The sequence below is a fragment of the Rhinoderma darwinii genome, chromosome 1, assembly GCF_050947455.1.
Source record: "Rhinoderma darwinii isolate aRhiDar2 chromosome 1, aRhiDar2.hap1, whole genome shotgun sequence".
Taxonomy (NCBI): domain Eukaryota; kingdom Metazoa; phylum Chordata; class Amphibia; order Anura; family Rhinodermatidae; genus Rhinoderma; species Rhinoderma darwinii.
The window spans coordinates 552,637,295-552,781,473 of NC_134687.1; the positions used below are offsets into that span (position 1 = coordinate 552,637,295).

Here is a 144,179-nt window from a genome sequence, read left to right on the forward strand (position 1 = left end):
CCTTGACCTTTATCAGGCACTGCAGTATCCTGAGTCCTTCGAAATGGCGCTTGGGGAATGATGGCTAACCGCTAATGGAGGCGCCTCCATTAGCGGTCAGCCACCATTCCCCAAGCGCCATTTCGTAGGACCCAGGATACTACAGTGCCTGATGAAGTTCAAGGATATGACCGAAACGTTGCACTGATACCGGCAAAAGTATTAAAATCAACCTTTGGATAACTACTACTGGTGCGCATAGTACCTTTTTTTTTTTCACACAGTCTGTGTAGGGACACAACCTATTGACCAGAGGAATAGTAACACCCAGTTGTAAACGTATTCATACATTTCTAGGAGAAATAACATAAGGATGAACGGCATAATGTGGAGATAAAAAATAAAGATGCCCCAGAATTGTTATTTTTTGGGAAATACAAGTATTTACTAAAACATACATGTCAGGAAAGCTGACCGTCCTCTTTAATGTGCCAGAGTATGGGAATTCTGAACAAAACCTTAAAAAAATGGTGTAGATTTATTAATTTACACCAGTTTTCTGTCTTTCTCTTGCAACTGTCTACTTAGAAAAGTGTTGGAGAAAAACGCCACGTCTACTGAATCTGGCTTATGCTGCACTAGGGGAAAGACTGGTGCATCGGTCAGATAGTACGACAGTATTAGTCAATCACCCCCATTGTCCATGATGAAGAAGACTTAGTACATAAGACCACTCGATCATGATGAAGTTCATAATACACCATAGCGTTAGTAAGGGGAACAGAGTGAATCACTAAGGTTTGTATACAGCATAATCAGTCACATAATATATCACTAAGTCACTTATAGCTTGTTGACTCAGTACTGGTATTAGGCATTTGGCTCGGTTTATGCCATGAACTTTGCTGCTAACATACCAAAAGAAAAACTTGCTTCTAAAATGCAGTTTATATGGATATATTGTAAGTCAATGTCTAACACGCTTAGAATTATGACTAAGGTATTATCTGATGACCGATCTCTTTTAGCATTTTGGATATTAGCACTGAACAGGGATGTTGTTAGGAGAGGTGCCATTGATTAAACCTCAATAGAATAATGATTCTCCATTGTGGGACCCTGCCGGAGAGTAGCTGGTACCCAATTCATGTTTTTTTTAAACATCTGGTGTGATATTAACTTCCAGGGTAGCCATGTAAATGTCACATTAGATCAGTGACCTCCAAGCTGTGGCTTTGCAGCTGTTGCACAAATCCAACTTCTAGCATACCCTTACAGCAGCAGGCTGGTGGGGCATGCTGGGAGTTGTAGTTTTGTAGCAGCTGGAGAGACACCGGTTGGACAACAATGCATTAAAGTCAGTTTTCTTCATCTGAAAGACAGCTTTTTTCTTACAAAATTTTCTAAATAAGAGTTACCTAGAAATATCCCCACTTTCCTGGCCATTCTTTCAATGGAGAGTTGGCATTTCAATATTTAAAGTATAAAATGAGAACAAAACACTCTAAGGGTTCGAGATAATCGGTTTTATTATTACTATTATGCACTCAATAGAGTACAAAACATTTCTTATAAATAATATAAAACTTCAGGCTGTTCATGCATAGCGACATATTTGACATACATTTCATCTAAAGAAGTGCAATAAGGTCATTGTAATAACACAAAGAAGATGGAATCATGACTACAACCTACTATAAAGCTGTGCTCAACAGGTTATAGAATAGTACACCATTTCTGGGACATGAGATGAGCCTCTATTTGCTGAGTTCAGATGCTTTGCAATAAATGTTATTTTATGTATTTAGGTGTGTTGTTAGTTCTCTAGTTCATTTTAGTCCACAAGCATCTCATCTGTGTTTCTGTTCTTCAAAAAGAAGGAATAAGGAACAGATAGTCCTAAACTTCCCTCTTTCTGGCACATCCATTGCTTCCTCTTTGCTCTGCTGACTTATTCTTTCTGCATTTCTTTCTTTGTGGCCAATCTCTTGATTGTCCTTATTTGATGTCTCCTTTAAGATATTTGGATGTTCATTAGAATGATGTGCCGCTGATTTTGGGTGTCTTTTTGATAAATCTCTCAACTGTTGTATCTGTCATCTTCCTCCTCCTGCAAAGAGGTGCTCTTTACACTTTCTCCATCTGAATGACAAGACGTTTCCTCATCTCTCGTTTTTCTGGATAAGTCATAGGGTTCTTTCTGCTCCATACCACGAAGGACAATTGAGTGAGAATTATCTGCTCTTAGACAGGCAAAACCTGGGGGGAAAAAAGGAAACTATTTATTTAATGTGGACTTTTCTTGTCAAGAATGTCATAATTGCTCATATACTTGGGACAAGGAAACAAATTCTACCAATATGCATTACATAGTAAAACACTGGGTAAAACTGCTACTGAAAAAGACTTGAGGGTATTGGTGGACAGTAAATTTAACTTAAGCAACCAGTACCAGGCAGCTGCTGCCAAGGCAAATAATATCATGGGATTAATCAAAAGAGGCAGAGTTGCACATGACAAGAACATAGTTTTTCCTCTATACAAATCACAAGTCAGACCACACATGGAATTTTGTGTACAATTTTGGGCACCTGTGTATAAGAAGGACATGGCTGAACTCGAAAGGGTGCAAAGGAGGGCGACCAAGGTAATTAAGGGAATGGGCGGACTGCAGTACCAAGAATGGTTATCAAACTTGGGACTATTCAGTTTTTAAAAAGTGCGCTTAAGTGCGATCTAATTACAATTACAAATACATAACTAGACAGTACAGAGATCTTTCTAATGATCTTTTTACACTTAAGCCTGTAACAAGGACAAGTGGGCATCCTCTAAGTTTACAGAAGAAAAGGTTTCACCACCGTCACAGATGGGGATTCTTTACTGTGAGAGCGGTGAGACTATGGAACTCTCTGCCACAGGATGTTGTGATGGTTGATTCTATGAACAAGTTCAAGAAGAGCCTTGATGCCTTTCTTGAAAAATATAATATTACAACTTATGAGTACTAGATTCTGGAGATGGGACGTTGATCGAGGGATTTATTATGATTGTCATATTTGGAGTCAGAAAGGAATTTTCCCCTAATCAGGAAATTGGCAACAACCTCATGAGGGTTTCTGCCTTCCTCTAGATCAACACAGTAGGATTAAAGGTTGGACTTGATGGACCTGTGTTTATATTCAACCCTATAACTATGTAACTTGTTCAGCTAAGGTATCAAAAAATAAATTTTTGGAGCAATGTCTCACAACTATGTACTCCCACAAACCCTTTTATTAATATTACCTAACAGTAATATGAGATAGCTCAAGGCCATGATATTGTCAATATTGTTGGTGTCTGTATCACTATGCCTGATGTATAAAAGAGAGTGCCATAGGGAAATCACGCAAGCAGTAAGTTCTGGTAGGTCAGGGGGAAGGCGACCTTAAGGGAACCTTGCATCTCAATACTGGAGATTTTCTGCACCTACTGAAATTTGGCACTTATCCTTTATGAAATAAAAGACAGTTTTACAGGTGATTTCTTACATTGTCATTGGTGATGTCTAGACTTTTTACCAGTTTCATGATTACCTGAATATACAAGGATAAGTCTAATAACACAAAGTGTTGTCTACTATTCACGCTGTTCTATGTCTCCACTATCATTACAGAGTCTGGTCCTACAAAGTATTCTCTGCACCTTGGTGTGCCAATCAGACCCAGAAGAAGTAAGTAAAAATGTGTTATAATAATATTTGTAAACCCTCTGCTCCCATCTGGAGAAGCGGACAAGACTTAAGTTGCACCTAGCACAACTTATTCATTAATATTTTCTGTACCTATCTACTTAGAAAAGTTTGACCTGGAGTTGATTTTATCTTACGCCCTGTTTATTAATCTGGCGCGTGTTCCATAAGAAATAAGTATAGGTACACTTTTTACACAATGTGCCAGTATTAACACCTTCCCACCCCATGATGCACTGTTATGTCATGAGAACTAAGTAGTTCCCGCTAATTGACGTAATAGTACATCATGGTGATTGTGTGAACAGAGAAGTTGTGCCCATGCCATCATTTGCTGGTGTTGGCTATATAATAGAGCTGACAACTCGCTCTAATGGCCAAAAATTTTAATTATCTCAGTTTACCCCCTTAAATGCCGCTGTCAATAGCGACCACAGTAAGTGGTTTCAGAAGGCGGAGGCTCCCTCTGTCAGCCCATCAACCGTGACGCAATCACGGGGTGCCAATGGGTTGCTATGGCAGATGGTTCCCTAACAATGATGGCCCCCAGTTCTGCCGTCTTGGGACGCCTATTACCAGGGACTAATAGGATGCCTGTCAGCACTATGCTGATAGGCATAATACACTGCAATACAGAAGTATTGCGTTGTATTGTATGAGCGATCAATCGATCCCATAGTCTAATCCTAGGTGGACTGAAATGTAAAAAAATTACATAATTAAATGTTTACAAATATTAGAAAAAGCAAAAATAAACTCCCCATCAAAATTGGTTAATTATAGAATAAAAAAATAAATAAGTACACATAATTGATATTGCTACGCCCATAAAGACCCGAAGTCTTACATTTTGATGTTATTTAACCTGCACTGTGAATGCCGTAAAAAAATATATAAAAACAAAGCCAGAATTGCAGTTTTTGTTCATCCCACCCACAAAAGTCGCGTGTACCCTAAAATGGTACCAATGAAAACATCATCTTGTCCCGCAAAAAAAAATCCCTCACACAGCTCCATCGATGGAAAAATAAAAAAGTTATGACTCTCAGAGTACTGTTTAGTGACACAATATATACATATTTTTTAAACGTGTTTTTGTTGTGCAAACGTAATAAAACACTAATAAAAAACTATTTCAACTTAGTATCACCATAATTGTGGTGACGTGCAAAATAGTTAACATGTCACTCATATGCAACCCAGCATCAGGACTTTCTATGCGCGGCGCCACGGGCCTGATGTAGATCCAGATGGGCCCCCTTTTTTATGCTCTCCCTCCTGCGAGGTGTCTGGCAGCCTGTGCATCCTGAATCCTCTTCCCCTGTCTCCCCCACTCTGGCACCTCGGAGTACCAGAGTGGAGAAGATGAGGGAGGAGGAATCAAGATGCACAGGTTGCCGCGCTCCATGCCATAGCCATAGCTACACCACTGTTATGGCTCTTTGACAAAAAGTGCAGCGTCCTGTAGGCCAAAAAACGGCGCATCCATAAGGGATTAATAAATCTCCATTATTTTTTATGTGGTGCTGTGATGACCAAATATAAATATGCATACATCTTCTATATATTTGTACTAATATATTCCGCATTTATACATGGACAAATATATGTACTGAGTGTGTTAAATTAGCAGCGTAGCTTTTGGTTACTTTTACCTCGAGAGTGGAAGCCTCGTTCAGTGATGCTATGTTTAACCTTCATATGTCTAGTCAGGTTCCCCTTTAGCGTGAATTTACTGGGGCAGTAGAGACATTTGAAGGGTTTGCTGTCTGAATGAAGGTGCATGTGGCCCATTAAATTGTGCATACGATTGAACTCCTTCCCACACAGCTGTTAAAAACAAAAGTAAGGAGAGGTTACAGAACAATCAGGACTCAAACATGCTGTATATAGTGTCTGTATATTGATTCGTTCAGAAAGTTATATACATCAAAACATGTGTAATGAAATCTAGTCCCCAAGGCAAGCTAATACAGCCTGCTCATTTGTGACTCTTATTTATTTGCTAATAAAAGATAACTTCACCTGAAATACATTATTCCATTGTCGTTTTACTCAGATTTTTTTTATTATGACCATATTTACGTGAGGTTCTGCTTGTTGTAGCTATTTTTTTTTTCTTTTAAAGAGGTTCTTTCCCCACATTATAAGTGGCCTATATTGTACATGATGTGATCGGCGCTGTAATGTAGATTACAGCAGTGTTTTTTTATTTAGAAAAACGATGATTTTTGACGGAGTTATGACCTATATTAGCTTTATGCTAATGAGTTTCTCAATGGACAACTGGGCGTGTTTTACTATATGGCCAAGTGGGCGTTGTGGAGAGAAGTGTGTGACGCTGACCAATCAGTGACCAATCAGCGTCATACACTTCTCTCCATTCATTTATACAGCACATAGCGATATAGCTATATCGCTATGTGCAGCCACATACACAAACACTAACGTTACTGCAGTGTCATGACAATGAATATACATTACCTCCAGCCAGGTCGTGATGTGTATTCAGACTCCTGTCACTTCTGTAGCGCCTGTGTGAGACTACAGCACAGCACAGCGAGATCTCGCTGTAAATGACAGTTTACAGCATAATCTTGTGAAACTACGCCTGCTATGCTGTAAACAGGGGCGTAGCTAAAGGCTCATGGGCCCAGGTGCAAGAATTCAGCTTGGGCCCCCCTACCCCTCCCCAACACCACCATCATCAGACCCTCCAGATGCCTTGCCCAACAGCCCCCATAGTATAATGCCCCCACACAGTATAAGGCTCCAATAGCTGACCCCACACAGTATAATGCCCCTTAACCTAAAATTCCCCCATAACAGCCCCATATCGTATAATGCTCCCCATATCAGCCCCCACAGTATAATGCCCCACATAGCTGCCCCCATACATTATAGTGCCCCCATATCAGCGCCCATACAGTATAATGCCCACCATATCAGCTTCTCATACAGTATAATGCCCCCATATCAGCTCCCCATACAGTAAAATGCCCCCATATCAGCTCCCCATACAGTACAATGCCCCCCATATGAGCTTACCATACAGTATAATGCCCCTCCATATCAGCTCCCCATTCAGGATAATGCCTCCCATATCAGCTCCCCATACCGTATAATGCCCCCCATACAGTATAATGCCCCTCCATATCAGCTCCCATACAGTATAATGCCCCCCATATGAGCTCCCCATACAGTGTAATGCCCCCATATCAGCTCCCCATACAGTAAAATGCCCTCCATATGAGCTCCCATTACAGTATAATGCCCCCATATGAGCTTCCCATACAGTATAATGCCCCCCATATGAGCTTCCCATACAGTATAATGCCCCCCATATGAACTACTCATACAGTATAATGCCCCCCATATGAGCTACCCCTACAGTATAATGCCCCCGCATATCAGCCCCCCATACAGTATAATTCCCCAATATCAGCCCCCATGCAGTATAATGCCCCCCATATCAGCCACCCTACAGTATAATTCCCCCATATCAGCCCCCATGCAGTATAATGCCCCCTCCCATCTTGTCTGCCCCATGCCATATCAGCCCCCCATGCAGTATAATGCCCCCCCCCCCGCAATATCAGCCCCCCATACAGTATAATGCCCCCATATGTGCAAAATAGAAAAATAGCATAATTACTTACCTATCCTCGTTCCCACGTAGGGTGGAGAATCCTTCGCCTCCTCCGGTGTGTGCTATGAGTGACTCGGTGCAGACAGGCACGATGATGTCGCTACATCCCGCCTGCCTGCGTCGAGCCGCTCAGGGCACAGTGAATGCTGGATCAAGGAGACATCAGTTCCTTGCTCCAGCATTGAATGGTACCGGGACCTCGGTGAGTGACTCGCGACCCCCCAGAAGTCTTCACACGAATCCCCAGGGGGACGCGACCCACAGTGTATAATGTATTGTGTTGTATTGTTCAGTTTGCGGTGGAGAGAGGAGGGGGGGCTGTAATTTAACGGACCCTCAGTCTCCACCGCAAACAGCACAATACAACACAATACATTACAAGCCAACACAATACATTACATTACATTACAAGACAACACAACACAATACATTACATTACAAGACAACACAACACAATACATTACAATACAGACTCTGCAGCTCACCTGGAGTCCTCCGCACCGGCTCTTCCACTGCACTGGCTGGAAGACGTGTCACGTGAAAACACGGTCACATGGTACACTAAGTGTACCATGTGACTGTAACCAGGAAGTGCCGGCTTCACGGCACAGAAAATTAAATTTTTATCAAGCATGATGTATGGCAACGGGGGCCCGTGGGCCCCCCAGGCTTAGGGGCTCGGTTGCAACTGCGACCGCTGCGACGACCTATAGCTACGCCACTGGCTGTAAATCACAGAGAAGTGCAGAGAAGTGGTCAGGATTCTGAATACAAATCACGTCCTGGCTGGAGGTAATGTATATTCATTGTCAGGACAATGCAGTAATGTTATAGTGTGTTTATGTGGCTGCACATAGCGATATAACTATATCGCTATGTGCTGTATAAATGAATGGAGAGAAGTGTATGACTCTGATTGGTCACTGATTGGTCAGTGTCATACATTTCTCTCCACTGCCCACTTGGCCATATAGTAAAACACGCCCAGTTGTCCATTGAGAAACTCATTATCATAAAGCTAATATAGGTCATAACTCCGTCAAAAATGATCGTTTTTCTAAATAAAAAACACTGCTGTAATCTACATTACAGCACCGATCACATTATGTACAATATAGGTCACTTATAATGTGGTGACAGAGCCTCTTTAAACTTCCGTGGGGACAGCTATATTGGAGACACACATTTCCTTCCCGTATTGTCTGTATTGACAGTTCAGCAGAAGGTGTGTACTTTATGGCAGCTGTAATCAATGGGTGTTAATTGACAGATTATATGTCACAGATTATTGTCACAGATTATTACAGTCTCCAGTAAGTATTGGAGTACAGCCCCCTCCCCGAGAGACCAGGGAGTGACAGGGGAGATGCATGCAGAGTCATATCTGTGTGTGTAGGCTAAAGGTCCTCTTACACGGTCCGTCCTGGGAGATGTGCTGCCGACAATCTATAATATTTAACTTTTTTAAAACGATACGATCAGCTGATGAACGAGCGTTTGCTTTACACAGGGCAATTATCGTCAACAAGCGTTCCATGAACGATCATTTGCCCGATAATTGGCCTGTGTAAAAGGGCATTTACTATCCCGCCTAATCTAGACCCCCAGAAGTACAATAGAGATGTCAATAAATCTTCCATACTCTAAGGGCAAAGCCCCACGTGGCGGAATTGCTCTGGAATTCCGCTGCGGACACTCCGCAGCGTTAATCCGCAGCGGACCCGTTTCTCCATTGCCTTCCACTTCTTTTTAGTAGGCTTAGTTTAGACGAGGCGGAAAATTCCGCTGCGGAGCATAGGCTGCGGAGCGGAATTTGGTGTCCGCAGCATACAATGGATGTTGCGGGCCTGTGGCGGACTGGTTGCGGACTCATTGCGGAAGTTCTCCATTGACTTCAATGGAGATTCTAAATTCCGCAATGAAGTCCGCATATGTCACGTACATGTTATGTGTGCTGCGGATGCGTATTGGTTTTTTAACATGACATTTCTTAATTCTGGCTGGACCTATGTATTTCTAGGTCTACAGCCAGACTGAGGAAGTCAATGTGGCTCCCGTAATTACGGGTGACTACGTGTGTGCACCCGTAATTATAGGAGCGTTGCTAGGCGACGTCAGTAAATAGTCACTGTCCAGGGTGCTGAAAGAGTTAAGCGATCGGCAGTAACTGTTTCTGCACCCTGGACAGTGACTACCGATCACAATATACATCAACCTGTAAAAAAATAGAAGTGCATACTTACCGAGAACTCCCTGCTTCTTTCTCCAGTCCGGCTTCCCAGGATGACGTGTCAGTCTAAGTGACGGCTGCAGCCAATCACAGGCTGCAGCGGTCACATGGACTGCCGCGTCATCCAGGGAGGTCTGGCTGGATGCCGAAAGAGGGACGCGTCACCAAGACAACGGCCGGTAAGTATGAAATTCTTTTACTTTCACTAGAGAAAGTGCTGTCCCTTCTCTCTATCCTGCACTGATAGAGAGAAGGGAAGTACTTTCACCTCAATACGCAACGGCCAATCCGCATCAATTTACTGCACATTTTGGGCAAATCCGCCACAGAATCTGCAACGCAGATTCTGTGCGGCATTGATGCGGACAGTTGCGGAAGAAAACCGCCACGTGGGGCCATGCCCTAAGGGCTAAGCCCCACGTGGCGGAATTGCTCTGGAATTCCACTGCGGACACTCCGCAGCGTTAATCCGCAGCGGACCAGTTTCTCCATTGCCTTCCACTTCTTTTTAGTAGGCTTCGTTTAGACGAGGCGGAAAATTCCGCTGCGGAGCATAGTCTGCGGTGCGGAATTTGGTGTCCGCAGCATACAATGGATGTTGCGGACCTGTGGAGGACTGGTTGCGGACTCATTGCGGAAGTTCTTCATTGACTTCAATGGAGATTCTAAATTCCGCAATGAAGTCCGCAGATGTCATGTACATGTTATGTGTGCTGCGGATGCGTATTGGTTTTTTAACATGACATTTCTTCATTCTGGCTGGACCTATGTATTTCTAGGTCTACAGCCAGACTGAGGAAGTCAATGGGGCTCCCGTAATTACGGGTGACTACGTGTGTGCACCCATAATTACGGGTGACTACGTGTGTGCACCCATAATTACGGGTGACTACGTGTGTGCACCCGTAATTATGGGAGCGTTGCTAGGCGACGTCAGTAAATAGTCACTGTCCAGGGTGCTGAAAGAGTTAAGCGATCGGCAGTAACTGTTTCTGCACCCTGGACAGTGACTACCGATCACAATATACATCAACCTGTAAAAAAAATAGAAGTGTGTTAGGTAAGACTAAACGTGGACACCACAACACTACTCAGTTCTTTTCAAATCAACCGTTTACTGAAAATCACAATTTCAAACAGGACAAATAACGACAATACAGCATTCAAATCAAGTCTCTCAGTAGCTGAGGCACTCGCCCTTGTGGGAGTCCCACCCGCTCTCGGGTGGCTGCGCCTGGCGCTCACTGACCCGGCCCGGCGGGTCTCAAGAAGGAAATGGGCCGTCTCCGCGGATCACTGTGGTGCTACCACTCACACTGCGGAATCCCCAAAGGTGGAAGCTATGCCCCTCGCCCTTTGGCTACGGCGTGAGTCCAGCGGATATATTACCGCGTGCGCCTCCGCGGGTCAGAGCGAGAGCTACTCACTACCACACGGCATACCACCCTTACCTCTGCTTTCTGCTCCTCTGTTGAAGAAGACGACATCTTTTCCCTTGTGTCTCCTGACACCGCTGAGCTGTAGTGAATGTCCAGCTAGTCCTCCTCCAGGAACGTTGAGCCAAGGATCCTTCTCCTACAAATGGCGGCAGCCTGGTCACTGTGCTCCCTCTCTGTCACACAAGTCCTCTCCCTTCCTTCCCCCCGAGTCACATCGCTATCCCTCACTTCCCCTTCCTGTCACCCAGCTCTGTCTTCTCAGTCACTCGTCCTGCAGTGACACCTTGTGGCTGCTAATAATATGACAGGCTTACACAGGGAAGACAGTTCACTTTAGAAGGGCCGTATCACCCCCTTACACTTCCCCCGGCTTTTTCGAGTGCAGTCCCTTGCACTCACAGAGGCTAGCCAGTCATTTCTGTAGCGGTTACAGTTCCCCATCCTTGTAGAGATGTGTTCACCTTTTTGTCGACCCCTTGGAATCCCACTGCATCCGGTTGTCTTACTGTCGACAGGTCCCGCTGATCTTTAGGCTGGTCAGTTGAACAGACGAAAGGCTGTTGAAACGGTGGTTCTTTAGTAATCAATCCTGGTCTTGACTTGTTGGCTGCTACCAACTTAGGACGTTGCAAGACTGCTGCTGTGAATTCCGCAGCTGCAGGGGAAAGGAGGGATGGCTGGTCACGAGACGTTTGACTTGACACTTGACCTATGGCCGGGTCTCTCGATTCTTCTAAACTCTCTGACCTGAGCTGGTGAAAGGGCCGATGGGGTCGCCGACGGTCAGGGGCAAATCTGCTTCCCATAACTGGAACACCACCGGGGCCTGTGACATTGGCAGCTTCAGTGCCCTTTCTTCCTCCCACTACATCAAATTCTACCATCTCTCCTTCTCCAACGCTGAGCAGAGACTTCCGGGGGTTGCTCCTCTTTATAGCAGACCAGTGGACAAACACATCACCTTTATGGTCACTTCGGCGAATAAAACCGTAGCCCTTTCGGACGTGAAACCACTTCACCGTCCCTTTTACTTGACTAGCAATAAACTTTCCTTCCACTTGGCTAAGATTCCACACCTTGTGCTGTACTGCAGCTATTCCTGTGCAGCACCCAATAGCTCTCTGTGTGGATGATAGAAGGCCTCTACAAGGAACTTCCGCCACCCGGCCCTCAGCAGCGGGTCCTTCTAGATTAAAGGTGGCCGTTCCATCCTAGGGGCCTGACAGTCTCTTGCCAGGTGTCCTGGTCGGCCACATTCCCAACACCGGCGAATTTCGGCCTTATCAAATCTTCTCTGCCGAGGACGGTCCTCCCGGGTAGAACTTGCCGCCTTCAGCTGGTTGATCTCTTCTCTCATCTCCCTCCTGGACTCCCTCACATCCCTGGCAAAGTCTCGGAGGAAAGCACACTCTGGTGTGGGGTCCATTTTCGGAGGCGGTCCCCTTTCGGTAGAGTTGTGTACACTAACGTGAGCACCATCCTCTCCCTCGCGCTGCCACTCTATGGCCTCTCGAACTAGGTCCACTAAGGCGGTATGCGGCTCCGTCCGTATATAGTCTCTGAGGCTCCTTCTTAGCGCTCTATTCTTCAACCCAGACATGTATTGGTCCTGCAGCACCCTGTCCGGGTCGGGGACAGCCGCGCACCCCTCTTGATCTTTCTTGCTAAGTCGGTTCCACAATCGTTGGAGTGCGACCGAGTACTGTTGGACGGATTCATCTTCCCGTTGACTACGGGTATAGAACTTTTTCCGTAAATCGGTAACTGAGGTAGTGTCTCCATATAGGGTTTCGAGCCTGGCGATGATGTCTTCCAGGGTCGCTCTATGACTGACTGGGAGGACTACTACTGCGGCACGAGCATCTCCTTCTAGCAGGCTCAACGCGAGATCCGCTTGGTGTGGGCTGGGGGGGGGGTACTTGGTAGAGTCAGGCCGCTGCTCGTAGCCTCTCGGCCCAATCCATCAGCGTCACACTCTTTCCGTCATATTTGGGAACATTTAACATGGCTGCCCCCATAGGGAACAGAATTGGGGGTGGGGCTGGGGCACTGATGACAGGCTCCGCTGAAGTTCCTGGTTGGCTCATCCTGTTCGTGACGCCACGTGTTAGTTACGGGTGACTACGTGTGTGCACCCGTAATTATGGGAGCGTTGCTAGGCGACGTCAGTAAATAGTCACTGTCCAGGGTGCTGAAAGAGTTAAGCGATCGGCAGTAACTGTTTCTGCACCCTGGACAGTGACTACCGATCACAATATACATCAACCTGTAAAAAAAATAGAAGTGTGTTAGGTAAGACTAAACGTGGACACCACAACACTACTCAGTTCTTTTCAAATCAACGGTTTACTGAAAATCACAATTTCAAACAGGCCAAATAACGACAATACAGCATTCAAATCAAGTCTCTCAGTAGCTGAGGCACTCGCCCTTGTGGGAGTCCCACCTGCCCTTGGGTGGCTGCGCCTGGCGCTCACTGACCCGGCCCGGCGGGTCTCAAGAAGGAAATGGGCCGTCTCCGCGGATCACTGTGGTGCTACCACTCACACTGCGGAATCCCCAAAGGTGGAAGCTATGCCCCTCGCCCTTTGGCTACGGCGTGAGTCCAGCGGATATATTACCGCGTGCGCCTCCGCGGGTCAGAGCGAGAGCTACTCACTACCACGCGGCATACCACCCTTACCTCTGCTTTCTGCTCCTCTGTTGAAGAAGACGACATCTTTTCCCTTGTGTCTCCTGACACCGCTGAGCTGTAGTGAATGTCCAGCTAGTCCTCCTCCAGGAACGTTGAGCCAAGGATCCTTCTCCTACAAATGGCGGCAGCCTGGTCACTGTGCTCCGTCTCTGTCACACAAGTCCTCTCCCTTCCTTCCCCCCGAGTCACATCGCTCTCCCTCACTTCCCCTTCCTGTCACCCAGCTCTGTCTTCTCAGTCACTCATCCTGCAGTGACACCTTGTGGCTGCTAATAATATGACAGGCATACACAGGGAAGACAGTTCACTTTAGAAGGGCCGTATCACCCCCTTACAAGTGCATACTTACCGAGAACTCCCTGCTTCTTTCTCCAGTCCGGCTTCCCAGGATGACGTGTCAGTCTAAGTGATGGCTGCAGCCAATCACAGGCTGCAGCGGTCACATGGACTGCCGCGTCATCCAGGGAGGTCGGGCTGGATGCCGAAAGAGGGACGCGTCACCAAGACAACGGCCGGTAAGTATGAAATTCTTTTACTTTTACTAGGGAAAGTGCTGTCCCTTCTCTCTACCTTTCACTGATAGAGAGAAGGGAAGTACTTTCACCTCAATACGCAACGGCCAGTCTGCATCAATTTACTGCACATTTTGGGCAGATCCGCCACAGAATCTGCAAAGCAGATTCTGTGCGGCATTGATGCGGACAGTTGCGGAAGAAATACGCCACGTGGGGCCATGCCCTAATCATAGTAGATGACTCTGCTTATGACGCCCCAGTTTACACAGCAAAGCTGACATGTGAGCTGCAGAAAACAAGAAGCATCAACCTATTGTAACTGCTCTAGTAGCCAGTGTAAAAACTGGAATATGTTTTTGGGATAGTCACATAAAAAAACAATAACAGAATTTAAAAAAAAATATGTTTATCATAAAAGTTTAATTTAAATAATATTTTATTTTTCTGATAATACATTTCCTTTTAAAGGTTTTTTTTTTTCCAAAACTTTTTTTAAATTCCAACTATAGTTTTCTAGCAATATATTGTGTTTATTTGGTAATTCACGTGTATTGTTCAATTGGTGGATCAATCTTGGTTAATTCTGAATGCACTGTAATTATATCCAATTCGTTACAGCGTACAATCAGCATGTGTCCTTACTGGCCGGCTAAAGTTTTGCAGAAATAGGAGATTCATGACCTTGAGACCTACTTATCAGAAGATAGTTAATGGTGCATTAAGATATAAGCTTTGTAGTAAAGGATGTGTCCTTATATGTCACAAATTATTTTCTGGTTAATAATTTGTTGGTCATATATGGCCATTGTTAGTGACAGATCATTTTTTTTTATTTTTTTTGCCAACTTATTTCCATTTCTCTAAGTACCTCATCCCCATCTACCAAGTCACTTGCACTCTTCACTCAGTCGATGGCCATAACTCTCATTCTCCCTTATTAAATTCTCTCACTCCCGTCTGCAGGACTTCTCCTGTGCTGCACCTATTCTTTAGAACTCACGGCCCCAGAATATTACACTTGCTGCTTACATTCAAGTTTGTCTTGAAAACTCATTTCTTTAAGAAGGCCTATGTCACGTAACAATAGGCCATGGAGCATACACCATCAATAGCCCATACACCACCTGTCCTTGTCACAGGTATCTCCACTCCATTTTACTATGTCATCAGCTAGCTATCCTTGTCGCATCACTCTGCACTTTATATCTGTTTTGGCTCAGATACATTGGCTAATGCAGCTTTCTTTATATTCTCCAAAACAAGGGTCCCTTAGACAAAATTAGCACTATGTATCCATCGTGTCATTTCTACCATTCCATTTAAATTGTAAGCTCTTATGGGCAGGGACCTCTTTCCTTTTGGCTGCTTTCATTAGTATTCCATCCGTATTTTTCTGTCCGCAATGCGGAGCTAATGTTAATCAATGAGGCTATTCACATTGACATATAAAATACGTGCATAATTTTAAAAAAAAGCAGCATGCACTACTTTCATCTGTTTTGCGAAATGGAAAAAAATCTGTTGAAGTCTATGGAGAGTGATTAAAATACGGATGCATCCCAATTTGGTTCGTATGTGCTTTGTATTGCATCTGTATGTCATCTGTATTGCATCCTTTTTTTTTTTAAGGGACTGTTTCATGTACTTTAGTTATCTCACTAGAATACAGCCTAGCAGTATTACAGATCTGTAACACTGATGAAAAACTGATGACTTAATGATGCAAAATCAACCATACTACATCTGTATTAGGCTCTGTGCACATCATGTTTATGACCTACATTTAACGTATAGGCCAGGAAAAGCTCCCAACATATACGTTAAACGTAGGCTATCACTGCTAACAGTAACATCAGTCACCATAATGTTTAATTGTATACGTTAAACGTATACATCGTGAACTCTCATGACCCTGTCCATGACATATACGTTACATGTATACCTGTAACATATGCCATACAGTGGCATATGTCTCCCATAGACCCATGTTTAAAAAAGTATACCTTGTGGTATATGTTTTTCTTTTTGCGGAATCCCTCGTGATGGAAAAGCATAGTCAACTATGCTATTCCATACTCAAAAAAAAAGTATACTGACACACACCAGCCCGACAGAGACCAAAAAGACACTTTTTGCCTTTGTCGGGCTAATGGAGCATTATGGACAGTGTAAGTCGGGAGCGTTCTGACGTACACGGTAAACAGGGCCAACACGTAGTATGCACAGAGCCTAATGGATCCATGTTACGGATGTTTGAAGATAGGCTCATGTGAAACAGGCCGTCCCCTCATTGTTTGTTCGTTTGTTTTGATTACTTATCATTTTATAAGTTTGTTATTTTGCACTATATATAAAGATTATTATTATATGGAAACTTAGAAGATTGACAACAGAAAAAGTCCACATGGCCCACGTAGTCTGTCCTTATATTATTTCCTTTTTATTTTTACCTTAGGATAGATACAGTATATTCTTATGCCAAGCATGTTTCAATTTACTTAGTATTGATTTTCTAACCATATGTGCTGGAAGTTTGTTCCAAGCAACAACTACTCTTTCAGCAAAATAATATCTTCTGACATTGCTTCTGATCTTCCCCCCCTAACTAATGTCAGATTGTGCCCCCTTGTTCTTAAGTTTAGTTTCTTATTATTAGATTGTTATTAGTACGCGCTCCAATTATTTAACCAATACTAGTACGTTAGTTAAAACTGTTATTTGTCACTAAAATTGCAGAAATATACAAGGCAACGAAATTCCAGATAAAACTTTTTTTATTTATTCATATTTCATTTATAAGACTGATCATCGTTTTGGCCACATACGGGACTTTCTGTTTTTGTCATTGCTTGAGAAAGGCCATATGTGGACGAAATGTCATCTGTCTTATGATGAAATATTAAGAAATAAACTCTAAGTTTTATTTGATTTATTTGGATTTCCGGGGCCTTATACATTTTTGCAATTCTGGAATATTAGTGCAAAAAAGGGAAAGGTTGCTCCAAGTGAGGCATGGAAGAATACAAGCGGTGCATGGGACTCGTATAAAACAACTGTTATTTGTCACTAGGGCTGGGCGATTTTGCCAAAAAATAAAATCTAGATTCTTTTCAACACTTTAGAGTAACGAGCGGGACAGCGCTCGAGCGCGATCCTGCTAGTTTAACTCGTTAAATGCCGCAGTCAATAGCGACCGCAGCATTTAAATCGTTAGAAAGAGGGGGGCGACCCCCTCTAACAGCTCATCGTGCCCCCCCCGCAATGCAATCGCGGGGTGGCGATTGTTACTATGGCTGCCTGGGGGCCTAATGAAGGCCCCCAGGTCCGCCATCTTTGTGCTCCTTCTAAGCCTGTCGGAGAGTCGATATATTGCAATACATTAGTATTGCCGTATATAGTGCAAGCGATCTAACGATTGCTGGTTGAAGTCCCCTGGGGGGACTAATAAAAAAAGTAAAAATTAGTAAAATAAAGTTTTTTTCATGTAAATAAAAAATGAAAAGTTAAAAAAAAAAACTTTTCCCATTTTCAACCCTAGAGCATAGTAAAAAATAAATAAATAAACATACTCGGTATCGCCGCATCCGTAAAAGTCTGAACTATTACAATATATAATTATTTAAACCGCACGGAGAACGCCGTAAAAAAAAAAAATTGTAAACGCCATAATTCTATTTTTTGGTCACCTCATCTCCCACAAAAAAAATGAAATAAAAAGTGATCAAAACATCACATGTACACGAAAATGGTATCATTAAAAACTACAGCTTATCCCGCAAAAAATAAGCCCTCATACCACTTAATCGACAGAAAAATACAAACGTTATGGCTCTCAGAATTTGGCGACACAAAATAAATTTTATTTTTTACACTTAGGTTTTTACTTGTAAAAGTAGTAAAATATAGAAAAATAACTATATATATTTGGTATCGCCGTAATCGTATTGACCCACAGAATAAAGTTAACATGTTGTTTTAATTGCATAGTGAATTCCGTAAAAACGAAGCGCAAAAAAACCTTTTCTACCCCACAAATATTTTTTTCCTGTTTCTTAGTACAGTATATGGCACAATAAATGGTGCTATGAAAAACTACAACTCGTCCCGCAAATATCAAGCCCTCATAGGACTATATAGACGGAAAAATAAAAAAGTTATAGCTTTTGGAAGGTAGGGAGGAAAAAACGAAAATGAAAATCTGAAAAAATGGCTGCGGCGGGAAGGGGTTAACAGAATCTATAATCAATGATGCACTCCGTGCACTAACATCCTTCTCTACCCGTCACCCCTTCAGCCGGTCTCCGACATTGCCGGATTCACACGACCGTGATTGGACCGTGAAAAATGGTCCGTGTGTCCGGCGGATCTTGCGGCCCGATCACGGTACATGTAAACGTGACTCCTTGCATCATAGTCATTTAGGCTACAATCACACGACAGTGACAGAAAAATGGCCATTAACAACTGATCAATGGTCAGTTTTTCATGACCATTTTGCATCAGTGTCTCCAAATTTTCATCCATTTCCAGTCCGTCTTTGTCCGTCTTTCATGGCCGTAAAAAAAACAAAAAAAAAAAGGATGGATTTCATTTGTCAGGGTAGATAGTGCCCCAGTGCCCACATATGTCAGTGCCCACATGTAGTGCCACAGTGCCCAGAATTCTGGCGAAACGCGCGTCGGGTGCTATATCCACTATTCATTGGTGCTTACAATTAATCAGAGCTGCTTCTGTTCAGCTCATAACAGACCACGCTATACAACACGGCTGACAGCTGACAACTGTCAGCTACTTCAGTGCGCTATATCAATTACAGCGTGTCTTGCTGCCTTACTCTGAAAAGCTGGGGCATATCTCTCCCACCTCCCGCTATCATATGGTCAGTCGACCAGTAACCCCTGTACGATCTTCCCGGTGTGAATCTTCACCCACGGGCTTAGACCTCAGGCGAGGTGTAGCGAGGCTGTGGGGTCTCGGCACCAGAGCTCCCATCATCCTACCCATTCACTCAGCCCTCATACTGAGTCAGTGGAGAGGACTTATTCAATAATCGCTCTGGCAACTGACACGATTTAGTGAGCGAATGTAGCTCACCGCTTCTGGGTTCTCCAGCGGAGGTGGCGCATATCACAATCGCTCTCTACATCGCTGCTCCCCAGGCAGACAGCGATGTGAAGGCGCACTCGATAATCAACTGCCTATAATAAACGTTGGAGTAACGTTAGATGTGCATGTGGTTCGATCACCACTGCTCATCTAGTTACTGCAGGGCTCACTCTGACTTCAATTAGCTGCTTGCTGGTCCAACAGCGCAGCAATAACAGTAAAAACTACGTTCCAGCACAGCCTATATTCTTAGCTGACATATTATTTGAACCGTTATTTGGACTTCACTTTATTCCATCTGGAGCCACAAAAACGGAAGGTTACAAACTCAATACATATAATAAAAATAACCATTAACGGTTCCTATTCATAGTTCAGCTAAGTGTGCACAACAATTAAACAATGGTGACAAACATTGTATCTAACACTAAGTGAAATCACTCAACCACTCAATCTTTGAGTGTTGATTGCTGTCTATCAATAACGCAGCAAAAACGCAGGGTGTGCATGTGGTTTACTTCATGCATACCCATTCAGTCAGTGTAGGGCTATTTTAGTCCACCTAGCTGCCTGTCAATACCACAGTGCAGCAATCATTATATGAGCCCACTTGTCCAGCACGGATCAGTTTAATCAGTTGACACTGTCAATTTGATTCCATTCGTTTATTTTGAATTCCAATTCCCATTGTAGTGCAGCGATTATTGCACTCTAATGGAACATTAGCGTTGGTGGAATCGCTTTAAAATAAATTAGTGATCCCACTCAATTTACACCATATTTCGGGTTAATGGTATGTGAGTTTGGGGGTCACTCACACATACCAGTTTGCACCAATGAACTTTTATACATTTTAATGTTAATCAATAAAGGTTATTTATTAATTTCACATTAGACCACATCTTTTCCCCTTTCCCATCCCTATTTCATTCTAGCTCCAACCGGTGGTGTACACCAATGTGGTCCCCTGACCCAATTTCCCAGTGAGACAGGTGATCTTCACCAGTTGCCACAGTGCCCACATGTAGTGACAGTGCCCACATATAGTGACAGTGCCACAGTGCACAAATAGTGCCACCCCACCAATACAGTGCCATAGTGCCCATGTAGACAGTGCCATACCCCCTTGCAAATAGCACCCCCACGTAGATCATACCCCACCTTGTAGATCGCAGCACCACTCCCTCCCTTGTCGAGCGCACCCCCACATGTAGATCTCACCCTCACATGTAGTTTGCAGCACTCCCCTCCCTTGTAGATCACACCCCCTTCCTTGTAGATCGCGCCGCTGTAGCTGCCACTAGGAGCTGAATACCCGGCCAGAGGTTGCCGACGCTTTAGCCGGGGATTCAGCTCCTAGTGGGAGCTACAGCGGCGCGATCTACAAGGAGAGGGTGTTGTGGTGCAATCTACAAGATACAAGGGGGGGCGGTGCAATCTGCAAGTGGGTGCTATCTACAGAGGGTCGTTATCTACTACAGGGTGGTGTGGCTATGTACTAGGAGTCCCTGCTTCCTCGCGGAACTGCTGTTCCATGCTGTATAATTTTGTTCACTACAGAACAGCAGTTCCGTGGGGAAGCAGAGACAGAACGGGGTGGGCCAGGCTTTGACGAGCCGGTTGGGCGGAGCCTCCTCCTGCAGCACGGCGCGACAGCGACACTAAATAATTGATTCTACGATTCTGTTAAAAAACTGAATCGTGAGAGTCCTTGAGGACGAATTAATCAAATTAATTTGATTAACCGCCCAGTCCTATTTGTCACTGAAAGCTATTATGTCAGACATCAAGAAATGGAAAAGTAAAAGATAACAAAACAAAAGCATTTACACTTAGGCTATGTTCACACTGAGTTTTTTGACGAGTTTTTTGATGCGGAGACCGCACCGCAAAACTCGTCAAAAACGGTCTGAAAATGCCTCCCATTGATTTCAATGGGAATCGGAGGCGTATTTTTCCCGCAAGCGGTAAAACCGTTTCACGGGAGAAAGAAGAGACATGCCCTATCTTTGTGCGTTTACGCCTCTGACCTACCGTTGACATCAATGGAAGGCAGAGAAAGCGTATTTCGCGGCGTTTTATGCACGCGGCGCTCAATGGCCGCGGGCGAAAAACGCCGCAAAAATCGGCGTGCAGGGAGAGGAAAATCTGCCTCAAACTTCCAAACGGAATTTTGAGGCAGAATTTCCGCCTGCAAAAAACTGCGTGTGAACATAGCCTTAGAAAAGTCCAAAACTTGTTTAGTAGTTTTATGAGCAGGATGTTCTCTGAGTGAATCAGAAGACCCTTAAAATCCACCATACATATAATGTAATCGCCTGAATTATCATATAACATGTCATCCAGGAATGGTAAAAGTGTAGGTCAGCTTTGGTCAAAAGCAAAACAATGTCGAATTTTGCAATGTCCTGTGTGGAATTTCATATGTAGCAATAAAACAAACAGAGACCTTTAAGGAATGTTATTAAGACCTTGTACACACCTAATAAGTACAGCAAACACTGTTTTTCACATTCAATTTGAGAACTAAGGAATGGAAACCTGCAGCCTGCAGAGAGCTACAAAGACTGCCACTGAGCTGTCTTCCTTTGTAAGAAGGGTGTTTCTTTCCTTAGAGAGGCAGAGAGAGAACCCCAGAATGAGAATGACTGTAAACTGTCCAAAAAGACCGTGAGAAAACAGGAAACCTCGAGAAGTACAAGAGAAAGCAAGATGAAATCTATTTACAAGCCAATCCCATGGGACATGTTAGCCATTGTTATGAAGGCAGTTCAGTCAGTTATATCCTTCCTTCTCCAGAGGAGGAGCTCTATGCCAGAATTCTGCTATCTGGTCATTGCCTTAATCCTGCTGAACATCAGCCAAAAGCAAAAATTGTGCTACCAAGATTCCTTTGAGCTCTTTGCCGTGTTGGCAGGGGGTATACAAAGGCCAAAACACGTTTCATTTGTTCTATCTCCTTTATTGAAGATGAAAGGAGCACATGCAGAGTCAGAAAATTCAAGTGTTAACATCTCACCAGACAAGTGCACCGCCATTGCTGGAGCCTGCTCATATCCCACTTCTGTTTCCGTGTAATCATTCATATTCACAAGGCACACTGGGGAACTTCAGTGGTAAAGACAAAGCTGTTCTTAATGTTTTAATGCCTTGTGCAGTACAGTCAGGTACATCTTTCAATTTGTAATATTACATAAATTATTTATTATGTATGTGACCTAAGGAACCTAGTACTTTATCCATTAATAACTTTGGCAACAGATAAGTATAAATTCTGCACAAGGAAAATTTTAAATGGATCCCATTAATTTTATGACAAAGTATCGATTTGTCAGCGTGAGGGCTCCTTTCACCTTCACTTCTGTGCAGGACTTCCATCAGAAGTACCTGGGACCCATACAGACAAATCATCCGGGCCCCATGGGCTTCTTTCTGAATCGTCCATACTTTGTCATGGACCCCATTGTGTGCTTTTGGTGGACATCTGGGGTAAGACTTGTATCCTGTGGGGCCCAAGCTACATATTTAGTGGATCAGTAGGGAAAGGGGGAACAAACATCTAATTGGGGTTTGTGCAGTGTAGGTTGCAAATAATAAATTGGTGCCTTTTTTTTGAACAATATTACGTATTAAATAGGGATTGTCTGTTTGATATAAGGAAAATTGGAAAATTGTTCAGATGCTATGGGATTACTACTGGACAGCAGGAGAGAGATGACAGGTGAGGGTGGGCCCCTTTGTTGTTTATGAGGGCGATACGACCTCCTAACTATATAATTTCTAGCGATGGTATCCAGTTCCCAGATGCAACTGCAACATGCACACAGTGATGTCACTGCACATAAATAATTCTTACGGTTAATTGACTTATTCTGAATGATGCACATAATAAACACTAAAATATTCCACCACAGGGATAATCAACACAGTTAATGTGAAATACAAACAGTGAGATCACAGTACGGGGATAATAAACAGTGATATCCCTCCACGGGCATAATAAAGATAGTGATGTCACAGCATAGCACAGAAGAAAGTAACAAAGAAAAATAATAGCACATGAATAATAATCACAGTGCAAAGGTGAGGCAGTGATGTCACAGTACAGTGATCATGGTCACAGTGTATCACTGTATGGGGGATCATGCACTTGTGATGTCACAAAACGATCAAAGTGATGTCACAGTATATAGACAATAAACACTGTGAAGTTATAAGAAAGGGTTATTGCACACAGTGATGTCAAAGAACAGGTATAATCAGTATAATCATGAATTAACATCGTAATGTCACGGCTAATAGCTAAGTATGACAGTGATGTCACATTGCGGGGATGATGAAAACTGATATTACGGTACAGTGATCATGGTCACAGTGTATGGCTATACAAAAATAACAGTGGATCCTAACGGACAGCATTATAAATCATAGCAACAGTTTTAAATGAATCTGTCATAGATGTTATGGCTGCAGAAAGGAAGGCATGACGCTAGTGTGAAAAGAGCCTAAGTTCTATAAAAGCAATAGAATCTGGCATAATTACTTTTTTCTATATAAAATATACTTTACAGTGTTATAGCATGGTGTAAAATATAACAAGTACAGATCTATTTGATCTATAACAAGCGTCAGCAACCTTCGGCACTCCAGCTGTTGTTAAACTACAATTCCCAGTATGCCCTGACAGCTTTTGGCTGAAATAATAAAGCCTTTGGCTGTCAGGGCATGCTGGGAGTTGTAGTTTCACAACAGCTGGAGTGCGGAAGGGTGCTGACCCCTGCTCTATAGCCATCCCAAAAGTATGGTATCCTAAAAGTGGAAAAATTCTGGCTACAGCTGCAAATAAATAATCAAATAAAGAGCACAAAAGGAGCTCAAATTTTATTGTCATTGGTTTCATAAAACCTATAGTATAACCTTCAGGTCTCACCTTGCACTTGAATGGCTTACTATCCGAGTGGACAATCATGTGTGCCTTGAGGGTCTGTTTCTGGACAAAGCTTTTAAAACAGAGATGACACTGATAGGCTCGAATGTTTGTGTGAATCAGGATGTGACGCTTCATATTTGCCAGAAGAGTAAATTCTCGACCACAAATCCCACACTTGTGCTCTTTCACACCCTAAAGACATGAAAAATAAAACTTATCATTGAGTTCTATATAGTTGTATAGTTCTAGGGATGATTGATGGGGGCACTCTCTCTAACACTATGGAGACGTAGCCATATCATATGAAAGCTAAGCTTAAAGGATTTTTTTTTTTCATTTTAGACATTAATGGCATATACACAGGATATTGCATAAATGTCTGATAGTTACAGGTGCCACCTCTAGGACATGCACCTATGTGGAGAACTGGGACCCCACCTATGTAGAGACCCTTGTCCTGCCCGGTGAGGCAGACTCCGGCCACCGCATCCAGGCAGTGGATGAGTGAAGATGTTGCCACGCATGAGCGCAGCTCTCTTCGTTCACCTTTATGGGAAATGTCTGAGATGGGAATACCCCTTTAAGAATTAAAAAGAATCAACCTGAAATTATTTTTTACCAGTAGGCAAGAACTCTTAACATTTAAATCCAGTCTTTGTTGGACAAGTATGATTTCCTGTAAAAAAAAACTTTTATATGGTAATGGTGATACTGTTTCATGCACTCTCTGTTTTCATTGTACACATCGGATATTGGAAAACTGTCGCCACCAAGCTACAGTAAGTTTTACTAATAAAAAGCCTCTTGACTATCTGGAAAAGTACAATATTCTTTATGTCACCCAGAACTAACATTTATAAAATGTTCTCTTCTGATCATAGAATAGTGAAAGTTGTAGGGTTCAAATTGTACAGTTGGAAGGTGCAAATTTAAGACATTTCAAAAACTGTAGTTCCCAAATCGATATATCATTATATTCAAGCACCCGATTTCTTAAACCCTTAATGACCAGCCTATTTTAAAACTGAAAGGGGCTACCGGAGGTAGCTGAGAGCAGGTAGTTTTTCCATCTCACGGCGGCGACAATTTATTCTGATGCAGCGCAGTGAAAAGGCGTATGCATCAGAATAAAGCCCGTTAGTGCCGTATTGGCGCAAAGGCGTGTTGGCGGTCACTAACAGGATAACAGCGTGTGCCTTATTTTGCATAAAATATTGATGTAAAATTTGCCAGCCAAGAGATGGCAAAAGGAATATAAAAGTGTCTAACATGTCTAGCAAGATGCGCCAAATTTCTGGTCTAGTTTTATCCTGTCTTAATTTAGGACAGAATTAACACATCTGCCCCATTGACATCAATATGCATTAATAACTAATTGACGTCAATGATGCAAAAAACAAAAAAGTTTAGATGTGATCGATAACAGGTAGATCCTGGGTGACCTCCTGACACTGTACCTGTCAGTGCCACTGACCTGACAGATTCAGGTCTTAGCGCACAGTACAGCTGCTCTGTATACACAATACAGAGCAGTTGTATCTCAAAAATTGAAAATAATTTTTAATAAAAAGTAATTAGAAAGTTGCACAAAACACACAGATGGCCTTTAATGCAGGAATGTTTTTCACTAACCTTATGTGTCAGAGAATGCTGCTTAAGATGATGCGGCTGTACAAATTCCATGCCACACTCGGAGCAGATATATGGCCGGATGTCCTTGTGTTTCATCATGTGATTCTGCAGTTGGCTTGGGTACTGGAATGTTTTATCACATTCACTGCAGTTGTACTGAACAGGGCCCCTGTGGGCTGTCAAGTGTCTTTTAAGCTGTGCCAGTGTTGGGAAATCAAGTCCACACTCCACACAGATATTTTCTCGCCCACTCTCATGCTTTGTCTCATGGACTTTTAGCTCACTTGGATAGGCAAACCCTCTGCCACATATCCTACAGTTGTATGGTTTCACATCACTGTGTTGCATCATGTGGCGCTTCAAATGACTAGTTTGAGTAAACGCTTTATTGCAAACTTGACACTTGTGGGGCCTAGTGCCCTGGTGAGTTAGCATATGTGTATGCAAATGACTGAGCTGTTTAAACAGCTTGCCACAACGTGAACAAGCATGTGGTTTGATGCCACTGTGCCCTAAAATATGTGTCACCAAATTATATTTCGATGTATATGACTTTTCACACATTGGACATTTCCAACGTTTCTGATCTCCCACCTCCACATAGAAACTGTCATCAATCTGAATATTGACATCAACCCTCTCCACATTCTGCTGGTTATCATCATGCTCCTGTATTTGGGATTTACCCAGAGTTTTATCTGCTGGATGGCCTGTAGCAAAGACTTGATGTACATGCATAGTTTGTGTGGGTACATGGAAGGGTAACATCATGCTGGGGTAATTTTTCTGAAATAATGGGTAAGATGGGTGTAGACAAAGCGATCTACCAGGCCATATTGAATTTGTTCTTATAGGTTCTTGTTTTAATGGACTAAGCCAAAAAGGGTCCATATTTCTGTAGTACTGAAGACCAATATTAGTAAAATCAACCATTTTAGTATTGTAGCTTGACAAAGATGGTAGATGATAAAACAAGGGGAGATGAGAAGGGAGAAAATGCTTTGTTTCTTCTGTCTGCATGTGGACTTTTTGGTCTTCAACATCATGGGGCATCTTAGCTGGCAAATTCTTTCCTCTGCGTGACCCACTTTCTAGTTCTTCATGCAAATGGTGCAAGTCATCTTCTGAATGGTCATACTGGAAGTGTCGAAAGTGTAGGGGATATCCCTCATGGAAGGGAGATAGTCTGCTACATTTCACAATGGATGGCATTGTTTGTCTGATGTGTGGAAAAGCTGGAGGTTTCTTAATGTCAGCATTAAGACAGGAAGTGTAATCTCTTTCTTTGTATGTGGCATTCTGCATAGTTCAACTGAGGGAAGAAGATAAATAATAATGATATAATAAATATTTGCAATTCAATTGGCAATTGTATAACTCATTTCAGTCCAAAAATGTCTTATTGGTAGTAAACCACCATTACTTCTGTGGACATTCAGCGCATAGAATCTCTTGAGAATATTTAAGTAAAAACAATGATGGAGATTTATCAAAAGTATTGCAAAGGAAAAGGAGTAGTTGCCCATAACAACCAATCAAATTTCAACTCTCATTTGCCTTGGATAATTAGAGATCAATTTTGATTGGTTGCTATGGGCAGCTACACCACTTTTCCTTTGCACTGCTCTTGATAAATCTCCCCAAATATATTTTAGAAACCAAAGTAAATATGTTGAACACCCCCCAAATGACTGTGCATTCAGGAGAAATTTATAAAAGTCCATTAAGTGTACATTAAAGATGTGAAAACCATTTATCCACACATTGATAGCTACACAAATCCACATATTTGCCAATATTTAAACCAAGTAGGATATAGATGCTGATGTATTTGGATTTGGATTCACACATCCTCTATGACAACACTGCACCTGACAGACATTAGCAGGGACATGTGATCGGAAACTCCCCCTTGCGACCCCTTCCCTTTTCAAATACACCGTTGCAAAATACTTATGTGTTTTCACATTTATAGTATACACTAAAGAGCTTTTATATGTATTTCTACCTGGTAGGCTTTAAAGGCTATGGAAATCTTTAAAGTAGATCTACCAAGACCCGCTCTAAGCTGAGAGTGGATCCTGCCTGTCTCTGACCAACAGGTTCCACATAATATCAATCATATCCAAGTTCATAATTTAGATGTGATCAATATTAGGTGGATGCTGTCTGTCAGAGACACACAGGACCGTCTCTCAGCTGAGCCGTCAGTTCAGCTAAACTGACGGAATCAGCTGAGAGATTGATACAGCTTCTATGTATACAGGATACATAGAGGCTGTATCGTAAAAAGTTAAAAAAATTAATAAAAGTAAATTCAAAAACTGCTTTAAATCACAAAAGAGATTGATTTAATATAAAAAAATTAAAAAAAGCATTCAAAGGTGTGCATAGCCTTTAAGGGCGCCCTCCTTCAATTCATGGTCCTAAGTAACTATTGTGTGGTCCTCATATAGAAATTCTAGAAGTTCACTTATGCGAAACAGATTTCATTGCTTTCAAAGGAAAAAATAGTGACGGACACCTTGGGGGAACCCAACGAACTCCATTATAAATCAATGCGGCCGTCAGCTTCCATTATAAACAAAAGCCACAACTCAAATGTGAATAGAGCCGAAGTCAATCACATTGGTGGTATTCTGTATTGGAGCAGATACAATCGTCTCCTTATGCTCTGCAGTGAAGTTAAATTTTATCAAGCGTAATAAATTTGATTTCAATGGATTGAAGTAAGTCGAAAACTGAGGCTAATATTGAGTGGAAGGCCGTTCTGATACACGTGATTTCTTGTCCTCATTGACAAATTTTCCATCCGAAAAGGACTTAATGTTACTTTAATGTCCGAATGTACAGCTCAGATTTCTTGCATTCTGAATCACTAATGCCAGCTCAGAGGAAATATAGTATTACACACTGTTCATCCCATTCAATGGTCAACCATTTAATACATGGATAGCCAGGTCCACCACAGCAGGAGCCACTCTTAATTCTCTTATGAGATCTATTTGCCTTATCAGACATCCCATTTATTGGAGAGTGACTGCTCATATAGCAGGTATGGTGGGGGCCCAGGAGACAAAGCCCGACCAATCAAACTTATATGACATATTTAATCAAAAGTGTTTGGCAGGGAAACCGGTTTACTTTCCTGGGCCCTCACACTATATTCTCTCCAATGTAATGTTATGCTCCCAAAATATTAACTTGTTAAAATGTGACTTTGCTTGTGGATTTAGGACATATATGGCTGTATACAGATCGGGCCCCATAGAAGGGGTTTGGAACCTCGAAGATTGTAATATAACGGGCGGTACACATTTAGTGCTTTGAATCATTACCCTTGCATGGCCCAATTTGTACTAGACTAGGATCAGACCAAGAACTTAAAAGGATTTTCCCATTATAGAAAGTGATTGCATTTTGCAACTGCCGGCACCCCCAATTCTTAACCCCTTCAGGACTGAGCCTGTTTTGGCCTTGTGGACGCAGCCAATTTTTTCAACTCTGACATGTGTCACTTTATGTGGTAATAACTTGGGAATGCTTTTTACCTATCCAAGCGATTCTGAGATTGTTTTCTCGTGACATATTGTACTTTTTGTTAGTGACAAAATTTGATCAATAAATTCAGTATTTGTTTGTGAAAAACAGCAAACTGTAGAGAAAATTGGCAAAAATTAGCATTTTTCTAAATTTAAATGTATCTGCTTGTAAAACATATAGCAATATGACACAAAATAGTTACTAATTAACATTTCCCCCATGTCTATTTTATTTTGGCATCGTTTTTTGAACATCTTATTTTTCTAGGACGTTACAAGGCTTAGAACTTTTGCAGCAATTTCTCACATTTTCAAGAAAATTTCCAAAACCTATTTTTATAGGTGCCAGTTCAGTTCTGAAGTGGCTTTGAGGGCCTTATATAACAGAAACCCCCATAAGTCACCCAAATTTAAAAATGAAACCCCTCAAAGTTTTCAAAACAGCATTTAGAAAGTTTCCTAACCCTTTAGGTGTTTCACAGGAATTAAAGCAGAGGTGAAATGTACAAATTTATTTTTTTTGTCAGAAAATCCATTTAATAAAATTTTTTCTGTAACACACAAGGTTTTACCCAAGAGATGCAACTCAATATCTATTGCCCAGATTCTGCAGTTTTTAGAAATATCCCACATGTGGCCCTAGTGTGCTAATGGCCTGAAACACAGGCCTCAGAAGCAAAGGAGCACCTTGTGGATTTTGTGGCCTCCTTTTTATTAGAATATATTATAGGCACCATGTCAGGTTTGAAGAGGTCTTGTGGGGCCAAAACAGTGGAAAGACCCCCAAAAAGACACCAGTTGGCAAACTACACCCTCAAGGAATTTATAGAGTGGTATAAGGAGCATTTTATTGCCAAATTTAGTGAAATTAGTCCATACAATTTAAAATCAGATTTTTTTCCAATAAAAAGTAGAAATTATCAATTTTTACAAGGCATAAAGAAGAAAAAGTGCCCCAAGATTTGTAAATCAATTTCTCCTGATTACGGCAATACCCCATATGTGATAATAAACGGCTCTTTGGATACACGGCGGGGCTCAGAAGGGAAGGAGCGCTATTTGGCTTTTGGAGCTCAAGTTTGCTGGATTGGTTTTCGGGTGTCATGTCACATTTGCAAAGCCCCTGAGGGACCAAAACAGTGGACCCCCAGAAGTGACCCGATTTGGAAAACTACAGCCCTAAAAAGAATTTATCTACGGGTATAGTGAGCATTTTGATCCCACAGGTTTTTTGCTGAATTTAGTGTAATTAGGCTGTGAAAACATCTACTTTTTTTTTTTTTCGGCGTTCACCATGCGCTATAAATGACATATTTAATTGATTCTGCGTTCAATACGATTATGTAGGGTTTTTATGTTTTACGGTGTTTGCACGATAAAATCACGGTTTTAAAAAAATTATTTCTTTTTTGTGTCGCCATATTCTAAGAGCCATAACTTTTTTATTTTTCCATCAAGACAGCTGAATGAGGGCTTGTTTTTTGCGGAACAAACTGTAGCTGTTATTTGTAAAATTTTGGGGTACATGCACTTTTTGATCCCTATTTATTCAATTTTTTGGGAGCTGAAGTGTCTAATAATAGCGATTCTGGTATCGTTTATTCATTAAAAAGTTTATGGCTCGTTACCTTACGGGATAAATTACATTATATTTTTATAGTTCAGGCCGTTATGGATGCGGCGATACCAATTATGCGTAGTTTATTTTTTTCTAATAATAGAGGACTTTATAAGGGAAAAAGGGTGATTTAAAATTTTATTACTTTTAACTTTTACTTTTCACGCCACGTGGTGCAGATGTCGTTATAACAACTTAAATATGTCAGTCGCTATTGACCACGGCATTTAAGGGGTTAATCGGCGGGGATCACCGAGGTGATCCCACCCGATCTTTTCCCCCAGTACCGGGAGATTCCCGGCTGTGGGGAGTGCCTTTGTTCTCTGTTAGGAGCACATGTAGATTAACAGGCTGCAGGCACAAGGACCAGCGCTGCAGCCTGTTAATCCTTGTTAAAACAAGGAGCCACAAATGCAGGTTTAGTCCTGCAGCCCCTTTAAGCTCTTTTTACATGGGCAAATTCTCGGGCAAACGAGCCTTCCCGATCATTGCCGTGTGTAAATAGGGCAACCATCAGCCGATGAATGTGTAAACGCTCGCTCATTGGCTGATTGTATCGTTATTGCTGCAAGAAATATTATCATTGTCTGCAGCACATCTCCCTGTGTAAATAGGGAGACGTGCTGCTGACATGATAGAAGTGTATAGATACGAGCGATCGTAAAAACGATCGCTCATCCCGAAACAGCTCCTTGTGAAAGGAGCAAACGAGCATCGATCAACAAGCCGTCTTGTTTACACAGTTTCACCTGCACATCGAGCTTCCTGGCCCCCGGCTGTGCAGAGAACTGCAGCACAGCTCCATTTACTTGAATAAATGCATCTATTACTACAACTAAAAAGCCTATACACAATCTATTGTTTATATATAACTGTCTTTAGGTGGTAGTTACACTGTTTGCCAACAGGGGTCTATGTTATTTTACTTTTGCTGATACCAATGACCATTGTAACTATGGACTATTCAAAATCAGTGGAATATTGTACAACCCAAATATATAATTGCACTTTTATCATGTTTTCTACAACTGGGATGTTATACGGCAAGATGAAAAGATTAAAGATCAAATTCACAAATGGACTGTGGAACCTAAATGTGTGTTCTTAAATTTCCAGGTTGTTTTGTAAGTCCTCTACATTTATACATCGTGAATTATTTAAAGGGGTTGCCCAGGCTTATATAATTTATATAAAGTTTGATCCTTGTGTTATGAAATCTTCTGCAACGTTGTAATATACTATATGTTTCAAATCCTCACTATTTTTAGGATCATTGCTTACTGTCAAGTGAATGGAAACATTCTTGTTTTATCCAGTCTAATGAGTCCTCGGTTAGCTAAACGCATCAGCAACACACTCAATTGTCGTGATCGTTTGTTATAATGCAAGAGTGTAAGGCCCCTTTTACATCACGTACGGGAGATGCGTTCTCCCATACATCTTTTTAAATCAAAAGGCAATGCTTTACTCAGGCTATGATTTCCTCTGCCTTAAGCCACTCTCTGATCCAACTTTGTAATTTTTTTTATTAAAAAAATGTTTACTTTTTGAGATACAGTTTCTATGTATCCTGGATAGAAGCTGTATCTCAAAAAGTACATTTTTTATTTAATAAAAAACAATTACAAAGTTACATTAAACAATATTATACATTGTTTTAGTAAATAAAATAAAAAAAGTATTTAAATGTTTTCATAACCTTTAAGCTCACACAAGGTTGACAAGATTGGATACAAATAAAAAATCCTCGACTGTGAGAAGTTCAGTAATAGGTCTGTGTGTTTTTTTAGATCCTGAATGGCTGTATTCATACTTGCCTTTTCTTCCAAAAGGCTTCTATTGCTTTTTGTTGATCAGCATGCTGCAGTATTCTAACCATGTAGGAATATACATTTCTCATAGACCAAAGTCAATGGTCGAAAAAAAAAAAAACTAAAAAAACACAATGTTTACTTGTAAGGTGGCACACTGTCCCTATGGCTCTGTAGCATGGAGGCGATGGCACTTTGTTTTGGTTTGTTTTAATTCGGATGGAGTATGCCCCAATGTTCTTTTCTGTCTGATTCTTTTGAAGTACGACAGAAAAATATTGATATGCTCCATCAGACATTGTATTACAGAGGTATCCTCCTCTACAGCAATAGGGACTTCATGGATGGAGTCTTAGAAAGAAAATGTGGAATCTCATGAAAGAGTGCATGAATGGATATCGAATCAATAAAGACCTTTATTTGTATTTGGCATCAACAGTCTAATATTATATCAGTTTATAGCAATGGGAGTTTTTTTTTGTTTTTTTTTGCCCTACAAAAACCTGTTTGAAGGGAACATGTCACAGCAAAAATGCAGTCCGAACTGCAGGCAGCTTGTTATAGAGAAGGAGGAGCTGAATAGATCAATGAATAGTTTTGTGGGAATTTGTCATTTACTCATTTAAAACCCTGGACATTCTGGGTTTAGGAGTCCAGAAGGCAGTCTCACTCAATCATTGACAGTTATCTCTATATACAAATATAGGAAGTAAATTCAATAGAGCCTTTCTCAAGCTAGTGAACACATACTCCAACAGCATATATATATATATATATATATATATATATATATATATATATATAGGGGAAATACAATTAGGTGGGAGGTGCTTGCATTAAATGGTAATTTACCATAAAAAACACAAATATAATAAATAACAAATAAGTAATCATATAAAGAAATTACAAAAGACACATGTAATATTATGACCTGCATATATGCAGGTTCCGATTCATAAGCAGCACAGTGATATTCAGTGAATCTTCGTGATTATACATAATTAGTTACAAACATCACCTGTGAAGACAGTACATGATGATACCGGCCATAATGTTTCAAATTCTGCCGCGCTAATCACGGCACCCCTCTTGCGCTACTGCGCATGTCCGGGAAGTAAAATATGTCACGAGTGTATCATCCTATTGCGCAACTCCGCGCGTTCGCACTGACTGTGTCAGAATCGCCATATTAGGTGTGGGAAACAGGAGATCGCCGTCCATATCAATAGATATCAGCCGGCAAAAGAGCCACAAAGATACAGCAGGCAAGAATGTGGCATAGAACATATTCATATAGTGTATACAACACTTTAAACGAAAGGTCCATTAATTAGACCAAGATAATAGTGCCACTACCCCCAATGTTTAACCCATATATATATATATATATATATATATATATATATATATATAGTTATATTATGTTGGAAGACAACCTATCCTCTTATTATGCATTCACGCAACCAAGGTTATACCTCTTGGGAAAAGAACATATAGGAGCACCCACAGGAGCGCACTCAAGGCTCAACCATCAATTAAGACGGAAAGATCAATAAGTGCACGGGTATGGAAAACGCACACTAACCGCATTTGTAGTGCGAATAGGTGCCTACAGACCTCCCCACTCAATCCTGTATAGGGTATCTCAAAAAAGACTAATTATTCAGTCCCACACTATAAATAGTGATTATTCTAGGAAATAATCAGTCACTCTACACTTAATATTGGACAGAAATAGGCACAAATTAATTACGGGTAAATAAGGGAAACTATATCCTCCTGCTGAAAATTGATGAGCTCCACCCACATAGTCCTGAGATAGACACAGTACTGATAATGCTTGGTACATACATGTGTATATATATATACTGACACATAGACAACAGTATGATACAATGAATAGTAATTTTTATTGTAAATACAAAAAAATAATTAGTAGCTAATTAATAGCCGGTTACACTGCTGGTGAGTTCTTCCATTTCACAAAAAAGCATGATCTGTGAATAGATTCACAGATCAGGCAGCACTCCAGAGATGTAGCAAAAATAGAAAAATGTGCTTTATTCCATCAGTCAAAACAGCAACGTTTCAGCTCTACCATAGAACCTTTCTCAAGCTAGTGAGCACGTTACAACAGTGCATATATAGGAAAGCCTCAATCAAGAGGGAAGGGTTTGCATCAGAAAATAATGAACAATACACAGTGAATATGGCATACAGTTAAAACATAGTGCTAACAAAGTGCTATAGAAAAAAACATGTCATGTCATAATGTATATATCTCCATAGATTACAATCCATAAAACATACTTACAGTCAGTGCATAACCATGATTATGCCCAATTAGCTATTGCTAGCACCTGTGAATACATTAAGAGAACAAATGGAGACACTCATCATGATGATATCGGCTGCTAAAGTTCAAAACAACCGCACTACTCATGGCGTCCCCTGTGCGCTATTGCGCAGGCCCAGGAGACCAAATATGTCAGAGGTGAATCGTTCAACTGCGCATGTCCGCGCATGCGTCAACGTAGATACTGTGCCGAGAATGCCATATTATATAAGGGCAAACTGAAACCGTCTGTCAGTATCGCTCCAAGGCGATTTCCACAAAAGTGTGCAAGAAAAACGCAGGGAAGATGCGGTGCAAACTGCAATCATGAGATGTACAGTACAGGGACCAGAATACAATCTGGAAAAGGCCAAAAAAAAAAGACCAGACTATGCACCTTTTAACCCATACTTTACCCCATATAAATGTAACCAGGGGCGGATTAAGGGTACCATGGGCCCCGGGCACTTTTTCAGGTCTAGGCACCCCCCGAACTCCAAAGACGCTGTACCATATATATTTGCAGATTTCTGTTTAGGCGGCCACAGATCTGGCACGGTTTTCATTTAGCTGTAAAAGCAGAATGAGCCATATAGAAGAAAGAAAACAGAATACTTTGAGACACTGAAGTGAAGCTTTATAACTTTTTTATTTTTACGTCAATGGAGTGGTGTGTGAAGGATTATATTTTTGCGGGAGGAGTTATAGTTTTTATTGGCACCATGTAAAGTACCTTATAATGGGTGAATTGGAAAAAACTAAGATTCCTCCATGGTTTAGTTTTTACTGTATATATTTACCTTCTCTTAAGGTAAAAGTAGATTTAACATATACTTTTACCTTAAGAGAAGGTAAATATATACAGACCCAGAACCAAGCTCAGCATATATATATACAGCCCCAGAACCAAGCTCAGTACATATATACAACACCAGAACCAAGCTCAGTACATATATACAGCACTAGAACCAAGCTCAGTACATAAATACAGCCCCAGAACCAAGCTCAGTACATAAATACAGCACCAGAACCAAGCTCAGTACATATATACAGCACTAGAACCAAGCTCAGTAAATATATATAACTCCAGAACCAAGCTCTGTATATATATACAGCACCAGAACCAAGCTCAGTACATATATACATCCCCAGAACCAAGCTCAGTACATATATATAACTCCAGAACCAAGCTCAGTATATATATATATATATATATATATATATATACAGCACCAGAACCAAGCTCAGTACATATATAGATCACCAGAATAAATACAGTTCAGTACAGATATCATTTGCAAATTCAGTTTAACCCCTGCTGTATAAATTTGTACAACATAAAACGACAACTCCCAGTATAGCCTGAACAATGGTTAGGAAATGCTGGGAGTTGCTGTTTAACAAAAAAGAATGCTACCATCCGTCATCTCGCTGCAGATCATACAGTGACTACAGTACTGATCAGTCACAGGGAGAATAAACATTTACATTGAGTGACTCACAGGTGATGTCTCAGATTCTTTTTCGTTCTTTTTCTCTTTTCTTTTCCATCCGGTCCAGACCTCTATGATGACTTCTCTCGGGCACGGCCCATTTATGCAGTTCACAGCTCAGATGTCTTCGATTCCTCACTTTTCCAACATTTCCGCACCTGTAAACGAAGATAAAATTCTCATGATGCCACACCTCTATGCTTCTAAATATAATAGTATAATACAATGAATATAATAGTACTATACACTGTACTCCTGAATATAATAGTATTATACACTGCGCCCCTGAATATAATAGTACTATACACTGTACCCCTGAATATAATAGTACTATACACTGTACTCCTGAATATAATAGTACTATACACTGTGCTCCTGAATATAATAGTACTATACACTGTGCCCCTGAATATAATAGTACTATACACTGTACCCCTGAATATAATGGTACTATACACTGTACTCCTGAATATAATAGTACTATACACTCTACTCCTGAATATAATATTACTATACACTGTGCCCTGAATATAATAGTATTATACACTGTGCCCCTGAATATAATAGTACTATACACTGTGCCCCTGAATATAATAGTACTATACACTGCGCTCCTGAATATAATAGTACTATACACTGTGCACCTGAATATAATAGTACTATACACTGTACTGCTGAATATAATAGTATTATACACTGCGCCCCTGAATATAATAGTACTATACACTGTACTCCTGAATATAATAGTACTATACACTGTACTGCTGAATATAATAGTATTATACACTGCGCCCCTGAATATAATAGTACTATACACTGTACTCCTGAATATAATATTACTATACACTGTGCTCCTGAATATAATAGTACTATACACTGTGCTGCTGAATTACATAGTACTATACACTGTGCTCCTGAATATAATAATACTATACACTGTACTCCTGAATATAATATTACTATACACTGTACCCCTGAATATAATAGTACTATACACTGTGCCCCTGAATATATATGTGTGTGTGTGTGTGTGTGTGTGTGTGTGTGTGTGTGTGTGTGTGTGTGTGTGTGTGCCTGTGTATATGTGTGTATAGGAGACAGCATATCTATAGCACTACGACCCTATAAACTATGGATAGGATTAGATACAGTGGCTCAGCACAGGATCATACATGATAGGATTAGATACAGTAGCTCAACAGACCGTATCACACATTATAGGATTAGATATAGTAGCTCAACAGACAGTATCACACATGATAGGATTAGATACAGTGGCTCAGCAGACAGTATCACACATGATAGGATTAGATATAGGGACCAGCTCGCTGACATTGCGGTTCCAGCGCTGGACCCAGAAAAGGTAAGTATAAGAATTGTTTTGCTTTTTTATGTGTTACTAGTTATTTTTGTGTGTTTGTGTTATTTTACAGGTTCGGTTGTTGAACTACGTCGGATTCGAGGACTACTTCAATGACAGCGTTTTTTTTATTCTCAATAAAATGGTTAATGAGGGTTGTGTTTGTTTTTTTTATTTCAATAAAATATTTTTTCTATGTCCTTGTATTTTTTTAAACTAGGGGTTATCCCAGTCGACTATTAGATCGGCATAAATCGAGAGTTGATTCAATACCCAGGACAGAATTGTTAAAAAATAGGAACCATAAACCCTATGAAAAACGTATACCCTTTATATCTACGTTTTCACAAATGAGTTGTCAGATTAATGACGTCGTTCGTAAACATTGGCCTATGTTAGGCAGGTGCCTCAACACCCTGTCCAGGTAATTTGAAACAGAGGACATCATAGAGCCTCCGCAAAGAATCATTGACCCATCCTGTATTATTTCTTCTAATACTCTGCAAGTTAGAGACATCCCTCCGGGTAGGACTTTTGTACGGTTGGCAGACAGGAGGAGAATCCTTTGCTGGGGGCACAGCTCCAAACTGGCTGGGCACGCAGGTGCTCGTAAGACCCGAGATCTGATTGCCCATCATTTCCGGTGGCCCATGCTGCCCAAAGATATTGTGGACTTTGTCTCGTCCTGCACTGTGTGCTTCCAACAAAGTTGCTCACTCCAAGCCTGCCTGTCGGCTCCCACCTTCGCCTTTGCCCAATGCTCCCTGGCAGCATACAGCAATGGACTTTGTCACTGACCTTCAGTCCTCTGCAGGATGCAATGCAGTCTGGATGATGGTGGACCGGTTCTCGAAGATGGCTCATTTTATCCCGCTGATCAGCCTACTGTCACGAGGCGGGGTGTGGACCCACTGGGCCATACCGTGTAGCGGGATGGTAGCTGGCCAAACAGGTATGGTACAGAGTCTATATTCCAGAAAAGGGTACCTGAGGCAATGTAGACAGTAGCAAGGCAGGCTCGGCTGGGACCAGGCAGCAGGTAGACGTCAGGTGTGGTGCAGTAGAACAGGCGTGGATATGCAGCAAAACACGACAACAGCTCAGCATGGCAGTAGACCAGGATGATACTGATAGCACGGGAATCAGGATACAGGTACGGGGAACACTGGGAAGCTGGAAGACACTTAGGAGACCATTTACAAGACAGACTAAGGGAAACAACAACAATGCTCAGGCGAGGATAAGAAGGGTGTGACCCTCTTATAGTCCAGGAATTCATGAGTTGATTATGATGATTTTCAGGTGCGCGCTGGCCCTTTAAGAGCGGGCATGAGCACCCTCCGGGAGACAGGCTCCTCACCCGGAAGTGAGTGTCGGCGCCTCACAGGAGGACGACGCAGCACAGCAGCAGGACATCCATGGCCGTGGTCGTCGAGGGGTAAGTTAGAACGACAGACCGTGGCCATAGACGTTACACCTGCCTTCTGCTCCTCGGCTGGCGAATGTTTTCATCCAGCACATCTTCCGTTTGCATGGTTTGGCTCTTCATATTGTGTCTGATTGGGGGGTTCAGTTCACCTCGAAATTCTGGAGAGCCCTCTGTATTCTCCTAGACGTGAAGTTGAACTTTTCTTCAGCCTATCATCCCCAGTCTAATGGCCAAGTCGAGAAGATTAACCAAATCATGGAGAATTATCTTCGCCACTTCCTCTCCATGCAGCATGATGATTGGGTACAGCTTCTTCCATTGGCCGAGTTCTCTTACAACAACCACACAAGTGAGTCCACCACCTCCACACCATTCTACATTGTCTACTGCCAACATCCACAAATTCCTGTTCCGGCCACATCCCTGGTACCCGCAGCTGACTATGCATTTGGAGATTTTCTACAGGTCTGGCAGCAAACTCTATTCTGCAGGTAATCGATCGCATGAAGCGAAAAGCAGATGTTAAGAGAAGAGAGACCTCTGTATCTTCGAGGTACCAAAGTCTGACTACCCTCAAGGAATATCCGGCTGAGGGTGACATCATACAAGTTTGCTCCCAGGTTCCTCGGACCCTTTGAGATCCTACATCAAATCAACCCTGTCTCTTACAAGCTTCGGCTGCCTCCTACCCTCAGGATCCCCAACTGCTTTCATGTGTCCCTCCTGAAACCTGTGGTCCTGAACCGCTACACAAAAACGCCTAGCCCTGCAGTGGCTCCCAGCGGTTGTTCCGATGTATTCGAGGTTAAGGAGATCCTGAACTTTAAAAAAGCAGGAGGAAGAACGTTTTATTTGGTGGATTGGAAGGGGTTTGGTCCAGAGGAGAGGTCCTGGGAGCCAGAAGAGAACCTCAATGCTCCTGTCCTCATTAAAAAGTTCCTCTCTTGCTCTGGTCCCAAGAAGAGGGGGCGTAAGAGGGGGGATACTGTAGCGTCCATGGCCGCGGACCGTCGGGATTACTCACCCCCAAACAGGGGCAGCCATGGATCTGTGAGCGCCGGCCCGCATCTCCTCCCCAGCAGTAGCCATCACTCACTTCCACTCCGTTCTACTGTGTCCCGTATGGTGCGCGCACACACTCGTGCCCAGCCTTAAAGGGCCAGCGCGTGCACATGAAAATAATCATCAATTAACCCATGATCACCCTGGACTATAAAAAGGTCTCTGCCCTTTCACTCATTGCCTGAGCGTTGTTGTGTTTACCCGTGTTCGACTTGGAAATGGTCCCTTAGTGTTATCCTTTTCCCAGTGTTCCCGTACCTGCTACATGTATCCTGTATCTCATGCTACCATTGTCCCTGTGCCTTAGAAAGTTGGAGTCGTGTTGTGTCATCGGTCACGCCTGCTGTGCTAGACCACGCATGGTGTCTGCTGCCAAGGTGCCATCTGAGTCTAGCCATTACTACTGTCTGAACTGCTACAGGTACCCTTGTGATTGGAGTATTTAGACAATAACTTGGCACACTGTTTGGCCAGCTGCTATCCCGCTACGGCAGTATGGCCCAATGGGTCCACATACCCACAGATCGTGACATATATATAGGTAAAAAAGGAGAAAAGTGTCAGCAAATGGGTGCAAATCCACGAGAATGTCAACTCCACATTTCCACAAAGTGTGTGGTATTGATAAAGCACCATTTCCTAGATATGGTGAAAAACCAGGTTACTTTATTAATCCAATTTGCAACCATTTCACCCCAGCATCCATTCAACAGGACCGAAACACGGCATATGGGTGAATATATATATACAACAGTATATACATATACATACAGTATAATAGATAGATAGATAGATAGATAGATAGATAGATAGATAGATAGATAGATAGATAGATAGATAGATAGATAGATAGATAGATAGATAGATAGATAGATCGATGATAGATAGATAGATAGATAGATAGATAGATAGATAGATAGATAGATAGATAGATAGATAGATAGATAGATGTCTGATCTTGCAGTCATACTTCCTTCCATTTGTCCTTTACTTCTGGCTAACCTATCGAATATATATTAGCAAAAAGTAAGGGAAAGATGGAAGAGAATTTAAGTATTTGTAACCATGGAGACACATAGTTCTGCATAGGATTTATAAACACAACATGGTAGGAGATTTTTAATCAAGACTATTTTCAAAGCTTTCTTATTTTCCCATCTTTTGAACCAACCTCTGAGGGTATGTGCACACACACTAATTACGTCCGTAATTGACGGACGTATTTCGGCCGCAAGTCCCGGACCGAACACACTGCAGGGAGCCGGGCTCCTAGCATCATACTTATGTACGATGCTAGGAGTCACTGCCTCGCTGCAGGACAACTGTCCCGTACTGAAAACATGATTACAGTACGGGATAGTTGTCCTGCAGCGAGGCAGGGACTCCTAGCGTCGTACATAAGTATGATGCTAGGAGCCCGGCTCCCTGCACTGTGTTCGGTCCGGGACTTGCGGCCGAAATACGTCCGTCAATTACGGACGTAATTAGTGTGTGTGCACATACCCTAATGATTATCTTAGAAAATGATAAACTAGCAACTACGCAAGATGATGTTAATTTTGGCATTGCTTCCTTTTTTAAGGAGAACTCCGAAATTCAATTTTCCTGTAGTTGCCCTGCAACAACTTTCTTCCACATGAGCAGACACGAACCATACAACTTTCTATATTTAGTAATTAGTATTTGACATTTATTTTGTCTGTTTATAATCTGATCTTTTAGCATTCATTCCTAATAATCAGCATGGTTTTGTATACTAGTCCTTCTCAATGAATTAGAATATCATGAAAAAGTTAATTTATTTCAGTAATTAAATTCAAAAAGGGACTCATATATTATATAGATTCATTACACACAGAGTGATCTATTTCCAGCATTTTTTTATTTTAATGTTGATGATTATGGCTAACCGTTAATGAAAACCCAAAATTTAGTGTCTCAGAAAATTAGAGTATATAAGCCCAATTTCAAAAATGATTTATAATACCGAAATGTTGGTCTACTGAAAAGTATGTACAGTATATGCCCTCAATACTTGGTCGGGACACCTTTTGCATGAATTACTACATCAATGCGACGTGGCATGGAGGCGATCAGCCTGTGGCACTGCTGAGGTGTTATGGAAGCCCAGGTTGCTTTGATAGCGGCCTTCAGCTCGTCTGCATTGTTGGGTCTGGTATCTCTCATCTTCCTCTTGACAAAACCCCATAGATTCTCTATGGGGTTTAGGTCAGGCGAGTTTGCTGGCCAATCAAGCACCGTGATACTGTGGTTATTACACCAGGTATTGGTACTTTTGGCAGTGTGGGCAGGTGCCAAGTCCTGCTGGAAAATGAAATTAGCATCTCCATAAAGCTTGTCAGCAGAGGGAAGCATGAAGTGCTCTAAAATCTCCTCGTAGACGGCTGTGTTGACTCTGGACTTGATATAACACAGTGGACCAACACCAGCAGATGACATGGCCCCCCCAACCATCACTGACTGTGGAAACTTCACACTGGACCACCAGCAACTTGGATTGATGCCTCCCCACTCTTCCTCCAGACTCAGGGACCTTGATTTCAAAATGAAATGCAAAATTTACTATCATCTGAAAACATCACTTTAGACCACTGAGCAGTGTTGGTCCACTGTGTTATATCAAGTCCAGAGTCAGCGCAGCCGTCTAGCAGAAAATTTTTGAGCACTTCATGCTTCCCTCTGCTGACAAGCTTTATGGAGATGATGATTTAAATTTCCAGCAGAACTTGGCACCTGCCCACACTGCCAAAAGTACCAATAACTGGTTTAACCACCAGCAAACTTGCCTGACCTGAACCCCATAGAGAATTTATAGGGTATTGTCAAGAGGAAGATGAGAGACACCAGACCCAACAATGCAGACGAGCTGAAGGCCGCTATCAAAGCAACCTGGGCTTCCATAACACCTCAGCAGTGCCACAGGCTGATCGCCTCCATGCCACGCCGCATTGATGCAGTAATTCATGCAAAAGGAGCCCAGACCAAGTATTGAGGGCATATACTGTACATACTTTCCAGTAGACCAATATTTCGGTAATAAAAATGATTTTTGAAATTGGGCTTATATAATATTCTAATTTTCTGAGACACAAAATGTTGGGTTTTCATTAACTGTTAGCCATAATCATCAACAATAAAAGAAAAAAAATGCTGGAAATAGATCACTCTGTGTGTAATGAATCTATAGAATATATGTGTTTCACTTTTTGATTTGAATTACTGAAATAAATTAACTTTTTGATGATATTCTTATTCATTGAGAAGGTCTAGTGTGTATACTGTATATAATTATTATATTTGTTTTCTATATCATCTGCAAGGAGTCATGGAGTTATGAATACACTGATCTGTTATGAATTTTTAATTCTTTAATTGTTTTTATTAATTTAATTTCTATTTAATGTAGTACATATCACAACATATATTGGGGATCATACAGTATATCAATGTTTAACAGCTCTTACAGATTCTATTGTGGAATGTGGCTTCACAATCACAATATTCCAACATATTTATTACCACATTATGCCAAATTAGTCCGTAATTATCTATATCCCGGGCTAGATTATAATATATTACTTGTTCCTGAATACATTATATGACACCAAGAGCCAGAATAGGTCATACTACCAGTAAAATAGTGTACTCTGTTTTACCAGAACTAAATCTTATTTGTTTACATAAGTTATGCCTCCTATCCAACAAAGACCCAATTAGGATTTATTCACAAGTAACAGTTTTTTTCTGGCCATTTTTTCTTGCTTGAGCCGGACACAACTGATGAAAAAGATTTACATTCTTATCACCTGTCCAGCGTTCATAACTGGACAGAGAAACTCTGCATGCAATAAGCCTCTGGGGAAAAAAGACTAGAGGGATGAACATACAGTATGTGAATAAAAACTTAGTTTTTAACTGTCTACAACAAACTGTTAAATAGATAAATATGAGAGAGATAGATATATAGATAGATTGATTTGAGATAGATAGATAGATAGATAGATAGATAGATAGATAGATAGATAGATAGATAGATAGATAGATAGATAGATAGATAGATAGATAGATAGATAGATAGATAGATAGATAGATAGATAGATGATAGATGTCTGATCTTGCAGTCATACTTCCTTCCATTTGTCCTTTACTTCTGGCTAACCTATTGAATATATATTAGCAAAAAGTAAGGGAAAGATGGAAGAGAATTTGAGTATTTGTAACCATGGAGACACATAGTTCTGCGTAGGATTTATAAACACAACATGGTAGGAGATTTTTAATCAAGACTATTTTCAAAGCTTTCTTATTTTCCCACCTTTTGAAACAACCTCTAATGATTATCTTAGAAAATTATAAACTAGCAACTACGCAAGATGATGTTAATTTTGGCATTGCTTCCTTTTTTAAGGAAAACTCCGAAATTCAATTTTCCTGTAGTTGTCCTGCAACAACTTTCTTCCACATGAGCAGACACAAATTAGAAAAGAAGTAGAAGTAGAAAAAGGAAGAGCAGCACAAAAAGTAAGCTTAGTTGTGTGTGCACAAGCCTTAGGACCTCAGACTCCAGTCCCACATATATATTTCCAAACGAATAGGCAGCACAACACAGGTTCCAATTCAGTGAAAAAAGGTTATTCACCCATACGTCAGTGCAATGTTTCAGCCCACATGGGCCTTTCTCAAGCATGCTTGAGAAAGGCCCATGTGGGCTAAAACGTTGCACTGACGTATTGTTGAATAAACCTTTTTCCACTGAATTGCAACCTGTGTTGTGCTGCCTATTTGTTTGGAAATAGATAGATAGATAGATAGATAGATAGATAGATAGATAGATAGATAGATAGATAGATAGATAGATAGATAGATAGATAGATAGATAGATAATGAGAAACAGATTGATAGAAAGAGAGATATAGATAGATACAGGACCGGCCTTATGGGTGTGCAACCTGTGCCATTACACAGGGTGCATCACTCAAGCATGTGGAAGGGGGCGCTGCGCTGGCTGCCTTCCCCTGCTTGTGATAGATAGATAGATAGATAGATAGATAGATAGATAGATAGATAGATAGATAGATAGATAGATAGATAGATAGATAGATAGATAGATAGATAGATAGATAGATAGATAGATAGATAGAGATAGGGAAACTGTACATAGATATATATTGAATCACTTTGTTGAAGAATAAAGGAATCCTACTCTGCTTGCATTATAGTGATAAAAAAAAAGCAGACAAATTCTAGATCAATAGATAAAAGAGACACATAGGTGGTCCTCGATATTCAGATCTATTTCCCGACTATGTAAAACTAATATGCCTACATCACCATCTCTGGCACTCCTTTTACTGGGTCTTGATGAGATACCGAGGGAGTTTAGGGTGCTGGTTGCTCATTTTTTATTAGCTACCAAATTAGCAATAACCAGATACTGGAAGAGTACAACCATTGCGTCCATTGATGAGATTCATACTATGCTGAATGTTACGTGTGCTTATGAAAAAATGATAGCATATAAAACTCACAGATTCACAAGATTTACAGAGGAATGGAGGGGATGGTTGCTCCTTCCTCAGAACTGTATACTTCCGTGATGCTTAGGGGTTGCCTGGGAAGCTATAGGCCCAAGAGTTAAATATGTATTTAATCTATCTTAAGCATACATTTTTGATGCAGTTGTTGTTTTGATAAATTTTATGTGATGATGAGTATGTTATTCTTGTCCTTGCAATGCATAATTTTTACTGAAAATTTTTCAATAAAAAACATTGTTGATTAAAAGAGACACATAGAACGAAAGATAGGTAATAGATAACATAATGTGTAAATAAATATATGTGCTTGAGATTTAGCAATGCTTACAATGAGGATATCCAGCACTCAACTAGCTGAAAAAACTACGATCCCTTACTGGTCCAGATAAAAATCCATAATGCAAATCGACATCTATAAACAGAGATAGCGGGGTTTACTGATGTATTATTGCATAGTCATAGCGAGCATGCTTGAGAGATACTTAAAGAGTAGATAGATAGATGGGTGGATGGATAGATAGACTGTAGATAGATAGCATTGTGTACAACACATGTCATCATATATCTGTAGGTTGCAAGCCACTTTCAAATACCACATGTGGTGTTGAGCCACACTGAATGTTAAAAAGGAAAAAGATTATTATTGATATGACCCAGTGCTTGCTCTTACTCTAGTGTTAACTGCCAGTGATATGGTACGGTCCCTAGTTCTAACTTCTTGCAATCCTATAACCTCCCTGGTGCCACTGGTACACTATTGTATTTGGATCTGCGAACAGATGGGCAAACAGAGGCAGGAGGACCAAGAAACATGTGTGGCTTCCGAGCCACTGGTTGAGGAATACTTGTATAGAGAAATGGAACCGCTTATTTTATAGTGTTTGAAAACGAATAAAGCAGACAACTGAAATGTTAGATAAATGGATAGATAGATGATAGATAATATAATATGTGTAGATAAATAGATATATAAGTACATGACTGGGACTTAAATACAGATTAGAGACATAGATATGATGTAGATAGCGATAGCAAAAGTCATTATGAAGGCAAAGATACATAACAGATTATGTGTAGATAAATATATAAAGTACATACTTGAAATTTAGATACTTAGAGATAGATAGACTTATGCATTTTGTACAAGAATAGAAGGGAAATATTTTATATAATACTAATATGTTATAATGACAGAAAAATATTAAAGCAGAAAAATAAATAATTTCTACGAACTTTAATAATTTGTAATCAGTCATTTTATTAAATAGATATTTACAAGCACAGACCATCGTATTCTTCTTGCAAATTAATGTTTACATACCAAGAAATAAATGATTTTTGTGATGTATGCATGCTTACTATCTAATTGTATTATATAATCTCTAGTTCTATATTGTCACTTATCATCTTCATGTCCTTAGTGTGCACGCCGGAAATCTACTTACTGATCCCTGAGGAGGGAGGGCTGTGCCTTCCCACTGATGTTCTTAGGGCCCTTTCCCCAATGTCTTGTCCTTTCGCGCTCCCTGTTAGTGAGATTTGGTTGAGAGTTTTTCGAGGACAGTGTATAAAAGTGACTTAAGAAAGAGAACAGGAACAATCATTTGCTTCTCCTTTTTTCAGATGAGTACTTTCGGAAAGTAGGAAGGAAGGGAGGAGAGAGGAAGTCAACAACCCTATGCTTTCCTGCAAAAAAATAAGGAAACAGCAGATAGACATCTATTTCTTCTATAAAAAAAATTGGCTGAAGAGAAGTAAGAAGGAATTCCAGTGACATTCCAGTCTTGCGCAGCTGACATGACAATTGTATTGTGGGAATTTTCTCATGGAATACCAAACTTATATATATTAGAACCTCACCACATAGGCACCACACCTGGAGGACCACAGATACATGCCCATACATATTGCCTATAATACAGAAATAAAGCACATATATTACATTGTATTATTGTAATGTCCATGGCCACGAACCGTCGGGATTACTCACCCCCCCCCCCGACAGCCGCAGCCATGGATCTGTGAGCACTGGGTCGCATCTCCTCCTCAGGAGACGTCAGCGCTCACTTCCACTTCGTTCTGCGGTGTCCCGTAGTGTGCACGCGCACGCTCGTGCCCGGTCTTAAGGGCCAGCCCGCGCACATGTAGTAAATCTGTAATTAGCCCATACTCTCCCTGGACTATAAGAACGGCCCTGCCCCTTCCTTCATTGCCTGGGCGTTGTTGTGTTTACCCATGTTAGTCTTTGCAAATGGTCCCTTAGTGTTTTCCAGTTCCCAGTGTTCCCGTACCTCCTACCTGTATCACGTGCTACCTTGTTCCTGTGCCTTAGAGAGTTGGAGTCGTATTGTGTCACCGATCATGTCTGCTGTATTTCACCACACCTGCTGTCTGCTGCCAAGGTCCCATCCGAGCCTAACCATCGCTAATATCTGAGCTACAACAGGTACCCTTACTCGAACTATAGACATTGACTTGGTACTCTGTTTGGCCAGCTGCTATCCCGCTACAGCGGTACGGCCCAGTCAGTCCACATACCAATGGAAAGTGACAGTACACTCAGGCCATGGACCCCGCTGGTCAACCCAAGACCATGAGGACATCACAAGCCATGCAAGCAGACCTGTGAGACCTTTGGTCACGACAGAACTAACTCCTCCTTGCAGTGAACTCCATTTCACAGCGGCTGGATGCGCAAGCTGCAGTTTCTACAGCTCCTGTTCCAGTTACCCCGGCTGTTCCTCCTGCTACACCTCCTGCCAGTACCAGTGCTGATCCCCAATTCTTGCTGCCACTATCACCTCGCTACAACGGAAACGCAATTACCTGCAGGGGATTTCTGAACCAGTGTCAGATCCACTTCACTCTACATGCCAGAGCGTTCCCTTCTGATGGCGCAAGGATCACTTTTATTATCTCGCTTCTTTCTGGCAAGGCCCTAGCATGATTTGGGAGTGTCAAGGACCAGAGACTCGTGACTTCCAGGGGTTCCTACGGACATTTCATACAGTATTTGAGGAGCCGGGACGGGTCTCGTCTGCTGCTGCCTCCCTGCTGTTAGGGAGACACTTCCGTGGGCGAGTACGCCATTCATTTCTGCACCCTGACGGGAGAGCTGTCCTGGATAAATGAGGCCATGGTTGCTACATTCTGGCTGAGACTGTCGTCCGAGATCAAGGACGAACTTGCCGCTCGTGATATGCCATCTACCCTGGATGACTTCATCTTGCTTGCCACCCGGGTTGTCATGCGGCTCCGGGAACGATCTCAAGAGGTTTGTCGGGAGAGAAGATTCCCTAGGCTAGCCCCCACTTTCCAGCAATCACTGTTGCCCTTGCCAGTTGGCCCACCTGAGGATCCTGTGCAGGTGGACTTGCTTAAGTTATCCGTCTAGGAAAAACAATGCAGACTTTGTCTGTATTACGGCCTCGGAGGCCATGTGGTGCATCTGTGTCCGCAAATGCCAAAAAACTCTGATGCCTAGGATTGGTTGGGGAGACAACCCTAGGCAATACAGCGCTGGATAAAAAACTCCTCAAAACTGTCCATCCCCATGACCATAGTGTCCGGTGGGAAGACCCACCAGGTCTTGGCCTATCTGGACTCTGGATCCGCAGCTAATTTTATCTAGAGAGACCTAGTGGATCGCCTCCAGTTGCCCACAGTTCCCCTGGCGACGTCTTTGGCGGTTGCCTCAGTGAACGGTCTGCCTCTGCTCGATCCAGTTGTATCTAAGACCAAACCGCTGAGGTTCCAAGTTGGAGCTCTCCACTCAGAGCTAATCTCTTTCCTCATCCTGCCCAGGGCCGTCAACGCTGTGCTGCTGGGTCTGCCTTGGCTTCGACTACATGCCCTAGTCCTGGACTGGAATTTCGGTGAGGTTCTCCAGTGGAGCCCCAAGTGTCTCAACCGCTGTCTGGGAAAGATCTATCCAGCCAAACCTCCTCTTCCTCGGTCGTTGTCAGGATTGCCCCCTCACTACTCTCAGTTTGCGGATGTCTTCAGCAAGAAGGAGGCTGAGACGCTGCCCCCACACTGGGTGTATGACTGTCCCATTGAACTGGTTCCTGATGCGTCCCCTCCTAGTGGACGGGAGTCACGAAGGGTCTGTGGACCCACTGAACCATACCGCCTTGACGGTAAGGCAGCTGGCCAACAGGGCGCAGGTGAAAGTCTATAGTTCGTATAGGTACCTGTGGCAGCTCAGACAGCAGCAGGGCAAGCTCGGCTAGGACTAGGCAGCAGGTAGACGTCAGGCAAGGTGAAGCAGGTCAGACGTGGAATACAGCATGACACGAATTTGGCACACACAGTGCTCGACTAGAATGGTATGGAATGCAAGGAACAGGAACTGGAACAGGTACAGGAACAGGAAACAGGAGCTGGAACAGGTAAAGGAACAGGAAACACACTAGGAGGCCATCACATAGACAAACTAGGAAACATCAACAACGCTCAGGCATAGAAGCAGGGGGCTGGACCCCTCTTATAATCCAGGGTGCTCACGGGTCAAAGTTCATCAAGAAGTCCGGTACGCATGCTGCCACTTTAAGAGCGGGCATGAGCGTGCGTGCGCACCCTGCGGGATCCGGCTGAGGTGAGTGGAAGCGAGCGCTGGCTTCTCCTGAGGAGGAGGCTGGGGCCAGCACTTGCCGACACGTGGCTGCGGCTGTCAGGCGGGGATTGGAGCTGACAGCCCGCAGCCACTATACCCTCTCTCCTTGCCAGAGACCCAGTCTATATCTGCGTATATCTAGGAGAATTTGGAGAGGGGTTTTATACAAAAGTTCTCCTCCCCGGCCGGGGACCGGGTTCTTCTTTGTCAAGAAGAAAAACTGATCTCTTTGACGTTGCATCGACTACCGGGTCTCAATCAGATCACGGTCAAGAACAGATATCCGTTGCCACTAATCTCTGAACTGTTTGACCGCATACGAGGAGCCAAGATTTTATCCAAGCTAGACCTACGGGGGGCTTACAACATAATCCGGATCCGCCCGGGTGACGAATGGAAGAAGGCATTCAACATTCGAGACGGGCACTATGAATACCTGGAAATGCCCTTTGGCCTGTGTAACGCTCCCGGGGTCTTCCAAGAGTTCATCAATGACATCTTTCGAGATCTTCTCTATGTCTGTGTCGTGACATCTTGATCTTTTCTCCAGACCTGAAGACTCATCAGAGACACGTCCGTCAAGTTCTGCTGCGATTAAGGGAGAATCGCTTATATGCCAAGCTGGAGAAGTGTGTGTTTGATAGAAATTCTCTACCCTTGCTGGGCTACATCATCTCGGATCAAGGCCTCAAGATGGATCCTGAGAAGGTAAAGTCCGTCCTAGAATGGCAACACCCTCAAGGCTTAAGGTCCATACAGCGCTTTCAGGGATTCGCCAACTTCTACCGGCAGTTCATCCCAAACTTCTCTTCACTGACAGCACCCATCTCTACAATCACCAAAAAGGGCATGAACGCCAAGGTGTGGACTCCAGAGGCAGAATCTGAATTTAATAGCCTGAGGAGTGCCTTCACGTCAGCCTCAACCCTCCATCATCCCCTTCATCATCCTCATGTGTTGCGACAGTTTTCGTTGGAGGTGGACGCCTCCTCGGTTGGTGCAGGCGCACTTCTGTTCCAGAGAGGTCCCAAAGGCAAGGCAGTGGTATGTGGCTATCATTCTAATTCTAATTCTGACGACAAGAATTTGAGGGCTGATGCTTTGTCCAGGTCGTTCGAGACTAAGGACACCATGGAGTCTCCGCAAAACATCATTGATCCGTCCTGCATTGTCTCTGTCAACCCCCTGCAAGTTAGAGACATTCCTCTGGGGAGGACTTTTGTATGCCTGGCTGACAGAAGAAGAATTCTTCACTGGGGACACAGCTCCAAACTGGCAGGTCACTCGGGTGCCCGTAAAACCCGAGACTTAATTGCCCGTCACTTTTGGTGGTCCACGCTGCCCAAAGACACCATGGACTTTGTGTCCTCCTGCACGGTGTGCGCAGCTAACAAGGTTGTTCACTCCAAGCCTGCAGGCCTGCTCCAGCCGATGCCAGTGCCCAATACTCCCTGGCAGCATATAGCAATGGACTTTGTCACGGATCTGCCTCCCCCTGCTGGATGCAGTACATCCCTGCTTCCTGAGTGGCCAACCTCTTCATCAAAAACATCTTCCGCCTGCATGGCTTACCTCTGCATATCATTTCTGATCGGGGGGTTGAGTTTACCTCAAAGTTCTGGAGAGCCCTCTGTAAACTCCATGATGTGAAGTTGGACTTTTTATCAGCCTACAATCCCCAGTCCAATGGTCAAGTCGAGAGGATCAATCAAATCATGGAGAACTATCTATGCCACTTCATCTCCAGGCAGCATGATGACTGGGTGCAGCTTCTTCCTTGGGCCGAGTTCTTCTATAACAACCACACAAGCGAGTTCACTGCTGCCACACCGTTCTTCATTGTTTATGGCCAACACCCACGAATTCCTCTCCCGGTGTCAGTTACGTCCCAGGTGCCCGCAGCTTCGGATGCCTCCCACCCTCAAGATACCCAACTCCTTTTATGTCTCCCTCCTAAAGCCCGTAATCTTTAACCGCTATACCAAGACTCCTAGTCCTGCAGTTGCCCCCAGCGGTTCATCAGATACATTCGAGGTTAAGAAGATCTTGGACACCAAAAAAGTATGAGGAAGAACTTTTTATTTGGTGGATTGGAGGGGGTTTGGTCCAGAAGAGCGGTCCTGGGAGCCAGAGGAGAACCTCAATGCTCTCGTGAAGAAGTTTCCCTACCGCTCTGGCAACCAAGAAAAGGGAGCGTAAGAGGGGGGATACTGTAACATCCATGGCCACGGACCATCGGGATTACTCACCCCCTGACGGCCCCATGGATCTGTGAGCGCTGGGTCGCATCTCCTCCTCAGGAGATGCCAGCACTCACTTCCGCTTCGTTCTGCGGTGTCCCGTAGGGTGTGCGTGCACGCTCATGCCCGGCCTTAAAGGGCCAGCGTGCGCACATGTAGTAAATCTGTAATTAGTCCATACTCACCCTGGACTATAAGAATGGCCCTGCCCCTTCCTTGATTGCCTGAGCGTTGTTGTGTTTACTCATGTTAGTCTTTGCAAATGGTCCCTTAGTTTTTTCCAGTTCTCAGTGTTCCCATACCTGCTACCTGTATCCTGTATCCCGTGCTATCTTGTTCCTGTGCCTTAGAGAGTTGGAGTCATGTTGTGTCATCGATCATGTCTGCTGTATTACACCACGCCTGGTGTCTGCTGCTGAGTTCCCATCCGAGACTAATCATCGCTACTGTCTGAGCTACCACAGGTGCCCTTACTCGAACTATAGACATTGACTTGGTACTCTATTTGGCCAGCTGCTATCCCGCTATGGCGCTATGGCCCAGTGGGTTCACATACCCACAGAACGTGACAATTATATCCTATTACAAAATATTATACTTATTTTATTTATTTTATTTTTGTATTTATTATTAATTATTTAGAAAAAAAGCTTTAGCAAGATATCAAGTGACATATTGTAGCTGTAAATATTAGATTGTTCATTGGAAAACTATCAGCCCCCATAAAAATACACATGCAGATTGCCTGAACATGCATGTTATTCCAATGAAGTGAGGTGTGTTGAAATAAGTGAAGGCTAGCCACCTCTGGTGCCATTTACCTTCGGTGAGGAAGAAAGGAGGGGGCTTGTTTGGCAATTCCCATAGATAGTTTATGTTTTTGGTGGACCATCGCACCCTTAATTATTGTATACAAAAGGGACAGAAAAACAAGTATGAAAAATAAAACACAGACCTGCTATTGTTATAGATATTGTTATAGATACTGCTTACAGTTGTTTAGCATAGTGCGTGATTGAGGAGAAGTAACTGCTCAAAACAGATCCGTTGATAATGGTTATTCTGTATTGGTCATAGCCTGCATCAACCAGATCCTTATAAAAAGGGGAAAAAAAGAACAAAGGCCTCCAATATCGAAGCAACGCAAAACTTTGTTTCCACATTCATTGTCCCACCCCGCCCTAGGCTGTTCCACATCACTAGGGAAGTTGGTGGAGACCGGTACTGATGTGGAACAGTCAGGGGGATGTCAACCAAGCATGGAAAGGTGGGTTTGGAGTCAGGACTGTGTGGCTCTTCAGGATAGCAGCACCGCCCCATGACCTTTTAATGAGTAATTAGCATATAGCGTGAACCGTTTTAAACAGTTGATTTGATATATTTTGCTGCATCTGAAAAAAACACACAGGAGAATGTTTGGAAATATGGTCAGGTCATGTATTACTGCATGGTGGAGGTTCAAGGGGTTAAAACTACCAGACAGGTTCATATGAAATATACAATGAATATACAATATACAATGAATTGAAAACAATTCCATCTGCCCTGCAATTTTGTTATTATAAATATATCCTATATAATTACAGCTCTAGAACCAAGCTCTGACTTATATACAGCACCAGAAACCAAGCTCTGACATGTATACAGCACCAGAACTGGGCTCAGTACATATATACAGCCCCAGAACCAAGCTCATACATATATACAGCACCAGAACCAAGCTCAGTACATACAGTGAAGGAAATAAGTATTTGATCCTTTGCTGATTTTGTAAGTTTGCCCACTGTCAAAGACATGAACAGTCTAGAATTTTTAGGCTGGGTTAATTTTACCAGTGAGAGATAGATTGTATAAAAAAGAAAAAACAGAAAATCACATAGTCAAAAATTATATATATTTATTTGCATTGTGCACAGAGAAATAAGTATTTGATCCCCTACCAACCATTAAGAGTTCAGCCTCCTCCAGACCAGTTACACGCTCCAAATCAACTTGGTGCCTGCATTAAAGACAGCTGTCTTAAATGGTCACCTGTATAAAAGACTCCTGTCCACAGACTCAATTAATCAGTCTGACTCTAACCTCTACAACATGGGCAAGACCAAAGAGCTTTCTAAGGATGTCAGGGACAAGATCATAGACCTGCACAAGGCTGGAATGGGCTACAAAACCATAAGTAAGATGCTGGGTGAGAAGGAGACAACTGTTGGTGCAATAGTAAGAAAATGGAAGACATACAAAATGACTGTCCATCGACATCGATCTGGGGATCCATGCAAAATCTCACCTCGTGGGGTATCCCTTATCCTGAAGAAGGTGAGAGCTGAGCCGAAACTACACGGGGGGAACTTGTTAATGATCTCAAGGCAGCTGGGACCACAGTAACCAAGAAAACCATTGGTAACACATTACGCCGTAATGGATTAAAATCCTGCAGTGCCCGCAAGGTCCCCCTGCTCAAGAAGGCACATGTACAGGCCCGTCTGAAGTTTGCAAATGAACATCTGGATGATTCTGAGAGTGATTGGGAGAAGGTGCTGTGGTCAGATGAGACTAAAATTGAGCTCTTTGGCATTAACTCAACTCGCCGTGTTTGGAGGAAGAGAAATGCTGCCTATGACCCAAAGAACACCGTCCCCACTGTCAAGCATGGAGGTGGAAACATTATGTTTTGGGGGTGTTTCTCTGCTAAGGGCACAGGACTACTTCACCGCATCAATGGGAGAATGGATGGAGCCATGTACCGTCAAATCCTGAGTGACAACCTCCTTCCCTCCACCAGGACATTAAAAATGGCTCGTGGCTGGGTCTTCCAGCACGACAATGACCCGAAACATACAGCCAAGGCAACAAAGAAGTGGCTCAAAAAGAAGCACATTAAGGTCATGGAGTGGCCTAGCCAGTCTCCAGACCTTAATCCCATCGAAAACTTATGGAGGGAGCTGAAGATCCGAGTTGCCAAGTGACAGCCTCGAAATCTTAATGATTTACAGATGATCTGCAAAGAGGAGTGGGCCAAAATTCCATCTAACATGTGTGCAAACCTCATCATCAACTACAAAAAACGTCTGACTGCTGTGCTTGCCAACAAGGGTTTTGCCACCAAGTATTAAGTCTTGTTTGCCAAAGGGATCAAATACCTATTTCTCTGTGCACAATGCAAATAAATATATATAATTTTGACAATGTGATTTTCTTTTCTTTTTTTTTAAAATATAATCTATCTCTCACTGTTAAAATTAACCTAGCCTAAAAATTCAAGACTGTTCATGTCTTTGACAGTGGGCAAACTTACAAAATCTGCAAGGGATCAAATACTTATTTCCTTCACTGTATATACAGCCCCAGAACCAAGCTCAGTTTGCTGGTCAGATTTCTTCAGCTTCTCACATTTCAAACATTTCCGCACCTATAGACGAAGATAAAATTCTCGTTTTGCCAAACACTACACTACACTACAGAATATAATAGCACCAAAACACTGTGTCCCACACACGCACACATGCACACAGAGTGCCCCCTGTAAATAGGTCCCCCTTTAGATATTGACAAACTATAAATAACAGAAGGTACATACCCAGTAGTAACATGTGATATGGATACTAGATACTACTTTAATATACAACCAATCTCTAAAAATCAAAGGATAACAAAATGAGAACATCAATATCTTTATTAATAATCCATTAAAAACAAGAACAGTTGTACACAGACAATTAAAATCAACAGGGTAGTAGGACAATGGGGGACACAGCAGGTTTGATATGTATGAATACAATGCCTGGGAGCAGTATATACTGACACAATTACAAAAATAGATATTTATCCCAAATATTATAGCACAAAGAAGAAGAGTAGGAATTAGGCTATACACGTATATAATAATACTCCAAAATTAATCATCACTCACAAATATGTACGTTTTTAGGTAGGTCACTAAATGAATTTTTTCCTGGAAACAAAATTTATGCAGACTGCACTTTTGCTTTGGTCAAAAAAACAAACAAAAAAAAACTAGTGAACGGAGACAAATGGAAAGCAACTGAAACAAAAGAATTACCATTGAAATCAATGGTAATTCTAACGGAACCGTTGCTTTCCGTTTTAATGTTTTGATCCTCTCTTCCTCTAATGGAAGAGAGGTAAACTGATACGAACGCTAGCGTTAAAGACGCCTTATAAAGTTAGGGGTTTCAAATCATAGTTAGTATATACCTTATTTGGACCTATCACCTTGGGAAATTTGACACTAATTGTGCATACCCTATCATTTAGTGACCTACCTAAAAACAAACACATTTGCGAGTGATGATTAATTTTGGGGTATTACTATATACACGTGTATAGCCTAAACTGATTCTTCTTTTTTTTTACTATAATATTTGGGGTATATATCTTTTTATATATTTGTGTCAATATATACTGCTCCCAGGCATTGTATTCATACATATCAAACCTGCTGTGTCCCCCATTGTCCTACTACTCTGTTGATTTGAATTGTCTGCGTACAACTGTTCTTGTTTTTAATGGACTATTAATAAAGATATTGATATTCTAATTTTGTTATAATTTGATATTTGGAACTATAGTTATAGAGATTGGTTGTGCACTGTAGATATTGCCCCATAGAGCCCCCTGTAGATAAAGCCCCTGTAGATAATGCCACTCACACTGTTAAAGGGATTGTCCACTACTGTACAACTAATGACCTATCCACCGGATTGGTCATCAGTACATGATCTATAGGGGTCCGACATCTGGACCCCACACCGTTAAGCCCAGGGGCGTAACTAGGAAAGACTGGGCCCCATAGCAAACTTTTGACTGGGGCCCCCCCTCCCCTGGGTGTCACACAACCCCCCCCCTTGTAGATAGTGCCTTTTTTACAGCCCCCCCCCCTGTAGCTAACGCCATACAGCCCCCCCCTCTGTAGATAGCGCCATACATCCCCCTGTAGAGAACGCCATACAGCCCCCCTGTAGAGAACGCCATACAGCCCCCCTGTAGAGAACGCCATACAGCCCCCCCTGTAGAGAACGCCATACAGCCCCCCCCTGTAGAGAACGCCATACAGCTCCCCCCCTGTAGGGAACGCCATACAGCTCCCCCCTGTAGGGAACGCTATACAGCTCCCCCCCTGTAGGGAACGCCATACAGCTCCCCCCCTGTAGGGAACGCCATACAGCCACCCCCCCTGTAGGGAACGCCATACAGCGTCCCCCCCCCCTGTAGGGAACGCCATACAGCGTCCCCCCTCCCCAAAAAATGCGACCTACAGTGTGTCCTACAAAATACTTGTATCCCCTCTACACAGGATCTCCACAGGATAGGGGATACATGAGTGATCGCTGGCAGCAATAGGGAGAACCGGGGACTGAAAGTCCCCTGAACTTCTCCATGACAAACCTCGGACTTCCGGCGTCTGCGCAGCTCAATAAAAATGAAAGGAGCGCTGGTCACGCATGCGCACAAGCACGACCGGCGCTCCATTCATTTCTACGGAGCTGCCGACACAGACCCCAGAAGTCCGAGGTTTGTGATGGAGAACTTCAGGGGACTTTCAGTCCCCCGTTCTCCCTATCCCTGCCAGCGATCACTCATGTATCCCCTGTCCTGCAGATATCCTGTGGAGAGGGGATACATGTCTTTTGCTCTGTTTTGCGCCTTCAGGACCAGACACCGTTTAGCCCTTTTTAGCACGTGTTAGTTAAATGGCTCTAACTTTTTTATTTGTTGGGCTAACGACGTGATTTTTGTGACGTTTTTTCCGTAGACAATGCAGGTTTCATATTTTATCATTTTTATACACACCTTTTTTGCTATTTTAGAATTTTTATTCATAAAGTTTGAAAATAATAGTAAAAAAATAAGCTTTTTTTACATTTCAGCTATTTTTTTTTTTGGTAATAACATAGTTTTACCCTAAAATAGACCTTTTATTTGTGACCGTCATTGTCTACCGTAAATTTTAATATATTACATGTCTATATTAGGGTAATTGGGCCAGCGCTAGCGTTACAACAATGATTGGCGATGGGGGAACGTTTTTTTTGGGGGTGGGTATTTTATGTGTATTTATTATTTACATTTTTTTTGCACTTTACTTTACTATTTTTTTATTACTATGGTCTGTCCCTCAAAGGTCAAAGAAGACCTTTGGGGAACTTTATATATTTTTTTTCTCTCTTTTACACCATGTTTTTCCACTGTAACTGGAGCTGCACAGCAGCCCCAGTTACAGGGGAAATCAGCCCTCTCATAGTGACGATTGTCACTAATAGGGCTGTGCTGGGTCTAGTAAGACCCATCAGCAGTCTGTCACTAACGGCACCCGGCGATCATGTGACCAGTCACATGATCACCGGGAGGAATAGAGACAGCGCCGCTGCTGCTGTCTCTATTCCTGTACACAGCGCGCATTCAGCGCTGTGTACAAGTGATCAGAGAAGACAGAAGCAGCGAAAGCTGCTTCTATCCTCTCCTCAGGGTCCCCGGCAGTCACTGACAGCCGGAGACCCGACATTCAGCTGCCCGATCGCGCGGGCAGCAAGTTAAAACCCGAGCCGTAGAAAGTCTATGGCTCGGGTTTTAAGGACCCTGACCGCTGGCCGTAAAAATACAGCCAGCGGTCGGGAACCAGTAAATGGCAGAGCGGGGAAATACCTCCCTGCTCTGCCGTAGTATTCAGTGGCGTCCCGCTGTAGCAGCCATAGCGGCTGCTAGCGGAGCCTCCGGCCATGGTGGGGGCCCGTGCCGGCGGGCGACACGGGCCCCCTCATGCCGCGGGCCCCGTAGCAGCCGCTACTGCTGCTACGGCGGTAGTTACGCCACTGGTTAAGCCATTCTGGTTGCCTCCGTGCACCGGCCGTACATGCCGGAAGCAGTTTGCTCCGGCCACGGATTAGCGGCCGAGCTGCATTACAATTCAAGTGAATAGGAGCAGAGCTGCAGTTCTGTAGCACAGCTGCTATGCTATGTACGGAGCCAACTGCTTCCGGCTCCGTACATCGCATAATGGGCAATAACATCCAGTGCTCGCAGGCCACCGGAGCGGCTGATCGGTGCAGGGTTCGGTGTCGGATCCGCACCGATGATAGACCGGTGACCTATCAGGTGGATAGGTCATCAGTTGTCCGGTAGTGGACAACCCCTTTAACTAAAAAAACAAAAAAACGTTACATGCTCACCTGATCCTGTTCCCACGCCGTCCTCTAGCAACGCAGGCCTGCTCTCTAATTTAGGTCTGCTGGAGCTGAATGATGCAAGTGGCGTGATGACGTCACCGCGCCGCCTGGGTTATTGAAAAGAGCTGAATGGCAGGGCAAGTAACCTATGTACAGTACATACATTACACGCTACACATACACTATACACAATATACACATTACACACTACACATGTACTATACACTACAGTACATACATTACACACTATACACTACAATACATACATTACACACTACACATGCACTATACACTACAGTACATACATTACACACTACACATGCACTATACACTATAGTACATACATTCCACACTCTACACTACAATACATACATTAAACTCTACACATGCACTATACACTACAGTATATACATTACACGCTACACATACACTATACACTACAGTACATACATTACACACTACACATGCACTATACACTACAATACACACTACACTATACATTACATATATTACACACTATACACTACAGTACATACATTACACACTACACATGCACTATACACTACAATACATACATTACACACTACACATGCACTGTAATGGCGGGGTAGGGAGACAGACAGGTGAGCCCTAATCTACCCGCCACTCAGTCCCTTCCTACTTGCAACGACCCGTCCTAAGCGACGGGGTACAACTGGGCGACGGTCCCTACGCTCAGTAAGTGCAAGACAAACAAACAGACAAGGGTACACAGAAGCGAGGGAAACGGGGCAGCTGCCCACGGAGACCCCGTGAGCAACAAAAGTAGTGAACGAGCCGAGTCAAACCAGGAGAGAACGAGGTACAAAAACGCTGAGCAGGAGAGTGGTCAGAAAGCCAAGGTCAATAACAAGCAGATGATGAGTAGTACAAGCAGCAGCAGCAAGCCAGGAAACAAGCATAGAAGAATCGCAGGCAAAGGAGGAACAGGAAAGGCAGGTATAAATAGACAGTGGACGGGAGCTAGCTCCGTCTGGCCAGGCTGTTATAGGCTCTCCCACTCCTAAGCCTGCAATCCTGAGTGGTGGAAGATGGAGTCAGTCTCACAGACATAGGAGCCGGTGCAGACTGATTGCCCACGGGCGTCGACACAGAAGCTGTGTCCGGCAAATCCTTTACATGCACTATATATTACAATATACAAATTACACATGCACTATACACTATAATACACACTACATACATTACACACTACACACTACAGTATATACATTACACACTACACATGCACTATACACTACAATACATACATTACACACTACACATGCACTATACACTACAATATACACATTATACACTACACATGCACTATACACTACAATACACAATACACTACTTACATTAGACACTATACACTACAATATATACATTACACACTAGACATAAATTATACACATACATTACACACTACACATACACTATACACTACAATACATACATTACACACTACACTATAATACATACATTACACACTAGACATACACTATACACATACAGTACACACTAGACATACACTATACACATACAGTACATACATCATAGCTCCCAACCGTCCAGCGGGACAGTCCCGGTTTTTAACCGCTGTCCCGGGAGGTCTGCAAAATGTCCTGCTATGCCCTGTTGAGTCACAGACTCCGTCTCCCTGTGGTCAGCCACGCTCCCCTCCCCTCTGTAAGGTCAATGTAACAGGGCCGCATCGACCATGAGGCGAGTTGAGCCTCAGACGGCACCCTGCAGTGTTTTAGAGGGGGCGGCATTACAGAGCTGATGGCTGAGGTTCCCTCCACTTAGCAGCTGCAGGATGTGCTGCCTCCTTAAAGAGAAACTTTTACCTCCCCATACATGTGCAGCTGAGTGCAGCATGTAATGGGGAGGGCTGAACAAACCCTGGGGCACTTTAAAAAAAATTCTACCTCGCTCCGTTATTTAGATATTGGTGCCGTTTTATTTGGCGCCCGCTATTTATTTAACCCCCTGAACAGTCAACGGGGCGTGTACTGGGAAGGGGGCGTCTTACTATGGCTGTGACACTGTCCAATCAGATATGGACAGTGTTACAGCAAGAGCGATGAATGAGAGTGTGTGCGTGCGCGTGCACACACTCTCACTCTCACTCTTCAGCTTTCAAGATTAAACTTCTGCCGAACTGGCAAGGGGGCGTGTCACTGCTACGGACAGTTTAGAGCTGTGGAGAGGAGCTCTTGTGAGAGATCAGTCTTGTATTGTCTGCCGAACTGGCAAGGGGGCGTGTCTCTGCTATGGACAGTGTAAGCGCTAGTTTTTTCTAGCACTGGCTTCTTAAATCTAAAAGGCCAGAGTGGATCATGCCCCATATGGAGTTAAAAAGGGGTTCTCACAAACATGTTTCCCTAATCCACAGGATAGGGGATACATGTGTGATCGCTGGGGGTCTGACCACTGGGACCCCCAGCGATGAGGAGAATGGGGAACCCGAAAGTCCCTCGAAGTGCTCCATAAGAATGGAGGGCTAGTGCGCATGCTCGACCATTAATAGAGCGCTGGCCGAGCATTAGCACCAATGCTCCATTCATATGTAGCACTTCGGGGGAATTTTGGTCCCCCGTTTTCCTCATCGCTAGGGGCCCCAGTGGCTGGACCCCCAGCGATCGCACATTTCACCCCTTATCCTGTGGATTAGGGCAACATGTGTTTGTGGGAAAACCCCTTTAATTTGTAATATATGATGTTTCAGATCCTTAATTGGTCACGTGCCGCTGCAGCCAATCGCTGGCCTGAGCGGTGATGCTGCCATGAACATCACGTGACCGCTGAGGCCAGCGATTCACTGCAGCTATGGGGGTATTATACTGTATGGGGGCAGCTATTGAGCACTATACTTTATGGGGGCATCTGTGTGGGCATTATACTGTACGGGTGCAAATATGGGGACATTTTATTGTGCGGGGCAGCTATGGGGCATTATATGGTATGGGCGGTACTATAGGGGCCTTAGTGCGTCCCACACAGTATATCGGGGTATTATACGGTGTCGGGGCATCAATGGGGGCATTATACTGTGTGGAAGGCACTATGGGGTATTATACAGTGTGGACGGTCAGCTATAGAAGCATTATACTGTGTAGGGGGTTCTATGGGAGCATTTTACTGTGTGGGCTGAATGGGCGGGGTTAAAGGCATGGCCTAACAGGGGAATAATTTGCTATGCACGCCACTTCCATTGTCCCTCTTTACGAAACTGAAAAGTTGGGAGGTAGGCATACATTACAAGCTACACATACAATATACACTACAATACATAGATTACACACTACACTACACTACACTATACACTACACTATACACGTAAAGTACCCACTAGACATACACTATACACATACAATACATACATTACACACACTTACCTTTTGTGCAGGCAGCTGCCTATATGGATCTTCTCTTGCTGTGCACGGAGACTCCAGAGGAAAACACTAGCGAGTGTTGGTGAGTCCATCATGTCAGGATTTCCCTTCAGTTGCAGAGCAGACACCCTGCGTGCCTCCCTCGCCGTCCCGACACTGAGCAGGATCATATTACAATGGCGACGAGAGAGTGGAGAGCAGGGGAGGGGGGGGTCAGGGAGGGGTTATTAAGGTGGCACAGGAGAGATGTGCTGTTCTTAAAGGGAATGTGTTGCCAGCAAAACATGTTTGTTTTTTTTAGTTAAACAATTAGTGTGTAGGTGATTAAACATTGTTCTAATTTTTTTTTTTTTTTTCACGAGTCAGGAAATATTATAAATTGGATTCAATTTATAATATTTCCCAGCACTGGTCACTAGATGGAGCCATTCCCAAAATTGCAGCATTGCATGTGGTAAAGCAACCGCATTGCTTTATGCTGCAAAATTGGGTAAAAATTCCTCGCTCTAGTGAGCTCTCAGAATCCCCCCTTCTTTATCCTGGCTAGTGCCGGGAGAAACGAGGGGTTTGAACGGTCTAACCTCCTACACTGTGTGTTGCCATTTTTTGAGCTAACACACAGTGTAGTAGGTTTACATACAGTAGTAAACACACACTGAAACACGAACATACATAGAAATAACTTACCTGCTCCAGTCGCCGCCGCTCCCTCCGGTCCATCCGCTCCGTCTGCTGCCGCTGCTCCATGTGCACAAGTCCGGAAGCCGCGACCGGAAGTAGTAATCTTACTGTCCGGCCGCGACTTCCGGTCCACAGGAAAATGGCGCCGGACGGCGCGCATTTCAAATTGAACTGTATGGGAGCGGCGCATGCGCCGTTCCCACACAGCGGCGTACACGATAGTGGATGGAACGGGCCCCGTTCGCAGTCCCTATGGGACTGGAGCTGCCGTATTCCATGTCTGTATGTGTCGTTAATCGACACATACAGAAATTGAAAAAAAAATGGCAGCCCCCATAGGGAAGAAAAAGTGTAAAAATAAAAAAAAGTAACACACAAACACACAAATTAATCCAAACGTTTTTAATAAAGCACTAACATCTTTAACATATTAAAAAAAAAAATTTGGTGACACTGTTCCTTTAAGGAGGCAGCACATCCTGCAGCTGCTAAGTGGAGGGAACCTCAGCCATCGGCTCTGTATTGCCGCCCCCCCCCCCTGAGACACTGCAGGGTGCCGCCTGAGGCCAGAGGCTCAACTCGCCTCGTGGTAGATGCGGCCCTGCGTGGGTCTACATGCCTGACTCGAGTTTCAATCAGCTTCCGGCTAGCCCCAGAAGAAGCAAAGAAAGATATAAGTTTTATTTTATTTACATATGCTGGACATATAGAAGTTTTTTTTGGTCTTTCCATGCTGATTGCTTAGAGCCAAGCTGAACATAACTGTGGTGTCTCCTGATGACCCCCTGTGAAGACTGGACAATGAAAACACTTTATGTCTTGTGGACTTCACCTCTGACTCATCTGATTGTTCATAGGCTGGAGACACGACCTGTGGTACCTGATTACAGAGTCATTCCTCTCTGCTGAGGACTCACAATAAACCACACATAATGCACCATCACAACCTCTCCCCTCATATAATAAATGAGCTGGCCATGTGGCCTACACAGGCCGCTGGCCACCTCACTCATAAGCCACTTATTACAGTTCAATAAGAACAGTCCACAGGCTGTAAAGAAAGTCCAGTGCACATGTACACTACCGTTCAAAAGTTTAGGGTCACTTAGAAATTTCCTTATTTTTGAAAGAAAAGCACAGTTTTTTTCAATGAAGATAACATTAAATTAATCAGAAATACACTCAATACATTGTTAATGTGCTAAATGACTATTCTAGCTGCAAACGTCTGGTTTTTAATGCAATATCTACATAGGTGTAAAGAGGCCCATTTCCAGCAACCATCACTCCAGTGTTCTAATGGTACATTGTGTTTGCTAACTGTGTTAGAAGGCTAATGGATGATTAGAAAGCACTTGAAAACCCTTGTGCAATTATGTTAGCACCGCTGTAAACAGTTTTTCTGTTTAGAGGAGCTATAAAACTGACAATCCTTTGAGCTAGTTGAGAATCTGGAGCATTACATTTGTGGGTTCGATTAAACTCTCACAATGGCTAGAAAAAGAAAGCTTTCCTGTGAAACTCGACAGTCTATTCTTGTTCTTAGAAATGAAGGCTATTCCATGCGAGAAATTGCCAAGAAACTGAAGATTTCCTACAACGGTGTGTACTACTCCCTTCAGAAGACAGCACAAACAGGCTCTAACCAGAGTAGAAAGAGAAGTGGGAGGCCCTGCTGCACAACTGAGCAACAAGACAAGTACATTAGAGTCTCTAGTTTGAGAAATAGACGCCTCACAGGTCCTCAACTGGCAGCTTCATTAAATAGTACCCGCAAAACGCCAGTGTTAACGTCTACAGTGAAGAGGCGACTCCGGGATGCTGGCCTTCAGGGCAGAGTGGCAAAGAAAAAGCCATATCTGACACTGGCTAATAAAAGGAAAAGATTAATGTGGGCAAAAGCACACAGACATTGGACAGAGGAAGATTGGAAAAAAGTGTTATGGACAGACGAATCGAAGTTTGAGGTGTTTGGATCACACAGAAGAACATTTGTGAGACGCAGAACAACTGAAAAGATGCTGGAAGAGTGCCTAACGCCATCTGTCAAGCATGGTGGAGGTAATGTGATGGTCTGGGGTTGCTTTGGTGCTGGTAAAGTGGGAGATTTGTACAAGGTAAAAGGGATTTTGAATAAGGAAGGCTATCACTCCATTTTGCAACGCCATGCCATAACCTGTGGACAGCGCTTGATTGGAGCCAATTTCATCCTACAACAGGACAATGACCCAAAGCACACCTCCAAATTATGCAAGAACTATTTAGGGAAGAAGCAGGCAGCTGGTATTCTATCTGTAATGGAGTGGCCAGCGCAGTCACCAGATCTCAACCCCATAGAGCTATTGTGGGAGCAGCTTGACCGTATGGTATGCAAGAAGTGCCCATCAAGCCAATCCAACTTGTGGGAGCGGCTTCTGGAAGCATGGGGTGAAATTTCTCCCGATCACCTCAGCAAATTAACAGCTAGAATGCCAAAGGTCTGCAATGCTGTAATTGCTGCAAATGGAGAATTCTTTGACGAAAGCAAAGTTTGAAGGAGAAAATGTATTATTTCAAATAAAAATCATTATTTCTAACCTTGTCAATGTCTTGACTATATTTTCAAGTCATTTTGCAACTCATTTGATAAATATAAGTGTGAGTTTTCATGGAAAACACAAAATTGTCTGGGTGACCCCAAACTTTTGAACGGTAGTGTATATCCGGGGCAAAGAGCAATGTCTGGAAACACAATCACAAGGTTCAAGAAATTTCCACAAAAGTTCCACGTCATCTGTTCGTTTTGGAAGATCTGATCCGGTGGCTTCCAGGATAGACCAGCCCGTGAGATGGAGTCTCTGGGGTCAGGAGGTTTCTTGGGACCTTTTATCCAGTTTACAGGTTTCTGCAGAAACCGCATGGTCCATCCAGACACTTTCCTCCCCACTGCATCCCACCACAATATATTGGGTAATGCTGGAATACTATCTGACCCTTCACCCAGGCAAAGATCATACCAGAAAATACAGTCACTGTTAAGAATTGTAGTGAGTCCAGAGAAGTTGGTGGCAGGAGATGGGGAGATAAAAGTCCAATCGGTTTGAGAAAACAAGGGCCATGGCCATATTTGAAAAGGGTCTCAAGTCTCACCATCATGAAGGTCATCACTGCTGTTGTGACCAGTGTCTTGTTGTCCTTCGCAGACCTGCTCCTCCAACACTCCTTCTTCCACCTTAGAACTCGCTGACACTCCAGTGTTCTCCTCATCCATGTTGGAAGACTGTGTGCCTGGAGAGTCCATACTGACTGCAACATCCACAACATCATTGGACAAAGACAAATCAGATCTCAAGGTAACAATACAGTTGGGTTCCTCAACCTCTTGGAAATCCTGGGCTGAAGGTGACGCAGGAAACACATCGCCAGGAGAAGCACAAACATCAATGCTCACTAGGGGGTCTGTTTTTTATGACTTAACCTCAGTTGGGCTTTCAGAACTGGTACTGGTGATCTCAGTACTAAAGGTTTCAGGAGGTCCAGTGCTACTTATATCTTTTGTGTCTTCATAATCCACACCAGTGCTACTTATATCTCCCGTGTCTTCATCATCCACAAGATTTGTTTCTGTAGATATATAGACATCCTCTGTATGCATTCCTTCCAGTCCTGTAATGTTGGGGTAGGAAGACAGACAAGTGAGCCCTAATCTACCAGCCACTCAGTCCCTGCCTACTTGCAACGACCCGCCCTAGTCGACGGGGTACAACTGGGCGACGGTCCCTACACTCAATAGGTGCACGACAGACAAACAGACAAGGGTACAAAGAAGCCAGGGAAATGGGGAAGTTGCCCACGGGAACACCGTGAGCAACAAGCGAAGTGAACGAGCCGAGTCAAACCAGGAGATGAGCGAGGTACAAAAAGGCAGAGCAGAAGAGTGGTCAGTAAAGCCAAGGTCAATCACAAGCAGAGGATCAGTAGTTCAAGAAGCTGCAGCAGGGCCAGGAAACCAGCAGAGAAGAATCACACGCAAAGGAGGAACACGAAAGGCAGGTATAAATAGACAGAGGGCGGGAGCTAGCTCCGTCTGGCCAGGCTGTGATAGGCTTTCCCACTCCTAAGCCTGCCATCCTGGGTGGTGGAAGATGGAGTCAGTCTCACAGACATAGAAGCAGGTGCAGACTGATTAACTATGGGCGTCGACACAGAAGTTGTGTCTGGCAGATCCTTTACAAGTCCTGAATTAAGTTCAGAATATTTTCCTTCTTCCTGGTGCTCCCATGTCTTATGGTATAAGCTGCCCACAGCCTCCACATCAATCACCTCAGGACACTCTGGAGCTTTCTGTGGAGATCTGTAGCGATCAGAGCCTGGAGCAGCAGCACAATCCTTATAACACTGTGCTGGCCGTTCACACCATGTTTGCGGCACCTCTCGCTCTGCTGTTGCCAGACACCAATTCCAGTCCCAGAACTTATCATCCTTGGAGGCCAAACATCCCAGAGCATCCATGGTCTCCATGTGCAACTCCCTAGCTCACAAAAGAACTTGTTCCTTCCTTGCCATAGTCAGAGATTTATCCCAAGCCCAGCGTTCAATGTTTTCTGTAAACTTTGGTCCGAGATAGTCCATTGCCTCCTGGTAAACCACAATTGCTCTCCTCAGACATCCTGGTGTGCAGACCTCTGTCCATCTCTCCAGCACTCTGTTGATCCCACTTCTGACACCAGTTGTCATGGGGTTCGTTAAGTTAATACACGATCAACAGAGCCAGTGACGACAGGGTAACTCCAACCCGATTTATTGCATCCAATGCTGACAGAACAAGTTGCGTTAAATGCAGGAACAGCACACAGTCCACAAAATCAGGTAATCACCGGAACATCTTCAGAGCGCTGGCCTCAGCTTCGGCTCTTCTGAAGGTCTAAATCCAGAAGATCTCATCTTCCCCAGGACAAGCCCTTATATACCCCTCAGGGGGAGCAACATTTTGGCAGTTTCTGGTCACATGTTGGCAGTTTGTAGTTCTACTCTCTGTATGTGAGTTGTGTCCTTTGTACTATTATGTGTATTGCCACAGCCGGGATGAGGACACTATGAGGGGAGTTAATTGGATCTGCTTGGTTTGCTGGTCTGCACCTGAGCTGAATATAACTGTGGTGTCTCCTGATGACTCCCTGTGGAGACTGGACAATGAAAACACTTAGGCTGGGTTCACACGACCTATTTTCAGACGTAAACGAGGCGTATTATGCCTCGTTTTACATCTGAAAATAGGGCTACAATACGTCGACAAACATCTGCCCATTCATTTGAATGGGTTTGCCGACGTACTGTGCAGACAACCTGTCATTTACGCGTCGTCGTTTGACAGCTGTCAAACGACGACGCGTAAAAATATAGCCTCGTCAAAAGAAGTGCAGGACACTTCTTTCAGATGTAATTTGAGCCGTTTTTCATTGAACTCAATGAAGAGCAGCTCAAAATTTACGGCTGTCAGAGAAGCCTCGCAAAATGCGAGGAGGAGCATTTACGACTGAAACGAGGCAGCTGTTTTCTCCTGAAAACAGTCTGTCTTTTCAGACGTAAATGCCTGCTATCGTGTGCACATACCCTAAATGTCTTGTGGACTACACCTCTGACTCATCGGATTGTCCATAGGCTGGAGACACGACCTGTGGTACCTGATTACAGAGTCATTCCTCTCGGCTGAGGACTCACAATAAACCACACATAATGCACCATCACACAGGGAAAAACTTTGGAGATTGAATATTTAATTCCTAAGTTTCTAGAATTGTGAATGTGCCATTTGGGGAGCCAGATGGCCTAATGACATTTTACCCTTTCAGGACTAAGCCATTTTTTGTTTTTTCGTTTTCATTTTTCACTCCCTGCCTTCCACAAACTATAACTTTTTTATTTTTCTGTCAATGGAGTAGAGTGAAGGCTTATGTTTTGCGGGAGGAGTTGAAGTTTCTATTGACACTATTTAAAGTACCATATAATGTACTGGGAAATGGAAAAAAATCTTTGTCGGGTGGAATTTGAAAAAACTGAGATTCCTCCATTGTTTTTTTGGTCTCATTTTTACTGCTTTCACTGTGCGACTACTTAACTTTAATCTATGGCTCAATCCGATTATGGTGATACCAAATTTATAGATTTTTTTTTATGTTTTACCAAAAAAAAACTATGTTTAAAAAAAATAGTTGTGTTTCACTTCATTCTGAGAGCTACAAGGTTTTTATTTTTACATTTAGCGGTGTCAGGGCTTATTTTTTGTGGGATGAGCTGTAGTTTTTATTGGTACAATTTTTTGGTACATACACCTTTTTGATCACTTTTTATTAAAAAATAAATTTGTGCTAAGGTTACCAAAAAACAGTAATTCTGGTGCTTTCAATTTTGTTTATTTCTCTATTTTTTAGATTACTTTAGAGGAAAAATGTCAAAAGTTTTTTTTTTAAAACTTTTAATATTTTTTTATTTATTGTACACTACTGAAAACTTTATTTAATTTTTTTTTTACACTTTTGTATTAGTTCCCCTGGGGGATTTAAACCAGCGAAGTTGTTAACCTGTTAAACCCTGCCATTTTAATGGTTTAGATGCCGCGGTCACAATAGACCACGGCATCTTAGTGGTTAAACGGCCAGGATTAGAGCGATCTCTGTTCCTGGCCGTCAGTGCAAGGTGTCAGCTGTAATACATAGCTGACACATGTATCGTATGGATCGGGCTCAGTGCGTGAGCCCGCTTCATGCTTCAAACCCACCACCAGGACGTACAGTTCCGTCCAGGTGCGTAAAGTGGTTAAAGTGGATATGTCATCAGACTATGATGCCCTATGTAGGGGCATCACAATGTGGGGACAGGCACTCTCCTATTAGACCAAACAACACAAAACAATATTGTACCATTTGGCTAATAGGAGCTATTGAAGAATACAGAGGACACATGAGTCTGGTGTATTCAGATACACTGCAACCTGTCAATCACTATTGAGAGGGGCAGGGAGATGGGGAGATGCAATGGGAGCGCTCCCTTCATGAATATAGCAAACTCATAACCATGAGTCCACTGAATTATTTGATAGCTCCTAGTAGCCAAATGGGACAATATTTTTTGTGCAGCTTAGGCTAATAGGAGAGCAGACCCGTCCCCACGCTATGCGGCCCCAACATTGGGCAGCATAGTCTGATGACAGGTCCACTTTAAACTCTTGCTGACTCCACATAATCCATTGGTTGGTGAATTGTGATGCCTAACTGTCGATTATGTTAGCCAGGGGCGAAGGTACCATTACTGCAACATGTGCCGTTGCATATTAGCCCAGGAGGTAAGGGGGCAGTGTCACTTAAAAAACAGCTTTATATTGTCTAATAAATTACATGTAAGTGTCTAGGTTAATGATTTTCATGGATCACAATTACTGATGTATTGTTAGAGAGATATAAGGTGGGTATTTTATTATGAGCTGCAGGAGAGCAAAATACCCATATACTGTTCTTGCAAGTGAGCCCACTACTGTCCATATCCACCGCTGACGTCAGATGTTGAGTTCTACAGGAACTCTAGTTAAACTCCAATGAATAATTTTCCGTGCAGCATTTCTGCTAAACACAATCTAAATATGTTTTGGCCGTTGCTTAATACCAGACAGTGCAGGGAGCATTTAAATATATTTAACAGATAATATGTAGATAAATAAATATATAAGTACGTACTTGAAATTTAGATACTTAGAGATGAATATGATGTACATGGCACCAGCACACTTCAGCCGGGAGATGCGTGAAGATAGTACTGGAGTCTGCATTTTCCAGTATTGATTTTTTAAAGAAGTTTAGAGGAAGGGTAGGGCAGAGGCAGTGGACTTACTACCCTGTAACCTTTGTGAGGAACCGTTTCAGAACTTTTTCAACCACAACTAAAACGTTCTCAACATGAAACCAGACAGTTAATCTTGGTAGGTTATTAACTAATGTTTGTCTCCCCAGGCCTCACCCCTATCTGCTCTATTACCTACAATAAATATTTTTGTACACAGCTACTTTGCACCCATTTACAGATTCCATATACCAGCTAAAGGGGGGGGGGGGAATAGAATTAATATGGGAACTGTGGTTTACAGGTGTTATAGCAACAATGTGGGTGGGGCAAAGTAAACATATTTGGCATCGTTATACATGGGAGTGAGAAGATAATATTGTGCTATAAAGTTTTTGGGTTAAAGAGCAAAGTTAAAAAGGGAAAAAGAGATGATCATCCACAAGAGTAAAGTGGAAGGGTGAAACAGAGTAGTTTGCAACTTTATTTTTATCCATTGTATTTCATTTTTTGGAGTGATATATTCTTACTTTATCTAAAATGTTATTTTAGATAAATTATTGTTGTAAATGTTGTTTTTTTTCCTATTCTTGGCAATGCCTAGTGCAGAACCTGAGGGTGTGGTGCAGGACGCAGGCATTTCTTCTTTTATATTCTTTGAATGCCTGTGTCAGGTAATGTCCCCTCAGATACCTGCACTAGGCATTGCACAGTGTATGCATTTTTCCTGGAGTCTTCTTTAAATTATGTATAATATGTGGGGGAGTACCCCAACCCTTAAAGAGGTCCTTATTCCATTTTTGGCCAGTAATGGCTATTGTATATTTTCCATAACGTGGTGGGTTAATTTTTATGCACTTTGCTGTAACTTATACTGTTGTACTGCCTGTGTTTATGTGCCTTTGATCCCCAGGTGGCGTTCCAGGAGGAGGCGTGGTTAGTTCGGCCACTGTTTATATATTACACTTATATTATGTCCTTATGTGGCCTCTCCAGCCTGTATATTATTTTGCACCATAATATTATTATGTTTTTTGCAGGAACAGTGGTGATGGTTGGCTTGCTAGACATCTAAATTGTGGGTGGTGAAATACACAGCCCAAATGCCATTTTGACTGCATTGCCATGCCATAACAGCACCAGAAAATATGTCCTGGCACTGGGGGATGTGCTTGCTCTATAAAACGGGCAGTCCCTATATCATTTCTGGACCAACCCCTGCATCAGTGAGGGGCATGTAAGGGGGTGATACTGCTCCTCTAAGAAAACTGTAAGTGCCTCCTTGCTGTCTGAGCATTCCTTGTGTGTGCTTTGCCAATGTACCTGTCCTGTGCTGTCACCATACAGTCTGATGTCTTAGCTCCCAAGTGTCCGATGCGGGGTGGGGACCCACTGGGCCATGCCACGTAGCAGAAAGGCAGCTGGCCAACCAGGTACAATACAATGTCTATAGTCCAGAAAGGGTACCTGTGGCAATGTAGACGGTAGCGGTGATTCAGGCTTAAGATGAGGCTCCGGCAGCAGGAATACACCCGATGGGTGTAACACAGCAGATGCAGCGGAAGACACAACTCGACTTCAACTCTAGATGGCACAGAGGCACGGTAGCACAGGATACAGGGTACAGCCAGCAGGAGCGGGTAACACTGGGAACTGGAAAACACTAGGAGACCATTTTCAAGACAAACTAAGGTAACACAACAACGCTCAGGCAATGATCAAGATGACAGAGCCCTTTTTATAGTCCAGCAGCATTCTGGGTTGTTTGCAGATTCACTGGCCATGGCCGTCAGAGGGTAAGTCAGAACGACGGTCCGCGGCCATAGACGTTACACCGAGCCAGCAGAAAATAGGGAGCGTTGGTGTCGCCTTGACGACGACACCATGACTGCTGAAGTGCTGGCGCAGAGGAGTGGAGGAAGACATGCAGAGAGATTGGATGAGTAAGGTGACGCTGGCTCAGCTCTGGGGTATATAAGAAGGAGAGGTGCCGAGCTTTGTGTGCCATGGAGCACATGTTTAAGACAGGGATAGTTGCTGCACCCTGTCAGAGAGAGAGTTAGAGCCTATTTCAGCCCTAGGGAGTGAGCTGTGGCTGGACAGCATACCTACATGCTGGGAATACAGTGGAGTTAAGTGGAGTGACTGAGGACACAGTACCTTACTTGTATGGAAGCCTTAAAAAAGCTGTGTGTCACTTAAAGCCGATTTCATTGTTCCCACAGTTTCTGAATGGTTGTACGGTTGCACTTGCCTGTTAGTAATGACCATGTGCTTGAGTGTGAGGAGTGTTATAAGTGTTGTGTGAGAAGTTCCGTAACATTCGAGTGTCCAGCTTCACTGAGTGAGACTAAAAACCATCAATCTTATTATGTCTCTGTAATGACAGGGATAGGGAAACAGACAAGTGAGCCCTAATCTACCCGCCACTCAGTCCCTGCCTACTTGCAACGACCCGCCCTAGGCGACGGGGTACAACTGGGCGACGGTCCCTACACTCAGTAAGTGCACGACAGACAACCAGACAAGGAAACACAGAACAAAGGGAAACGGGGCAGTTGTCCACGGCAACACCGTGAGCAACAAGAGTAGTAAACGAGCCGAGTCAAACCAGGAGCGTACGAGGTGCCAAACGCAGAGCAGGAGAGTAGTGAACAAGCCGAGTCAAACCAGGAGTGTATGAGGTACCAAACGCAGAGCAGAAGAGTAGTCAGTAAGCCAGGGTCAATACGAAGCAGGGACAAGTAGTACAAGAAGCTGCAGCAGGGCCAGGAAACCAACAGAGAAGAATCACAAGCAAGGAGGAACAGCAAAGGCAGGTATAAATAGACAGAGGGCGGGAGCTAGCTCCGTCTGGCCAGGCTGTGATAGGCTCTCCCACTCCTAAGCCTGCCATCCTGAGTGGTGGAAGATGGAGTCAGTCTCACAGACATAGAAGCAGGTGCAGACTGATTACCTATGGGCGTGGATACAGAAGCTGTGCCTGGCAGATCCTTAACAGTCTTGTCTGAGTTGTTACTACTAAGCCTACGAATCTGCTACTACTGTTGAATAAAGTGTTTTGTTCTTCTGCTACACAAGAAACAAGTGGCTATCTACCCTCAGCCTTGTCCGAGACAGAATAGCAAGCTAGCAAACATGCAAATTCCCATGGGTGGAAGATTGTCCAAGAAAATACTTCCCACAAGGAAAATTATTCGTTTCTGTCATGTAATGTCAATGGTCGGATCAGGGTCCGGGTAAGTTATCCTGTGTACATTTGTTTTTTCCTAGTCAAGACCAAACTTAATTATGTGTAATAATGTCACTCAACCTCCAAACTGGTCAAATGTTTGATCATTCTCTGCTGCTAGATCAGCCATACCAGCGTGTGAAGAGTGTATGGTACTAAGACATGGTACTAAGATCTGTAGAGTATAGATGTCACGGCTGTGGGCGCGGACTGCCGCAGCTCCTTACCTTGTGATGGCCGCGACTACAGAACATTGGCATCCCGCCAGTGTCTCCCTCCTAGGAGACGCCAGCACTCGCGGCCGTCCAGCACTGCTCTGAGTGTTAAAGTGCGCGCGCACTCGGTACCGGCCTTAAAAAGCCAGCGTGTGCACATATTAAAGTTCCCTAATTAAACCCTGTTGATCCTAGACTATAAGAAGGGCTCCGCTCGTTCCACTCCTTGCCTGAGCATGTTTGTATTTTTCCCATGTCTGTATTGCAAATGGTCCCTTAGTCTTTTCCTGCTCCCAGTGTTCCCGCTCCCTGCATCCTATCTCCTGTATCCCGTGCTGTGTTTCATTCCAGAGCCTGCCTTGTATCGGAGTCGTGTCGTGCCACCTGCTGGATACACCACGTCTACTGTAATCAACCATCCCTGGTGCCATCCGCCACGTCTGCCACAACCTGCCACACCTAGCCCCATCTGTGCCGGAGCCCTGTCATTGTCTGGACTATCTCAGGTACCCTTGTGCTATGGACCTCTTCCACAAGACTGTGCATAGACCGTGAGTTGCCTCTTCGCTACGGTGGAGAGGCCTAGTGGGTCCAAATACAGTAGAGTGTGACAATAGACATGATAAGCAAAGCTCATATTAGTTTCCATAAATGTATAATAGAAAAAAGATTTTTCTGTTATCACTCATTTCATGTAGCTCAATTCGAAAAAGCTATGGGATTTAAATGAGCTAATGTAGTGGGAAAAGTTAGTGGAGTTTTTGTGATTAAAATTAGCCATTTGGAATTCAAGAGGATCATAATCTGATACCAGCACTCTTAAGGTTCTCATACATATTAGATAGAAGGAAGGGGATTTTGGAGGATTTTTTGTACCAAAAACATTCCTTAACCTCTTAAGGACACAGCCTTGTTTTGGCCTTTAGTCTCAGAGCCCATTTTTTAAATCTGACATATTTCTCTTTATGTGGTAATAACGTCGGAATGCTTAAACCTATCCAAGCCACTCTGAATTTTTTTTGTCGTGACACATTGGGCTTTATGTTAGTGGTAAAATTTGTTCGATATATTCAGTGTATATTTGCGAAATTTAGCATTTTTCTGAATTTAAATGCATCTGCTTGTAAAACAGATGGTTATACCCTACAAAATAGTTACTAGTTCACATTTCCCATATGTCTACTTTAGATTGGCATCATTTTTTGAAAAAAAAAATATATTTTTCTTAGACGTTACAAGACTTAGAACATAAACAGCAATTTCTCATATTTTTAAGAAAATTTCAAAAGCCTTTTTTTTAAGGTACCCGTTCAGATCTGAAGTGGCTTTGAGGGGCCTATGTCTTAGAAACCCCCCCAAAAACACCCAATTTTGAAAACTAGACCCCTAAAACTATTCAAAACAGCATTTAGAAAGTTTTTTTTAACCCTTTAGGCATTTCACAGGAATTAAAGCAATGTGGAGGTGAAATTTGCAAATTTCATTTTTCTTGCTGAATTTCAATTTTATTCCATTTTTTTCTGTAACACGGAAGGTTTTACCAGAGAAACCCTACTAAATATGTATTGTCCAGATTCTGCAGTTTTTAGAAATGTCCCAAATGTGGCTCTAGTGTGCTTGTGGACTAAAACACAAGTCCCAGAAGCAAAGAAGCACCTAGTGCATTTTGGGGCCTCTTTTTTGTTAGAATATATTTTAGGCAGCATGCCAGGTTTGAAGAGCTGTTGAGGTGCCAAAACAGTAGGAATCCCCCAAAAGTGGCCCCATTTTGGAAACTCAAGGAATTCATGTATGGTTGTTGTTACCATTTTTACCACACAGCTTTTTCACAGCACGTATTTGAATTGGGCTGTGAAATTTAAAAAAATTAGTTTTTTCCAATAAGATGTCATTTTTGATAAAATTTCTTATTTTCACAAGAAATAAAATACCCCATTTTGTTGCCCAATTTGTCTTGAGTGCGGCAATACCCCATTTGTGGTGATAAACTGCCGTTTGGGCTCATGGGAGGGCTCAGAATCAAAGGAGCGCTATGTGTTTGTTGGAGTCCAGAGTTTGCTGGATTGGTTTTCGGGTGCCATGTCGCATTTGCAGAGCCCCAGAGGTATCAAAGCAATGGAAACCCACCAGATGTGACCCCATTTTGGAAACTACACCCCTCAAGGAATTCATTTATGGTTGTTGTTACCATTTTGACCACACAGTTTTTTCACAGCACGTATTTGAATTGGGAACAAAATCCCTCATTTTGTTGCCCCGTTTGTCCTGATTGCGGCAATACCCCCATTTGTGGTGATAAACTGCCGTTTGGGCCCATGGGAGGGCTCAGAAGGAAAGGAGCGCTATGTGTTTGTTGGAGTCCAGATTTTGCTCGATTGGTTTTCGAGTGTCATGTCGCATTTGCAGAGCCGCAGAGGTATCAAAGCACCAGAAGTGACCCCATTTTGGAAACTACACCCCTCAAGGAATTAATGTAATTCTTTATCAAAATTTCTTCTTTTCACAGGAAACAAAATACCCCATTTTGTTGCCAAATTTGTCCTGAGTGCGGCAATACCCAATTTGTGGTGATAAACTGCCGTTTGGGCCCATGGGAGGGCTCAGAAGGAAAGGACCACCATTTGGCCTACTGGAGCTTTTCTGGTGCTAAGTCATGTATGCAGAAGCCCCTGAGGTACCAGTACAGTTGAAACCCCCGAGAAGTGACCCCATCTTAAAAACTACACCCCTTAAGACATTCATCTAGAGGTGTAGTTAGCATTTTGACCCCACAGGTACTGTGTAAAAGATAATGCGCATCAGATGGTGCAGAGTGAGATTTGTAATTTTTTCTATATATATGCCATGTCAGTGTCCGATATATTGTGCCCAGCATGTGCCGCTGGAGATATACACCCCATAAACTGTAATGTGGGTTCTCCCGGGTATGGCAATACCCTCCATGTGGCTGTTATTAGCTGCCTGGGCACACGGCAGGGCTCAGAAGGAAAGGACCACCATTTGGCCTACTGGAGCTTTTCTGTTGCTAAGTCATGTATGCAGAAGCCCCTGTGGTACCAGTACAGTTGTAACCCCCGAAAAGTGACCCCATTTTAAAAACTACACCCCTTAAGATATTCATCTAGAGGTGTAGTGAGCATTTTGACCCCACAGGTATTGTGTAAAAGGTAATGCGCAGCAGATGGTGCAGTGTGAGATTTGAAATTTTCTATATATCTATGCCATTTCAGTGTCCAATATATTGTGCCCAACATGCGCCACCGGAGATATACACCCCATAAACTGTAAAGTAGGTTCTCCCGGGTACTGAAATACCCTACATGTGGCTGTTATTAGCTGCCTGGTCACACAGCAGGGCTCAGAAGGGAAAGATGAGGGGGATAAGCTGTGCGGAGTGCGTCAGGGTAGATTAAAAATCTAATGGATGTATGATAAATTTGAAAACACTTTCATACAGAGCCCTGGTTTTTTGGGACACATGTCACATTGATATATTGTGTCCTTCCTTATCCCCCTCTTATAGCAGACTTTGCACCTCTTTTGACTTTTTCCCTTCTTGCCAGTTTGGGGAACTTCTTCTGGAAAGTGTTGCCCTGGTACGATGCGTGTGGCCTCGCTTCCAAAAGTGCAGGGTGCCCCCTTCTTGGTCCCTAAATATTAGGTTCTTGATAATTATGTGCACGGCCAGCTTCTTATACCACAACGCATGGCGCTGTAGGGCTTCAGGACTTGATCTGACAAGTCCACCCCTCCCATGTACCTATTGTAGTCCAGGATGCAGTCTGGTTTGGGGGTCTCTGTACTGGTACCTCGTACAGGTACATGGGTACTGGTGTGGCCATGTATTGTTGTCAATACAAGGACATCTCTCTTGTACTTGACACACAATATGTTGCTGCTAGATTTTGCCCTGCTCTCACCCCTTCTGAGTGTTTTTCCAAGCAGAGTTTTAGGGAGGTCTCTCAGATTTCTCCTAACAGTGCCACATGCCGCAGTATTTCTGGAAGCGAGGCACTTGAAGAGCGGAACGCTGGTATAAAAATTATCCAGGTAGAGGTGGTAACCCTGGTCCAGCAGTGGGTGCACCAAATCACACACAATTTTTGCATTAACTCCCAGTAAGGGGGGGGGGCATTCTGGGGGCTGAATACTGCTGTCTTTCCCTTCATATATCCTAAATTTGTAGGTATACCCTGACGCACTCTCAAACAGCTTATATATCTTCACACCATACCTTGCCCTCTTACTCGGCAGGTACTGGCGGAATTGAAGCCTCCCTTTAAAATGTACCATAGACTCACCAACAGAGATACACTTCTCGGGGGTGGGGGGGGTGTATGCTTTAGAAAACCGGGCACTGAAACGGTCTAATAGGGGTCTCCGTTTATACAAACGGTCAAAACTGGGGCCATCTCAAGGTGGGCACTGCTCATTATCAGTATAATGTAAGAAGCGAAGTATTGCCTCATTTTTTTTTTTTCGGTTCCAGTTCAGTTCTGAAGTTGCTTTGAGGGGTCTATATATTAGAAACCCCTATCAAACACCCCATTTTAGAAACTAGACCCCTCAAAGTATTCACAACAGCATGTAGAACGTTTATTAACAGGAATTTAGAGCAAAGTAGAGGTGAAATTGACATATTTCTTTTTTTTGTCATAAAATCCTTTTTATTCCATTTTTTCCTGTAAAACAGAACGTTTTACCAGAGAAACGCAACTCAATATTTATTGCCCAGGTTCTTCCGTTTTGAACAATATCCCACATGTGGCCCTAGTGCGGTAATGGACTGAAGCACCGGCCTCCGAAGCAAAGGAACACCTAGTGGATTTTGAGGCCTCCTTTTTATTAGGCACCATGTCCGGTTTGACGAGGTCTTGTGGTGCCAAAACAGTGGAAACCCTCCAAAAGTGACCCTATTTTGGAAACTAGACCCCTTGAGGAATTAATTGTAGTTTTCATAGGGTGCATGCGGCTTTTTGATCAGTTTTTATTCTATTTTTAAGTGGCGTGGTGACTAAAAAACAGGAATTCTACTATTGCTTTTTATAGTATTTTTTTTTACAGCGTTCACCGTGCGCTATAAATGACATATTCACTTTATTCTGCGGGGAGATAGGATTACGGCGATACCATATGTGTATAGTTTTTTTTATGTCTTATGGTGTTTGCACAATAAAATACTTATTGTAAAAAATAATTTACTTTTTGTGTTACCATATTCTAAGAGCCAGAACTTTTTTATTTTTCCATCAAAAAAGCCGTGCGAGGACTTGTTTTTTGCGTAACGAACTGTAGTTTCGATCATTACAATTTTTAGGTACATGCGACTTTTTGATCTCTTTTTATTTCATTTTTTAGGAGGTGGTGACAAAAAATGTTAAATTCTGGTATGGTTTATTGTTATTTTCTTATATGGCGCTCACCACGCAGGATAAATAACAAAATAATTTTGTAGTTCAGGCCGTTACGGACGCAGTGATACTAATTATGTATAGTTTATTTGTTTATTTATCTATTTTTATTAATAATAAAGACTGATAAGGGAAAAAGGGGGATTTTTACTTTTATTGGAAAGGGTTAAACCGACTTTTCTATACACAATTCAGATTGTTTTGGCCATAACAGTTGTGCAAAGTTCCCATACATGTACGACGGCACAAAAAAACCGAAGCTGATGTACAGATGTGTACTAACTAGCCTTACATCTTATCTCAACATTTCCTGAAATGTGACGGCATGAGATGACCAGATTGAAAAAAACCAACAACATGATTTTGCGATACTCTGTCATGAGATCTCTATGCTAGATGTGGCTATGTGTGGCCACCCAGTGGTTTTGATTTAAATTGCATCCTGCCAAGGGTTTTGCAGGCATGCCGCGATATTGTATTGAATTTGTTTCATGAAAAATTGGAGTCAAACTCAAACTCAAGCAAAGATAGGAGTGGACACATCTGTATGTTAGGAGATTATGTAATGAAAATTATGTTGATTTCCAACGTTCATGCAGGAAAGCAAGACCCACTTGAAGTTCACCTCACCTACTCTCCTCCAATGTGCGTTGGCATTGCCGGACGGGGACGATCTTGTGTGGTTTACTCGAATGACTGATATACATTCAACTTCTTAAAATACTCTAATGAAAATTTCCAACACGGCCAATCTAACGTTTTAGAAGGTCACCCCACACATACTTAAAATCTATTTAGCATTTTTGCAGGTCCGCTAATATTCAACAATTACTGACATTCTGCTTATTACATAACAGCAAAGGAGAAGTTGTAGGGAGAAATCCACTTCTGAATTTTCTTCACCTTCAATCCTATTTCCTCAGGTAGAAATTACTGCATTTCCCCATTTGTGTCACCGTTGATTTCTGCGCTTTCCACAAATGGTCGTTTTTATGAAAGCCACTGAGAAATTTCTAAAATCCAAATAATTCTTAACCAGACTCTACTTCTGCATTCTCGTTTGCATGTGGACTATTTATATTTCCAGGTGTAAGGATCCTCCCTTAAATGAACACAAACATTGAGCTTTTACACTTGGCCCAGTTTACACTGATTCATTTAATACCATATTTTAATGGTGGTTAAACTCGGTTTCTTTGGTAGCGAGGTAATTTCTTTTCATGACCAGACTTGTTCATTCCAAAAATTTCTGTAGCATAAGAAACACATTTTTTATAATGTACTTCATTAAATAATATTAATAAAAAATAACAACACAGTAAATACCATACACATATTTGGTATCCATGTCCTGGGATAACCCACACAATACAGTTATCGCAATAGTTATTGCGAGCAGTAAATTGCGTAAAAAAAAAATATTGAAATAGCTTTTATTTTCTGTTACTGCACCTCTCCCATAATAAACGTTCATATAAATGAAATGAATAATTATGTGTATGGGAAAAATGGCACCTAAAACATAAAACTCATCTTGCAAGAACAAGGCCCGATACAGCTATGTCTGTGTAAAAATAAATAAGTAATGGCTGTTGGAAAATGGGAAGGCATAAATATTTTTAAAAAAATCCTCTTGTGATCTGAACAGCATCCAAATTTCCATCATTGAAAGAGTTACATTACAAAGTTTGTAGCATGCAGCTGCTCCCTCAGGTTATGACCACGATTAATTTTCGTCACGTTTTGTTGCATCCTTTGGTAAAAATGACAAACAAAATATATTTATATTTGTGTAAAAAAAATAAAAACTGTCAAAAAAACAAAAAAAAAACACACGTTGCAAACGCTAAGTGTGAATTTTGAACTGGCAGCATTAGTAGTGGGCGAAAGAAGCTGACATATAAAGGAGCCCAAATAAGCCTGTTCATAATGATCAATTGATCCAACTTCCCAAAACATCCTCCCTCATTTGACCATCTAATGTACATAATAGGTTACCAGATGGAGAATGGGAAACGTGGGAGATAGCCCAGGGGCAAAGGAGTAACTTTAAGTTCTGGGGCCCCATTGCAAAATCTATAAGAGGACTCCCAACCTACAATATGACATAATACTGTTTTCTTCTTATGTGGCAGAGGGGCCTTTGGGCCCCTTTAGACCCCAGGGCCTGGGTGGCACTGCAACCTCTATAGATCCCAAATAGATCCCAGAGCATCATACCCAGGGGCACTGACCATTGACTGTATGAGGCCCAGATATTTCAAATGGTGGCTCTGTATTGTATGCAAAATCAGATAAAATAGAGTTGGAGAGATGGTGACAACTTCCATTAGCTCATAACATGCCTGCAGTTATAGAAAAATAAATCGTTATTTTTTGTATTCCAGCAGCAAGTCAGATTTCAGTAGAGACAGAAATCTTGGGACAACCAACCGTACAGGATTTAAAGAGGCTCTGTCACCAGATTTTGCAACCCCTATCTGCTATTGCAGCAGATAGGCGCTGCAATGTAGATTACAGTAACGTTTTTATTTTTAAAAAACGAGCATTTTTGGCCAAGTTATGACCATTTTTGTAGTTATGCAAATGAGGCTTGCACAAGTCCAAGTGGGTGTGTTTAAAAGTAAAAGTCCAAGTGGGCGTGTATTAGGTGCGTACATCGGGGCGTTTTTAATACTTTTACTAGCTGGGCGCTTTGAAGAGAAGTAACATCCTCTTCTCTTCAGAACGCCCAGCTTGTGACAGTGCAGATCTGTGACGTCACTCACAGGTCCTGCATCGTGACGGCCACATCGGCACCAGAGGCTACAGTTGATTCTGCAGCAGCATCAGCGTTTGCAGGTAAGATCGACTTACCTGCAAACGCTGATGCTGCTGCAGAATCAACTGTAGCCTCTGCTGCCGATGTGGCCGTCACGATGCAGGACCTGTGAGTGACGTCACAGATCTGCACTGTCACAAGCTGGGCGTTCTGAAGAGAAGAGGATGTTACTTCTCATCAGAGCGCCCAGCTAGTAAAAGTATTAAAAACGCCCCGATGTACGCACCTAATACACGCCCACTTGGACTTTTACTTTTAAACACACCCACTTGGACTTGTGCAAGCCTCATTTGCATAACTACAAAAATGGTCATAACTTGGCCAAAAATGCTCGTTTTTTAAAAATAAAAACGTTACTGTAATCTACATTGCAGCGCCGATCTGCTGCAATAGCAGATAGGGGCTGCAAAATCTGGTGACAGAGCCTCTTTAAGTCTGCCGCACTGCGGGGAAATTTGCTTCACTACCTTATCTATGTATGAAGAAAATAGTTGTGCACTAGGATACTGCTATTCCTATCTCTGCCTTACAATAAGGTTTACCTCTTATTAATTCTGGTTGCAATGTAAGGTTTACCTATATTTACAACAGATTTGGACTAATCATTTGATAAACCTAACCGGTACTTTGGGGCTGTCCATAGTCCTCTAAAATAGATTCAGAATCTGTAGAGTTAAAAGGGTGTTCGGGAGTTGCAGCAATGTTTTGACATTATAAAGTTTTCACTGGGAAACTTTAGAACTTGTTATTTTCCAGGAGGGAGTTAAAATGAATATGTCACTTCTCTAATAAACAATATCTGAATTAGTTAAATGCCCAGTATTGTAGTGTTTAGTAAATGACCCGCACTGCACTTATATTTGGAACAGGATCTGTCATCATACTATGCTGCCCTGTTTGACGACAGCATATTATGGGGACAGGTCCGCTGCACTATGAGCACAAACAGTACAAAACATATTGTGCCATTTGGCTACTAGAGGCTAACAGAGAATATGACGGTCTCATAGTTCTTCAGGTTGTCCGCTGTATTCATGAGGGGAGGGTTCCATCCACCTTCTTCCGCCCCCTCCTTAACTGTGTCTAATGGTCACTGTTTATATATAGACATACCTCCCAACCATCCTAGATTCAGTGGGGCAGTTCAAAATTACTAGCGGTGTCCCGGGCGGCCGGGTATGTCCCGCTGTCAACTGTATCTGCATCCTCAGGACGCAGATACAGTTGACCCAATGCTGAAGCAGGGAACCATCAGGTCCCTGCTTCAGAATTAGTTCAGAGCAGAGGAGCAGAGGGAGCTCCCCTGCTTGCCGAGGACTCCACGGGCACAGCTGTGATCGAGGAAGCTTTTGACGTCACTGTCCATATATGGACAGTGAAGTCAGTGCCAACTCCTTGAGCGGAATCCCCGGCCTATGCTTTGGCCGGGGATTCTGCTCCTAGAGGGAGGGGGGTCCCAAAGGAGCTATCTACGGGGACGGTGGCGCTCCCTACATGGACACTGTGGGACTTTATACGGGCACTATATACAGGGGACACTGTGTCGCTATCTACATGGGCACTATCTACATGGGCACTGGCACTAAGGGCAGCTAAGGGGGCATTATACTGCATGGGGAAATTTGAGCTTTATACTGTATGGTGGCAGCTAGACGGTCTTATACTGTGTGGGCTGAACCAGGTGTGTATGGGCGGGGTTTTAGGTGGGAATAGAGGCGTGACTTAAAATGAAAAAAAAGGTTGTCCCTCTTTGTGATACTTGAAAGTTGGGAGGTATGTATATACAGTATACTGGTACAAGGAAGTCGTCAGAGGTATAGCGGGAGGCAGGGAGCCCTCCCCTAATGAATACAGTGGACTCATAACTATGAGTATACTGTATACTTTATTGGGCTTATTAGCCACATTAATTATTTGTTCAATTTGGGCTAATAGTGCAGTGGGCCTGTCGCTTTAACTTTATATTCCTGATTGGCTCAGAATCCCTCAAATATAAGATTGCAAGGTCATGCTGCAAACTAGTATTCTCTGCCTCAAACAATATCTTGCAAACAGAAATTGGAAATTGTGTTTTCTTTGTGTCTATAATAAATAATTAGAATTAGAGATGAGCGAACTTATGAAAAGTTCGGTTCGGATAGTTCGCCAAATTTCATGAAAAAGTTCGATTCGGACCGAACTAGTTCTGACCGAACCTGTAATTTCCGTGCGCCGAGCATGGTACTGCCAGGGTGCTGATAGAGTTAATGGGCTGCACTAACTCTTTCAGCAACCTTGACAGTACATGCTCGGCACGCGGAAAATACAATTTTAATGTAATAAAAAAAATATATAAATACATTCATACTTACATTCCTCCTGTCCGGCTTCCAGCGATGACGTTTCATCCATGTCGCCGCTGCAGCTAATCACAGGCTGTAGTGGCGGTCACGCACGTCAGGATGACGTCAGAAGGCCGGCCTCCAGGGATGACGCTTCATCCCACGTGACCGTCTCTGCAGCCAATCACAGGCTGCAGCGGCCTCTGCAGCCAATCACACGCTCCTCTCCTGAAATACTCTGTGCTGCCTTAAACTCTGTGGACAGGTCAGGATCCTGTTTCTTTTAAATGCTGCTGGGGAACCCGCTCGATCCACTATATAAGGCTGCGCTACAGTGCAGCATTTAAAAGAAACAGGATCCTGACCTGTCCACAGAGTTTAAGGCAGCACAGAGTATTTCAGGAGATGAGCGTGCAGATTCAGTGCTGCTGTGAACTCTGCTCTTACCATTACGTAGCTCTCAGTCTGTTACCTCTCCTCCACTCCTGTCCTCAATAACACCTTCACATGATTGGCAAGTCACCACGTAATGGTCTTATAGGAGTCAGAAGGCAGGCGACCAAAATGGCTCCAAGCAAGAGAGGTAGGATAGTGACGTATGAGGTGCCAAAAGTACTAATTCTTGTTCAAAAAGATTTTATGTGGGTACAGGACCACAAACAATGCAAAAGGTCTGCGTGAGGCGCATCACATTTTGGGCAGTCATGTTTAGATGTGTTTCCCATTAAATAGCCTCTGGGGGTGGTGGATAAATGCCCAATGTGTCAATTTGTATGAAATTTCCCAGTACCTGGTAGAGGAGTGAGATTTTGCACCATATTATAGAGGGGCGAGTACAGTGCATTCAGAAAGTCTTCAGACACTTTCAATTGTTTCACATTTTGTTATGTTGAGGCTTTGTGCTAAAATCTTTGCTAATTTATTGAAAAGGAAAAACTAAAATCTTGCATTGACATAAGTATTCAGACCCTTTACTCAGCACTTAGTTGAAGCACCTTTGGCATCCATAACAGCCTCTAGTCTTCTTGGGTATGATTTCACAAGGTTTGCACACCTGGATTTGGGGAGTTTCTGCCATTCTTCTCTGCAGATCCTCTCAAGCTTTGTCAGGTTAGATGGGGACCGTCGGTGGACAGCCATTTTTTCAGGTCTCTCCAGAGATGTTTGATTGGGTTCAAGTCGGCTCTCTGGCTGGGCCACTCACGGACATTCACAGAGTTGTTAGCAAATAGAGCTGTGCAGCTGGATGTTGCCTGGGAATTAAGGTACAAAACTTTTATGGAACCTTTCCATTAGTAATGGTACAATATTGTAGTTATAGTTTTTAAACCTCGGCCCTGTTCCTGACCTTATTTTTGCCTAGGGCTCCTGTTTAGTTTGCCTTGTACTTGTAATCTTTGTGACATCCATGGCCACGGACCGTCAGGATTACTCACCCCTCGATGGCCGCAGCCATGGCCTGGTGAGCACTGGCCCGCCAGCGCTCACTTCTGCTCCACTATGCTGTGTCCCGTAGGGTGCGCACGCACGCTCACACCCGGCCTTAAAGGCCCAGCGCACACATGCAAAACATTAGTAATTAGTGCAATGATCACCCTGGACTATAAGAAGGGCCCTGCTACCTGTACCTTGTATCCCGGGCTATTTGTTCCTGTGCCTTGAACCTGTTGGAGTCGTGTTGTGCTACCCGTTCCGCCTGCTGTGTTACACCACGTCTGGTGTCTGCTGTCAAGGTCCCATCGGTGCCAAGCCGTTGCTACTGTCTGAACCACTACAGGTACCGTTGTGCTTGGACTATTTATATATTTACTTGGTACTCTGTTGGCCAGCTGCTATCCCGCTACGGCGGTATGGCCCCCTGGGTCCACATACCCACAGTTCGTGACAGTGCGCTCAGGCCATGGACCCCGCTGGTCAACCCAAGGCCGCGACGATGTCACAAGCTATGCTGATGGAGATGCTTGACCTTCGGTCACAACAGGACCAACTCCTCCAGGCGGTGAACATTATTGCGCATCGGATGGATACGCAAGCTGCAACCTTCCCGGCACCTGCTCCTATTGCTCCTGCTGCTCCTACTACACCTCCTGGCAGTACAGATTATCTATTCTCTCTGCCATTGCCTCCCCGTTACGACGGAGACGCGAGGACCTGCAGGGGATTTCTGAATCAGTGTCAGATACACTTCACTCTACATGCCAGTGCATTTCCTTCTGATGGTGCAACGGTTGCATTTATAGTTTCCTTACTGACAAGGCCCTGGCATGGGCGAACCCCATCTGGGAACGACAGGGACCGGAGACCCGTGACCTACGGTATTTCCCACAGACCTTCCGCACTGTATTTGATGAACCTGGGAGAGTCTCTTCAGCGGCTGTATCCCTGCTGACCCTTCGCCAAAGAGACACCTCCGTGGGCGAGTTAGACCATTCAGTTCCGTACCTTGGCGGCAGAGCTGATCTGGAACAATGAAGCCTTAATGACTACATTCTGGCAAGGTCTTTCCTCCGATATCAAAGACGAGCTTGCCTCTCGAGATCTACCCTCTACCCTAGATGACCTCATCCTGCTAGCCACCCGGATTGACATGAGGATCCAGGAATGGTCTCAATAGATTCACCAGTTCAGGAGATTGCCCAGGCTGGCTCCTACATTCCAGTAACTTCAGCTGCCCTCATCAGCTGTTCAACCAGAGGAGCCTGCACAAATAGACCATTTCAAGTTGTCTGTGCAGGAGAGACAGTACAGACGCACTTTGGGACTCTGTCTGTATTGCTGCCTCGGGGGCCATTTTGTGCGTCTGTGTCCCCAAAAGCCTATAAAGCCCCAGAGCCTAGGATTGGTTGGAGAGGCAACCCTAGAAGGAAAAGGACTAAATAATAAACTCCCCCAAATTGTCCATTCCCGTGACCATAGTGTCACGGGAATGGACCCTTACAAAAAAACGCACCGGGTCTCTGCCTACCTGTACTCTGGGTCCGTGGCAAACTTCATCCAAGAGGACTTAGTGGATCTGCTCCAGTTGCCTTGGAGACACCCCTGGTTGTTGCCTCAGTGAATGGCCTTCCTCTGCCCAACCCCATCGTGTCCGAGACCAAGCCACTGAAGCTCCAAGTGGGAGAACTTCATAACGGTGTTGCTGGGCCTGCCCTGGCTCCGGCTTCATGCTCCGGCCCTGGACTGGAATTCCGGAGAGGTTCACCAGTGGGGCTCCAAATGTCTCCCCCACTGCCTGCTACAGGTTCGTCCTGTTCTGCCTCCTATGTCTCAGTCGTTGACAGGGCTACCTACTCATTTTGCGCAGTTTGCAGACGTCTTTGGCAAGAAGGAGGCTGAGATGCTTCCCCCACACAGGGCGTACGACTGACTGATTGAACTGGTTCCTGATGCCTCACCTCCCCGTAGTCGTGTATAGCCTCTCTCCTTGCCAGAGACTCAGTCCATATCAGCCTATATCAAAGAGAATCTGGACAGGGGTTTCATATGAAATCCTCCTCTCTGGCCAGTGCCGGGTTCTCCTTTGTAAAGAAAAAAGACGGATCTCTTCGACCCTGCATTGACTACCATGGTCTCAATCATATCATGTCAAAAACAAATAGCTGTTGCTGCTGATCTCGGAGTTATTTGATCGCATACAAGGAGCCAAGATCTTCTCAAAACTAGACTTGCATGGTGCCTACAACCTAATCCGAATTCATCAAGGTGACGAGTGGAAGACGGCATTTAACACTCGAGACGGGCACTATGAATACCTGGTGTTGCCTTCCAGCCTGTGTAACGCTCCTGCAGTCTTCCAAAAATGTGTCAATGATATCTTCCGAGACCTCCTCTATATCTGCGTTGTAGTTTATCTTGATGACATTTTTATTTTCTCTCCAGATCTGACGACACATCAGAGACATGTTCGTCAAGTCCTGCTGCGAATAAGGGAGAATTACCTACATGCCAAGTTGGAGAAGTATACTTTTGAAAAAAATCTTTGCCCAACTGGGCTATATCATCTCTGATCAGGGTCTCAAGATGGATCCTGAGAAAGCAAAATCCATCCTGGAGTAGCCACGTCCTCAGGGACTGCGGTCCATACAGCGTTTTTTGGGATTCGCTGACTTCTACTGGCAGTTTATTCCAAACTTCTCTTCTCTGACGGCTTCCATCACTAACCTTACCAAAAAAATGTATGAACGCGAAGGTGTGGACTCCACTGGCAGAATCTGCATTCAATAGCCTCAAGAATGCCTTCACTTCAGCCTCGATCCTCTATCACCAGCTCACTTCCGTTACACTCTGCTGTGTCCCGTAAGGTGTGCCCATGCTCGTGCCCGGTCTTAAAGGGCAAAACATTAGTAATTAGTCCAATGATCACCATGGACTATAAGAAGGGCCCTGCCCCTTTGCTCATTGCCAGAGCATTGTTAGTATTCCCATGTTAGTCTTGCTAATGGTCCCTTAGTGTTATCCTGTTCCCGTTGTTACCCGTGCTCTGCTACCTGTACCTTGTATCCCGTGCTATTTGTTCCTGTGCCTTGAACCTGTTGGAGTCATGTTGTGCTACCGGTTCCAGTAATAGAAATTCCTCTTAAGGACTCTTATTGCATCCTATTTAGCCCTGATGTACACTACCAAACTGAATTTAAGCAAATGAAAAGGGATGGGGAAGATGTAGGGAAGAGAAGGGCAAGAAGCATAAGGATCAAAAGATCTCTTTAAATAGGAAAAAATAGGTAAATAAAACAACTAGCTTAGAAAGGTATGGTATACCTAACAGGGATGGGGTGAACAGTCCCTCATTTGAGAACACCCCATTAAATTTACAGATTCCATTCAACATATATATGATTAGAGTAGTTGGATGGGAATAGAGAGGGAAAAGTGCATAAATCAAATATCGACAGTGGGGTGCATAGAGGTGCCAGAATGTGTTGTAATGTTTGTCTCTCTAAAGCACCACACTATATTGTGTTCTGATATTGGACTTTGCTCTTGGAATAAGTCTATATCAGACTGCATAGATTTGTGCATAGTGATGCATTAAGTGTGTCTCACTAGATGTTATTATGCAACCAACTGCACACGTGAGTCATATATATAGACAGACAAATGTAATTGCTAGTGCTAGATATTAATAAGTGCATTATATTTATTTTTATTTTTGTTTTCTTTTATTTCATTTTATTGCCAGCAGACTTATTTATTGTAGCAGTCTGGCAAAATGAAATACAAGGCAACATGAACCGATACTTATGTTGAAGTTAGTACTAGTAACACTTTTATTATTTGTTATGGAAATCTGGCAACATAAGTAGCAGTAAGAGCAGCTTGAAGAACGCTGCCCCTCCCTCCAATGGTTGCGGAGAGCACGTTACCCAGCAGCAGGCCAGACGCCGAAGAACCAAAACAGCAGGTCTGCTGTTTGATGCACTGCTCGCGCGCTATTCAAGCGCTGTGAGCAGCTGAACTGATATACAGCTAAGAGTTTATACCACTCGTATGCATACAGGCATCGGCATAAACGGCGTCCAGCAGTGCCACTTGAAGGATGTATTTCTCTGCCTGGTGATCGCTCACCAGCAGGTATTGCACCAAGGTAATCTTTCCCTTCAAATTCAAATTGTCATTCCCTGATCTAAGACCGAATTCGTCCCGACGCTCGTTTCGCTGACATCAGTCAGCTTCTTTTAGGGGTTCCGCCTGCTGTGTTACACCACGTCTGGTGTCTGCTGTCAAGGTCTCATCTGTGCCCAGCTGTTGCTACTGTCTGAACCACCACAGGTACTGTTGTGCTTGGACTATTTATATATTCACTTGGTACTCTGTTGGCCAGCTGCTATCCCGCTATGGCGGTATGGCCCAGCGCGTCCACATACCCACAGTTCATTACAATCTTGACCTTTGCCTTGTTCCTGACCTTGTGCCTGTCTAGTTCTTGGAGACCTTGCCTGAATTTGCATTGCTCCATCTGGGCCTGACCTATGGCGTGCCTTGACTTTGCTACTGTATCATTCCTTGGCCTTACACTTCATTCCTGCCTACCTGGTAACGAACCCTGACTCAGCTCCTGAACCCGCCATTGAGTCTACATTGCCATTGCCGCCAATCCGAGACTATGCTTTTGGTGGCGACCTGGGTATTCTCCTGCAGCAAATACTGAATCCCTGATGGAGGTTAAATGATGAAAACCAGGGGATGCCGTAGACTCTACGTCCTAGTCTAGCTTGCACCAATCGCTTTTCAGCTTCATGATTCCACCTTCTTTCTCTTCGGTATGTAAATCGTAACAGTTTTGCCTAGGTCATGGATTCCGAAAGTGTTGCTGCATCTACTCACCTGCCCACTGATATCTAAGAACTAGCCAACCAGTCCTACATCATCCAGACCCCAACAGAACATTTTTCTTAGAGGTCAACACCTCATCAATTGGAGTCGCTGCAGTCCTCTGTCAACAATCAGAGTAGAGTAACTACAGTACCATGGTTGTGGCTTCTTCTATAAGAAATTCTCCCCTGCTGAGAGAAATGATTCAATCGGCGACCATTAGCTCTTGACAGTGAAACTTGCCTTAGAAGTATGGCGTCATCTCTTGGAGGGAGAAAATATTTACTGAATACAAAAATATACAGTACCTCCAATCTGTTCAAAGACTCAATCCACATCTAGCATGTTGGTTTCTTTCCCTTACAATTTAACTTTATCGTTGCAAACCGTCTTGCTGAGAAGAATTGCTGAGTGGATGCACTCTACAGGTCCTTTGACTCTTCTAATTTACCTGAAGAACCCTGGCCTCTACCGATGTCTCTCCTAGGGGATGCTTCTTTGTACCTTCAGAGCTCTACCTAAAAGTTTTGTCTTGGGCTCATTCATGTGAGCTTCTCTTACGTTACTACTGGTGGCCAGATTAGATACGCGAGGTCAATAAGATTGTCACTTCCTGTATGGTTTGTTCACAATTCAAGTCCCCTCGGCAACCATCCTCGGGTTTTCTCCAGCCTCTACCCACTCCAATGGAAGCCTGGTCTGAAATCTCAATGAACTTCATTACAGATTTGCCTCCTGCTTAAGGATTCTCTATTGTCTGGGTGGTGGTCAATCGATTTACAAAGATGGCCCATTTTATCCTATTACATTGTTTTCTATCTGCTTCCTAATTGGCTCAAGTCTTCTTCAAAGAAATTTCCCAACTCCATGGTCTTCTAACTCAAATTATTTCTGACCGCAGAATGTAATTTACCTCAAAGTTTTGGAGAGCCTTGTGCATGGCTTTGAGAATTTCACTGGGCTTCTCATCTGGATACCACCCTCAAAATAACGTACAGATTGAACTAATTAACCAAGTCCTTGAATCTGCCTTAATGTTCATCAGGATAAATGGCCTGATTTGTTACCTCTGTTACCTACCATAACAACCATGTCTCAATCTGTTTCTGTAAATCTCATTTCATGATGTGTGCAGTCGAAGGATGAATATTCCTCTTCCTATCATGACACAGCCTCTGGTACCTGCCGTATTGGACATTTGTCAAGACATCTAGGACATCTGAACAGATGTCCACAAGAACTTGGAGTCCGCATCTGCTAAAGCCAAGAAGGGGTATCATCGTCCAGGTCAAAAGATTGTCCCGGGGGATAAAGTTTGGCCTTCAATCAGGAATATACAGTTTAGGGTTCGATATGCTTGCTCCCTGATTGGGAATTTCCAGGTACTCAAACAGATAAATACAGTCCTTTTCCATCTCAGATTGCCATCATCTATCGAACCCTGACCTCGCACCTGTCTAGTCTATGGATACCTTGCCTTTCTTTGTAGTGCTCCTCTCGGTCCTGACCTCTGGCTTGCCTTGGGAATTCCTTATACTCCACTGCCTAGTCTAGCCTGCACCAATCGGATTACGACTTTATGAGTCCACCATATTTCTCTCAGTACGTGAATTGTAACATCTACGCTTTGCGCCCAATAAGCGATCCCGGAGTGAGGGGTGAAGTATTCGCGTCACTTACCCTTCTCTTCTCTCTTCCGGAGACCTCTTCCTTTCTTTTGTGCATGCGCATCATGACACCCGGCGTCTCACGGCCGCTGTCATGGCAACTGCCGCACTCTTCCGCTCGGGAGCCGAACTCCCGAGCTATGGGTGACTACCCGTGTCCCTGTGCTGCCCTTACAACAATAAACAACAGGGGTGTTGACCACCCTTACACCTCCCCCTTCATTCTGAAGTGCAGTCCTCTGCACTTAAACTTCATAGTCCTGCAAATAAGCCAGTTGTGTGTAGCGGATTAATCTCTGAGGGTAACGTAATCCACGATTATCTTCGGGTGTCGATGACTCCAAGGACACGGTTAACTCCGATGCTTCTGATAGCAGTGGTTCTCAAGATGAATTGGGGTTATTTGAGGGGATCACTAGCCACCAGTCCTCTTCTGCATTAGTCGGTAATGAGTCCCTCAGTTCTTCTGGTACTGACGATGAGATCACATCTGGCATTGGAAAGGTGCAGGGTCGCAACAGGTTCCGTTGTAGGTTTCTACTCTGACCCCAATCCCCTTCTGGTCGTATCTTACACACTGAGAGTTCAGGATCACTTCAGGATGCGTTTGATCACCACATAGGGTTTTCTTTCCGATCGGGGTTCCAGCTTACCCCCACATATCGCTCGGCGGTTCCTGACCAGTACTTGATCTCCCGGATGAAAGATTGCATGTCGTCTAGCTCGGTTCGGAGACTTCTCTCTAAGGCTGGGTTCACACGACCATGTTACGTCCGTAATGGACGGAACGTATTTCGACCGGAAGAGCCGGACCGAACACACTGCAGGGAGCCGGGCTCCTAGCATCATAGTTATGTACGATGCCAGGAGTCCCTGCCTCGCTGCAGGACAACTGTCCCGTACTGAAAACATGATTACAGTACGGGACAGTTGTCCTGCAGCGAGGCAGGGACTCCTAGCATCGTACATAACTATGATGCTAGGAGCCCGGCTCCCTGCAGTGTGTTCGGTCCGGGTCTTCCGGCCGAAATACGTTCCGTCCATTACGGACGTAACATGGTCGTGTGAACCCAGCCTTAATCCAACTCTCTCCACCCTGCCTTTTGCGATGTTTAAACACCTCTGGTGTTCTTGTACCCGCTCATCGGGGGACCTGTCCCCGTGAGATTCTGGGGTCTCCCGCAGGAGCGCTAGTGGCAACCGACTAGGACGGCCGAACATCAGCTGATATGGGGTGTATCCAGTTGTGCGGTGTACTGTGTGATTGTAAGCCCACACCAGGTCGGCTACGTACTCGGGCCATCGTTCCTGTTTCTCCTCCCCAAGAGTTCTCAATAGACCAAGTAGCGCATGGTTAAATCTCTCACAGGCCCCGTTAACTTGCGGGTGGTAAGGCGTCGTCCTCGATTTTTTGATCCCATGTAGAGTACTCCCGGATGAGTTCAGATTCAAAATTTGGCCCTTGATCGGATAACAATCGTCTTGGACACCCATAAGGACAAAGGACATGTTTCCACAATGCAGTGGCTGTTGTGGATGCTGTCTGATCCCGGGTGGGAATTACTACAGCAAATTTGGAGAAGTGGTGGATACGCACTAAGGCATATTTGTGACCCGACGGAACTTCCTGTATGGTCAGGAAGTTGACCGACAGCAGTTCCAAAGGCTCACCCGCCTTGATGACCATCGGTACTTCGCACTGTTCTGTAGCTTTGTGCACAACGCAGGTCGCTCATTCTTCGCATACGTGTCTGGTTACTTCCTTTAATCCTGGGGAATAGAAGTGATTACGGATCAATTGGACCGTTTTGTCCACTGCAAAGTGGCCTCCCTTCTCATGCATCCATCTGCATACCGACTTCACATCTATCCTTGGCAACACCAGCTGCCATAGTTCCCGATACTCTCGCGGAACCCACACTCTGCGGTACAGGATTCTATTTCGCAGCTCCAACTGCTCTAATTGGTGGCCCAGGATCCGTGCTTGCGATATCAGTTGGCTCCTCTTGGCCGGTGTTGATTTTTTTCTACGAAGTACCTAGGCTGCGGCTAAATTGATGTCTTCGTGTAGTTGTTGGCGTGTCGCACATTCAGTTTGGTCATACAGTTCGGCCATCATGGTAGTTGCTTGAGCAACTCTAGTGAACCTCTTGACCTTTGACTCTGCAGGGTCCACCTGCAGTGGGGGAATCTCGATTTCTTCCTGTTCTTCATCCACCCCTCCACAAGGGGTTTCACAGGGTTGTCGGAATAACGCATCTGCATTTGTGTGATCCTTGCCAGGTTTGTAGTGGATAACGTAGTCGAACCGAGCCAACCGGGCTACCCACCTCGGTTCCATTGCTCCCAACATTGCGGTATTGAGGTAGGCCAGGGGCTTGTTATCAGTGTAGATATCAACCTTGCTGCCGGCTAAGTATTCCGCAAAGCGTTCCGTCACAGACACACGATAGCTAGAAGCTCTAGTATGAATGAGCAGTAGTTTGCAGGGTTACGCTCCGTGGGTCGGAGGCTGTGGCTGCCATACGCAATGACCCGTTCTACCTCTCCTTGCTGTTGTGCAAGTACGGCTCTCTGTCCTTTTAAGGTACCATCGGTATATAACCGAAATGTTCTATTGAAGTCAGCGAAAGCTAGGATAGCGGCTGTCACTAGCCTGGTCTTCAACTCCTCGAGCGCCAGTTGTTGAGGTTCCTACCACTGTTCAGTGACACTCCGACTGTGACTTCCTTTCTTCTGCGTTTGTTGTTTGCAAAGGAGCTGATTTAAGGGGCCCGCGACCGTGGCGAATTCTTGAATATATCTGCGATAGTATCCGACTGATCTCAGATAGACCCTTACTTCTGTTGTGTTTTTCGGTACAGGCCACTCTTGCACCGCCTTCACCTTGCCAGGGTCTGGGGCTATTCCCTTCACATCAACGAGATGACCGAGGTACTTGATCTGCTGACAGCCCAATTTACACTTACTAGGTTTCAGTTTGAGACCATATTTGCCCAGCCATTCTAGTACAACGTGTAGGTGCTGGAGATTTTCGGTGAAGGTCTTGGAGAAAATTACAATGTCATCCAAGTAGATCAGCATTGACTCGTAATTCAAGTCCCTTAAGTAATGCTCCATTAACCCGCTGGAATGTACTGGGAGCGTTGGTGAGCCCAAATGGCATTCGGTTAAATTCAAACAGTCCAGAGGTAGGGATGAATGCCATTTTCTCCTTGTCCTCTTCCTTCATGGGCACCTGCCAGTACCTACTGGCTAGGTCCAGAGACATATAATATCGTGCTTCTTGCATGGCAGTTAACGACTACTCCACCCTCGGTAATGGATAGGCATCTCGATGAGTACATGCGTTTAGCTTTCGATAATCCACGCAAAATCTGAGGGAGCCATCCTTCTTGCATACCAGAACGATTGGAGGCACCTCACAGACTTTGGCTCTCCCGGATTACATGACCTTCCAACATTTTCTGTAATAGGTCTTTTACCTCTCGATGTAAAGCCAGTGGGATATTGCGATACCGTTCCTTGATTGGTGGGTTGATCCCGGTATGGATTTCGTGCTCGATGGTGGTGGTGCACCCTGTAGTCTTCCTCATGTTGTGCGAACACCCAGTCAAACTGCCACACCAAATGCTTCAACTGCTCTTCGGCCTCTGTTGTCGGGGCCACTCCATCCAGCTCTAATTGTTGCCACAGCCGGTTATTCGAACTCTGTTCGAGAGTAGGACCCCGATCTGCTTGTCTTGACCTTCCTTCGATGAGTTCGGTAGTGCTTGGAAGGTTCACGTCTTCCGGCCAGACTAACTCGATGCCCGCCAGTAGCGTACCGGCTGATATGACAATGGCGTTCTGTGTTGGATTCTTTAACCGGACCATGACCATGCCCCTTGTGATTCGACACATCGTCCGTCCTACCACCCACGTGCCCGGATTATCTATAGTGGATACTGGTTCCACCATGACCAGGGCGCCTTTCAGCCGGTGGTGTATGCCGACCATCAAATAAACAGCGACCTCTTGACTGGGTTACACTCGGATTCCGGACCTGCTTGGAGCGCGCACCATCCCCACTTGCACCATGAGAGTTTTCCAGCTTTCTTGCCATTGACACACCTGATGAACGTGAAAAAAGGTCTGTTGTACCTTCTGATCAGACGCCAGCCACTTCCAATAACTGTCACCGACTTCATTGAACATCAATCCATGTATCACTTGTAGAACATTCATGCCGATGATTACGGGTACACCTGGTCGAGCACAGTTATGGACCACCAATATGCCGGCCCACGGGAGCTCCCGACCAAACACCTCCACCGGTAGCCAGGTCACCCCCACCATGGGAATTGGAAGGCTATTGGCTGCTGCTCGTTCTATCCAGGGTGCCTCTAACCTTTGTTGGTTCTGGAACTTGTCGTGGAATAACTGGTACGTCATGGTCGTAACCTCGGTCCCCGTATCAATCAGACAGGGGACCTCCACTCCCCCGATGTTGGCCGTCACGACTGGACATCGTCCCGTCAACAGTTCTACGTTCCCTCGTGGGCCTAACAGTGAATTGCCCATGGCTTGGCCCTCAGCGACGGGAGCTTCTAGTTTAACGGTGACTGCTCACGTCTGGGGAACCGCTCCGCTCTGCAGTCACAGACAAAACGTCCTGGTTGATCACAGCACCAACAGCGATGAGGACCTCCTGGCAGGGCTCGGGACAATCGAGGCGGTGGCGTTGGTCTATCGGCCATCACCTCAGTTTTCAACTCCCGAATTGCTTCACGGACAATTGCTTGTCGGACCTCTTTTCTCACTCCCCACCATTTCCACCACAGGCACACACTGCTGCCGCCACCTCCGCCTCCCTCTCTCTTCGCGTGCTTCTCCTCTCTCCTCGCGCGCTTCTGCTCCACTTCCGGGCTGCGCGTCACTTCCCCTTCTCTTCTCTCTCCCGGAGACTTCGTTCTTTTTTTTGCGCATGCGCATCATGACACCCGGCGTCTCACCGCCGCTGTCATGGCAACCACCACGTTCTTCCGCTTGGGTGCCAAACTCCCGAGCTACGGGTGACTGCCCTTGTCCCTGCGCTGCCCTTACAACAATAAACAACAGGGGTGTTGACCACCCTTAAAAACTAGCGTACCATTGTGGTGCAACCTCAAATTGTAGTGTAGAACCTGCTGTAGTCCCCAACATGCCACACATACAGTGGTGAATACAGTGCATGTTGCTAAACAATGCACCGTGGGCTTTGTATTGTTCGTCACCACTTTTCTGAACTGTAAGTGGAGAAAAATGTTATACTTATTGTGACTGGAATGCAATGCCCCCGAATTCCAACACAATTGAGGACTGTTGTTTGTGTCAGTAAGCGCTTTTACACGGGCCAATGACCAGGGGAACAGAACACTAATTTGTCAGCTGATCGAATCCTTTATGCGACAGCAAAAATCATCGTTATTGGCAGGACATTTCCCTGTGTAACGCCTCATGCACACGACCATGTGTGCCGTCCGAGTCCCGTCAGTGATCCGAGGAAAGATAGGACATGTTCTATCTTTCCTCGGATCGGAGACTCAGATAATTTTTCACTGACTCAATTCACTCGCTCAATTGAATGGGTTCATGAAGACTATCGGGTGCCACTCGGATGCAGTCAAAAACGGCCCGAGTGGCACAATGGTCGTGTGCAAGAGACCTAAATGGGTGATGTGCAGCCGTCAATGATGCAAACTGTATGGGAATGGACAACTTCGATCATCCACACCCAGTAAAATGATTACTCCATGTAATTACTCAATGTACATGATTTCATGATTAAAATTATTACTCCATGTACAGTGAAGTGAAACGAGTGCAGATTGCCATGCTTTATCGACGAACAGCGGTTGTTTATCGGCAGAATTCTGCTGGTCTAAAAGAACCCTAAGGCCGGGTTTTCACGTAACGTAAATACTGCAGATTTTTCTGCAACGTATTTTGTTGCGGAAAATCGACAACATAATATAGTACCAGGAAAGTGGATAAGATTTGAACAAATCTCATTCACATGCTGCGTAATTGATAAGCGGAAAAAACGCTCAGAAATTGCCCTGAAGAAGTAAAACCCGCAACAAATAGCAGATGTTGCGATTTTTGCTGCAGAAAAGAAGCAATTCTGCTGCAAAAGTCGCAACTCCGAAAAATCTCATACTTACCCAGAATTCTGTGCTTCTTCGTCCAGATCGGCCTCCTGGGATGACATTTCATCCCATGTGACCGCTGCAGCCAATCACAGGCTGCAGCGTTCACATGGGATGAAACATCATCCCAGGGGTCCGGTCTGCAGGATGTCAGAGGGTAAATATGGAAGTTTTTTTTCTTTTCGCAGCGGACATTCCAACCGAAAAACTGCACCACAATTTGGTGCGGTTTTTCGGCCGGACTTCCCTGCGGCCACCAGGGCGGATACGCTGTCTACCTTTACGCAGCGCATCTGCCCTGTGTAAAAATACACTTCGAATGTCAGGGTGCCAAATAAGGCGTTAAGTGCTACCGCAATGCTTTCTAATGCATATTCGGTAGCTATAGGCGGTGCAGAGGTAGCAGCCGTTGGAACCTAAAGGGGTTAAAGAGGCTCTGTCACCACATTATAAGTGCCCTATGTCCTACATAAGGAGATGGGCGCTATAATGTAGGTGACAGCAGTGCCTTTTATTTAAAAAAAAACTATCTATTTTTACCACTTTATTAGCGTTTTTAGATTTATGCTAATGAGTTGCTTAATGACCAAGTGGGCATATTTTTACTTTAGACCAAGTGGGCGTTGTACAGGGGAGTGTATGACACTGACCAATCAGCATCATGCACTCCTCTCCATTCATTTAGGCAGTGCATAGGGATCCTTTTAGATCCTTATGTGCTGTCTTATACTACCACATTAACAATACTGAAGGGTTTAGAGAGTGAATAGACATTCCACGGGATGTCTATTCACAATCTCTGCACTTCATTACTGTTTCTATGGTAGTTACAGCAGAGGAAGCGTGATCTAGTTGTAACCTGTCATTTACCGCGTAATCCGCATAGTCCTCTGCTGTAACTACCACAGACAGAGTAACGAAGTGCAGAGATTGTGAATAGGTCCCGTGGAATGTCTACTCACTGTCTAAACACTTCAGCATTGTTAATGTGTTAGTATAAGACAGCACATAAGGATCTAAAAGGATCCCTATGCACTGCCTAAATGAATGGAGAGGAGTGCATGATGCTGATTGGTCAGCGTCATACACTCCCCTGTACAACGCCCACTTGGTCTAAAGTAAAAATACGCCCACTTGGGCATTAAGCAACTCATTAGCATAAATCTAAAAACGCTAATAAAGTGGTAAAAATAGATCGTTTTTTTTTAAATAAAAAGCATTACTGTCACCTACATTATAGCGCCGATCTCCTTATGTAGGAGATAGGGCACTTATAATGTGGTGACAGAGCCTCTTTAAAGGCCCTTTGTCACATAAGAAGACAACAGTATTATAAATGCCACATGGTAGGTGGGTGGGGGACCCTGTTATATTGCAAAGAACTAATGTAATTAAATTAATACATTTCCCCTTGTGTGGCCAACTCAGATCTGGTTCTCTCTGTACGGCCACCATAGGTCAACTTTGTAGACACTTTGTGTCAGGGGCATAACTAGGAAACACTGGGCTCCATAGCAAACTTTTGATAGCCCCCCTCCCCTAGGTGCCACTCACAGCCCGCCCTTGTAGATAGTGCCCCCTTGTAGACAGTGCCATACAGCCGCCCCTGTAGACAGTACTATACAGCCCCCTGCGGACAGTGCTATACAGCCCCCCGTGTAGACAGTGCTATATAGCCCCCCATAGATTCTGCTATACATCCCCCCTTGTAGACAGTGCTATACAGCCCCCTTGTAGACAATGCTATACAGCCCCCCCTGTAGACAGTGCTAGACAGCCCCCTGTAGATAGTGCTATACAGCCCCCCGGTAGACAGTGCTATACAGCCCCTCTGTAGACAATGCTATACAGCCCCCTGTAGATAGTGCTCTATAGCCCCCTGTAGACAGTGCTATACAGCCCCCCTGTAGACAGTGCTATACAGCCCCCTGTATACAGCGCTATACAGCCCACCTGTAGACAGTGCTATACAGCCCACCTGTAGACAGTGCTATACAGCCCCCTTTGTAGACAGTGCTATACAGCCCCCTGTAGATAGTGCTATACAGCCCCCCTGTAGACAGTGCTATACAGTCCCCCTTGTAGACAGTGCTATACAGCACTCCCTGTAGACAGCGCTATACAGCCCCCCAATACAGTGCTATACAGCCCACCCTGTAGACAGTGCTATACAGCCCCCCTGTAGACAGTGCTATACAGCCCCCTGGTAGACAGCGCACTACAGCCCCCAGTAGATTCTGCTATACAGCCCCCCTGTAGACAGTGCTATACAGCTCCCCCTGTAGACAGTGCTATACAGCCCCCCCAGTACAGTGCTATACAGCCCCCCTTGTAGACAGTCCTATACAGCCCCCTGTAGATTCTGCTATACAGCCACCCCTGTACACAGTTTTATACAGCCCCCTCAGTACAGTGCTATACGGTCGTCGTCCCTTGTAGACAGTGCTATACAGCCCCCTTGTAGACAGTGCTATACAGCTCCCCCTGTAGACAGTGCTATACAGCCCCTCCCCAGTACAGTGCTATACAGCCCCTCCCCAGTACAGTTCTATACAGCCCCCCAGTACAGTGCTATACAGCCCCCCGTGCAGTTCTATACAGTCCCCCCCCCGTACAGTGCTCCCCCCTATACCTCCCTGCTCCGTCATAGTGTTCAATAGTATCTGCGTCCTTCGGATGCAGATACTATTGAATGTGGCATTGCTACCGCTGTAGCAGCCATAGTGGCTGCTAGCGGAGCGTCAGGGGCATGCCGCGGGCCCCATAGTAGTCTCTATGGCTGCTACAGCAGTAGTTACGCCACTGCTTTGTGTCTTTTGATTTTATTTTTACTTACAGCAAGAAGGGATCTTGAAAATGGTGGGGAATTGAAACAATGTATATTTGAAAGTTCCAGAAATTTTCAATAAGTAATTATTAAAGTGTCTGTCCCCACCCCTAGAAACAGACTACTCTTGTCAATGGGCTGTGTCTAGTATTGCACCATTAGGCTGGGTTCACACGACCTATTTTCAGACGTAATGGAGGTGTTTTACACCTCGAATTACGGCTGAAAAAACTCCCCTAATACGCCTACAAACATCTGCCCATTGCTTTCAATGGGAATTACGATGTTCTGTTCCCCAGAGCCTTTATTTTATGCTTCGCTGTAAAAAAACAGAGCGTAAAAGACGCTCCGTAAAAAGAAGTAGCATGTCACTTCTTGAGGCGTTTTCTGGAGCTGATTTTCCATTGAGGCTGGGTTCACACGACCTATTTTCAGGCGTAAACGAGGCGTATTATGCCTCGATTTACGCCTGAAAATACGGCTCCAATACGTCGGCAAACATCTGCCCATTCATTTGAATGGGTTTGCTGACGTACTGTGCCGACAACCTGTAATTTACGCGTAGTCGTTTGACAGCTGTCAAAAGACGACGCGTAAAATTACAGCCTCGTCAAAAGAAGTGCAGGACACTTCTTGGGACGTTTTTGGAGCCGTTTTCCCATAGACTCTATTGAAAACAGCTCCAAAAACGGCCAAAAAAAGGCGCGAAAAAGGCGCGAAAACGCTGCGAAAAACGCCGCGAAAAACGTGAGTTGCTCAAAAAACGTCTGAAAATTAGGTGCTGTTTGGGTATGTTCACACGAGGGCGTCCGTAACGGCTGAAATTACGGGGATGTTTCAGCCTGAAAACATCCCCGTAATTTCAGCCGTAACGGCATGTGCAGGCGCTTGAACGCCGCGTCAATTACGGACTTAATTGGCGCTGCTATTCATTGGAGTCAATGAGTAACGGCTCCAATTACGGCCAAAGAAGTGACAGGTCACTTCCTTGACGCGGGCGTCTATTTACGCGCCGTCATTTGACAGCGGCGCGTAAATTACGCCTCGTGTGAACAGACAAACGTCTGCCCATTGCTTTCAATGGGCAGATGTTTGTCAACGCTAATGAGGCGCTATTTTCGGACATAAATCGGGGCAAAAACGCCCGAATTACGTCCGTAATGAACATACCCAAGCGTGTGAACATACCCTTTTCCCTTGAAAACAGCTCCGTATTTTCAGACATTTTTGGCTCAGCGTGTGAACATACCCTGAACACTATGAAAAACGCCTCAAAAAAACGCATCAAAAAACGTCTGAAAAGAAGCCTCAAAAGAAGCTCCAAATTTCATTCTCAGCTTCAAAAACGCCTGAAAATCAGAGGCTGTTTTCTCTGAAATCAGCTCCGTATTTTTCAGACGTTTTTTGTTAAGGCTGGGTTCACAGGACCTATTTTCAGACGTAAACGAGGCGTATTATGCCTCGTTTTAAGTCTGAAAATAGGGGTACAATACGTCGCCAAACATCTGCCCATTCATTTGAATGGGTTTGCCGACGTACTGTGCAGACGACCTGTCATTTAGGGTATGTTCACACGGCCAAATTTCAGACGTATACGAGGCGTATTATGCCTCGTTTTACGTCTGAAAATATGGCTACAATACGTCGGCAAACATCTGCCCATTCCTTTGAATGGGTTTGCCGACGTACTGTGCAGACGACCTGTTATTTACGAGTCGTCGTTTGACAGCTGTCAAACGACGACCCGTAAATTTACTGCCTCGGCAAAGAAGTGCAGGGCACTTCTTTGCCACGTAATTTGAGCCGTTCTTCATTGAAATCAATGAAGCACGGCTCAAGGTTTACGAGCGTCTCAGACGCCTCGTAAATTACGAGGAGGAGCTTTTACGTGTGAAACGAGGCAGCTGTTAACAGTCTGTCTTTTCACACGTAACTGCCTCTCAGCGTGTGAACATACCCTAAGGGTATGTTCACACGGCGGGGGTCCGTAACGGCTGAAATTACGGGGATGTTTCAGCCTGAAAACATCCCCGTAATTTCAGCCGTACCGGCATGTGCAGGCGCTTGAACGCCGCGTCAATTACGGCCGTAATTAGCGCTGCTATTCATTGGAGTCAATGAATAGCGTCTCCAATTACGGCCAAAGAAGTGACAGGTCACTTCTTTGACGCGGGCGTCTATTTGCGCGCCGTCATTTGACAGCGGCGCGTAAATATACGCCTCGTGTGAACAGACAAACGTCTGCCCATTGCTTTCAATGGGCAGATGTTTGTCAGCGCTATTGAGGCGCTATTTTCAGACGTAATTCGGGGCAAAAACGCCCGAATTACGTCCGTAAATAGGCCGTGTGAACATACCCTTACGCGTCGTCGTTTGACAGCTGTCAAACGACGACGAGTAAAAATACAGCCTCGTCAAAAGAAGTGCAGGACACTTCTTTGGACGTTTTTGGAGCTGTTTTGTCATAGACTCCAATGAAAACAGCTCCAAAAACGGACGTAAAAACGCCGCGAAAACGGCGCGAAAAAACGCAAGTTGCTCAAAAAACGTCTGAAAATCAGGGGCTGTTTTCCCTTGAAAACAGCTCTGTATTTTCAGACGTTTTTGGTCACTACGTGTGCACATACCCTAAGAGTGTGAACATACCCTTAGGGTATGTTCACACGAGGGCGTCCGTAACGGCTGAAATTACGGGGATGTTTCAGCCTGAAAACATCCCCGTAATTTCAGCCGTAACGGCATGTGCAGGCGCTTGAACGCCGCGTCAATTACGGGCGTAATTAGAGCTGCTATTCATTGGAGTCAATGAATAACGGCTCTATTTACGGCCAAAGAAGTGACAGGTCACTTCTTTGACGCGGGCGTCAATTTACGTGCCGTCTTTTGGCAGCGGCGCGTAAATTACGCCTCGTGTGAACAGACAAACGTCTGTCCATTGCTTTCAATGGGCAGATGTTTGTCAGCGCTATTGAGGCGCTATTTTCGGACGTAATTCGGGGCAAAAACGCCCGAATTACGTCCGTAAATAGGCCGTGTGAACATACCCTTAGGGTATGTTCACACGACAGCGTCCGTAACGGCTGAAATTACGGGGATGTTTTCAGGAGAAAACATCCCTGTAATTTCAGCCGTAACGGCATGTGCAGGCGCTTGAACGCCGCGTCCATTACGGACGTAATTGGCGCTGCTTTTCATTGGAGTCAATGAATAACGGCTCCAATTACACCCCAAGAAGTGACAGGTCACTTCTTTAACGCGGGCGTCTATTTACGCGCTGTAATTTGACAGCGGCGCGTAAATATACGCCTCGTGTGAACAGACAAACGTCAGCCCATTGCTTTCAATGGGCAGATGTTTGTCAACGCATTCAAGCCGTCATTTCGGATGTAATTCGGGGGTTAATACGCCCGATTTACGTCCGTAATTAGTGTGTGTGAACATACCCTTAGGCTGGGTTCACACGACCTATTTTCAGATGTAAACGAGGCGTATTATGCCTCGTTTTACGTCTGAAAATACGGCTACAATACGTCGGCAAACATCTGCCCATTCATTTGAATGGGTTTGCCGACGTACTGTGCCGACGACATGTCATTTACGCGTCGTCGTTTGACAGCTGTCAAACGACGACGCGTAATTGACTGCCTCGGCAAAGAAGTGCAGGACACTTCTTTGCAACTTAATTTGAGCCGTTCTTCATTGAAGTCAATGAAGAGCAGCTCAAAATTACGGGCGTCAAAGACGCCTCGCATAATGCGAGGGGGAGCTTTTACGTCTGAAACGACGCAGCTGTTTTCTCCTGAAAACAGTCTGTCTTTTCAGACGTAAAAGACAGTTCTCGTGTGCACATACCCTTAGGCTGAGTTCACACTACCTATTTTCAGGCGTAAACGAGGCGTATTATGCCTCGATTTACGCCTGAAAATACGGCTCCAATACGTCGGCAAACATCTGCCCATTCATTTGAATGGGTTTGCCGATGTACTGTGCCGACGACCTGTAATTTACGCGTCGTCGTTTGACAGCTGTCAAACGACGACGTGTAAAATGACTGCCTCGTCAAAGAAGTGCAGGACACTTCTTTGGACGTAATTTGAGCCGTTTTTCATTGAATTCAATGAAGAGCAGCTCAAGATTACGGGCGTCAAAGACGCCTCACAAAATGCGAAGACGAGCAATTACGTCTGCAATTATGGAACTGTTTTCTCCTGAAAACAGCTCCGTAATTTCAGACGTAAATGCAGTTTACGTGTGCACATACCCTTAGGCTGGGTTCACACAACCTATGTACGGACGTAATTCGGGCGTTTTAACCTCGAATTACGTCCGAAAATACGGCTCCAATGCGCCGGCAAACATCTGCCCATTCATTTGAATGGGCTTTACGATGTTCTGTGCCGACGGTCATTTTAAAAAAGACGCCCGCGTCAAAGAAGTGCCTGTCACTTCTTGGGACGTAATTGGAGCCGTTTTCCATTGACTTCATTGAAAAACAGCTCCAATTACGTCCGTAATGGACGCTGCGAAAAACGCCTGCACTTGCCTTTACGTCTGAAATTCCGGAGCTGTTTTCTCCTGAAAACAGCTCCGTAATTTCAGTCGTATCGGACGTGTACGTGTGAACATACCCTGAGGCTGGGTTCACACTACCTATTTTCAGACGTAATGGAGGCGTTTTACACCTCGAATTACGTCTGAAAAAACGGCTCCAATACGTCGGCAAAAATCTGCCCATTACTTTCAATGGGCTTTACGATGTACTGTGCCGACGACCTGTAATTTTACGCGTCACTGTCAAAAGACGGCTCGTAAAATTACAGCCTCGGCAAAAGAAGTGCAGGACACTTCTTGGGACGTTTTTGGAGCCGTTTTCTCATAGACCAATGAAAACAGCTCCAAAAACGGCCGTAAAAGACGCCGCGAAAACGCAGCGAAAAATGCTGCGAAAAACGCGAGTTGCTCAAAAAACTTCTGAAAATCAGGGGCTGTTTTCCCTTTAAGGGTATGTGCACACACACTAATTACGTCCGTAATTGATGGACGTATTTCGGCCGCAAGTACCGGACCGAACACAGTGCAGGGAGCCGGGCTCCTAGCATCATAGTTATATACGATGCTAGGAGTCCCTGCCTCTCTGCAGGACAACTGTCCTGTACTGTAATCGTGTTTTCAGTACGGGACAGTAGTTCCACGGAGAGGCAGGGACTCCTAGCATCGTACATAAGTATGATGCTAGGAGCCCGGCTCCCTGCACTGAGTTCGGTCCACTACTTGCGGCCGAAATACGTCCGTCAATTACGGACGTAATTAGTGTGTGTGCACATACCCTAAAACAGCTCCGTATTTTCAGACGTTTTTGGTCACTACGTGTGCACATACCCTTAGGGTATGTTCACACGAGGGCGTCCGTAACGGCTGAAATTACGGGGATGTTTCAGCCTGAAAACATCCCCGTAATTTCAGCCGTAACGGCATGTGCAGGCGCTTGAACGCCGCGTCCATTACGGACGTAATTGGCGCTGCTATTCATTGGAGTCAATGAATAACGGCTCCAATTACGGCCAAAGAAGTGACAGTAAATTACGCCTCGTGTGAACAGACAAACGTCTGCCCATTGCTTTCAATGGGCAGATGTTTCTCAGCGCTATTGAGGCGCTATTTTTGGACGTAATTCGGGGCAAAAACGCCCGAATTACGTCCGTAATTAGTGCGTGTAAACATACCCTAAGGTTGGGTTCACACGACCTATTTTCAGGCGTAAACGAGGCGTATTATGCCTCGATTTACGCCTGAAAATACGGTTACAATAAGTCGGCAAACATCTGCCCATTCATTTGAATGGGTTTGCCGACGTACTGTGCCGACGACATGTCATTTACGCGTCGTCGTTTGACAGCTGTCAAACGACGACGCGTAAAATGACTGCCTCATCAAAGAAGTGCAGGGCACTTCTTTGAAACGTAATTTGAGCCGTTTTTCATCGAAGTCAATGAAGAACAGCTCAAGATTACGGACGTCAAAGACGCCTCGCAAAATGAGAGGAGGAGCTTTTACGTCTGAAACGACGCAGCTGTTTTCTCCTGAAAACAGTCTGTCTTTTCAGACGTAAAAGGAAGCTAGCGTGTGCACATACCCTTAGGCTCGGTTCACACGACCTATTTTCAGACGTAAACGAGGCGTATTATGCCTCCTTTTACGTCTGAAAATAGGGCTACAATACGTCGGCAAACATCTGCCCATTCATTTGAATGGGTTTGCCGACGTACTGTGCAGACAACCTGTCATTTACGCGTCGTCGTTTGACAGCTGTCAAACGACGACGCGTAAAAATACAGCCTCGTCAAAAGAAGTGCAGGACACTTCTTTCAGACGTAATTTGAGCCGTACTTCATTTAACTCAATGAAGCACAGCTCAAAATTTACGGCTGTCAGAGAAGCCTCGCAAAATGCCTGGAGGAGGAATTACGGCTGAAACGAGGCAGCTGTTTTCTCCTGAAAACAGTCTGTCATTTCAGCCGTAAAAGCCTCTCATCGTGTGCACATACCCTTAGGGTATGTTCACAAGTAGAGTCAAAAACTTCTCAAAATACGGAGCTGTTTACAAGGGAAAATAGCCCCTGATTTTCAGACGTTTTTTGAGCAACTCGCGTTTTTCACTGTGTTTTTTGCGGCGTTTTTGCAGCGTTTTTTACAGCCGTTTTTGGAGCTGTTTTCATTGGAGTCTATGAGAAAACGGATCCAAAAACGTCCCAAGAAGTGTCCTGCACTTCTTTTGACGAGGCTGTAATTTTACGAGCCGTCTTTTGACAGCGATGCGTAAAATGACAGGTCGTCGGCACAGTACATCGTAAGACCCATTGAAAGTAATGGGCAGATGTTTGCCGACGTATTGGAGGCGTTTTTTCAGACGTAATTCGAGGCGTAAAACGGCTCCAATACGTCGGAATTTTACTGTAGACACACAATAATTTGCCCGTTTTACATTGAATAGGGTGAAATCCGCAGTGAAACATCCAAAAGAGAATGAGCATGCTGCGAAATAAAAAAAAAATGCTCCGATTTCCGTGTGGAAAGTGTTTTGCAGCATGTGGATGAGATTTGAAATCTCATCCACATGGCTGGGACTGTTATTCGCGTAGATTTTCGGCAAGTAAAATCCGCTGCTTTGTTGTCCCATGTGCAGGGGGCATAAGGTTACCCACACACATAGCGAATTTCTTGAGGATTTTTCGACAACAAATTTGCATAAAATTCGTAGAAAAATTAACACGTTACATGCAGATTTTTCTGCAGCATGCTTTGATTTCCGTACAGAAAATGTTCCGCAGCATTTTGATGAGATAAGTTGTCATCCACATGGATGGTACTGTAATCCGCTGGTGATTTTCCACACAGAAAATGTGCATGGAAATTCTGTCTTGTAAGGCCTCATGCACACGAACGTATGTTTGTCCTCTTGTAAATACTGGCGTAAATACGGGTCCTTGGTCACACGTATTCGACCCGTATTGCACCAGTATTTACGGACACGTGCCAGTAAATACGGGTCCGGTGTAACCAGTATTCCACCCGTATTTACGGGCACGTTTTCGCTGCAAAATTGCACTGCAGTTATCGTCAGCCCTTCTCTCTATCAGTGCAGGATAGAGAGAAGGGACAGCCCTTTCGCAGAAAAAGTAAAAGAAATTCATACTTACACGGCTGTTGTCTTGGTGACGCGTCCCTCTCTTGACATCCAGTCCGACCTCCCTGGATGATGCGGCAGTCCATGTGACCGCTGCAGCCTGTGATTGGCCTGTGATCGGTCACATGGGCTGAAACGTCATCACAGGAGGCCGGACTCGAGGAAGAAGCAGGGAGTTCTGGGTAAGTATCAACGTCTTTTTTTTTTTACAGCTTGATCTATATTGTGATCGGTAGTTACTGCTGATTGTTTAACTCTTTCAGCACCCTGGTCAGTGACTATTTACTGACGTCGCCTAGCAACGCTCCCGTAATTACGGGTGCACACATGTAGTCACCCGTAATTACGGGAACCCCCATAGACTTCTATGGGCCTGCCCGTGCCGTAATTACGGCCTGAAATAGGACATGTTCTATATTTTTCAATGGCACGGGGAGGTACCCGTGGCCAATAGAAGTCCATGGGCCCGTAAAAACGTGCCGTAATTACGGCCCGTAATTACGGGCGTTTTTTACGTTCGTGTGCATGGGGCCTAAGGACCTAAGAAAGATTGGGTGACTAGTGCATTCTCAGGCCTCATGCACACTAACGTATTTTTTTCCTCCTGTAAATACTGGCGTAAATACGGATACTTTGTAACACGCATTCGACCCGTATTCCACCAGTATTTACGGACCCGTTTTCTGTGCAAAATTGCACTGCACTAATCGGCAGCCCCTTCTTTCTATCATTGCTGGATAGAGAGAAGGGGCAGCCATTTCGGTCAAAGTTTCCGCAGCGGAACGCAGCGATTGTAAGTAAAAGAAGTTCATACGTACCCCGGCCGTTGTCTTGGTGACGCGTCCCTCTTTTGACATCCTGTTAAATCTCCTTGGGTGACGTGGCAGTCCATGTGACCGCTGCAGCCTGTGATTGGCCTGTGATTGGCTGCAGCGTTCACAAGGGAAAAAATGTCATCCCGGGAGGCCGGACTGGAGGAAGAAGCAGGTAAGTTAACTTTTAATATTATTAACTCCAGCGATAGTCACTGTCCCGGGAGCTGAAAGAGTTACTGCCGATCAGTTAACTCTTTCAGCACCCTGGACAGTGACTGTCCCCAGACGTCGCCTAGCAATGCTCCCGTAATTACGGGTGCACACACGTAGCCACCTGTAATTACGGGAGCCCCATAGGCTTCTATGGGCCTGCCCGTGCCGTAATTATGGCCTGAAATAGGACATGTTCCATATTTTTCAACGGCACGGGTACCTTCCCGTAAGCAAACGGGAAGGTACACGTGGCCAATAGAAGTCTATGGGCCCATAACCACGGCCCGTAATTACGCCCGTTTTTACGTTCGTGTGCATGAGGCCTCAGGTGGTTAGTATTTTGCCCTTGGCATACTGTACTACCGTGTGGAGTTCCATAAATGTCACACTGGGTGAATAAGACGGAACTTGCTGTAGCTATTTGTGGCAACAATATAAACTATTTTTATGCTTGGTGATGGATGAATTTCATCTGTTTCATGTACTTTTTGTTATTTTAAAATGCAAAAATAAAAACTTGAAAAAAAACATCAAAAAATGATGTCAAATATTAATGGAGTTTATCCAGTGGTAAAATATGTGTGCTGTTTCACTATCCCTGACATGTTAAAATATTCAGAAGAGATCATAATTAATTTAAAAAATCTAAAATCTAAAAATAGTCTTGCATGCATGCAAACTGCATTTGTGACCTCTTGTGGCCATTATGTATATATCAGGTTAAATATATTGCTGCTATTAGGGCTTGATTATAGCAAGGGAAAAAAGACCATTTGCCTTAACCAGGATTTTCCTTTAAACACAAGGGACTTGTGCCTATGGACAGCCCAATAGAAATTAGCACTTGTCCTCAAATTTTGTCCCGCATAATAGTTCATGCAGTGGTGGTTGGTACTAGAGCCTCCATTCAATACCTGCGGTGTAGGTCTATGATGTAATCGCTGATACTAGAATATTTCGTTAAACTGCCATCTCTGGTAAAAGTTTAGGTGATCATGGAGTGCTGACTCCAGCTGATTGTTGTGGTTCTGAATGAGGGTCTTCCCTTTGTTAACTAAGAATTCCCTAAAAAGATTTCTAACCCCTTAGTGACCAGCCCATTATAGGCCCTGATGACCAAGCTATTTTTTTTTTTTTTTTCGTTTTTCTATAGTCAAAGAGCTATAACTTTTAGATTTTTCCATCGACATAGCTGTATGAGAACTTGTTTATTGCGGGATTAGTTGTACTTTTTTAATGACACCTATTTGGGGTACATATCATTTTTTGATTAACTTTTCTTTACTTTTTTGGGGGGAATAGAAAAAAAAAGGAAATTCCGCCATTGTTCTATGCGTTTTAAATTCGTTAAATTGGTTTTGATTGGTACTGTTTCGTGGTACATGGGACTTATTGAAAAACTTTTATATTTACTTTTTTGGGGGCAATGGAAAGAAATAGCAATTTTGCTGTTGTATTTTGCGGGAGTTTTCTTTAGTTTTTTTTTCATAATTTAGATTTTTATTGAAAAGTTTACAACTACAAAAGAAAACAAAGCAAATTAATACTTTTGAAAACAATCATGTCAAGAAAAATAAAAAGGAAAGCAAGAGACAGCTGTCCCATACAATATATAAATATAAAGTCAGGCACATGTCTGATGGGGTAGAAATTCCAACCCAAAATTTTTAAGTCACATAATCCTGACAGGAAACAGGTTACAGTAGTGACATACAAGTCTCATAGCATGTAAACCGCTTTCCAAAAAGTCTGCAACACTGGGCATGACCACCAAATGTGCAGCATCGTTCCAGTCTCGTTGTGACAACGCCAACAGGCATCAGAAACTGCAGGGTACATCTTGTGCAAAATCTGTGGGCAACTGTACCACCTAGATAGGATTTTAAAATTTTTCTCCTGGGCGTGGCATGCAATAGGCATTTTATGAGTCAGGAAGAAAACCCGATCCCAATCAGTCAAAGAGATGGAGAAGCCTAGTTCATTTTCCCAGGCGGTAACATGTGCAGGTGGCTGAGTAACAGAAGTCTCCAATAGAATGTTGTACAATGTGGAAATCACACAAGTCTCTATCTCTTGTTGAAGTAGCAGCGACTCAAAGGCCGTATTCGTGGAGATGCGCATACCATCCGGCAGGGCCGAACACAGGAAGGTAGACAATTAGGCATATTCCATCCAGGAAAGAGTCCTCCCAGGGCAGATCCCTCGCAGCACAGATAAGGGAGGAAGGTGACCCCATCCGACATCACCTGACATAGCCTGGTATCATCAGAAGGGGACCAACCCAGAAAGGTAAGTTTTTTAACAGCTGGCAGAAATTCAGGATTATCAAACAAAGGGCTAAGAAGCCCCGGTCTATGGGAAAGGCCCTTTCGAACCAGCAATCTGTCCCAGAGAGTGAGAAAGTGATGAGTAAGCATAGGAAAAGTCAAAAGGGACGGTCTATGGTCCAGTAGAATCCACGGCAGAGATCGCAGAGAGAGAGCCACGATGAACCTCTCAATCCCTACCCACTGTATATTAAGGCAATTGTGAAACCAATCTATCACTTTGGAAAGAACGACAGCTTGGTGATACAACCCTAAGTTGGGGAGTCCAGCTCCTCCTTTCAGTTTAGGGCTAGACAACGAGCTCAGGCTGATGCGCGGGCGGCCTCAGAGTGCCCCAGACAAATTTACGAAATGCTGCCTCTAAAGTTTTGAAATATGCCCTGGGAACCAGAACGGGGATAGCATGAAATAAAAACGAGAACCGAGGGAGAATATCCATTTTGATAGCATTGATACGACCAAACCATGACAACTGCGCTCTATCATAGGATTGTAGATTATTGAGCGTACGCTGCAGTAAGGGAGGATAATTAAGGGAGTACAGATCCCCAGAGCACCAGGAATCTGAACCCCCCATGTATTTGATAGATATCTCTTTCCATTTAAAAGAGAAGGATGATCTTAGGAGATCGATTGACGCTTGCGGAAGTGATACATTAAGTGTTTCCGTTTTTGTATAATTCACCTTAAAATTACTGATCTGACCAAACTCTTCAAATTCAAATGAGCACCGGAAAGGAAATCACAGGATTAGTAACAAATAGTAAAAGCTTGTCTGCATATAACGCCAGTTTATGGTGCTCCCGGCCTATCTTAATCCCAGAGATATCCGGAGAATTACGAAGAGCCACCGCCAGATGTTCCATTGGGATAACATATAATAGTGGGGACAAAGGGCATTCCTGTCTTCTTCCATTAGCAATCTGCAAAGACGTTGATAAGATACCATTGGCCTTAACTCTAGCTGTAGGTTTCTGATAGAGAGAAAGTATCCTTTCTAGCATTACCAGACCAATACCTATCTGTTTTAAGGCCAAGCGCAGAAATACCCAAAGTACCCTATCGAAAGCTTTCTCCGCATCTACAGATATTAAACATGTGGGTATGGACATTTTCTTCACATGTGACATCAAGAGAAGAGTTTTATTGGTATTGTCCCTCGCTTCTCTACGAAGAGCGAACCCAGCTTGATCTGTATGAATGAGTCTTGGAAGAAGAGGAGCTAACATATTCGCAATTGCTTTAGAGTAGTGTTTAACATCAACATTTATTAGGGAAATCGGGCAATAATTGGCACAAACAGAGTGTTCTTTCCTTGGTTTAGGAATAACAGTGATGGTAGCCGCTAGCGTTTGTGGAGTAAAGGGCATCGTGGATGTAACAGAATTGAATACCTTAGTCATAAAGGGAAGAAGCTGAGGAAGAAAAGCCTTGTAAAAGGACGTCGTGAAACCGTCCGGGACCGGACTCTTACCCGACGGGGCAGATTTAATGTTTTCATGTATTTCTGTTTCCGAGAAAGCCGCACTCAGCGATAAAGTCTCATTCACTTCCAATTCCGGCAAAGCCGTCTTTGCCACATACTGGTCAATTTTCCTTTGAAAATCACCAGGAGGCATGTCCTTCAATGGACCCTTAAGATTATACAAGGCGTGGTAATACTCCCGAAAGGTTTATACTATCTCTTCCGGCTTATGTCTAAATTCACCCGAACCCGACTTAATCAATGGAATAAAAGAGGTAGGAACCCGTGGGTGGAGCGGTCTAGCTAACGCTCTACCACATTTATTTGAGTGTTCATAATAAAAGCGCCTAGCACGATCCCTGAAAGAGGCATGAGCCTGATCCAGCAAACTTCTCAACGAAATTCCTAGCCTCTAATAACTCCACTAACGTATGAGGTTGGTGGGACTGTTTATGATTGGACTCTAGGGTCTAAATACGAGTTAGAATCTGCTGCATTTTAAAGGCCCTCTCCTTTTTCAGTCTGGAACCCTGTTTGATAAATATCCCTCTCAAAACATTTTTCATCGCTTCCCACTACACTGGTAGGGGGGTGGAGTCTGAGACATGATCGTCTAAAAACTCAGAGATAGTTCGGGTGATAGCTGTCTCACACATCGAATCCCTCAAAAGAAGAGGATTCAGCTTCCAATTCCATTCCTTCACCTCCCCCCCCCCCCCCCCCCTCCGGGAGCCCAAGCGAGAAGAAGACTGGCGCATGATCTGCCCAGATCATAGAACCAATCTGAGACGTCGGAGAACAGGACAATAAGTGATGACTCACAAAAAACATGTCTATCCTACTGCACATGTCATGAACCGGAGAATAGAAGGTGTAATCATTTGTTTGAGGGTTAAGTATCCTCCAAACATCCACCAGCTGCATGGCAAAAAGCTTAGTCTTAAGGGTAGACAACTGTGTAGCTGCGACCGAGGACGAATCCATTACTCGGTTTAAAACAAAATTAAAATCTCCAGCTGTGATTAAGAGACCCACCACAAAGTTAGAGAGTTCTGTCAAATAACTCCTGCATACGCGCACCTGGTCATGATTAGGGAGGTATAGGTTAGCCACAGTGAACATTTTCCCACAGACTTTAAGTTTCACAAACAAATAGCGCCCTTGAGTGTCAAATTGAGTCGCAACAATAGAAACCGGAAGAGATCTATGTATTGCAATACTCACTCCTCTGGACTTAGCATCAGGGTTGGTACTATGGAACCACTGTGTATAGTATCTATTATTCATAGCAGGCACATGGTCACTCCTGAAATGAGTCTCCTGTAAAAATAAAATCTGGACACGTTGTTTATGCGTATGGTACAAAATCTGAGAACATTTTTGTGGAGTATTAAATCCACGTACATTCAACTAACAACATTTTAGGGACACCATCAGGGAAGAGGACGGAAAAAGTGGGGAGTGGGGAGAGGAGAAAAACAAACAAAGAAAGAGAGGTATGATACTAAGGAAATCACCACAGACGGTGTTCCAGCCCCAAAACTACTAAGTTGAGGGGAAAGAAGGTATTGTAAAGTGTTAAGTGCGTAGCAGAACACAACCTAAGTACGGAGTTGACTAAACTATGGAAGAAGGATGATCCCAACCAACTATATACACACCTAAAATAAAAAATAAAAATTGAAAAATTGGAACGGGGCTATTTTATTCATAGCCCTTAAAAGGCACCTGTAAAAGAACCACACCTATATAAAACAATATCTTACTCATAAGAAGTAACCCGAGCATGATATAGTACGCCTAACGATGGGATCAAAAACCTAGGCACTGATTGAGTCATTCCCACAACCCCAACGAAATAACTGGGCAGCCAGCCTCCAGCAGCCCCATCCCCCCTCCAGAAACACATCAATCAGACCATAGACCGTAGTTAAATGTCGAAAAGGAGGATGGAGTATAAATAGACACCGCCCAGAGAGCTCAAGGTAAGACCCCGCGCCATTGCATGACCCCAAACCTATAGTCTGTTTAGCAAAAAGGAGTATGAACCCTCTCCGTCCCACTCCTGTCAATACGGACTGGGCCCTACTGTAATAAACAGGTGTAGCTATCCAAGAGGGGGAGGGGGCCTCAACTATAGCAGCCCCATACCTATATGTAGAGACTTACTAAACATAAATAGGGGGTGCATAACGCCAGGAGAAGTGGTATATCTAAAACGGCGAACTGTTACATCCCAGATGGCAGCCCGAGGATGTTAAGGGGGATCCCCTCCCAATCACTTCACTTTCTGCCTAAACATCGGGCCCAGCGATGTAAGAGAAATCTCCAATCTAAGACATCCAGAACCATATTGCAGAGTAAGAAATAATACACATTTAACTCAGTATTCGGAGAGAAAGAGATGAAACAACAGGGTAAACCCTATGTTTAAGACAGGTCCATGTCAACACATTACCTATAGCCTCAAAAAGCAGCAGCTCGACCAAGGAAGTTCTAAGAGGCCATGGAAAACAACTATGCAAAATCACGGTTCCATAAGAGACGACTCTGGAATCATCTGAGCCTGAAATCGTCTGTGCCGAGCCGGTGCCAAGGAGTGCTCCATCCTGGAGTTACGACGTGGCATGCGCTGCGGCAGTGGCAGGAAAAACGGCCAATCTGAAATAGAAATATGAGGCAAATCCAGGGCAGCAAGGAAATCAGGGTTGTCATCTGGAGAGTACACCGAATAGATAGAGGATCCCCGTCGAACTTGTAATTGAAACGGGTAACCCCACGAGTACGGAATATCTTTCTCCCGAAGTGCCATAAGTAACGCCCTCAAGGTCCTCCGCTTTGCCAGGGTAGAACGGGAGAGATCTGCTAACAATTGCACTGAAGCACCGTCAAAGTCCAAAACACCCTTGTTTCGTGCTTGACGCATAATGGATTCCTTGAGTTGAAAGAAATGTATCCTACACACCACGTCACGTGGTCTCGCCAAATCTGTGCTTTTCGGACCAAGTGTGCGATGAGCTCTATCAATCTCCAACAGGGAGTCGACCGGTTTTTCCAATAAAGTGTTAAATATCCCAGTTAACGTAGGAATGAGATCCTGGGGTTCCGTGACTCCAGGGATACCCTTAACTCTAATGTTATTCCTCCTGTTGCGATTCTCAGCATCATCAGTCATATCAAATAACAATTGAATGTGAGCAGAATGCTGGTCTAATAAACTTTGTTGAGAGACCTGTTGCTGCTGGAGCGTCTGTGTAGTCACTTTAATGGCCACCACAGTAGTATTAATATGAGTAATGTCCTCCTTCAGAGAACGTATCTCCGATTTGCACACCGCTTCAAGGCGGGAAATATATCCCTATATGTCTGTTTTAGTAGGACTGGCCGGCATCTGCGAAGTGAGCGCAAATAATTCAGGACCCAGTTCAGTGACCTGTGAAGGGGCCATGGGAGACTCAACCTGGACAAGGAGAGACGGAATGTCCTGCATCAGCTCCGATAACGACCTCGCCTGGAGGCACTGCAGCCGCGGCACCGGCTCAGAACGTCATGTTGGATTGCTGAGACAGGGAAGCAGGCGACACAGAGTCTGCGAAGTAATGAAGAATGCCGCTCCTCGTCCTCCCATGATCACTTCTCGCCGGTGTGGTAGGTTTGGTGCGTGCTCCCCTTCGCATGAGTGCAATGTGTAATGCTGTTAGACGCTGTTAATCGGGCTGAAAGTCAGTCAGGAAGCAGGAGCTCTCACACCACGCGTCTCATCAGCGCCATGTCCAGGCCACGCCCCCTGCGTTTTATTTTTTTAAGCCGTTCACCTTTGCGAATTAAATTACATGTTAACGTTATCGTTTTTGTTTTTTTTTACTGTAATTTTTATTAATCATTTTTATTTAACATTAATTACTTATTTTAGCAGTCCCACTAGGGGACTTCAGATCACAGATATAATACTTTGGTATACTCAGTATATCAGAGCATTATTGCCTGTCAGTGTAAAACTGACAGGCAATCTATTAGGATGTGCCCTTGGCATGGCCTTTTAGGCATATAGCCGCGATTGTATTTGCGGCCCGCAGATGGGTGAGAGAGGGAGCTCCCTCCCTCTGTAAACAAGTTAAATGCCGCAGTTGCTATTGACCGCAGCATTTAACAGGTCAAACAGCCGCAATCTAAGTAAACTTCGATCGCTACCATTGGAGCAGGAGCCCGGCTGTCATCAGACAGCCGAGCCCCCGCTCCAGCCTGCACGGGACACCTGTACAGGACTTAGACTAGGCTGCCGTGAAAAGGCAGCGGCTTAGCCAGAGGCCCCTTAGTGACCACAGTGAAAAGGCATATTGGTGGTCACAATGGGACAGTGATAGAGATTTTAGCCATTGTTATTTATGGCCTACCATAAAATCGTACAGTAAAGTAGAGCCACATCTATCAGTGAGTCTGCAGCTCTGCTGCTTTATTCTGGCATGTACCATTTAAATGAATGAAGAATTTACAGATGATATCGTGCTATAAACTTCTGACTTGCATCTTCTTTGCGTATTATTTTTAGTCACATTATGCAACATTATTTCATCAAAGATTCTGAACTGATGATCCCCTTTGGGTAAAACATATTTCTGTACATGGTGTTATGACTCAGAACTTGCTCAGAATACCCAGAGGGTAAATCATTGACGTAAATATCGTTCCTAAGTGACAGCTTCTTATTTACATAAAGACACATTTGTCATGTTTTCTTCTTCTTTCTAGAATCGTAATGAGAACCACTTGGGCTTGTAGACCATTTCTTTGGTTACATCTATAGCCATTGTGAGCCAGGCTAGTTTTTAATATAAACTGAACATGTTTCAGTCATCAGGCTATGTTCACACCACATTTGGTTTGTAACAGCGTATATGACAGAAAATACTCCCAGCGTATACACTAAAGGTGTCCAAAAAATCCTCCGGCAGGTATACATTAGTATACTTTTTCTTTTTACTGCATAGGAAAGCGCAGCCTGCTGTTCTTTCCTATACAGTTGGCCACTGAAAAAATTGTGCCATACTTTGTTATAAATATGGCAGTTTACGGATGACGCATGCAACTATACAACATACAGTTGCATACGTTGGCGATTTGCGCTCAGCACATGCATTTGGAGATATTCCTGGCGTATGCACCGAACACAAGTATTTAGCGTGATGGTAATAGGGCCTTACTGTACCTTGTAGTGTTCATTCTTGAACACCATTTTATATATATATATATATATATATATATATATATATATATATATATTATATATACCCAGAGCGAAACCCACGCAAACACAGGGAAAACATACATACTCTGTGCCCCAATGTAACAGTGCTAACCATTGAGCCGCCATCCTACATTACAGCATGCATTATAGCCTGGAGTTAACAAACACATCCAGGGCCGGACTGGCCACCTGGTAGTTCTGGCAATTGCCAGAGGGGCTAGTTCACAGTGGGCTGGTTGGCTGCAATCCACACAGTTCTTTTTAATTATGGCTGTGGATTGAAGCCTATTCACACTGGTTGTCTGATCAAGCTTATATGTAAGTGGCCACTTATCAGGAAAGGGAGGAAGAGGGATGAGGTTGGCTACCTCTGTATAATCAAGTAGCAATCAAGTGGCATAGAGGATACAGTACTTCCACCCCTTAGAGGGAAAAAGCTCGCCCACCAGCCTAACATTGGTTACTTCACTGTTTGGTCTGTGGGGGTGGAGCCACATCGGCATATTTCACACACCTCATTAGATAAGAGCAAGAAAAACTTGCACTGCTGAGCGGCTCCTGTAATCTGACCCAATAAGCAGGAACTGGACCTGCCATACAGCAGCTGCTCAGCAGTGCCACTCTGTCTACTACTGTCTACAGTAAACAACACCCCCAGTAGCTGCAGACAAGTTAAATTCTGTTGGTATCTGTGTTGGAGCCTTTGTTGCAGTTTCTGTCAGATTTAGCGGGAAAAATAGTGCTACATGTTGCATTGTTTTTCCCATTAAAATGACGGATACCACGACCTAGCCTGATATAGCTTATTATAAGTCCATGTGTCCCAGGTTACTCTTCTGTACAGTATATATACAGTGTGTATATATATATATATAGCAGCATTATTCATGAGTATAGTACATATTTGCAGTATATATGACAGCATTATTCATGTGTGGTGTATATTTAGCAGCATTATTTATGTGTACAGTATATACAGGGAAGGAAATAAGTATTTGATCCCTTGATGATTTTGTAAGTTTGCCCACTGTTAGGGTATGTTCACACGGCGGGGGTCCGTAACGGCTGAAATTACGGGGATGTTTCAGCCTGAAAACATCCCCGTAATTTCAGCCGTACCGGCATGTGCAGGCGCTTGAACGCCGCGTCAATTACGGCCGTAATTAGCGCTGCTATTCATTGGAGTCAATGAATAGCGGCTCCAATTACGGCCAAAGAAGTGACAGGTCACTTCTTCTACGCGGGCGTCTATTTACGCGCCGTCATTTGACAGCGGCGCGTAAATATACGCCTCGTGTGAACAGACAAACGTCTGCCCATTGCTTTCAATGGGCAGATGTTTGTCAGCGCTATTGAGGCGCTATTTTCGGGCGTAATTCGGGGCAAAAACGCCCGATTTACGTCCGTAAATAGGCCGTGTGAACATACCCTTAAAGTCATGAAAAGTCTAGAATTTTTAGGCTAGGTTAATTTTACCAGTGAGAGATAGATTATATAAAAAAAAAAAACTGAAAATCACATAGTAAAAATTATATATATTTATTTGCATTGTGCACAGAGAAATAAGTATTTGATCCCCTACCAACCATTAAGAGTTCAGCCTCCTCCAGACCAGTTACACGCTCCAAATCAACTTGGTGCCTGCATTAAAGACAGCTGTCTTAAATGGTCACCTGTAGAAAAGACTCCTGTCCACAGACTCAATTAATCAGTCTGACTCTAACCTCTACAACATGGGCAAGACCAAAGAGCTTTCTAAGGATGTCAGGGACAAGATCATAGACCTGCACAAGGCTGGAATGGGCTACAAAACCATAAGTAAGACGCTGGGTGAGAAGGAGACAACTGTTGGTGCAATAGTAAGAAAATGGAAGACATACAAAATGACTGTCAATCGACATCGATATGGGGCTCCATGCAAAATCTCACCTCGTGGGGTATCCTTGATCCTGAGGAAGGTGAAAGCTCAGCCGAAAACTACACGGGGGGAACTTGTTAATGATCTCAAGGCAGCTGGGACCACAGTCACCAAGAAAAACATTGGTAACACATTACGCCGTAATGGATTAAAATCCTGCAGTGCCCGCAAGGTCCCCCTGCTCAAGAAGGCACATGTACAGGCCCGTCTGAAGTTTGCAAATGAACATCTGGATGATTCTGAGAGTGATTGGGAGAAGGTGCTGTGGTCAGATGAGACTAAAATTTAGCTCTTTGGCATTAACTCAACTCGCCGTGTTTGGAGGAAGAGAAATGCTGCCTATGACCCAAAGAACACCATCCCCACTGTCAAGAACGGAGGTGGAAACATTATGTTTTGGGGGTGTTTCTCTGCTAAGGGCACAGGACTACTTCACCGCATCAATGGGAGAATGGATGGAGCCATGTACCGTCAAATCCTGAGTGATAACCTCCTTCTCTCCACCAGGACATTAAAAATGGCTCGTGGCTGGGTCTTCCAGCACGACACTGACCCGAAACATACAGCCAAGGCAACAAAGGAGTGGCTCAAAAAGAAGCACATTAAGGTCATGGAGTGGCCTAGCCAGTCTCCAGACCTTAATCCCATCGAAAACTTATGGAGGGAACTGAAGATCCGAGTTGCCAAGCGACAGCCTCGAAATCTTAATGATTTACAGATGATCTGCAAAGAGGAGTGGGCCAAAATTCCATCTAACATGTGTGCAAACCTCATCATCAACTACAAAAACCGTCTGACTGCTGTGCTTGCCAACAAGGGTTTTGCCACCAAGTATTAAGTCTTGTTTACCAAAGGGATCAAATACTTATTTCTCTGTGCACAATGCAAATAAATATATACACTATTGACTATGTGATTTTCTGTTTTTTTTTTTAGATAATCTATCTCTCACTGGTAAAATTAACCTAGCCTAAAAATTCTAGACTGTTCATGTCTTTGACAGTGGGCAAACTTACAAAATCAGCAAGGGATCAAATACTTATTTCCTTCACTGTATAGCAGAATTATTCATGTGTGCAACATATATAGCAGCATTATTCATGTGTACAGTATATCATGGTGTGATTTATGTGTGCACTATATATGACTGCATTGTTAGTGTGTACAGTTTATAGCACCATTCTCAAGAATATGATGAGTTTGGACAGTATGGATCACTAAAATATAAAATATTACATTTATCTACCTGATAAATAATATCTAATTTAACCTTTCTGCCCAAAATTCATTCAATAAATAACTTATGGAGACATTATATATCCTGGTAGTGTATCATATATTATATTTATTGCACACATATATTCTTGAAGGGTAACTAAACTTTCAAAAAAACTTCTGACATGTCATAGTGAGACCCCCACCGATCGCTAAAACGAATTGGCAGAAGCGCTCGGGTGAGCGCTGAGCCGCTTAATTTCTGATTGGCTTTTCTCGGTAAGCCAAGCAATTGATGTATGAGCTCATAGACTCTCTATTGAGCCGGAAAACCAATTTCTCGTCTTTCCAAGAAAAGCAGATCAGAAAAGAAGCGGCACAGCACTCACCGAGCACTTCTTCCACTTTGTTTTAGCGATTGGTGGGGGTCTCAGTGCTCAGACCCCCACTGTTAAAGGGGGTGGGGTAATAGCGGGATTCACTGGTTAGTGACACCCACTATTACTACCGCCTTTATAATCAGGGTCACTAGGGTTATGCCTAGTTCCCCTACCTTTTCCTTATACTAACGTCGATCTAATTGCTTTAGCGGCTACTCAGGGGAATAAGACCGTATAGTAAATAAAGGTAATAATTATTAACATACAGTAATCACTCTCATATGTATATTACAGTAACTAATCACAGTACAGTATAAACACGGTATCACAATATTATACCGCCACCCACTTACCTAAACATACACAGAATACAGTTACATTACAACACAATACACATAAGTTACTTGTGATTCTCACACGCTCTCTATCCCTATCCCACTCCCTCCTAATATAACTTTCCCTATACACTAAGGGTTAATACGGGATAAGGAGGAACAAGGGGAATGGGTTACTGTGTAAAACAGACAGCAAGGGTTAACTCAGGGACTCTGGGACAGCAAGGGTTAACTCAGGGACTCTGGGACAGCAAGGGTTAACTTAGGGAGAACAAGGGGTTAACTTACTCAGGGAGAGCAAGGGGTTAACTCAGGGAAGCAAGGGTTAACTCTGGGACAGTAGGGACTCAGGGAGAGCAAGGGGTTAACTCAGGGAAGCAAGGGTTAACTCTGGGACAGTAGGGACTGTATCAAGGGGTTAACTCAGGGAAGCAAGGGTTAACTCAGGGACAGTAGGGACAGTACTCAGGGAGATCAAGGGGTTAACTCAGGGAAGCAAGGGTTACAGCAGGAGGAGACAGGGAGAGACAGGGTTAAGTGTAGCTGCTGCTACACTTGATACTTAGACTTTGTGGAGCAGCAGAGGCAGGAGCACAGTTTGAGGTCTTTGGAGGAGAGAGAGGTGAGCGTCGGTGGTGTGTGTGTGAGGCAGGCAGGCAGGCAGCTCTCAGCTGATCGTCTTCAGCTGGCTTCGGCTCCTGAGCGCGGCTCCTGAGCGTACCGATGCAGGGCTATTTAACCCTGTCGGTACGCTCGCAGCGGGGAGTGTGGCGCTTGCCCCAGGCTAGCATGGGTCGGCATGGTGATAATGTATCACCAGCCGACTCATGAGAGCCCGCACGAGACAGTCCGTGCGTGCGGGAGACTTGAAATGGAGACAGGGGATAACTATCCCTTGTCTCCATGGTTTCCTAACAAAGCAGGGACATGCTAATTGTCCTGCTCTGCTTCCAACCGTATTCATGACCAGGGCTGTTGTTGTTACATATATATATATATATATATATATATATATACACATACACTGTATACATACATACTATATATATATATATATATATATATATATATATATATATATATATATATATATATATATATACATATATATGGACACTTCCCTTTACAATCCCCCTGTTGTCGGGGACTAGACAATGCAATTTGGGGAAGTGTTTGTGGGGTTCTATTTACCCCCTCAACCTCCCCGGTTACTGGTAATGGTCTGAGATGGAAGGAAGTATACTATTAGATCTAGATATTCGACATCAGCTATCTCCTCAAGGACACCTTCCCGCCAGTCCTCTGACTCTGGAGTCTAGTGTCCAAAGAAACGAAACCTCAAAGTTCACAGAATGAAGATGAAATTAAATCTCCTAGTCCATAGAACGAAGTTGAGATAAAACTCACAGTCCATAGAACGAAGCCTCGAAGCTCAGCAGACGAAGTTGAAATGAAACCTTCATAGTCCATAGATCGAAGCCTCGAAGCTCATCAGACGAAGTTGAAATGAAACCTTCATAGTCCATAGAACGAAGAAACCTTCATAGTCCATAGAACGGGGTTGAAATAAACTCACAGTCCATAGAACGAAGCCTCAAAGCTCATCAAACGAACAAAGCTCATTTGAAAACCTCAAAGTCCATGAACCGCAGATTTCTTGTTCTTTCTTGCTTGGAGTTTCTTCCTCTTAAGTGGCGTCAGCAGGTCTTTCCAGTGGCCGATCCAATTTTAGCATGACGACCCGTGTAAGGCTACTTGTGCCCTCATATGGTCAGCCTTGGAATGGCTTAGCCCGCCTTTCAACAACCTTTTGTACGTGATCCATTACATTTCCAACTTTTCCCAGCATCTTGATTGAAGACGAAACAATCTTTGTGGGCCGATATCCAGGTCTTCATCATGGCAGGTTATCATCCCCGAGGAGGAGGTGAGGTCTTGGTACCCAGGAATCTACTGTGGGGTGGAGCATCGCCTTCCATTTCCCCTCTGACATTCAATTCATCATCATATTGACCATACCAGTTCTCAGGTTCTCAGGTTGAGGTGGCAAATACCTACAAGGGTGTGTGAATACCTTACCTGTCCCTAAGGGTACCTACACACTACCCAATCATACAAACAAAGTGAAAAATAACCAAACATACAAAAATATTCCCCCACCAACCATAGGTATATGTACATATAGAGATTCATGCTCAAACAGCATCTCACACTACTCCTCCATAAACACGTGCAAGGTACACATGCAAATGGGGTGACTACAGGCTGTAAATATATGCCCGCCTCCATGTACATACTCACTCGCTGTGGGACGGGCATGTCCTCACTGAGTATGCCTATGTTGCGGACACATATCAACACCTAGAATGTCTATATGTACACCTTGAAAATGTTATACGACCCATTGATTAAGATTTACACTTTACAAATATATATACACATACAATAATCAACAATTCTGGGTCGCAGGACTGTATCACTATGTCCTTAGACCCCGTCTACGAATGTATTCGTGGCTTTCTGCTTGACCTCGTTGTATTTGGTCAACCAGTCCTTTCATTCGTCGGTACACGCAGAACAGTCCAACGTACATAATCGCCACAAGAGTGAGAAGGATTATCACTGGGTGGATGAGCAAGTTGAAGAAGGAAGTGGCCTTGGGACTATATCCGAACAAGCTCTCCCACCAAGACATTTCCGCGTCCGCCTCAAGGTTGTTCACAATTCCTGTGATCTTTTAAGTGTCATGTTCCAACTGAATAGTGGTTCCACAACATCCTTTTCCTCATTGAAGTCTAGCAGGAGATTTCTTAGTTCGATGCCAAACCCAACAGGAATCGTCTGGAGTCTCACAGGGGTGTCTGGACGGATGTCAAGCCTTTTTTCAGGTGTCACCGGAGTTCTTCCCTTCTGATCTGCCACATCAACGCCTAATACGGGATTAAGGGTACAGTATGCTTCTTGGAGGAGTATGCCTCTCTCAGAGCAGTTAGTCGTGTGGCATTCTGCATTAGATACCAGCACCAATATCCTTGACCCATGTCTTGAGGAGGGCATTGGATTAGTCTTCATATCACAGGACCCCTCGGTATCCCAACACTGGTGTAGGTCAGGATATCCGAGGGGAGCTGTGGAGGAAGCACTGTTTTTGTGGTTCCTCACAATTCTCAGGTTTGTGGAACTATATCTCTGTCTTACCAAACCCATTATCTTAAAATCAAGATATGGGTTACCTCCCCCTGTCCAAAGTTTCCTAACTCCAGTTAAACACAAAAGAATCAGCGATACTGTTATTCGCTGTATTTAATTGCACTCGCATTAGGCCTCAGATGAAGTTGTGTTACCTGTCTGAACCCCCCAGGTCTAGGTGCACAGAATAACATAAAACACTACACCGTAAACTTATGTTACCTGTTCGCACAGCCCAACCTGAGTCCACAGTATGATAACAACTTCAACGTTATCCTAATAGAGAGCAATTAAAACATTGGGCGCAAATACACCACTATCCAATGGTTGATTCCCCAGTTGTGTTCCTGGAGTGGTTTTCTAATTATGCATTATAAATACAGGCAACACCCATATAGTATAAATACATATTACTGATAACCAGGGATATACCACAATAGAATATGTGAAAGAACCACAAAATAAAAACACAAATGAAAACAAACTGACAACTGGGGACAAACACAACAGACCATAAACAACCATTACAGACGTAACACCAGACTGAACATGCAATTTATGGCCAACTTCCTAAACTCCTCCCTAGTTGTGGTTGGTCATTTAGACCCTTGAGCACGTGGCGGAGCGCATAAGGCTGTAAGGAGACTCTTATGCAGCCATTTTGTCTAAACCCACGTTTTGTTGTGATGTGGCCATTTTCTATTCCCATTTCACTGGGCTTTCCATGGTTGCTTATGCCGTGGCAGTTCCTCGCAATATGTCCCATCTGACCACATTTAAAGCATTTAACAGGACCACATTTCTTAGTACTCAAAGACTCGCAGTACTTCGCAATGTGGCCTGATCCGGCACATGCAAAACATTTAACAGTACATGCTCTGCTGGACTTAGGGCAGTCAGCAGTGCATGATCTGTTAAAGTTCTGCATGGCTAGGGACGCACTTCTGATTATTGTACGCTTACATCTGCGTAACACTTTTGTAACAATGTTTCTGGATGGGATCATGATTTGTGACATCTGATCCATCACTCTTACTACTCCCCCCTTTTTGCCCTGTAGAGGGCAAACTTACAGCAGAATCAGGCCTTGAAAAAGACAAAGCCGGTAACATTTTTGAGAAATCTTTTATGATGTTTTGCATACTGGCAACCAATTGTGACCTAGTAGCAAGCTCATCATTCAACTTGGCAATGATCGCATCCGTAGATGCTGCCTTAACCTTAAATGCATTGATCACAGCATAAGACCCAGTCAGCTGTGCATCAATATCATCACTGTGATTTCTCAAGTCTATCACCTGCGATTCCAGCATGCAAATTTGCTGATCTCTACATTGGGCATTCTCTGCCAGTTGTGTCTGCAAATTAGAAACCTGCTTCACATTGTTGGCACAACACTGGCAGTGAAGATTTGGGGAATCACTCTTCATTTCTGAGTGATCAGGCTTCCACGTCTCCTCATACACACAGATTAATTTAGCGAGCATGTGGAGACGTTTGGAGGTTTTGTTAAGAACACTCCTCTTGCCAATACACAACTTATCATGTGCATAAGCCTCGTCCAGTAGAGTGGACCACAGCATTCCTGCTGACTTGTATGTCGTGGGTGTTACTGGATTAAATTTACTGTTTTTGGCGAGGTGTTTAAGTGTGGAGAAGTCCATACTCACTGTTCCAGAAGTCATCTCCGTCTGCGTTGTCCTCCTTGTCACCTGCTGTTTTGAAAAAGGTCCTTTTCTTCCGGAACGCCTTTTCCCGATCAGCTGGACTTCACCGGAAGAACACCGACGTTGATACTTCTGCAAACTCTTTTGTATAAGTTGCTCGCTCGCCCGACGATTCGTCGCCGTAGAGCAGCACGCCGCAAAGCAAAATAAAAGACGTTAATACCTCAGAAAATAAAACAAAAAACAATAGGTTCGCTGATCAATTGTATCCTGTATCAAACCTTAAATAAAATTGTATTACTCGTCTGAACTTCAAAAAGGTCTAGGCGCACAGTATAACTCAACACTACACCGTGTATGTACGTTACCTGTCCACGCCTCTCCGCCTATCTTCAGTACACGTTTTGACACAATTTTATTGTACAAAAATACAGAAATAAATTGACAACAGTTTGGGCTGGCTCGCCAATGTTAAAGGGGGTGGGGTAATAGCGGGATTCACTGGTTAGTGACACCCACTATTAAGACCGTATAGTAAATAAAGGTAATAATTATTAACATACAGTAATCACGCTCATATGTATATTACAGTAACTAATCACAGTACAGTATAAACACGGTATCACAATATTATACCGCCACCCACTTACCTAAACATACACAGAATACAGTTACGTTACAACACAATACACATAAGTTACTTGTGATTCTCACACGCTCTCTATCTCTATCCCACTCCCTCCTAATATAACTTTCCCTATACACTAAGGGTTAATACGGGATAAGGAGGAACAAGGGGAATGGGTTACTGTGTAAAACAGACAGCAAGGGTTAACTCAGGGACTCTGGGACAGCAAGGGTTAACTTAGGGAGAACAAGGGGTTAACTTACTCAGGGAGAGCAAGGGGTTAACTTAGGGAAGCAAGGGTTAACTCTGGGACAGTAGGGACTCAGGGAGAGCAAGGGGTTAACTCAGGGAAGCAAGGGTTAACTCTGGGACAGTAGGGACTCAGGGAGAGCAAGGGGTTAACTCAGGGAAGCAAGGGTTAACACTGGGACAGTAGGGACTGTATCAAGGGGTTAACTCAGGGAAGCAAGGGTTACAGCAGGAGGAGACAGGGAGAGACAGGGTTAAGTGTAGCTGCTGCTACACTTGATACTTAGACTTTGTGGAGCAGCAGAGTTCGAGGTCTTTGGAGGAGAGAGAGTGAGGCAGGCAGGCAGGCAGCTCTCAGCTGATCGTCTTCAGCTGGCTTCGGCTCCTGAGCTCGGCTCCTGAGCGTACCGATGCAGGGCTATTTAATCCTATCGGTACGCTCGCAGCGGGGAGTGTGGCGCTTGCCCCAGGCTAGCATGGGTCGGCATGGTGATAATGTATCACCAGCCGACTCATGAGAGCCCGCACGAGACAGTCCGTGCGCGCGGGAGACTTGAAATGGAGACAGGGGATAACTATCCCTTGTCTCCATGGTTTCCTAACAAAGCAGGGACATGCTAATTGTCCTGGTCTGCTTCCAACCGTATTCATGACCAGGGCTGTTGTTGTTACAGCCCTGGCTCATGATACATTATATGTACTATACATACACATATATATTATATATATGTGTATATATATATATATATATATATATATATATATATATATACACATACACTGTATACATACATACTATATATATATATATATATGTATATATATATATATATATATATATATATATATATATGGACACTTCCCTTTACACCCACCAATCAAAACTTCAGACGTTTTGAATGTTTAGTTACCCTTTAATATTCAAGCAATATTCTATTTATTACTAGAAATTGAAATATGATTGGGGAAAGTCAATTTCCAGGTATTGTCACCGTCTCCATTAGGTCTCCACTCTTGCTGTCTTCCTTCTGTGCTGCTGAAACATTTTATAACAAATAATCAGACATTGTTCCTGTATGAGAGTTGTGACCGGTGTATGCATTCAGCCCATCACATTGTTCTCCCGTTTTGTGGGATTTATTGATTTATGAAATATTTGAATAGCACAAAAGGAAGGCAGCATTTCAATGAGCATAGGAAACAATGTACAATGTTTTTATATAGCTTAAGAGTGGACCTGCAACTGGGCCAGCATATTGCATGGACAGCAGGTGGGCAGGTTTGCCTTAACCCCTTCCCGACATGCGCCGTATATATACGGCGCAAACGGGAAGGGCTTTCCGCAAAGCGCAGTACCATTACGTTGCGGTGATTGCGCGGGTTCAGGAGCTAAGCTCGCACCATCACCACCGAGTGACAGCTGTATGTTACAGCTGGCACCCTGATGTATCGGCCAGGACCAGAGCTAGCATCCGATCCGGCCGATTAACCCCTCAGATGCTGCGTTCAATAGAGATCGCAGCATGTGAGGAGTTCTTAGACACCGGCACCCCAGCAACGTGATTGCTGGGTTGCTGGTGGCTGCAAAGGCGATCAGAGGCCTAATACTTACCTCCCGGTCTGCCAGCAGCGGAAGCCTCCTATGCCCCGCTCGGCGGCGGGGCCTAAAAGGCTTCCAGTACCATCAGCAAGATGGCGCCTGCTCAGCTTCCGGCTCAGAAGCTGAGCCGGCGTCATCAGCAGTGGGTGTCCGCTGTATGTTACAACGGACACCATGATGTATCGGCAGGAACCGGACAATGCTCCGATTCCTGCCAATAACCCCTTCGATGCTTTGATCCAATGCGATCGCTGCATCAAAGTGGTTTGTACCAAATCGGCAGGCTGCCATGCGATATCAAGGCTGGCGCCTGCTACTATGGCAACATGAGGCCTATCAATGGCCTCCTGTCTGCCATTACGGAAGCCATTTAGGCCCCAACCGGTGCCGGAGCCTGATCGGCTTGCTGTCATTAAATAACTGACCGTTCTTGTAATGACGGGCGTGGGGAGACAGACAAGTGAGCCCTAATCTACCCGCCACTCAGTCCCTGCCTACTTGCAACGACCTGCCCTAGGCGCCGGGGTACAACTGGGCGACGGTCCCTACGCTCAATAAGTGCACGACAGACAAACAGACAAGGGTACACAGAGCTAGGGGGAGAAAGGGGCAGTTGCCCATGGCAACACCGTGAGCAACAAGAGAAGTGAACAAGCCGAGTAAAACCAGCAGAGTACGAGGTGCCAAACGCAGAGCAGAAGAGTAGTAAACAAGCCGAGTCAAACCAGGAGTGTACGAGGTACGAAACACAGAGCAGGAGAGTAGTCAGCAAGCCGGGGTCAATATGAAGCAAGGATAATAGTACAATAAGCTGCAGCAGGGCCAGGAAACCAAACGAGAAGAATCAGAAGCAAAGGAGGAACAGGAAAGGCAGGTATAAATAGACAGAGGGCGGGAGCTAGCTCCGTCTGGCCAGGCTGTTATAGGTTCTCCCACACCTAAGCCTGCCACCCTGAGTGGTGGAAGATGGAGTCAGTCTCACAGACATAGAAGCAGGTGCAGACTGATTATCTATGGGCGTTAACCCCGAAGCTGTGCCTGGCAGATCCTTTACAGTACCCCCCCTTTTATGAGGGGCCACCGGACCCTTTCTAAGTGGACCTGGTTTACTGGGGAAACGTAAGTGAAACCTCCTGACCAATATCCCAGCGTGAACATCCCGAGCGGGTACCCAGGTCCCCTCCTCAGGCCCGTATCCTCTCCAATGGACCAGGTACTGGAGGGAGCCTTGGACCATCCTGCTGTCCACAATCTTGGCCACCTCGAATTCTGCCCCCTCAGGGGTGAGAACAGGGACCGAAGGTTTCCTCGAGGGAGCCAAGGACTGGGAGCAGCGTTTAAGGAGGGAGGCATGGAACACGTCGTGTACTCGAAAAGATGGGGGCAACTCCAGTCGGAAGGAGACAGGATTGAGGACTTCAATGACCTTGTACGGCCCTATAAACCGGGGAGCAAACTTCTTGGACGGGACCTTAAGGCGCAAATTTTTAGACGATAGCCACACCAGATCCCCGACCATAAACAAGGGGTTAGCAGAACGTTTTCTATCTGCCTGAGTTTTTTGTATGCTCTGGGACGCCTCTAGGTTCTTCTGAACCTGAGCCCAGACTGTGCACAGTTCTCGATGAACGACCTCTACCTCGGGATTGTTGGAACTACCAGAGAAGAGAACCGTGGATTAAACCCAAAATTACAGAAAAAGGGGGAGACCCCTGACGAGTTACTGACCCGGTTATTAAGGGAAAATTCGGCGAGGGGAATGAATGAGACCCAATCATATTGACAGTCAGAGATAAAACACCTTAAATATTGTTCTAGAGACTGATTAGTCCTCTCAGTTTGGCCATTAGTTTCAGGATGGAAGGCAGAGGAGAAGGACCGATCAATCTCCAACTTTTTACAGAAGGCTCTCCAAAACAATGAAACAAATTGTACCCCTCTATCAGAAACAATATTGACAGGGACCCCATGGAGACGCAGGATGTGTTTGACAAACAAGGTAGCTAACGTCTTCGCATTGGGTAGTTTCTTGAGGGGCACAAAATGGCACATCTTACTGAAGCGTTCTACTACAACCCACACCACCGACTTGCCTTGAGATGGAGGCAAATCGGTGATAAAATCCATGGAGATATGGGTCCAAGGTCTCTGGGGAATGGACAAAGAACATAGTAAGCCCGCTGGTCGGGACCTGGGAGACTTGGACCTAGCACAAACTTCACGAGCGGTGACGTAGGCCTTAACGTCTTTAGGCAACCCAGGCCACCAATAGTTTCTGGCAATGAGGTGCTTGGTACCCAGGATGCCTGGATGGCCAGATAGTGCAGAGTCATGATTTTCCATAAGTACCCTTAGCCGGAATTGCAGGGGAACAAACAGCTTGTTCTCAGGAAGGCTCCCGGGAGCTGAACCTTGATCAGCCGCAATTTCAGAGACTAAATCAGAATCAATAGCGGAAATGATTATACCTGGAGGCAAAATACAAGCAGGATCTTCCTCCGAAGGAGGGCTGGCCATGAAGCTACGTGACAGTGCATCAGCCTTAACATTTTTAGACCCAGCCCTATAGGTAACCACAAAGTTGAATCTGGTAAAAAATAACGCCCAACGAGCTTGTCTCGGGTTTAGCCTCCGGGCATATTCTAGGAAAACCAGATTCTTGTGGTCGGTAAGGACCGTTACCTGGTGCCTAGCCCCCTCCAGGAAGTGGCGCAAATCTTCAAATGCCCATTTAATGGCTAAGAGTTCGCGGTTGCCAATATCATAGTTACTCTCAGTGGGTGAAAACTTCCTGGAGAAGTAGGCACAGGGACGGAGATGGGTGAGGGACCTGGTACCCTGGGACAAGACAGCCCCCACTCCCACCTTGGACGCGTCAACCTCCACGATAAATGGCTCCATTTGGTTGGGCTGAACCAGCAGCGGGGCCGAGATAAAGCACTTCTTAAGGACCTCAAAAGCCTGGACAGCCTCAGGAGGCCAGTGGAGGAGATCAGCACCTTTGCGAGGGAGATCCGTAAGAGGCTTAGCGATGACCGAGAAGTTAGCAATAAATCTCCTGTAATAATTAGCGAACCCCAGGAAGCACTGTAACGCCTTCAGAGAGGCAGGTTGGACCCATTCCGCCACAGCCTGGACCTTGGCAGGGTCCATGCGGAATTCATGAGGAGTGAGGATTTGGCCCAAAAATGGTATCTCCTGCACCCCAAACACACATTTTTCGGTCTTCACAAACAGTTTGTTTTCTCGAAGGACCTGGAGCACCTTCCTGACATGCTCAATGTGGGAGGACAAGTCCTTGGAAAACACAAGTATGTCATCAAGGTACACTACAAGAAATACCCCCAGGTAGTCTCTTAAAATCTCATTTATGAAATTCTGGAAGACCGCGGGAGCATTACACAACCCAAAGGGCATGACGAGGTATTCGAAATGACCTTCGGGCATGTTAAACGCAGTCTTCCACTCATCCCCCTCTTTGATGCGGATAAGGTTATACGCCCCCCGTAGATCAAACTTAGAGAACCATTGCGCCCCCTGAACCTGATTAAAGAGATCAGGAATCAGAGGATGGGGATACTGGTTCCTTACAGTGACCTTATTCAAGCTTCGGTAGTCAATGCATGGCCTAAGACCACCATCCTTCTTCCCTACGAAGAAGAAGCCAGCACCTACAGGAGAAGTAGAGGGACGAATGTAACCCTTGGACAGGCATTCCTGGATATACTCTCTCATGGCTTCACGTTCGGGACAAGAGAGATTAAATATCCTACCCTTAGGGAGCTTAGCTCCTGGTACCAAATTGGTTGCGCAATCATATTCTCTATGAGGAGGTAACACTTCGGAGGCCTCCTTAGAGAAAACATCGGCGAAGTCCTGAACAAACTCAGGTAGCGTGTTCACCACCTCAGGGGGAGAAATAGAATTAACAGAAAAACATGACGTCAAGCATTCATTACCCCACTTGGTAAGGTCCCCGGTATTCCAGTCAAACGTGGGATTATGCAACTGCAAACAGGGAAGGCCTAAAACCAAATCGGACGATAATCCCTGCATTAACAGTACAGAGCACTGCTCCAAATGCATGGAGCCAACAAGGAGTTCAAAAACAGGGGTATGCTGTGTAAAATAACCATTAGCAAGAGGAGTGGAGTCGATACCCACTACCGGGACAGGTTTATGCAAATCAATCAAAGGCATAGCTAGAGACATAGCAAATTCCACAAACATGATATTAGCAGAAGACCCTGAATCCACGAAGGCACTGCCGATAGCAGACCTACCACCAAAAGAGACCTGAAAGGGAAGCAAGATTTTATTACGGTTCATATTTACGGGAAATACCTGTGCGCCCAAGTGACCTCCCCGATGATCACTTAGGCGCGGAAGTTTTCCGGCTGCTTATTCTTACGCCTAGGACAGGTGTTCACTTGATGCTTGTTATCCCCACAATAGAAGCAGAGACCATTTTTCCTGCGGAACTCTCTATGTTGTTGGGGGGACACGGAGGCCCCGAGTTGCATAGGTACCTCCGAGTCTTCCGTGGAAGAACGAAGCAACGGAACCTCGGGAGGCATCATGGGGGAGTCAGAGGAGAAAACACATAAACGTTCACGTTGTCGTTCCCTGAGACGTCGGTCAAGTCGTACCGCCAAAGCCATTACCTGGTCTAGGGAGTCAGAAGAGGGATAGCTAACTAACAGGTCTTTCAGGGCGTTCGACAGACCCAACCTAAACTGGCACCTTAAGGCAGGGTCATTCCACCGAGAAGCTACGCACCACTTTCTAAAGTCAGAGCACTACTCCTCAACAGGTCTCTTACGCTGACGTAAGGTCACCAGCTGACTCTCGGCAAAGGCAGTCCTGTCAGTCTCGTCATAAATGAGTCCGAGAGCAGAAAAGAATAGATCAACGGAGGAAAGTTCAGGGGCGTCAGGAGCCAAAGAGAAGGCCCATTCTTGGGGCCCTTCCTGGAGCCGGGACATAATTATACCCACCCGCTGGCTCTCAGAACCTGAGGAGTGGGGCTTTAAACGAAAATAGAGCCTACAACTCTCCCGAAAGGAGAGAAAAGTCTTCCGGTCCCCTGAGAACCGGTCAGGCAACTTGAGGTGGGGTTCAAGAGGTGAGGTGAGGGGCACTACCAAGGTAGCATCAGGATGGTTGACCCTCTGAGCCAGGGCCTGGACCTGTAGTGAGAGACCCTGCATTTGCTGAACCAGGGTCTCAAGGGGGTCCATAGTGGTGTGAGGGACCAGGGTATAGTAGGTATATGGGCCTGTGATTATGTAATGACAGGGATAGGGAAACAGACAAGTGAGCCCTAATCTACCCGCCACTCAGTCCCTGCCTACTTGCAACGACCCGCCCTAGGCGACGGGGTACAACTGGGCGACGGTCCCTACACTCAGTAAGTGCACGACACACAACCAGACAAGGAAACACAGAACAAAGGGAAGCGGGGCAGTTGCCCACGGCAACACCGTGAGCAACAAGAGTAGTAAACGAGCCGAGTCAAACCAGGAGATTACGAGGTGCCAAACGCAGAGCAGGAGAGTAGTGAACAAGCCGAGTCAAACCAGGAGTGTATGAGGTACCAAACGCAGAGCAGAAGAGTAGTCAGTAAGCCAGGGTCAATACGAAGCAGGGACAAGTAGTTCAAGAAGCTGCAGCAGGGCCAGGAAACCAACAGAGAAGAATCACAAGCAAGGAGGAACAGGAAAGGCAGGTATAAATAGACGGAGGGCAGGAGCTAGCTCCATCTGGCCAGGCTGTGATATTCTCTCCCACTCCTAAGCCTGCCATCCTGAGTGGTGGAAGATGGAGTCAGTCTCACAGACATAGAAGCAGGTGCAGACTGATTACCTATGGGCGTGGATACAGAAGCTGTGCCTGGCAGATCCTTAACAGAGGCTCTGTCAGGAAGGTCAAAAGTGGCCAAAGAGGGAAGGGGTTAAAATACCAGGGCTGATTTTATATCCCAGTCTGGCTCTGAACAAATCTATAGCTAAGTTGAGCTTCACTGCAGTGCCTGATGTAAAAATACACTTCCCATAATGCAAAATACCAGAGCAAGCTTTATGCCAAAGGAATTCATCACTGAAGCCTGCCGAATTATGAATGCAGCTTTGCACTATCATCCAGGCTGTAACTCAGAAATAATACAAGATATATAAAGCAATGTACTTACAATATACTTGTAGACAGCTGCGTTGACTCTGGACTTGATATAACACAGTGGACCAACACCGTTGCTCAGTGGTCCAAAGTCCTGTTTTCAGATGAAAGTAAATTTTGCATTTCATTTGGAAATCAAGGTCCCAGAGTCTGGAGGATGAGTGGAGAGGCATCAATCCAAGTTGCTGGTGGTCCAGTGTGCAGTTTCCACAGTCAGTGATGGTTTGGGGAGCCATGTCATCTGCTGGTGTTGCTCCATTGTGTTATATCAAGTCCAGAGTCAACGCAGTTGTCTACCAGGAAATTTTAGAGCACTTCATGCTTCCCTCTGCTGACAAACTTTATGAAGATGCTGATTTCATTTACCAGCAGGACTTGGCACCTGCCCACACTGCCAAAAGTACCAATACCTGGTTTAATAACCACAGTATCACTGTGCTTTATTGGCGTGCAAACTCACCTGACCTAAACCCCATAGAGAATCTATAGGGTATTGTCAAGAGGAAGATGAGAGACACCAGACCCAACAATGCAGGCGAGCTGAAGGCCGATATCAAAGCAACCTGGGCTTCCATAACACCTCAGCAGTGCGAAAGGCTGATCGCCTCCATGCCACGCCGCATTGATCCAGTAATTCATGAAAAAGAAGCCCCGACACGTATTGAGGGCATATACTGTACATATTTTTCAGTAGGCCTACTGAATTTCTGTATTAAAAATAATTTTTGAAATTGGGCTTATATAATCAAATTTGTTTGAGACACTAATTTTTGGCTTTTCATTAACTGTTAGCCATAATCATCAACATTAGAAGAAAAAAATGCTGGAAATAGATCATTCCGTGTGTACTTACATGATTTTCATACCTTTTTGAATCACATTGATTCAGATATTCAGATATTCAGTTCACTATCACATACTCCACTACTACTATTCAATTTTTGGATGTCTTGGCTGATATTAGAGATAATGTGTTTCAAACCAGTCTCTATACCAAACAGACCGACCACTGGTGTAACTACCGCTTTAGCAGCAGTAGCGGCTGCTATGGGGCCCGCAGCATGAGGGGGCCCGTTCCACCCGCCGGCACGGGCCCCCCCATGGCCAGGGGCTCTGCTAGCAGCCGCTATGGCTGCAACAGCGCGACGCCACTGAAGGGGTTGTTCCTAAAAAATACATGCATCCCCTATCCACAGGATAGGCGACACATGTGTGATCGCTGGGACGCCCAGCGATAAGAAGAACGGGGGACCAAAAGTCCCCCGAAGTTCTCCATGACAAAATGACTTGTGCACCGGTCGCGCTTGTGCGCATGCGTGACCTGCGCTCCTTTCATTGTTATTGAACTGCGCAGAAGCCGGAAGTCCGAGGTTTGGCATGGAGAACTTCGGGGGACTTTCGGTCCCCCGTTTTCCTTACCGCTGCCAGTGATCACACATGTATCCCCTATCCTGTGGATAGGGGATACATCTCTTTTGTAGGACAAACTATTGGCCGTTTTTTTTTTGGGGCGGGTCTGTATGGCGTTATCTACAGGGGGGGTCTGTATGGCGTTATCTACAGGGGGGTCTGTATAGCGTTATCTACAGGGGGAGTCTGTGTGGCGTTATCTACGGGGGGTCTGTATGGCGTTATCTACAGGGGGGACTATGTATGGCATTATCTACAGGGGGGACTCTGCATGGCGTTATCTACAGGGGGTCTGTATGGCGTTATCTACAGGGGGGTCTGTATGGTGTTATCTACAGGGGGTCTGTATGGCGTTATCTACAGGGGAGACTCTGTATGGCGTTATCTACAGGCGGGACTCTGTATGGCGTTATCTACAGGGGACTCGGTATGTCGTTATCTACAGGGGGCTGTATGGCGTTATCTACAGGGGGGATTTGGGGCTGTAAGACGTTATCTACAGGGGGGCTTTATGGCGTTATCTACAGGGGGCTGTATGGCGTTATCTACAGGGGGCTGCATGGCGTTATCTACAGGGGGGATTTGGGGCTGTAAGACATTATCTACAGGGGGGCTGTAAGGCGTTATCTACAGGGGGCTGTGTATGGCGCTATCTACAGGGGGCTGTGTATGGTGCTATCTATAGGGGACGCTGTGTGGTGGAATCTATAGGGAGGCACTATCTACAAGGGGGGGTTGTGTGATACCCAGCGGACGGGGGGCCCCAGTCCAAAGTTTGCTATGGGGCCCAATCTTTCCTAGTTACGCCCCTGAAACCGACCATAGTTGATGACAGTGCCAAATTAGATCAAACTCTTGATTAGATGGTTGTCAATTTTTCACAGAGAGGCTATCCGAGAAAATGATTTTGTACATGTAGAGACAAGATTTCATCCTCCCCTAGGGTTAGTGTTTGTGATGAGGCAAAAACACTCAAACAACATGATTGTATCCCATTTGTTACAACATATAATGATTTGAGTGGAGAGGTGTCATTGTTTACAAACATTAGGGCAATATACAAAATAGCTGCAAACACATTGGGTCATTTAACCCCTTAACCCCTTCAAGACACAGCCTGTTTTGGCCTTCAGGACACAGCCAATTTTTTCAAATCTGACATGTTTCACTTTATGTGGTAATAACTCTGGAATGCTTTTACCTATCCAAGCGATTCTGAGATTGTTTTCTCGTGACACATTGGACATTATGTTACTGGCAAAATTTGCTCGATACATTAAGTATTTAATTGTGAAAAACACCAAAATAAAGGTCCTATAGCAGGACGGAAATGTTGCAGCCTGTGCTGGCTTAATAAACCACCATTTTTTTCACCATTACGGAGTGCTGTGGGATTTTCTTCTATATCTATCTATATCCCCTGGATCGGTATTACCTGCTTGCACCCGAGACCATCTTGGAACTTAACTTTGAGTGTTGCTGCCTTTCTATTTGTATATTGGAGGAGAAACTGATGGCAGATTTGTGGCATCCAGACAGCTGGTGTTCTCGGTCCGGATTCAAACCACAGTCTGCCACTTAAGGACCACTGCTTTAGATACATTTTGTGGAGTAAAACTGTGTTCAACAGAAAACATTATTTATAAATACAATATCAGAATTTAATTCAGTATATCACATATTACCAGTGTAGAAATGTGCTTTGGTTTAATGAATGTATATTAAGACCTACATACAGATTTCATCATTGTGTCAGCTACGTAGTTCAGAGGCGTAGCTAGGGGTTTAGCACAGGGGGGGTAAAACATATCTGGGTGGGCCCCAACCAAGTGGGCCCCCCAACGCATGTTTACAGCTAAAGAGGCGCATTCTAATTAAATACCAGCCATCATCCCGGTATATAACCCCCATAATTCCTGTATATAGTGTAACGTCCGTGGTCGCTGACCACGAACTCCTTCCATCCAGTCGACGCCCATCTCTCAAGAGATGTCTGCACATGCGGCCGTCCTGCTCCACAGTGACCACAAGGGTGCGCTCACGAGCTCAGTCCAGACTTAAGCCAGAGCGCAAGCATGTTGGTGATTGAGCTAATTGCTCCAGAGCCCCCTTGGCTATAAAAAGATCCCAGCCCCATCCTCCCACGCCTGAGCTTTGTTGTTGTATTCTAAGTCTGTCATATGGTCCCCTAGTGTTTCCTGCGCCCAGTGTTTCCTGTTCCTGTAACCTGTATCCTGATCTAGTGCCGTGCTTAGCTGTAGCCGTGCTGTGCTGTATACCACGCCTGTCCTGCTTCTCCACGCCTGACGTCTACCTGCTGCCTAGTTCCTGCCAAGCCTGCCTTGCTACTGTCCGAGCTGCCCTATATAAACTATAGACTCTGACCTGCGCCCTGTTGGCCAGCTGCCATACCGCCAAGGCGGTACGGCCCAGTGGGTCCACGAACACTACGTGACATATAGCCTCCATCATCCCTGTATATACCAGCCATCATCCCTGTTTATAACCCTCATCATCTCTTTTATATAACCCCAATCATCCCTGAATGTACCAGCGATCATCCCTGTATATAACCCCCATCATTCCTGTATATACCAGCCATCATGCCTGTTTATAACCCCTATCATCTCTGTATATACCAGCCTGGCAAGTATATACAGGTAAGATGGGGGTTATAAATAGGGATGATGGCTGGTATATACAGGGATAACGGGGTTATATACAGGAATGATGGGGGTTATATAAAGGGATGATGGCTGGTATACACAGAGATGATGGCTGGACTAACCATCATCCCTGTATATAACAACCATCAGCCTTGTATATAACAACCATAATCTCTGTATATACCAGCCATCATTCCTGTATGTAAATCCCATCATCCCTGTATATACCAGCCAGATTGTAGAGATCATTCACTCACTAAGCCACAAGCTCCAGAAAACTGACCAGTGCTGTTAATGCTATACTAAACACAACAACTTTTGGTAGTTGAAAAATCACAAAAAAAGTCAAACTTACTGATTCAAGGGCACGCTCAATCACCAGCTCCCAGCAGGAGGCAGACAAGCACAATGCTAAAAGGAGGAAGTTTACACAGGTGAAAAATACTGATGAACAACCACTCTCACACCTACTATTCATGAGGGGAGGAGCTTCGTATTATCATTGCACACAAATAAAGCTTATAGAAGGGTGCCAGTCAAATGGTTACGTGTAGTGCACCATGCTGGTTTGCAGCCTATTAATAACGCCCATACTTTTAGATTAGACGGGTTGACCAGCACTGTCTAGGTGCACCACACTAAGTACTGACACCCCACTATCCCCCCAGCATTATAAATGCCCAGCTGCATCATGAAAAACATCCATGATAAACATAGGTTTTAGTTGATATTTTGGCCAAAATACACAAGCTCGCAACACGCATCAAGGGTCCTCATCGTCTTGCGAGTCCCTACACTGAAATAAATTACAAACCACAGAAAAAGGGGACATATATTTACTAAAAAAATCACAGAAATAGACATACTTATTGATACAAGGGCAAGCTCAATCATCAGCTCCCAGCAGGATACAGACAAGCACAATGATACTGTAATGATGGGGGTAGGGAAACAGACAAGTGAGCCCTAATCTACCCGCCACTCAGTCCCTGCCTACTTGCAACGACCTGCCCTAGGCGACGGGGTACAACTGGGTGATGGTCCCTACGCTCAGTAAGTGCACGACAGACAAACAGACAAGGGTACACAAAGCTAAGGGAAATGGGGCAGTTGCCCACGGCAACACCGTGAGCAACAAGAGTGGTGAACGAGCCGAGTCAAACCAGGAGTGTACGAGGTACCAAACGGGCTGAGCAGGAGAGTAGTGAACAAGCCGAGTCAAACCAGGAGTGTACGAGGTACCAAACGCAGAGCAGGAGAGTAGTCAGTAAGCCAGGGTCAGTATGAAGCAGGGTCAAATAGTTCAGAAGCTGCAGCAGGGCCAGGAAACCACACGAGAAGAATCACAAGCAAGGAGGAACTGGAAAGGCAGGTATAAATAGACAGAGGGCAGGAGCTAGCTCCGTCTGGCCAGGCTGTGATAGGCTCTCCCACTCCTAAGCCTGCCATCCTGAGTGGTGGAAGATGGAGTCAGTCCCACAGACACAGAAGCAGGTGCAGACTGATTACCTATGGGCGTATACACAGAAGCTGTGCCTGGCAGATCCTTTACAGATACATGGAGAAAAGTTATACAGGTGCAAAATACTGATGTACAACCACTCTCACACCTACTATTCATGAGGGGGGGGTGCTTAGTATTATCATTGCACATAAATGAAGCTTATACAAGGGTGCCAGTTACATGGTGACGTGTAGTGCACCGTGCTGGTTTGCGGCCTACAATCCCCCAGCATTATAAAAGCCTGTCTGCATCCTGAAAAAATATCCATGATAAACATGAGGTATTAGTTGATATTTTAGCCAAAATACACAAGCTCACAACCCACATCAAGGGTCCTCATCGTCTTACGAGTGCCTACACAACAACTATCTGTAGTTTGCAGCAATGGAGGCGACTTAAGGCTCTTTTACACCGGCCAATGATCGGGCAAACACTTGATCATACGAACC

General features: G+C 44.3%; 1 protein-coding gene across 2 annotated transcripts; it reads right to left on the bottom strand.

The window, feature by feature from the left end:
* Positions 1-1,490: 1,490 nt before the first annotated feature.
* Positions 1,491-47,697, bottom strand: ZNF366 (zinc finger protein 366). Of its 2 annotated transcripts, XM_075854869.1 has the most exons (6): positions 47,562-47,697; positions 36,717-36,865; positions 25,909-27,220; positions 24,277-24,468; positions 5,368-5,542; positions 1,491-2,238 (listed from the first exon to the last, which is right to left on the bottom strand). In XM_075854869.1, exons 3-6 carry the CDS (start codon positions 27,211-27,213, stop codon positions 2,060-2,062), a joined length of 1,851 nt encoding a protein of 616 aa, XP_075710984.1. In that variant the 5' UTR covers positions 27,214-27,220; positions 36,717-36,865; positions 47,562-47,697; the 3' UTR covers positions 1,491-2,059. The 2 variants fall into 2 exon arrangements, with proteins under 2 accessions (XP_075710984.1, XP_075710985.1); XM_075854870.1 differs by lacking the exon at positions 5,368-5,542 and having other exon boundaries at positions 2,125-2,238.
* Between the last annotated feature and the right edge of the window lie 96,482 nt (positions 47,698-144,179).

Bases quoted from the DNA above. Each gene is read 5' to 3' on its own strand.
- ZNF366 (XM_075854869.1), bottom strand. From the start codon at position 27,213: ATGCAGAATGCCACATACAAAGAAAGAGATTACACTTCCTGTCTTAAT. The intron at 5,543-24,276 runs GTGAGACCTGAA...TGTTTTTAACAG, and splicing joins GTAAGCCATTCAAGTGCAAG to CTGTGTGGGAAGGAGTTCAA. The intron at 2,239-5,367 runs GTAAAAGTAACC...TTTTCCCCCCAG, and splicing joins ACGAGGCTTCCACTCTCGAG to GTTTTGCCTGTCTAAGAGCA.